Here is a 139,455-nt window from a genome sequence, read left to right as displayed (position 1 = left end):
CGTGGGAAACTCGTGCTCGTCCTCTGAGTCTCCGACATGCAGAGACCTCGATGGCAACTGCAGAAATGAAGGGCTGCGTTGAGTCGTCGAGTAGCAAGAACATAGCCAGCGCCTTGTGTTTGGGAGTCAGCAGCTGCTGGACTTTTGCGATTGCTTTCACTGTGCACTGAATTCCAGGACGGCATGTGCACGTTAAAACAACGAGCTGGGCAAGAGTAGGAAGGGAGCACGGGCATCAGAGAGCATCTGGCATATTGCCCTGGGAAGAGTACTGTTTTTGGAGTGTGCAGTAAAATCGTGTTTCTGGACAAGGGAGGCATAAGTGCGCTGCGCTCCTAAGCTATCTCCTTGCGAGACACACTGCCAAAGCTTTTCGCTATGATGCAGTGTAGTTGTAGACGCACACTACGGCTCTCCGGAGCTGTCCGAAGCGAAGCGCCGGTGGCCGGCGTCTTTCGGCTGAAGCAGCGCTTCGGAGCGTAGGGCTGCCGCTCCGCTGCTGTGTGCGCGAAGCAGCCACTTCTCCTGCTCCGGGAGCCGGACAGAGCGGTAGCTTGCACGAGGGCGAAGAACGTTGCCGCAGGGAGACGACATTGTGTGCACAGCTTCGCGACTGCTAGAGGACGGTGGCTAAAGCTACCTGCCTTTTCAATGCACTGCTGGCATGCTTTATTGAAGGTGTTCCGAGACAACTTTCCTGGGTTTTGACTTCGTCCTGATGCAGCCCCTCCTGGGAAATTGGTGCTCGTCCCAGAAGGCTCAAGATACAGAAAACTCGATGGCAGCTGCAGAAATGAAGGGCTGCGTTGAGTTGTCGAGAAGCAAGAACGTAGACAAGCGCCTTGTGTTTGGGAGTCAGCAGCTGCTGGACTTTTGCGATTGCTTTCACTGTGCTCTTAATGCCAGGAAGGCACGTGCACGCTGCAACAACCAGCTGGGCAAGAGTGGGCAGAAGAGAACGGGCGTCAGACAGCAGCTTACATAGTACCATGGAAAGAGCAGTGTTTTTGGAGTGTGCAGCAAATCCGTGTTTCTGGACAAGGGAGGCATAAGTGCGCTGCGCTCCTAAGCTATCTCCCTGCGAGACACACTGTCAAAGCTTTTCGCTATGATGCAGTCTAGTGCAGACGCACACTACGGCTCTCCGGAGCTGTCCGAAGCCAAGCGCCGGTGGCCGGCGTCTTTCGGCTGAAGCAGCGCTTCGGAGCGTAGGGCTGCCGCTCCGCTGTTGTGTGCGCGAAGCAGCCGCTTCTCCTGCTCCGGGAGCCGGACAGAGCGGTAGCTTGTACGGGGGCGAAGAACGAAGCCGAAGAGCATCGGGCTTTTGCGCACACCCTAAGGACTGCTAGAGGACGGTGGTGGCCGCTCGCCTGCCTCTTCAATTCCCTTCTAGCATCCTTATGGAAGGTGTTCCAGGGCAAATTCCCTGAGTTTTGAATTCCTCCTGATGCAGCCCCTCGTGGGAAACTCGTGCTCGTCCTCTGAGTCTCCGACATGCAGAGACCTCGATGGCAACTGCAGAAATGAAGGGCTGCGTTGAGTCGTCGAGTAGCAAGAACATAGCCAGCGCCTTGTGTTTGGGAGTCAGCAGCTGCTGGACTTTTGCGATTGCTTTCACTGTGCACTGAATTCCAGGACGGCATGTGCACGTTAAAACAACGAGCTGGGCAAGAGTAGGAAGGGAGCACGGGCATCAGAGAGCATCTGGCATATTGCCCTGGGAAGAGTACTGTTTTTGGAGTGTGCAGTAAAATCGTGTTTCTGGACAAGGGAGGCATAAGTGCGCTGCGCTCCTAAGCTATCTCCTTGCGAGACACACTGCCAAAGCTTTTCGCTATGATGCAGTGTAGTTGTAGACGCACACTACGGCTCTCCGGAGCTGTCCGAAGCCAAGCGCCGGTGGCCGGCGTCTTTCGGCTGAAGCAGCGCTTCGGAGCGTAGGGCTGCCGCTCCGCTGTTGTGTGCGCGAAGCAGCCGCTTCTCCTGCTCCGGGAGCCGGACAGAGCGGTAGCTTGCACGAGGGCGAAGAACGTTGCCGCAGGGAGACGACATTGTGTGCACAGCCTTGCGACTGCTAGAGGACGGTGGCTAAAGCTACCTGCCTTTTCAATGCACTGCTGGCATGCTTTATTGAAGGTGTTCCGAGACAACCTTCCTGGGTTTTGACTTCGTCCTGATGCAGCCCCTCTTGGGAAATTGGTGCTCGTCCCAGAAGGCTCGAGATGCAGAAAACTCGATGGCAGCTGCAGAAATGAAGGACTCTGTTGAAGTGTGGAGAAGCAAGAACATAGCCAGCGCCTTGTGTTTGGGAGTCAGCAGCTGCTGGACGTTTGCGATTGCTTTCACTGTGCACTGAATGCCAGGACGGCATGTGCACGTTAAAACAACGAGCTGGGCAAGAGTAATCGAAAGATCACGGCCGTCAGAAAGCAGCTTATATATTGCCCTGGGAAGAGTACTGTTTTTGGAGTGTGCAGTAAAATCGTGTTTCTGGACAAGGGAGGCATAAGTGCGCTGCGCTCCTAAGCTATCTCTCTGCGAGACACACTGCCAAAGCTTTTCGCTATGATGCAGTCTAGTGCAGACCCACACTACGGCTCTCCGGAGCTGTCCGAAGCGAAGCGCCGGTGGCCGGCGTCTTTCGGCTGAAGCAGCGCTTCGGAGCGTAGGGCTGCCGCTCCGCTGTTGTGTGCGCGAAGCAGCCGCTTCTCCTGCTCCGGGAGCCGGACAGAGCGGTAGCTTGCACGAGGGCGAAGAACGTTGCCGCAGGGAGACGACATTGTGTGCACAGCCTTGCGACTGCTAGAGGACGGTGGCTAAAGCTACCTGCCTTTTCAATGCACTGCTGGCATGCTTTATTGAAGGTGTTCCGAGACAACTTTCCTGGGTTTTGACTTCGTCCTGATGCAGCCCCTCTTGGGAAATTGGTGCTCGTCCCAGAAGGCTCGAGATGCAGAAAACTCGATGGCAGCTGCAGAAATGAAGGACTCTGTTGAAGTGTGGAGAAGCAAGAACATAGCCAGCGCCTTGTGTTTGGGAGTCAGCAGCTGCTGGACTTTTGCGATTGCTTTCACTGTGCACTGAATGCCAGGACGGCATGTGCACGCTGCAACAACCAGCTGGGCAAGAGCAGGAAGGGAGCACGGGCATCAGAGAGCATCTGGCATATTGCCATGGGAAGAGTACTGTTTTTGGAGTGTGCAGCAAATCCGTGTTTCTGGACAAGGGAGGCATAAGTGCGCTGCGCTCCTAAGCTATCTCCTTGCGAGACACACTGCCAAAGCTTTTCGCTATGATGCAGTGTAGTTGTAGACGCACACTACGGCTCTCCGGAGCTGTCCGAAGCGAAGCGCCGGTGGCCGGCGTCTTTCGGCTGAAGCAGCGCTTCGGAGCGTAGGGCTGCCGCTCCGCTGTTGTGTGCGCGAAGCAGCCGCTTCTCCTGCTCCGGGAGCCGGACAGAGCGGTAGCTTGCACGAGGGCGAAGAACGTTGCCGCAGGGAGACGACATTGTGTGCACAGCCTTGCGACTGCTAGAGGACGGTGGCTAAAGCTACCTGCCTTTTCAATGCACTGCTGGCATGCTTTATTGAAGGTGTTCCGAGACAACTTTCCTGGGTTTTGACTTCGTCCTGATGCAGCCCCTCCTGGGAAATTGGTGCTCGTCCCAGAAGGCTCAAGATACAGAAAACTCGATGGCAGCTGCAGAAATGAAGGGCTGCGTTGAGTTGTCGAGAAGCAAGAACGTAGACAAGCGCCTTGTGTTTGGGAGTCAGCAGCTGCTGGACTTTTGCGATTGCTTTCACTGTGCTCTTAATGCCAGGAAGGCACGTGCACGCTGCAACAACCAGCTGGGCAAGAGTGGGCAGAAGAGAACGGGCGTCAGACAGCAGCTTACATAGTACCATGGAAAGAGCAGTGTTTTTGGAGTGTGCAGCAAATCCGTGTTTCTGGACAAGGGAGGCATAAGTGCGCTGCGCTCCTAAGCTATCTCCCTGCGAGACACACTGTCAAAGCTTTTCGCTATGATGCAGTCTAGTGCAGACGCACACTACGGCTCTCCGGAGCTGTCCGAAGCCAAGCGCCGGTGGCCGGCGTCTTTCGGCTGAAGCAGCGCTTCGGAGCGTAGGGCTGCCGCTCCGCTGTTGTGTGCGCGAAGCAGCCGCTTCTCCTGCTCCGGGAGCCGGACAGAGCGGTAGCTTGTACGGGGGCGAAGAACGAAGCCGAAGAGCATCGGGCTTTTGCGCACACCCTAAGGACTGCTAGAGGACGGTGGTGGCCGCTCGCCTGCCTCTTCAATTCCCTTCTAGCATCCTTATGGAAGGTGTTCCAGGGCAAATTCCCTGAGTTTTGAATTCCTCCTGATGCAGCCCCTCCTGGGAAACTCGTGCTCGTCCTCTGAGTCTCCGACATGCAGAGACCTCGATGGCAACTGCAGAAATGAAGGGCTGCGTTGAGTTGTCGAGAAGCAAGAACATAGCCAGCGCCTTGTGTTTGGGAGTCAGCAGCTGCTGGACTTTTGCGATTGCTTTCACTGTGCACTGAATGCCAGGACGGCATGTGCACGTTAAAACAACGAGCTGGGCAAGAGTAATCGAAAGATCACGGCCGTCAGAAAGCAGCTTATATATTGCCCTGGGAAGAGTACTGTTTTTGGAGTGTGCAGTAAAATCGTGTTTCTGGACAAGGGAGGCATAAGTGCGCTGCGCTCCTAAGCTATCTCTCTGCGAGACACACTGCCAAAGCTTTTCGCTATCATGCAGTCTAGTGCAGACCCACACTACGGCTCTCCGGAGCTGTCCGAAGCGAAGCGCCGGTGGCCGGCGTCTTTCGGCTGAAGCAGCGCTTCGGAGCGTAGGGCTGCCGCTCCGCTGTTGTGTGCGCGAAGCAGCCGCTTCTCCTGCTCCGGGAGCCGGACAGAGCGGTAGCTTGCACGAGGGCGAAGAACGTTGCCGCAGGGAGACGACATTGTGTGCACAGCCTTGCGACTGCTAGAGGACGGTGGCTAAAGCTACCTGCCTTTTCAATGCACTGCTGGCATGCTTTATTGAAGGTGTTCCGAGACAACCTTCCTGGGTTTTGACTTCGTCCTGATGCAGCCCCTCTTGGGAAATTGGTGCTCGTCCCAGAAGGCTCGAGATGCAGAAAACTCGATGGCAGCTGCAGAAATGAAGGACTCTGTTGAAGTGTGGAGAAGCAAGAACATAGCCAGCGCCTTGTGTTTGGGAGTCAGCAGCTGCTGGACTTTTGCGATTGCTTTCACTGTGCACTGAATGCCAGGACGGCATGTGCACGCTGCAACAACCAGCTGGGCAAGAGCAGGGAGGGATCACGGCCATCAGAAAGCAGCTTATATATTGCCCTGGGAAGAGCAGTGTTTTTGGAGTGTGCAGCAAATCCGTGTTTCTGGACAAGGGAGGCATAAGTGCGCTGCGCTCCTAAGGTATCTCCCTGCGAGACACACTGTCAAAGCTTTTCGCTATGATGCAGTCTAGTGCAGACGCACACTACGGCTCTCGGCTGCTATCCGAAGCGAAGCGCCGGTGGCCGGCGTCTTTCGGCTGAAGCAGCGCTTCGGAGCGTAGGGCTGCCGCTCCGCTGTTGTGTGCGCGAAGCAGCCGCTTCTCCTGCTCCGGGAGCCGGACAGAGCGGTAGCTTGCACGAGGGCGAAGAACGAAGCCGCAGAGCACCGGGCTTCTGCGCGCACCCTAAGGACTGCTAGAGGACGGTGGTGGCCGCTCGCCTGCCTCTTCAATTCCCTTCTAGCATCCTTATGGAAGGTGTTCCAGGACAAATTCCCTGAGTTTTGAATTCCTCCTGATGCACCCCCTCGTGGGAAACTCGTGCTCGTCCTCTGAGTCTCCGACATGCAGAGACCTCGATGGCAACTGCAGAAATGAAGGGCTGCGTTGAGTCGTCGAGTAGCAAGAACATAGCCAGCGCCTTGTGTTTGGGAGTCAGCAGCTGCTGGACTTTTGCGATTGCTTTCACTGTGCACTGAATTCCAGGACGGCATGTGCACGTTAAAACAACGAGCTGGGCAAGAGTAATCGAAAGATCACGGCCGTCAGAAAGCAGCTTATATATTGCCCTGGGAAGAGTACTGTTTTTGGAGTGTGCAGTAAAATCGTGTTTCTGGACAAGGGAGGCATAAGTGCGCTGCGCTCCTAAGCTATCTCTCTGCGAGACACACTGCCAAAGCTTTTCGCTATGATGCAGTCTAGTGCAGACCCACACTACGGCTCTCCGGAGCTGTCCGAAGCCAAGCGCCGGTGGCCGGCGTCTTTCGGCTGAAGCAGCGCTTCGGAGCGTAGGGCTGCCGCTCCGCTGTTGTGTGCGCGAAGCAGCCGCTTCTCCTGCTCCGGGAGCCGGACAGAGCGGTAGCTTGCACGAGGGCGAAGAACGTTGCCGCAGGGAGACGACATTGTGTGCACAGCCTTGCGACTGCTAGAGGACGGTGGCTAAAGCTACCTGCCTTTTCAATGCACTGCTGGCATGCTTTATTGAAGGTGTTCCGAGACAACTTTCCTGGGTTTTGACTTCGTCCTGATGCAGCCCCTCTTGGGAAATTGATGCTCGTCCCAGAAGGCTCGAGATGCAGAAAACTCGATGGCAGCTGCAGAAATGAAGGACTCTGTTGAAGTGTGGAGAAGCAAGAACATAGCCAGCGCCTTGTGTTTGGGAGTCAGCAGCTGCTGGACTTTTGCGATTGCTTTCACTGTGCACTGAATGCCAGGACGGCATGTGCACGCTGCAACAACCAGCTGGGCAAGAGCAGGAAGGGAGCACGGGCATCAGAGAGCATCTGGCATATTGCCCTGGGAAGAGTACTGTTTTTGGAGTGTGCAGTAAAATCGTGTTTCTGGACAAGGGAGGCATAAGTGCGCTGCGCTCCTAAGCTATCTCCCTGCGAGACACACTGTCAAAGCTTTTCGCTATGATGCAGTCTAGTGCATACCCACACTACGGCTCTCCGGAGCTGTCCGAAGCGAAGCGCCGGTGGCCGGCGTCTTTCGGCTGAAGCAGCGCTTCGGAGCGGACGGCTGCCGCTCCGCTGCTGTGTGCGCGAAGCAGCCGCTTCTCCTGCTCCGGGAGCCGGACAGAGCGGTAGCTTGCACGAGGGCGAAGAACGAAGCCGAAGAGCACCGGGCTTCCTCGCGCACCCTAAGGACTGCTAGAGGACGGTGGTGGCCGCTCGCCTGCCTCTTCAATTCCCTTCTAGCATCCTTATGGAAGGTGTTCCAGGACAATTTCCCTGAGTTTTGAATTCCTCCTGATGCAGCCCCTCGTGGGAAACTCGTGCTCGTCCTCTGAGTCTCCGACATGCAGAGACCTCGATGGCAACTGCAGAAATGAAGGGCTGCGTTGAGTCGTCGAGTAGCAAGAACATAGCCAGCGCCTTGTGTTTGGGAGTCAGCAGCTGCTGGACTTTTGCGATTGCTTTCACTGTGCACTGAATTCCAGGACGGCATGTGCACGTTAAAACAACGAGCTGGGCAAGAGTAGGAAGGGAGCACGGGCATCAGAGAGCATCTGGCATATTGCCCTGGGAAGAGTACTGTTTTTGGAGTGTGCAGTAAAATCGTGTTTCTGGACAAGGGAGGCATAAGTGCGCTGCGCTCCTAAGCTATCTCCTTGCGAGACACACTGCCAAAGCTTTTCGCTATGATGCAGTGTAGTTGTAGACGCACACTACGGCTCTCCGGAGCTGTCCGAAGCGAAGCGCCGGTGGCCGGCGTCTTTCGGCTGAAGCAGCGCTTCGGAGCGTAGGGCTGCCGCTCCGCTGCTGTGTGCGCGAAGCAGCCGCTTCTCCTGCTCCGGGAGCCGGACAGAGCGGTAGCTTGCACGAGGGCGAAGAACGTTGCCGCAGGGAGACGACATTGTGTGCACAGCTTCGCGACTGCTAGAGGACGGTGGCTAAAGCTACCTGCCTTTTCAATGCACTGCTGGCATGCTTTATTGAAGGTGTTCCGAGACAACTTTCCTGGGTTTTGACTTCGTCCTGATGCAGCGCCTCCTGGGAAATTGGTGCTCGTCCCAGAAGGCTCAAGATACAGAAAACTCGATGGCAGCTGCAGAAATGAAGGGCTGCGTTGAGTTGTCGAGAAGCAAGAACGTAGACAAGCGCCTTGTGTTTGGGAGTCAGCAGCTGCTGGACTTTTGCGATTGCTTTCACTGTGCTCTTAATGCCAGGAAGGCACGTGCACGCTGCAACAACCAGCTGGGCAAGAGTGGGCAGAAGAGAACGGGCGTCAGACAGCAGCTTACATAGTACCATGGAAAGAGCAGTGTTTTTGGAGTGTGCAGCAAATCCGTGTTTCTGGACAAGGGAGGCATAAGTGCGCTGCGCTCCTAAGCTATCTCCCTGCGAGACACACTGTCAAAGCTTTTCGCTATGATGCAGTCTAGTGCAGACGCACACTACGGCTCTCCGGAGCTGTCCGAAGCCAAGCGCCGGTGGCCGGCGTCTTTCGGCTGAAGCAGCGCTTCGGAGCGTAGGGCTGCCGCTCCGCTGTTGTGTGCGCGAAGCAGCCGCTTCTCCTGCTCCGGGAGCCGGACAGAGCGGTAGCTTGTACGGGGGCGAAGAACGAAGCCGAAGAGCATCGGGCTTTTGCGCACACCCTAAGGACTGCTAGAGGACGGTGGTGGCCGCTCGCCTGCCTCTTCAATTCCCTTCTAGCATCCTTATGGAAGGTGTTCCAGGGCAAATTCCCTGAGTTTTGAATTCCTCCTGATGCAGCCCCTCGTGGGAAACTCGTGCTCGTCCTCTGAGTCTCCGACATGCAGAGACCTCGATGGCAACTGCAGAAATGAAGGGCTGCGTTGAGTCGTCGAGTAGCAAGAACATAGCCAGCGCCTTGTGTTTGGGAGTCAGCAGCTGCTGGACTTTTGCGATTGCTTTCACTGTGCACTGAATTCCAGGACGGCATGTGCACGTTAAAACAACGAGCTGGGCAAGAGTAGGAAGGGAGCACGGGCATCAGAGAGCATCTGGCATATTGCCCTGGGAAGAGTACTGTTTTTGGAGTGTGCAGTAAAATCGTGTTTCTGGACAAGGGAGGCATAAGTGCGCTGCGCTCCTAAGCTATCTCCTTGCGAGACACACTGCCAAAGCTTTTCGCTATGATGCAGTGTAGTTGTAGACGCACACTACGGCTCTCCGGAGCTGTCCGAAGCCAAGCGCCGGTGGCCGGCGTCTTTCGGCTGAAGCAGCGCTTCGGAGCGTAGGGCTGCCGCTCCGCTGTTGTGTGCGCGAAGCAGCCGCTTCTCCTGCTCCGGGAGCCGGACAGAGCGGTAGCTTGCACGAGGGCGAAGAACGTTGCCGCAGGGAGACGACATTGTGTGCACAGCCTTGCGACTGCTAGAGGACGGTGGCTAAAGCTACCTGCCTTTTCAATGCACTGCTGGCATGCTTTATTGAAGGTGTTCCGAGACAACCTTCCTGGGTTTTGACTTCGTCCTGATGCAGCCCCTCTTGGGAAATTGGTGCTCGTCCCAGAAGGCTCGAGATGCAGAAAACTCGATGGCAGCTGCAGAAATGAAGGACTCTGTTGAAGTGTGGAGAAGCAAGAACATAGCCAGCGCCTTGTGTTTGGGAGTCAGCAGCTGCTGGACGTTTGCGATTGCTTTCACTGTGCACTGAATGCCAGGACGGCATGTGCACGTTAAAACAACGAGCTGGGCAAGAGTAATCGAAAGATCACGGCCGTCAGAAAGCAGCTTATATATTGCCCTGGGAAGAGTACTGTTTTTGGAGTGTGCAGTAAAATCGTGTTTCTGGACAAGGGAGGCATAAGTGCGCTGCGCTCCTAAGCTATCTCTCTGCGAGACACACTGCCAAAGCTTTTCGCTATGATGCAGTCTAGTGCAGACGCACACTACGGCTCTCCGGAGCTGTCCGAAGCGAAGCGCCGGTGGCCGGCGTCTTTCGGCTGAAGCAGCGCTTCGGAGCGTAGGGCTGCCGCTCCGCTGTTGTGTGCGCGAAGCAGCCGCTTCTCCTGCTCCGGGAGCCGGACAGAGCGGTAGCTTGCACGAGGGCGAAGAACGTTGCCGCAGGGAGACGACATTGTGTGCACAGCCTTGCGACTGCTAGAGGACGGTGGCTAAAGCTACCTGCCTTTTCAATGCACTGCTGGCATGCTTTATTGAAGGTGTTCCGAGACAACTTTCCTGGGTTTTGACTTCGTCCTGATGCAGCCCCTCTTGGGAAATTGGTGCTCGTCCCAGAAGGCTCGAGATGCAGAAAACTCGATGGCAGCTGCAGAAATGAAGGACTCTGTTGAAGTGTGGAGAAGCAAGAACATAGCCAGCGCCTTGTGTTTGGGAGTCAGCAGCTGCTGGACTTTTGCGATTGCTTTCACTGTGCACTGAATGCCAGGACGGCATGTGCACGCTGCAACAACCAGCTGGGCAAGAGCAGGAAGGGAGCACGGGCATCAGAGAGCATCTGGCATATTGCCATGGGAAGAGTACTGTTTTTGGAGTGTGCAGTAAAATCGTGTTTCTGGACAAGGGAGGCATAAGTGCGCTGCGCTCCTAAGCTATCTCCTTGCGAGACACACTGCCAAAGCTTTTCGCTATGATGCAGTGTAGTTGTAGACGCACACTACGGCTCTCCGGAGCTGTCCGAAGCGAAGCGCCGGTGGCCGGCGTCTTTCGGCTGAAGCAGCGCTTCGGAGCGTAGGGCTGCCGCTCCGCTGTTGTGTGCGCGAAGCAGCCGCTTCTCCTGCTCCGGGAGCCGGACAGAGCGGTAGCTTGCACGAGGGCGAAGAACGTTGCCGCAGGGAGACGACATTGTGTGCACAGCCTTGCGACTGCTAGAGGACGGTGGCTAAAGCTACCTGCCTTTTCAATGCACTGCTGGCATGCTTTATTGAAGGTGTTCCGAGACAACTTTCCTGGGTTTTGACTTCGTCCTGATGCAGCCCCTCCTGGGAAATTGGTGCTCGTCCCAGAAGGCTCAAGATACAGAAAACTCGATGGCAGCTGCAGAAATGAAGGGCTGCGTTGAGTTGTCGAGAAGCAAGAACGTAGACAAGCGCCTTGTGTTTGGGAGTCAGCAGCTGCTGGACTTTTGCGATTGCTTTCACTGTGCTCTTAATGCCAGGAAGGCACGTGCACGCTGCAACAACCAGCTGGGCAAGAGTGGGCAGAAGAGAACGGGCGTCAGACAGCAGCTTACATAGTACCATGGAAAGAGCAGTGTTTTTGGAGTGTGCAGCAAATCCGTGTTTCTGGACAAGGGAGGCATAAGTGCGCTGCGCTCCTAAGGTATCTCCCTGCGAGACACACTGTCAAAGCTTTTCGCTATGATGCAGTCTAGTGCAGACGCACACTACGGCTCTCCGGAGCTGTCCGAAGCCAAGCGCCGGTGGCCGGCGTCTTTCGGCTGAAGCAGCGCTTCGGAGCGTAGGGCTGCCGCTCCGCTGTTGTGTGCGCGAAGCAGCCGCTTCTCCTGCTCCGGGAGCCGGACAGAGCGGTAGCTTGTACGGGGGCGAAGAACGAAGCCGAAGAGCATCGGGCTTTTGCGCACACCCTAAGGACTGCTAGAGGACGGTGGTGGCCGCTCGCCTGCCTCTTCAATTCCCTTCTAGCATCCTTATGGAAGGTGTTCCAGGGCAAATTCCCTGAGTTTTGAATTCCTCCTGATGCAGCCCCTCCTGGGAAACTCGTGCTCGTCCTCTGAGTCTCCGACATGCAGAGACCTCGATGGCAACTGCAGAAATGAAGGGCTGCGTTGAGTTGTCGAGAAGCAAGAACATAGCCAGCGCCTTGTGTTTGGGAGTCAGCAGCTGCTGGACTTTTGCGATTGCTTTCACTGTGCACTGAATGCCAGGACGGCATGTGCACGTTAAAACAACGAGCTGGGCAAGAGTAATCGAAAGATCACGGCCGTCAGAAAGCAGCTTATATATTGCCCTGGGAAGAGTACTGTTTTTGGAGTGTGCAGTAAAATCGTGTTTCTGGACAAGGGAGGCATAAGTGCGCTGCGCTCCTAAGCTATCTCTCTGCGAGACACACTGCCAAAGCTTTTCGCTATGATGCAGTCTAGTGCAGACGCACACTACGGCTCTCCGGAGCTGTCCGAAGCGAAGCGCCGGTGGCCGGCGTCTTTCGGCTGAAGCAGCGCTTCGGAGCGTAGGGCTGCCGCTCCGCTGTTGTGTGCGCGAAGCAGCCGCTTCTCCTGCTCCGGGAGCCGGACAGAGCGGTAGCTTGCACGAGGGCGAAGAACGTTGCCGCAGGGAGACGACATTGTGTGCACAGCCTTGCGACTGCTAGAGGACGGTGGCTAAAGCTACCTGCCTTTTCAATGCACTGCTGGCATGCTTTATTGAAGGTGTTCCGAGACAACCTTCCTGGGTTTTGACTTCGTCCTGATGCAGCCCCTCTTGGGAAATTGGTGCTCGTCCCAGAAGGCTCGAGATGCAGAAAACTCGATGGCAGCTGCAGAAATGAAGGACTCTGTTGAAGTGTGGAGAAGCAAGAACATAGCCAGCGCCTTGTGTTTGGGAGTCAGCAGCTGCTGGACTTTTGCGATTGCTTTCACTGTGCACTGAATGCCAGGACGGCATGTGCACGCTGCAACAACCAGCTGGGCAAGAGCAGGGAGGGATCACGGCCATCAGAAAGCAGCTTATATATTGCCCTGGGAAGAGCAGTGTTTTTGGAGTGTGCAGCAAATCCGTGTTTCTGGACAAGGGAGGCATAAGTGCGCTGCGCTCCTAAGGTATCTCCCTGCGAGACACACTGTCAAAGCTTTTCGCTATGATGCAGTCTAGTGCAGACGCACACTACGGCTCTCGGCTGCTATCCGAAGCGAAGCGCCGGTGGCCGGCGTCTTTCGGCTGAAGCAGCGCTTCGGAGCGTAGGGCTGCCGCTCCGCTGTTGTGTGCGCGAAGCAGCCGCTTCTCCTGCTCCGGGAGCCGGACAGAGCGGTAGCTTGCACGAGGGCGAAGAACGAAGCCGCAGAGCACCGGGCTTCTGCGCGCACCCTAAGGACTGCTAGAGGACGGTGGTGGCCGCTCGCCTGCCTCTTCAATTCCCTTCTAGCATCCTTATGGAAGGTGTTCCAGGACAAATTCCCTGAGTTTTGAATTCCTCCTGATGCACCCCCTCGTGGGAAACTCGTGCTCGTCCTCTGAGTCTCCGACATGCAGAGACCTCGATGGCAACTGCAGAAATGAAGGGCTGCGTTGAGTCGTCGAGTAGCAAGAACATAGCCAGCGCCTTGTGTTTGGGAGTCAGCAGCTGCTGGACTTTTGCGATTGCTTTCACTGTGCACTGAATTCCAGGACGGCATGTGCACGTTAAAACAACGAGCTGGGCAAGAGTAGGAAGGGAGCACGGGCATCAGAGAGCATCTGGCATATTGCCCTGGGAAGAGTACTGTTTTTGGAGTGTGCAGTAAAATCGTGTTTCTGGACAAGGGAGGCATAAGTGCGCTGCGCTCCTAAGCTATCTCCTTGCGAGACACACTGCCAAAGCTTTTCGTTATGATGCAGTCTAGTTGTAGACGCACACTACGGCTCTCCGGAGCTGTCCGAAGCGAAGCGCCGGTGGCCGGCGTCTTTCGGCTGAAGCAGCGCTTCGGAGAGTACGGCTGCCGCTCCGCTGTTGTGTGCGCGAAGCAGCCGCTTCTCCTGCTCCGGGAGCCGGACAGAGCGGTAGCTTGTACGGGGGCGAAGAACGAAGCCGAAGAGCATCGGGCTTTTGCGCACACCCTAAGGACTGCTAGAGGACGGTGGTGGCCGCTCGCCTGCCTCTTCAATTCCCTTCTCGCTTCCTATGGAAGGTGTTCCAGGACAATTTTCCTGAGTTTTGAATTCCTCTTGATGCAGCCCCTCGTGGGAAACTCGTGCTCGTCCTCTGAGTCTCCGAGATGCAGAGACCTCGATGGCAGCTGCAGAAATGAAGGGCTGCGTTGAGTTGTCGAGAAGCAAGAACATAGCCAGCGCCTTGTGTTTGGGAGTCAGCAGCTGCTGGACTTTTGCGATTGCTTTCACTGTGCACTGAATTCCAGGACGGCATGTGCACGTTAAAACAACGAGCTGGGCAAGAGTAATCGAAAGATCACGGCCGTCAGAAAGCAGCTTATATATTGCCCTGGGAAGAGTACTGTTTTTGGAGTGTGCAGTAAAATCGTGTTTCTGGACAAGGGAGGCATAAGTGCGCTGCGCTCCTAAGCTATCTCTCTGCGAGACACACTGCCAAAGCTTTTCGCTATGATGCAGTCTAGTGCAGACCCACACTACGGCTCTCCGGAGCTGTCCGAAGCCAAGCGCCGGTGGCCGGCGTCTTTCGGCTGAAGCAGCGCTTCGGAGCGTAGGGCTGCCGCTCCGCTGTTGTGTGCGCGAAGCAGCCGCTTCTCCTGCTCCGGGAGCCGGACAGAGCGGTAGCTTGCACGAGGGCGAAGAACGTTGCCGCAGGGAGACGACATTGTGTGCACAGCCTTGCGACTGCTAGAGGACGGTGGCTAAAGCTACCTGCCTTTTCAATGCACTGCTGGCATGCTTTATTGAAGGTGTTCCGAGACAACTTTCCTGGGTTTTGACTTCGTCCTGATGCAGCCCCTCTTGGGAAATTGGTGCTCGTCCCAGAAGGCTCGAGATGCAGAAAACTCGATGGCAGCTGCAGAAATGAAGGACTCTGTTGAAGTGTGGAGAAGCAAGAACATAGCCAGCGCCTTGTGTTTGGGAGTCAGCAGCTGCTGGACTTTTGCGATTGCTTTCACTGTGCACTGAATGCCAGGACGGCATGTGCACGCTGCAACAACCAGCTGGGCAAGAGCAGGGAGGGATCACGGCCATCAGAAAGCAGCTTATATATTGCCCTGGGAAGAGCAGTGTTTTTGGAGTGTGCAGCAAATCCGTGTTTCTGGACAAGGGAGGCATAAGTGCGCTGCGCTCCTAAGCTATCTCCCTGCGAGACACACTGTCAAAGCTTTTCGCTATGATGCAGTCTAGTGCATACCCACACTACGGCTCTCCGGAGCTGTCCGAAGCGAAGCGCCGGTGGCCGGCGTCTTTCGGCTGAAGCAGCGCTTCGGAGCGTAGGGCTGCCGCTCCGCTGCTGTGTGCGCGAAGCAGCCGCTTCTCCTGCTCCGGGAGCCGGACAGAGCGGTAGCTTGCACGAGGGCGAAGAACGAAGCCGAAGAGCACCGGGCTTCCTCGCGCACCCTAAGGACTGCTAGAGGACGGTGGTGGCCGCTCGCCTGCCTCTTCAATTCCCTTCTAGCATCCTTATGGAAGGTGTTCCAGGACAATTTCCCTGAGTTTTGAATTCCTCCTGATGCAGCCCCTCGTGGGAAACTCGTGCTCGTCCTCTGAGTCTCCGACATGCAGAGACCTCGATGGCAACTGCAGAAATGAAGGGCTGCGTTGAGTCGTCGAGTAGCAAGAACATAGCCAGCGCCTTGTGTTTGGGAGTCAGCAGCTGCTGGACTTTTGCGATTGCTTTCACTGTGCACTGAATTCCAGGACGGCATGTGCACGTTAAAACAACGAGCTGGGCAAGAGTAGGAAGGGAGCACGGGCATCAGAGAGCATCTGGCATATTGCCCTGGGAAGAGTACTGTTTTTGGAGTGTGCAGTAAAATCGTGTTTCTGGACAAGGGAGGCATAAGTGCGCTGCGCTCCTAAGCTATCTCTCTGCGAGACACACTGCCAAAGCTTTTCGCTATGATGCAGTCTAGTGCAGACGCACACTACGGCTCTCCGGAGCTGTCCGAAGCGAAGCGCCGGTGGCCGGCGTCTTTCGGCTGAAGCAGCGCTTCGGAGCGTAGGGCTGCCGCTCCGCTGCTGTGTGCGCGAAGCAGCCGCTTCTCCTGCTCCGGGAGCCGGACAGAGCGGTAGCTTGCACGAGGGCGAAGAACGAAGCCGCAGAGCACCGGGCTTCTGCGCGCACCCTAAGGACTGCTAGAGGACGGTGGTGGCCGCTCGCCTGCCTCTTCAATTCCCTTCTAGCATCCTTATGGAAGGTGTTCCAGGACAATTTTCCTGAGTTTTGAATTCCTCCTGATGCAGCCCCTCGTGGGAAACTCGTGCTCGTCCTCTGAGTCTCCGACATGCAGAGACCTCGATGGCAACTGCAGAAATGAAGGGCTGCGTTGAGTTGTCGAGAAGCAAGAACATAGCCAGCGCCTTGTGTTTGGGAGTCAGCAGCTGCTGGACTTTTGCGATTGCTTTCACTGTGCACTGAATTCCAGGACGGCATGTGCACGTTAAAACAACGAGCTGGGCAAGAGTAATCGAAAGATCACGGCCGTCAGAAAGCAGCTTATATATTGCCCTGGGAAGAGTACTGTTTTTGGAGTGTGCAGTAAAATCGTGTTTCTGGACAAGGGAGGCATAAGTGCGCTGCGCTCCTAAGCTATCTCTCTGCGAGACACACTGCCAAAGCTTTTCGCTATGATGCAGTCTAGTGCAGACCCACACTACGGCTCTCCGGAGCTGTCCGAAGCCAAGCGCCGGTGGCCGGCGTCTTTCGGCTGAAGCAGCGCTTCGGAGCGTAGGGCTGCCGCTCCGCTGTTGTGTGCGCGAAGCAGCCGCTTCTCCTGCTCCGGGAGCCGGACAGAGCGGTAGCTTGCACGAGGGCGAAGAACGTTGCCGCAGGGAGACGACATTGTGTGCACAGCCTTGCGACTGCTAGAGGACGGTGGCTAAAGCTACCTGCCTTTTCAATGCACTGCTGGCATGCTTTATTGAAGGTGTTCCGAGACAACTTTCCTGGGTTTTGACTTCGTCCTGATGCAGCCCCTCTTGGGAAATTGGTGCTCGTCCCAGAAGGCTCGAGATGCAGAAAACTCGATGGCAGCTGCAGAAATGAAGGACTCTGTTGAAGTGTGGAGAAGCAAGAACATAGCCAGCGCCTTGTGTTTGGGAGTCAGCAGCTGCTGGACTTTTGCGATTGCTTTCACTGTGCACTGAATGCCAGGACGGCATGTGCACGCTGCAACAACCAGCTGGGCAAGAGCAGGAAGGGAGCACGGGCATCAGAGAGCATCTGGCATATTGCCATGGGAAGAGTACTGTTTTTGGAGTGTGCAGTAAAATCGTGTTTCTGGACAAGGGAGGCATAAGTGCGCTGCGCTCCTAAGCTATCTCTTTGCGAGACACACTGCCAAAGCTTTTCGCTATGATGCAGTGTAGTTGTAGACGCACACTACGGCTCTCCGGAGCTGTCCGAAGCGAAGCGCCGGTGGCCGGCGTCTTTCGGCTGAAGCAGCGCTTCGGAGCGTAGGGCTGCCGCTCCGCTGTTGTGTGCGCGAAGCAGCCGCTTCTCCTGCTCCGGGAGCCGGACAGAGCGGTAGCTTGCACGAGGGCGAAGAACGTTGCCGCAGGGAGACGACATTGTGTGCACAGCCTTGCGACTGCTAGAGGACGGTGGCTAAAGCTACCTGCCTTTTCAATGCACTGCTGGCATGCTTTATTGAAGGTGTTCCGAGACAACTTTCCTGGGTTTTGACTTCGTCCTGATGCAGCCCCTCTTGGGAAATTGATGCTCGTCCCAGAAGGCTCGAGATGCAGAAAACTCGATGGCAGCTGCAGAAATGAAGGACTCTGTTGAAGTGTGGAGAAGCAAGAACATAGCCAGCGCCTTGTGTTTGGGAGTCAGCAGCTGCTGGACTTTTGCGATTGCTTTCACTGTGCACTGAATGCCAGGACGGCATGTGCACGCTGCAACAACCAGCTGGGCAAGAGCAGGAAGGGAGCACGGGCATCAGAGAGCATCTGGCATATTGCCCTGGGAAGAGTACTGTTTTTGGAGTGTGCAGTAAAATCGTGTTTCTGGACAAGGGAGGCATAAGTGCGCTGCGCTCCTAAGCTATCTCCCTGCGAGACACACTGTCAAAGCTTTTCGCTATGATGCAGTCTAGTGCATACCCACACTACGGCTCTCCGGAGCTGTCCGAAGCGAAGCGCCGGTGGCCGGCGTCTTTCGGCTGAAGCAGCGCTTCGGAGCGGACGGCTGCCGCTCCGCTGCTGTGTGCGCGAAGCAGCCGCTTCTCCTGCTCCGGGAGCCGGACAGAGCGGTAGCTTGCACGAGGGCGAAGAACGAAGCCGAAGAGCACCGGGCTTCCTCGCGCACCCTAAGGACTGCTAGAGGACGGTGGTGGCCGCTCGCCTGCCTCTTCAATTCCCTTCTAGCATCCTTATGGAAGGTGTTCCAGGACAATTTCCCTGAGTTTTGAATTCCTCCTGATGCAGCCCCTCGTGGGAAACTCGTGCTCGTCCTCTGAGTCTCCGACATGCAGAGACCTCGATGGCAACTGCAGAAATGAAGGGCTGCGTTGAGTCGTCGAGTAGCAAGAACATAGCCAGCGCCTTGTGTTTGGGAGTCAGCAGCTGCTGGACTTTTGCGATTGCTTTCACTGTGCACTGAATTCCAGGACGGCATGTGCACGTTAAAACAACGAGCTGGGCAAGAGTAGGAAGGGAGCACGGGCATCAGAGAGCATCTGGCATATTGCCCTGGGAAGAGTACTGTTTTTGGAGTGTGCAGTAAAATCGTGTTTCTGGACAAGGGAGGCATAAGTGCGCTGCGCTCCTAAGCTATCTCCTTGCGAGACACACTGCCAAAGCTTTTCGCTATGATGCAGTGTAGTTGTAGACGCACACTACGGCTCTCCGGAGCTGTCCGAAGCGAAGCGCCGGTGGCCGGCGTCTTTCGGCTGAAGCAGCGCTTCGGAGCGTAGGGCTGCCGCTCCGCTGCTGTGTGCGCGAAGCAGCCGCTTCTCCTGCTCCGGGAGCCGGACAGAGCGGTAGCTTGCACGAGGGCGAAGAACGTTGCCGCAGGGAGACGACATTGTGTGCACAGCTTCGCGACTGCTAGAGGACGGTGGCTAAAGCTACCTGCCTTTTCAATGCACTGCTGGCATGCTTTATTGAAGGTGTTCCGAGACAACTTTCCTGGGTTTTGACTTCGTCCTGATGCAGCGCCTCCTGGGAAATTGGTGCTCGTCCCAGAAGGCTCAAGATACAGAAAACTCGATGGCAGCTGCAGAAATGAAGGGCTGCGTTGAGTTGTCGAGAAGCAAGAACGTAGACAAGCGCCTTGTGTTTGGGAGTCAGCAGCTGCTGGACTTTTGCGATTGCTTTCACTGTGCTCTTAATGCCAGGAAGGCACGTGCACGCTGCAACAACCAGCTGGGCAAGAGTGGGCAGAAGAGAACGGGCGTCAGACAGCAGCTTACATAGTACCATGGAAAGAGCAGTGTTTTTGGAGTGTGCAGCAAATCCGTGTTTCTGGACAAGGGAGGCATAAGTGCGCTGCGCTCCTAAGCTATCTCCCTGCGAGACACACTGTCAAAGCTTTTCGCTATGATGCAGTCTAGTGCAGACGCACACTACGGCTCTCCGGAGCTGTCCGAAGCCAAGCGCCGGTGGCCGGCGTCTTTCGGCTGAAGCAGCGCTTCGGAGCGTAGGGCTGCCGCTCCGCTGTTGTGTGCGCGAAGCAGCCGCTTCTCCTGCTCCGGGAGCCGGACAGAGCGGTAGCTTGTACGGGGGCGAAGAACGAAGCCGAAGAGCATCGGGCTTTTGCGCACACCCTAAGGACTGCTAGAGGACGGTGGTGGCCGCTCGCCTGCCTCTTCAATTCCCTTCTAGCATCCTTATGGAAGATGTTCCAGGGCAAATTCCCTGAGTTTTGAATTCCTCCTGATGCAGCCCCTCGTGGGAAACTCGTGCTCGTCCTCTGAGTCTCCGACATGCAGAGACCTCGATGGCAACTGCAGAAATGAAGGGCTGCGTTGAGTCGTCGAGTAGCAAGAACATAGCCAGCGCCTTGTGTTTGGGAGTCAGCAGCTGCTGGACTTTTGCGATTGCTTTCACTGTGCACTGAATTCCAGGACGGCATGTGCACGTTAAAACAACGAGCTGGGCAAGAGTAGGAAGGGAGCACGGGCATCAGAGAGCATCTGGCATATTGCCCTGGGAAGAGTACTGTTTTTGGAGTGTGCAGTAAAATCGTGTTTCTGGACAAGGGAGGCATAAGTGCGCTGCGCTCCTAAGCTATCTCCTTGCGAGACACACTGCCAAAGCTTTTCGCTATGATGCAGTGTAGTTGTAGACGCACACTACGGCTCTCCGGAGCTGTCCGAAGCCAAGCGCCGGTGGCCGGCGTCTTTCGGCTGAAGCAGCGCTTCGGAGCGTAGGGCTGCCGCTCCGCTGTTGTGTGCGCGAAGCAGCCGCTTCTCCTGCTCCGGGAGCCGGACAGAGCGGTAGCTTGCACGAGGGCGAAGAACGTTGCCGCAGGGAGACGACATTGTGTGCACAGCCTTGCGACTGCTAGAGGACGGTGGCTAAAGCTACCTGCCTTTTCAATGCACTGCTGGCATGCTTTATTGAAGGTGTTCCGAGACAACCTTCCTGGGTTTTGACTTCGTCCTGATGCAGCCCCTCTTGGGAAATTGGTGCTCGTCCCAGAAGGCTCGAGATGCAGAAAACTCGATGGCAGCTGCAGAAATGAAGGACTCTATTGAAGTGTGGAGAAGCAAGAACATAGCCAGCGCCTTGTGTTTGGGAGTCAGCAGCTGCTGGACGTTTGCGATTGCTTTCACTGTGCACTGAATGCCAGGACGGCATGTGCACGTTAAAACAACGAGCTGGGCAAGAGTAATCGAAAGATCACGGCCGTCAGAAAGCAGCTTATATATTGCCCTGGGAAGAGTACTGTTTTTGGAGTGTGCAGTAAAATCGTGTTTCTGGACAAGGGAGGCATAAGTGCGCTGCGCTCCTAAGCTATCTCTCTGCGAGACACACTGCCAAAGCTTTTCGCTATGATGCAGTCTAGTGCAGACGCACACTACGGCTCTCCGGAGCTGTCCGAAGCGAAGCGCCGGTGGCCGGCGTCTTTCGGCTGAAGCAGCGCTTCGGAGCGTAGGGCTGCCGCTCCGCTGTTGTGTGCGCGAAGCAGCCGCTTCTCCTGCTCCGGGAGCCGGACAGAGCGGTAGCTTGCACGAGGGCGAAGAACGTTGCCGCAGGGAGACGACATTGTGTGCACAGCCTTGCGACTGCTAGAGGACGGTGGCTAAAGCTACCTGCCTTTTCAATGCACTGCTGGCATGCTTTATTGAAGGTGTTCCGAGACAACTTTCCTGGGTTTTGACTTCGTCCTGATGCAGCCCCTCTTGGGAAATTGGTGCTCGTCCCAGAAGGCTCGAGATGCAGAAAACTCGATGGCAGCTGCAGAAATGAAGGACTCTGTTGAAGTGTGGAGAAGCAAGAACATAGCCAGCGCCTTGTGTTTGGGAGTCAGCAGCTGCTGGACTTTTGCGATTGCTTTCACTGTGCACTGAATGCCAGGACGGCATGTGCACGCTGCAACAACCAGCTGGGCAAGAGCAGGAAGGGAGCACGGGCATCAGAGAGCATCTGGCATATTGCCATGGGAAGAGTACTGTTTTTGGAGTGTGCAGTAAAATCGTGTTTCTGGACAAGGGAGGCATAAGTGCGCTGCGCTCCTAAGCTATCTCCTTGCGAGACACACTGCCAAAGCTTTTCGCTATGATGCAGTGTAGTTGTAGACGCACACTACGGCTCTCCGGAGCTGTCCGAAGCGAAGCGCCGGTGGCCGGCGTCTTTCGGCTGAAGCAGCGCTTCGGAGCGTAGGGCTGCCGCTCCGCTGTTGTGTGCGCGAAGCAGCCGCTTCTCCTGCTCCGGGAGCCGGACAGAGCGGTAGCTTGCACGAGGGCGAAGAACGTTGCCGCAGGGAGACGACATTGTGTGCACAGCCTTGCGACTGCTAGAGGACGGTGGCTAAAGCTACCTGCCTTTTCAATGCACTGCTGGCATGCTTTATTGAAGGTGTTCCGAGACAACTTTCCTGGGTTTTGACTTCGTCCTGATGCAGCCCCTCCTGGGAAATTGGTGCTCGTCCCAGAAGGCTCAAGATACAGAAAACTCGATGGCAGCTGCAGAAATGAAGGGCTGCGTTGAGTTGTCGAGAAGCAAGAACGTAGACAAGCGCCTTGTGTTTGGGAGTCAGCAGCTGCTGGACTTTTGCGATTGCTTTCACTGTGCTCTTAATGCCAGGAAGGCACGTGCACGCTGCAACAACCAGCTGGGCAAGAGTGGGCAGAAGAGAACGGGCGTCAGACAGCAGCTTACATAGTACCATGGAAAGAGCAGTGTTTTTGGAGTGTGCAGCAAATCCGTGTTTCTGGACAAGGGAGGCATAAGTGCGCTGCGCTCCTAAGCTATCTCCCTGCGAGACACACTGTCAAAGCTTTTCGCTATGATGCAGTCTAGTGCAGACGCACACTACGGCTCTCCGGAGCTGTCCGAAGCCAAGCGCCGGTGGCCGGCGTCTTTCGGCTGAAGCAGCGCTTCGGAGCGTAGGGCTGCCGCTCCGCTGTTGTGTGCGCGAAGCAGCCGCTTCTCCTGCTCCGGGAGCCGGACAGAGCGGTAGCTTGTACGGGGGCGAAGAACGAAGCCGAAGAGCATCGGGCTTTTGCGCACACCCTAAGGACTGCTAGAGGACGGTGGTGGCCGCTCGCCTGCCTCTTCAATTCCCTTCTAGCATCCTTATGGAAGGTGTTCCAGGGCAAATTCCCTGAGTTTTGAATTCCTCCTGATGCAGCCCCTCCTGGGAAACTCGTGCTCGTCCTCTGAGTCTCCGACATGCAGAGACCTCGATGGCAACTGCAGAAATGAAGGGCTGCGTTGAGTTGTCGAGAAGCAAGAACATAGCCAGCGCCTTGTGTTTGGGAGTCAGCAGCTGCTGGACTTTTGCGATTGCTTTCACTGTGCACTGAATGCCAGGACGGCATGTGCACGTTAAAACAACGAGCTGGGCAAGAGTAATCGAAAGATCACGGCCGTCAGAAAGCAGCTTATATATTGCCCTGGGAAGAGTACTGTTTTTGGAGTGTGCAGTAAAATCGTGTTTCTGGACAAGGGAGGCATAAGTGCGCTGCGCTCCTAAGCTATCTCTCTGCGAGACACACTGCCAAAGCTTTTCGCTATGATGCAGTCTAGTGCAGACGCACACTACGGCTCTCCGGAGCTGTCCGAAGCGAAGCGCCGGTGGCCGGCGTCTTTCGGCTGAAGCAGCGCTTCGGAGCGTAGGGCTGCCGCTCCGCTGTTGTGTGCGCGAAGCAGCCGCTTCTCCTGCTCCGGGAGCCGGACAGAGCGGTAGCTTGCACGAGGGCGAAGAACGTTGCCGCAGGGAGACGACATTGTGTGCACAGCCTTGCGACTGCTAGAGGACGGTGGCTAAAGCTACCTGCCTTTTCAATGCACTGCTGGCATGCTTTATTGAAGGTGTTCCGAGACAACCTTCCTGGGTTTTGACTTCGTCCTGATGCAGCCCCTCTTGGGAAATTGGTGCTCGTCCCAGAAGGCTCGAGATGCAGAAAACTCGATGGCAGCTGCAGAAATGAAGGACTCTGTTGAAGTGTGGAGAAGCAAGAACATAGCCAGCGCCTTGTGTTTGGGAGTCAGCAGCTGCTGGACTTTTGCGATTGCTTTCACTGTGCACTGAATGCCAGGACGGCATGTGCACGCTGCAACAACCAGCTGGGCAAGAGCAGGGAGGGATCACGGCCATCAGAAAGCAGCTTATATATTGCCCTGGGAAGAGCAGTGTTTTTGGAGTGTGCAGCAAATCCGTGTTTCTGGACAAGGGAGGCATAAGTGCGCTGCGCTCCTAAGGTATCTCCCTGCGAGACACACTGTCAAAGCTTTTCGCTATGATGCAGTCTAGTGCAGACGCACACTACGGCTCTCGGCTGCTATCCGAAGCGAAGCGCCGGTGGCCGGCGTCTTTCGGCTGAAGCAGCGCTTCGGAGCGTAGGGCTGCCGCTCCGCTGTTGTGTGCGCGAAGCAGCCGCTTCTCCTGCTCCGGGAGCCGGACAGAGCGGTAGCTTGCACGAGGGCGAAGAACGAAGCCGCAGAGCACCGGGCTTCTGCGCGCACCCTAAGGACTGCTAGAGGACGGTGGTGGCCGCTCGCCTGCCTCTTCAATTCCCTTCTAGCATCCTTATGGAAGGTGTTCCAGGACAAATTCCCTGAGTTTTGAATTCCTCCTGATGCACCCCCTCGTGGGAAACTCGTGCTCGTCCTCTGAGTCTCCGACATGCAGAGACCTCGATGGCAACTGCAGAAATGAAGGGCTGCGTTGAGTCGTCGAGTAGCAAGAACATAGCCAGCGCCTTGTGTTTGGGAGTCAGCAGCTGCTGGACTTTTGCGATTGCTTTCACTGTGCACTGAATTCCAGGACGGCATGTGCACGTTAAAACAACGAGCTGGGCAAGAGTAGGAAGGGAGCACGGGCATCAGAGAGCATCTGGCATATTGCCCTGGGAAGAGTACTGTTTTTGGAGTGTGCAGTAAAATCGTGTTTCTGGACAAGGGAGGCATAAGTGCGCTGCGCTCCTAAGCTATCTCCTTGCGAGACACACTGCCAAAGCTTTTCGTTATGATGCAGTCTAGTTGTAGACGCACACTACGGCTCTCCGGAGCTGTCCGAAGCGAAGCGCCGGTGGCCGGCGTCTTTCGGCTGAAGCAGCGCTTCGGAGAGTACGGCTGCCGCTCCGCTGTTGTGTGCGCGAAGCAGCCGCTTCTCCTGCTCCGGGAGCCGGACAGAGCGGTAGCTTGTACGGGGGCGAAGAACGAAGCCGAAGAGCATCGGGCTTTTGCGCACACCCTAAGGACTGCTAGAGGACGGTGGTGGCCGCTCGCCTGCCTCTTCAATTCCCTTCTCGCTTCCTATGGAAGGTGTTCCAGGACAATTTTCCTGAGTTTTGAATTCCTCTTGATGCAGCCCCTCGTGGGAAACTCGTGCTCGTCCTCTGAGTCTCCGAGATGCAGAGACCTCGATGGCAGCTGCAGAAATGAAGGGCTGCGTTGAGTTGTCGAGAAGCAAGAACATAGCCAGCGCCTTGTGTTTGGGAGTCAGCAGCTGCTGGACTTTTGCGATTGCTTTCACTGTGCACTGAATTCCAGGACGGCATGTGCACGTTAAAACAACGAGCTGGGCAAGAGTAATCGAAAGATCACGGCCGTCAGAAAGCAGCTTATATATTGCCCTGGGAAGAGTACTGTTTTTGGAGTGTGCAGTAAAATCGTGTTTCTGGACAAGGGAGGCATAAGTGCGCTGCGCTCCTAAGCTATCTCTCTGCGAGACACACTGCCAAAGCTTTTCGCTATGATGCAGTCTAGTGCAGACCCACACTACGGCTCTCCGGAGCTGTCCGAAGCCAAGCGCCGGTCGCCGGCGTCTTTCGGCTGAAGCAGCGCTTCGGAGCGTAGGGCTGCCGCTCCGCTGTTGTGTGCGCGAAGCAGCCGCTTCTCCTGCTCCGGGAGCCGGACAGAGCGGTAGCTTGCACGAGGGCGAAGAACGTTGCCGCAGGGAGACGACATTGTGTGCACAGCCTTGCGACTGCTAGAGGACGGTGGCTAAAGCTACCTGCCTTTTCAATGCACTGCTGGCATGCTTTATTGAAGGTGTTCCGAGACAACTTTCCTGGGTTTTGACTTCGTCCTGATGCAGCCCCTCTTGGGAAATTGGTGCTCGTCCCAGAAGGCTCGAGATGCAGAAAACTCGATGGCAGCTGCAGAAATGAAGGACTCTGTTGAAGTGTGGAGAAGCAAGAACATAGCCAGCGCCTTGTGTTTGGGAGTCAGCAGCTGCTGGACTTTTGCGATTGCTTTCACTGTGCACTGAATGCCAGGACGGCATGTGCACGCTGCAACAACCAGCTGGGCAAGAGCAGGGAGGGATCACGGCCATCAGAAAGCAGCTTATATATTGCCCTGGGAAGAGCAGTGTTTTTGGAGTGTGCAGCAAATCCGTGTTTCTGGACAAGGGAGGCATAAGTGCGCTGCGCTCCTAAGCTATCTCCCTGCGAGACACACTGTCAAAGCTTTTCGCTATGATGCAGTCTAGTGCATACCCACACTACGGCTCTCCGGAGCTGTCCGAAGCGAAGCGCCGGTGGCCGGCGTCTTTCGGCTGAAGCAGCGCTTCGGAGCGTAGGGCTGCCGCTCCGCTGCTGTGTGCGCGAAGCAGCCGCTTCTCCTGCTCCGGGAGCCGGACAGAGCGGTAGCTTGCACGAGGGCGAAGAACGAAGCCGAAGAGCACCGGGCTTCCTCGCGCACCCTAAGGACTGCTAGAGGACGGTGGTGGCCGCTCGCCTGCCTCTTCAATTCCCTTCTAGCATCCTTATGGAAGGTGTTCCAGGACAATTTCCCTGAGTTTTGAATTCCTCCTGATGCAGCCCCTCGTGGGAAACTCGTGCTCGTCCTCTGAGTCTCCGACATGCAGAGACCTCGATGGCAACTGCAGAAATGAAGGGCTGCGTTGAGTCGTCGAGTAGCAAGAACATAGCCAGCGCCTTGTGTTTGGGAGTCAGCAGCTGCTGGACTTTTGCGATTGCTTTCACTGTGCACTGAATTCCAGGACGGCATGTGCACGTTAAAACAACGAGCTGGGCAAGAGTAGGAAGGGAGCACGGGCATCAGAGAGCATCTGGCATATTGCCCTGGGAAGAGTACTGTTTTTGGAGTGTGCAGTAAAATCGTGTTTCTGGACAAGGGAGGCATAAGTGCGCTGCGCTCCTAAGCTATCTCTCTGCGAGACACACTGCCAAAGCTTTTCGCTATGATGCAGTCTAGTGCAGACGCACACTACGGCTCTCCGGAGCTGTCCGAAGCGAAGCGCCGGTGGCCGGCGTCTTTCGGCTGAAGCAGCGCTTCGGAGCGTAGGGCTGCCGCTCCGCTGCTGTGTGCGCGAAGCAGCCGCTTCTCCTGCTCCGGGAGCCGGACAGAGCGGTAGCTTGCACGAGGGCGAAGAACGAAGCCGCAGAGCACCGGGCTTCTGCGCGCACCCTAAGGACTGCTAGAGGACGGTGGTGGCCGCTCGCCTGCCTCTTCAATTCCCTTCTAGCATCCTTATGGAAGGTGTTCCAGGACAATTTTCCTGAGTTTTGAATTCCTCCTGATGCAGCCCCTCGTGGGAAACTCGTGCTCGTCCTCTGAGTCTCCGACATGCAGAGACCTCGATGGCAACTGCAGAAATGAAGGGCTGCGTTGAGTTGTCGAGAAGCAAGAACATAGCCAGCGCCTTGTGTTTGGGAGTCAGCAGCTGCTGGACTTTTGCGATTGCTTTCACTGTGCACTGAATTCCAGGACGGCATGTGCACGTTAAAACAACGAGCTGGGCAAGAGTAATCGAAAGATCACGGCCGTCAGAAAGCAGCTTATATATTGCCCTGGGAAGAGTACTGTTTTTGGAGTGTGCAGTAAAATCGTGTTTCTGGACAAGGGAGGCATAAGTGCGCTGCGCTCCTAAGCTATCTCTCTGCGAGACACACTGCCAAAGCTTTTCGCTATGATGCAGTCTAGTGCAGACCCACACTACGGCTCTCCGGAGCTGTCCGAAGCCAAGCGCCGGTGGCCGGCGTCTTTCGGCTGAAGCAGCGCTTCGGAGCGTAGGGCTGCCGCTCCGCTGTTGTGTGCGCGAAGCAGCCGCTTCTCCTGCTCCGGGAGCCGGACAGAGCGGTAGCTTGCACGAGGGCGAAGAACGTTGCCGCAGGGAGACGACATTGTGTGCACAGCCTTGCGACTGCTAGAGGACGGTGGCTAAAGCTACCTGCCTTTTCAATGCACTGCTGGCATGCTTTATTGAAGGTGTTCCGAGACAACTTTCCTGGGTTTTGACTTCGTCCTGATGCAGCCCCTCTTGGGAAATTGGTGCTCGTCCCAGAAGGCTCGAGATGCAGAAAACTCGATGGCAGCTGCAGAAATGAAGGACTCTGTTGAAGTGTGGAGAAGCAAGAACATAGCCAGCGCCTTGTGTTTGGGAGTCAGCAGCTGCTGGACTTTTGCGATTGCTTTCACTGTGCACTGAATGCCAGGACGGCATGTGCACGCTGCAACAACCAGCTGGGCAAGAGCAGGAAGGGAGCACGGGCATCAGAGAGCATCTGGCATATTGCCATGGGAAGAGTACTGTTTTTGGAGTGTGCAGTAAAATCGTGTTTCTGGACAAGGGAGGCATAAGTGCGCTGCGCTCCTAAGCTATCTCTTTGCGAGACACACTGCCAAAGCTTTTCGCTATGATGCAGTGTAGTTGTAGACGCACACTACGGCTCTCCGGAGCTGTCCGAAGCGAAGCGCCGGTGGCCGGCGTCTTTCGGCTGAAGCAGCGCTTCGGAGCGTAGGGCTGCCGCTCCGCTGTTGTGTGCGCGAAGCAGCCGCTTCTCCTGCTCCGGGAGCCGGACAGAGCGGTAGCTTGCACGAGGGCGAAGAACGTTGCCGCAGGGAGACGACATTGTGTGCACAGCCTTGCGACTGCTAGAGGACGGTGGCTAAAGCTACCTGCCTTTTCAATGCACTGCTGGCATGCTTTATTGAAGGTGTTCCGAGACAACTTTCCTGGGTTTTGACTTCGTCCTGATGCAGCCCCTCCTGGGAAATTGGTGCTCGTCCCAGAAGGCTCAAGATACAGAAAACTCGATGGCAGCTGCAGAAATGAAGGGCTGTGTTGAGTTGTCGAGAAGCAAGAACGTAGACAAGCGCCTTGTGTTTGGGAGTCAGCAGCTGCTGGACTTTTGCGATTGCTTTCACTGTGCTCTTAATGCCAGGAAGGCACGTGCACGCTGCAACAACCAGCTGGGCAAGAGTGGGCAGAAGAGAACGGGCGTCAGACAGCAGCTTACATAGTACCATGGAAAGAGCAGTGTTTTTGGAGTGTGCAGCAAATCCGTGTTTCTGGACAAGGGAGGCATAAGTGCGCTGCGCTCCTAAGCTATCTCCCTGCGAGACACACTGTCAAAGCTTTTCGCTATGATGCAGTCTAGTGCAGACGCACACTACGGCTCTCCGGAGCTGTCCGAAGCCAAGCGCCGGTGGCCGGCGTCTTTCGGCTGAAGCAGCGCTTCGGAGCGTAGGGCTGCCGCTCCGCTGTTGTGTGCGCGAAGCAGCCGCTTCTCCTGCTCCGGGAGCCGGACAGAGCGGTAGCTTGTACGGGGGCGAAGAACGAAGCCGAAGAGCATCGGGCTTTTGCGCACACCCTAAGGACTGCTAGAGGACGGTGGTGGCCGCTCGCCTGCCTCTTCAATTCCCTTCTAGCATCCTTATGGAAGGTGTTCCAGGGCAAATTCCCTGAGTTTTGAATTCCTCCTGATGCAGCCCCTCGTGGGAAACTCGTGCTCGTCCTCTGAGTCTCCGACATGCAGAGACCTCGATGGCAACTGCAGAAATGAAGGGCTGCGTTGAGTTGTCGAGAAGCAAGAACATAGCCAGCGCCTTGTGTTTGGGAGTCAGCAGCTGCTGGACTTTTGCGATTGCTTTCACTGTGCACTGAATGCCAGGACGGCATGTGCACGTTAAAACAACGAGCTGGGCAAGAGTAATCGAAAGATCACGGCCGTCAGAAAGCAGCTTATATATTGCCCTGGGAAGAGTACTGTTTTTGGAGTGTGCAGTAAAATCGTGTTTCTGGACAAGGGAGGCATAAGTGCGCTGCGCTCCTAAGCTATCTCTCTGCGAGACACACTGCCAAAGCTTTTCGCTATGATGCAGTCTAGTGCAGACCCACACTACGGCTCTCCGGAGCTGTCCGAAGCGAAGCGCCGGTGGCCGGCGTCTTTCGGCTGAAGCAGCGCTTCGGAGCGTAGGGCTGCCGCTCCGCTGTTGTGTGCGCGAAGCAGCCGCTTCTCCTGCTCCGGGAGCCGGACAGAGCGGTAGCTTGCACGAGGGCGAAGAACGTTGCCGCAGGGAGACGACATTGTGTGCACAGCCTTGCGACTGCTAGAGGACGGTGGCTAAAGCTACCTGCCTTTTCAATGCACTGCTGGCATGCTTTATTGAAGGTGTTCCGAGACAACCTTCCTGGGTTTTGACTTCGTCCTGATGCAGCCCCTCTTGGGAAATTGGTGCTCGTCCCAGAAGGCTCGAGATGCAGAAAACTCGATGGCAGCTGCAGAAATGAAGGACTCTGTTGAAGTGTGGAGAAGCAAGAACATAGCCAGCGCCTTGTGTTTGGGAGTCAGCAGCTGCTGGACTTTTGCGATTGCTTTCACTGTGCACTGAATGCCAGGACGGCATGTGCACGCTGCAACAACCAGCTGGGCAAGAGCAGGGAGGGATCACGGCCATCAGAAAGCAGCTTATATATTGCCCTGGGAAGAGCAGTGTTTTTGGAGTGTGCAGCAAATCCGTGTTTCTGGACAAGGGAGGCATAAGTGCGCTGCGCTCCTAAGGTATCTCCCTGCGAGACACACTGTCAAAGCTTTTCGCTATGATGCAGTCTAGTGCAGACCCACACTACGGCTCTCCGGAGCTGTCCGAAGCGAAGCGCCGGTGGCCGGCGTCTTTCGGCTGAAGCAGCGCTTCGGAGCGTAGGGCTGCCGCTCCGCTGTTGTGTGCGCGAAGCAGCCGCTTCTCCTGCTCCGGGAGCCGGACAGAGCGGTAGCTTGCACGAGGGCGAAGAACGAAGCCGCAGAGCACCGGGCTTCTGCGCGCACCCTAAGGACTGCTAGAGGACGGTGGTGGCCGCTCGCCTGCCTCTTCAATTCCCTTCTAGCATCCTTATGGAAGGTGTTCCAGGACAAATTCCCTGAGTTTTGAATTCCTCCTGATGCACCCCCTCGTGGGAAACTCGTGCTCGTCCTCTGAGTCTCCGACATGCAGAGACCTCGATGGCAACTGCAGAAATGAAGGGCTGCGTTGAGTCGTCGAGTAGCAAGAACATAGCCAGCGCCTTGTGTTTGGGAGTCAGCAGCTGCTGGACTTTTGCGATTGCTTTCACTGTGCACTGAATTCCAGGACGGCATGTGCACGTTAAAACAACGAGCTGGGCAAGAGTAGGAAGGGAGCACGGGCATCAGAGAGCATCTGGCATATTGCCCTGGGAAGAGTACTGTTTTTGGAGTGTGCAGTAAAATCGTGTTTCTGGACAAGGGAGGCATAAGTGCGCTGCGCTCCTAAGCTATCTCCTTGCGAGACACACTGCCAAAGCTTTTCGTTATGATGCAGTCTAGTTGTAGACGCACACTACGGCTCTCCGGAGCTGTCCGAAGCGAAGCGCCGGTGGCCGGCGTCTTTCGGCTGAAGCAGCGCTTCGGAGAGTACGGCTGCCGCTCCGCTGTTGTGTGCGCGAAGCAGCCGCTTCTCCTGCTCCGGGAGCCGGACAGAGCGGTAGCTTGTACGGGGGCGAAGAACGAAGCCGAAGAGCATCGGGCTTTTGCGCACACCCTAAGGACTGCTAGAGGACGGTGGTGGCCGCTCGCCTGCCTCTTCAATTCCCTTCTCGCTTCCTATGGAAGGTGTTCAAAGACAATTTTCCTGAGTTTTGAATTCCTCTTGATGCAGCCCCTCGTGGGAAACTCGTGCTCGTCCTCTGAGTCTCCGACATGCAGAGACCTCGATGGCAACTGCAGAAATGAAGGGCTGCGTTGAGTTGTCGAGAAGCAAGAACATAGCCAGCGCCTTGTGTTTGGGAGTCAGCAGCTGCTGGACTTTTGCGATTGCTTTCACTGTGCACTGAATTCCAGGACGGCATGTGCACGTTAAAACAACGAGCTGGGCAAGAGTAATCGAAAGATCACGGCCGTCAGAAAGCAGCTTATATATTGCCCTGGGAAGAGTACTGTTTTTGGAGTGTGCAGTAAAATCGTGTTTCTGGACAAGGGAGGCATAAGTGCGCTGCGCTCCTAAGCTATCTCTCTGCGAGACACACTGCCAAAGCTTTTCGCTATGATGCAGTCTAGTGCAGACCCACACTACGGCTCTCCGGAGCTGTCCGAAGCCAAGCGCCGGTGGCCGGCGTCTTTCGGCTGAAGCAGCGCTTCGGAGCGTAGGGCTGCCGCTCCGCTGTTGTGTGCGCGAAGCAGCCGCTTCTCCTGCTCCGGGAGCCGGACAGAGCGGTAGCTTGCACGAGGGCGAAGAACGTTGCCGCAGGGAGACGACATTGTGTGCACAGCCTTGCGACTGCTAGAGGACGGTGGCTAAAGCTACCTGCCTTTTCAATGCACTGCTGGCATGCTTTATTGAAGGTGTTCCGAGACAACTTTCCTGGGTTTTGACTTCGTCCTGATGCAGCCCCTCTTGGGAAATTGGTGCTCGTCCCAGAAGGCTCGAGATGCAGAAAACTCGATGGCAGCTGCAGAAATGAAGGACTCTGTTGAAGTGTGGAGAAGCAAGAACATAGCCAGCGCCTTGTGTTTGGGAGTCAGCAGCTGCTGGACTTTTGCGATTGCTTTCACTGTGCACTGAATGCCAGGACGGCATGTGCACGCTGCAACAACCAGCTGGGCAAGAGCAGGGAGGGATCACGGCCATCAGAAAGCAGCTTATATATTGCCCTGGGAAGAGCAGTGTTTTTGGAGTGTGCAGCAAATCCGTGTTTCTGGACAAGGGAGGCATAAGTGCGCTGCGCTCCTAAGCTATCTCCCTGCGAGACACACTGTCAAAGCTTTTCGCTATGATGCAGTCTAGTGCATACCCACACTACGGCTCTCCGGAGCTGTCCGAAGCGAAGCGCCGGTGGCCGGCGTCTTTCGGCTGAAGCAGCGCTTCGGAGCGTAGGGCTGCCGCTCCGCTGCTGTGTGCGCGAAGCAGCCGCTTCTCCTGCTCCGGGAGCCGGACAGAGCGGTAGCTTGCACGAGGGCGAAGAACGAAGCCGAAGAGCACCGGGCTTCCTCGCGCACCCTAAGGACTGCTAGAGGACGGTGGTGGCCGCTCGCCTGCCTCTTCAATTCCCTTCTAGCATCCTTATGGAAGGTGTTCCAGGACAATTTCCCTGAGTTTTGAATTCCTCCTGATGCAGCCCCTCGTGGGAAACTCGTGCTCGTCCTCTGAGTCTCCGACATGCAGAGACCTCGATGGCAACTGCAGAAATGAAGGGCTGCGTTGAGTCGTCGAGTAGCAAGAACATAGCCAGCGCCTTGTGTTTGGGAGTCAGCAGCTGCTGGACTTTTGCGATTGCTTTCACTGTGCACTGAATTCCAGGACGGCATGTGCACGTTAAAACAACGAGCTGGGCAAGAGTAGGAAGGGAGCACGGGCATCAGAGAGCATCTGGCATATTGCCCTGGGAAGAGTACTGTTTTTGGAGTGTGCAGTAAAATCGTGTTTCTGGACAAGGGAGGCATAAGTGCGCTGCGCTCCTAAGCTATCTCCTTGCGAGACACACTGCCAAAGCTTTTCGCTATGATGCAGTGTAGTTGTAGACGCACACTACGGCTCTCCGGAGCTGTCCGAAGCGAAGCGCCGGTGGCCGGCGTCTTTCGGCTGAAGCAGCGCTTCGGAGCGTAGGGCTGCCGCTCCGCTGCTGTGTGCGCGAAGCAGCCGCTTCTCCTGCTCCGGGAGCCGGACAGAGCGGTAGCTTGCACGAGGGCGAAGAACGTTGCCGCAGGGAGACGACATTGTGTGCACAGCTTCGCGACTGCTAGAGGACGGTGGCTAAAGCTACCTGCCTTTTCAATGCACTGCTGGCATGCTTTATTGAAGGTGTTCCGAGACAACTTTCCTGGGTTTTGACTTCGTCCTGATGCAGCGCCTCCTGGGAAATTGGTGCTCGTCCCAGAAGGCTCAAGATACAGAAAACTCGATGGCAGCTGCAGAAATGAAGGGCTGCGTTGAGTTGTCGAGAAGCAAGAACGTAGACAAGCGCCTTGTGTTTGGGAGTCAGCAGCTGCTGGACTTTTGCGATTGCTTTCACTGTGCTCTTAATGCCAGGAAGGCACGTGCACGCTGCAACAACCAGCTGGGCAAGAGTGGGCAGAAGAGAACGGGCGTCAGACAGCAGCTTACATAGTACCATGGAAAGAGCAGTGTTTTTGGAGTGTGCAGCAAATCCGTGTTTCTGGACAAGGGAGGCATAAGTGCGCTGCGCTCCTAAGCTATCTCCCTGCGAGACACACTGTCAAAGCTTTTCGCTATGATGCAGTCTAGTGCAGACGCACACTACGGCTCTCCGGAGCTGTCCGAAGCCAAGCGCCGGTGGCCGGCGTCTTTCGGCTGAAGCAGCGCTTCGGAGCGTACGGCTGCCGCTCCGCTGTTGTGTGCGCGAAGCAGCCGCTTCTCCTGCTCCGGGAGCCGGACAGAGCGGTAGCTTGTACGGGGGCGAAGAACGAAGCCGAAGAGCATCGGGCTTTTGCGCACACCCTAAGGACTGCTAGAGGACGGTGGTGGCCGCTCGCCTGCCTCTTCAATTCCCTTCTAGCATCCTTATGGAAGGTGTTCCAGGGCAAATTCCCTGAGTTTTGAATTCCTCCTGATGCAGCCCCTCGTGGGAAACTCGTGCTCGTCCTCTGAGTCTCCGACATGCAGAGACCTCGATGGCAACTGCAGAAATGAAGGGCTGCGTTGAGTCGTCGAGTAGCAAGAACATAGCCAGCGCCTTGTGTTTGGGAGTCAGCAGCTGCTGGACTTTTGCGATTGCTTTCACTGTGCACTGAATTCCAGGACGGCATGTGCACGTTAAAACAACGAGCTGGGCAAGAGTAGGAAGGGAGCACGGGCATCAGAGAGCATCTGGCATATTGCCCTGGGAAGAGTACTGTTTTTGGAGTGTGCAGTAAAATCGTGTTTCTGGACAAGGGAGGCATAAGTGCGCTGCGCTCCTAAGCTATCTCCTTGCGAGACACACTGCCAAAGCTTTTCGCTATGATGCAGTGTAGTTGTAGACGCACACTACGGCTCTCCGGAGCTGTCCGAAGCCAAGCGCCGGTGGCCGGCGTCTTTCGGCTGAAGCAGCGCTTCGGAGCGTAGGGCTGCCGCTCCGCTGTTGTGTGCGCGAAGCAGCCGCTTCTCCTGCTCCGGGAGCCGGACAGAGCGGTAGCTTGCACGAGGGCGAAGAACGTTGCCGCAGGGAGACGACATTGTGTGCACAGCCTTGCGACTGCTAGAGGACGGTGGCTAAAGCTACCTGCCTTTTCAATGCACTGCTGGCATGCTTTATTGAAGGTGTTCCGAGACAACCTTCCTGGGTTTTGACTTCGTCCTGATGCAGCCCCTCTTGGGAAATTGGTGCTCGTCCCAGAAGGCTCGAGATGCAGAAAACTCGATGGCAGCTGCAGAAATGAAGGACTCTGTTGAAGTGTGGAGAAGCAAGAACATAGCCAGCGCCTTGTGTTTGGGAGTCAGCAGCTGCTGGACGTTTGCGATTGCTTTCACTGTGCACTGAATGCCAGGACGGCATGTGCACGTTAAAACAACGAGCTGGGCAAGAGTAATCGAAAGATCACGGCCGTCAGAAAGCAGCTTATATATTGCCCTGGGAAGAGTACTGTTTTTGGAGTGTGCAGTAAAATCGTGTTTCTGGACAAGGGAGGCATAAGTGCGCTGCGCTCCTAAGCTATCTCTCTGCGAGACACACTGCCAAAGCTTTTCGCTATGATGCAGTCTAGTGCAGACCCACACTACGGCTCTCCGGAGCTGTCCGAAGCGAAGCGCCGGTGGCCGGCGTCTTTCGGCTGAAGCAGCGCTTCGGAGCGTAGGGCTGCCGCTCCGCTGTTGTGTGCGCGAAGCAGCCGCTTCTCCTGCTCCGGGAGCCGGACAGAGCGGTAGCTTGCACGAGGGCGAAGAACGTTGCCGCAGGGAGACGACATTGTGTGCACAGCCTTGCGACTGCTAGAGGACGGTGGCTAAAGCTACCTGCCTTTTCAATGCACTGCTGGCATGCTTTATTGAAGGTGTTCCGAGACAACTTTCCTGGGTTTTGACTTCGTCCTGATGCAGCCCCTCTTGGGAAATTGGTGCTCGTCCCAGAAGGCTCGAGATGCAGAAAACTCGATGGCAGCTGCAGAAATGAAGGACTCTGTTGAAGTGTGGAGAAGCAAGAACATAGCCAGCGCCTTGTGTTTGGGAGTCAGCAGCTGCTGGACTTTTGCGATTGCTTTCACTGTGCACTGAATGCCAGGACGGCATGTGCACGCTGCAACAACCAGCTGGGCAAGAGCAGGAAGGGAGCACGGGCATCAGAGAGCATCTGGCATATTGCCATGGGAAGAGTACTGTTTTTGGAGTGTGCAGTAAAATCGTGTTTCTGGACAAGGGAGGCATAAGTGCGCTGCGCTCCTAAGCTATCTCCTTGCGAGACACACTGCCAAAGCTTTTCGCTATGATGCAGTGTAGTTGTAGACGCACACTACGGCTCTCCGGAGCTGTCCGAAGCGAAGCGCCGGTGGCCGGCGTCTTTCGGCTGAAGCAGCGCTTCGGAGCGTAGGGCTGCCGCTCCGCTGTTGTGTGCGCGAAGCAGCCGCTTCTCCTGCTCCGGGAGCCGGACAGAGCGGTAGCTTGCACGAGGGCGAAGAACGTTGCCGCAGGGAGACGACATTGTGTGCACAGCCTTGCGACTGCTAGAGGACGGTGGCTAAAGCTACCTGCCTTTTCAATGCACTGCTGGCATGCTTTATTGAAGGTGTTCCGAGACAACTTTCCTGGGTTTTGACTTCGTCCTGATGCAGCCCCTCCTGGGAAATTGGTGCTCGTCCCAGAAGGCTCAAGATACAGAAAACTCGATGGCAGCTGCAGAAATGAAGGGCTGCGTTGAGTTGTCGAGAAGCAAGAACGTAGACAAGCGCCTTGTGTTTGGGAGTCAGCAGCTGCTGGACTTTTGCGATTGCTTTCACTGTGCTCTTAATGCCAGGAAGGCACGTGCACGCTGCAACAACCAGCTGGGCAAGAGTGGGCAGAAGAGAACGGGCGTCAGACAGCAGCTTACATAGTACCATGGAAAGAGCAGTGTTTTTGGAGTGTGCAGCAAATCCGTGTTTCTGGACAAGGGAGGCATAAGTGCGCTGCGCTCCTAAGCTATCTCCCTGCGAGACACACTGTCAAAGCTTTTCGCTATGATGCAGTCTAGTGCAGACGCACACTACGGCTCTCCGGAGCTGTCCGAAGCCAAGCGCCGGTGGCCGGCGTCTTTCGGCTGAAGCAGCGCTTCGGAGCGTAGGGCTGCCGCTCCGCTGTTGTGTGCGCGAAGCAGCCGCTTCTCCTGCTCCGGGAGCCGGACAGAGCGGTAGCTTGTACGGGGGCGAAGAACGAAGCCGAAGAGCATCGGGCTTTTGCGCACACCCTAAGGACTGCTAGAGGACGGTGGTGGCCGCTCGCCTGCCTCTTCAATTCCCTTCTAGCATCCTTATGGAAGGTGTTCCAGGGCAAATTCCCTGAGTTTTGAATTCCTCCTGATGCAGCCCCTCCTGGGAAACTCGTGCTCGTCCTCTGAGTCTCCGACATGCAGAGACCTCGATGGCAACTGCAGAAATGAAGGGCTGCGTTGAGTTGTCGAGAAGCAAGAACATAGCCAGCGCCTTGTGTTTGGGAGTCAGCAGCTGCTGGACTTTTGCGATTGCTTTCACTGTGCACTGAATGCCAGGACGGCATGTGCACGTTAAAACAACGAGCTGGGCAAGAGTAATCGAAAGATCACGGCCGTCAGAAAGCAGCTTATATATTGCCCTGGGAAGAGTACTGTTTTTGGAGTGTGCAGTAAAATCGTGTTTCTGGACAAGGGAGGCATAAGTGCGCTGCGCTCCTAAGCTATCTCTCTGCGAGACACACTGCCAAAGCTTTTCGCTATCATGCAGTCTAGTGCAGACCCACACTACGGCTCTCCGGAGCTGTCCGAAGCGAAGCGCCGGTGGCCGGCGTCTTTCGGCTGAAGCAGTGCTTCGGAGCGTAGGGCTGCCGCTCCGCTGTTGTGTGCGCGAAGCAGCCGCTTCTCCTGCTCCGGGAGCCGGACAGAGCGGTAGCTTGCACGAGGGCGAAGAACGTTGCCGCAGGGAGACGACATTGTGTGCACAGCCTTGCGACTGCTAGAGGACGGTGGCTAAAGCTACCTGCCTTTTCAATGCACTGCTGGCATGCTTTATTGAAGGTGTTCCGAGACAACCTTCCTGGGTTTTGACTTCGTCCTGATGCAGCCCCTCTTGGGAAATTGGTGCTCGTCCCAGAAGGCTCGAGATGCAGAAAACTCGATGGCAGCTGCAGAAATGAAGGACTCTGTTGAAGTGTGGAGAAGCAAGAACATAGCCAGCGCCTTGTGTTTGGGAGTCAGCAGCTGCTGGACTTTTGCGATTGCTTTCACTGTGCACTGAATGCCAGGACGGCATGTGCACGCTGCAACAACCAGCTGGGCAAGAGCAGGGAGGGATCACGGCCATCAGAAAGCAGCTTATATATTGCCCTGGGAAGAGCAGTGTTTTTGGAGTGTGCAGCAAATCCGTGTTTCTGGACAAGGGAGGCATAAGTGCGCTGCGCTCCTAAGGTATCTCCCTGCGAGACACACTGTCAAAGCTTTTCGCTATGATGCAGTCTAGTGCAGACGCACACTACGGCTCTCGGCTGCTATCCGAAGCGAAGCGCCGGTGGCCGGCGTCTTTCGGCTGAAGCAGCGCTTCGGAGCGTAGGGCTGCCGCTCCGCTGTTGTGTGCGCGAAGCAGCCGCTTCTCCTGCTCCGGGAGCCGGACAGAGCGGTAGCTTGCACGAGGGCGAAGAACGAAGCCGCAGAGCACCGGGCTTCTGCGCGCACCCTAAGGACTGCTAGAGGACGGTGGTGGCCGCTCGCCTGCCTCTTCAATTCCCTTCTAGCATCCTTATGGAAGGTGTTCCAGGACAAATTCCCTGAGTTTTGAATTCCTCCTGATGCACCCCCTCGTGGGAAACTCGTGCTCGTCCTCTGAGTCTCCGACATGCAGAGACCTCGATGGCAACTGCAGAAATGAAGGGCTGCGTTGAGTCGTCGAGTAGCAAGAACATAGCCAGCGCCTTGTGTTTGGGAGTCAGCAGCTGCTGGACTTTTGCGATTGCTTTCACTGTGCACTGAATTCCAGGACGGCATGTGCACGTTAAAACAACGAGCTGGGCAAGAGTAGGAAGGGAGCACGGGCATCAGAGAGCATCTGGCATATTGCCCTGGGAAGAGTACTGTTTTTGGAGTGTGCAGTAAAATCGTGTTTCTGGACAAGGGAGGCATAAGTGCGCTGCGCTCCTAAGCTATCTCCTTGCGAGACACACTGCCAAAGCTTTTCGCTATGATGCAGTGTAGTTGTAGACGCACACTACGGCTCTCCGGAGCTGTCCGAAGCCAAGCGCCGGTGGCCGGCGTCTTTCGGCTGAAGCAGCGCTTCGGAGCGTAGGGCTGCCGCTCCGCTGTTGTGTGCGCGAAGCAGCCGCTTCTCCTGCTCCGGGAGCCGGACAGAGCGGTAGCTTGCACGAGGGCGAAGAACGTTGCCGCAGGGAGACGACATTGTGTGCACAGCCTTGCGACTGCTAGAGGACGGTGGCTAAAGCTACCTGCCTTTTCAATGCACTGCTGGCATGCTTTATTGAAGGTGTTCCGAGACAACCTTCCTGGGTTTTGACTTCGTCCTGATGCAGCCCCTCTTGGGAAATTGGTGCTCGTCCCAGAAGGCTCGAGATGCAGAAAACTCGATGGCAGCTGCAGAAATGAAGGACTCTGTTGAAGTGTGGAGAAGCAAGAACATAGCCAGCGCCTTGTGTTTGGGAGTCAGCAGCTGCTGGACTTTTGCGATTGCTTTCACTGTGCACTGAATGCCAGGACGGCATGTGCACGCTGCAACAACCAGCTGGGCAAGAGCAGGAAGGGAGCACGGGCATCAGAGAGCATCTGGCATATTGCCCTGGGAAGAGTACTGTTTTTGGAGTGTGCAGTAAAATCGTGTTTCTGGACAAGGGAGGCATAAGTGCGCTGCGCTCCTAAGCTATCTCCCTGCGAGACACACTGTCAAAGCTTTTCGCTATGATGCAGTCTAGTGCATACCCACACTACGGCTCCCCGGAGCTGTCCGAAGCGAAGCGCCGGTGGCCGGCGTCTTTCGGCTGAAGCAGCGCTTCGGAGCGTAGGGCTGCCGCTCCGCTGCTGTGTGCGCGAAGCAGCCGCTTCTCCTGCTCCGGGAGCCGGACAGAGCGGTAGCTTGCACGAGGGCGAAGAACGAAGCCGAAGAGCACCGGGCTTCCTCGCGCACCCTAAGGACTGCTAGAGGACGGTGGTGGCCGCTCGCCTGCCTCTTCAATTCCCTTCTAGCATCCTTATGGAAGGTGTTCCAGGACAATTTCCCTGAGTTTTGAATTCCTCCTGATGCAGCCCCTCGTGGGAAACTCGTGCTCGTCCTCTGAGTCTCCGACATGCAGAGACCTCGATGGCAACTGCAGAAATGAAGGGCTGCGTTGAGTCGTCGAGTAGCAAGAACATAGCCAGCGCCTTGTGTTTGGGAGTCAGCAGCTGCTGGACTTTTGCGATTGCTTTCACTGTGCACTGAATTCCAGGACGGCATGTGCACGTTAAAACAACGAGCTGGGCAAGAGTAGGAAGGGAGCACGGGCATCAGAGAGCATCTGGCATATTGCCCTGGGAAGAGTACTGTTTTTGGAGTGTGCAGTAAAATCGTGTTTCTGGACAAGGGAGGCATAAGTGCGCTGCGCTCCTAAGCTATCTCCTTGCGAGACACACTGCCAAAGCTTTTCGCTATGATGCAGTGTAGTTGTAGACGCACACTACGGCTCTCCGGAGCTGTCCGAAGCGAAGCGCCGGTGGCCGGCGTCTTTCGGCTGAAGCAGCGCTTCGGAGCGTAGGGCTGCCGCTCCGCTGTTGTGTGCGCGAAGCAGCCGCTTCTCCTGCTCCGGGAGCCGGACAGAGCGGTAGCTTGCACGAGGGCGAAGAACGTTGCCGCAGGGAGACGACATTGTGTGCACAGCCTTGCGACTGCTAGAGGACGGTGGCTAAAGCTACCTGCCTTTTCAATGCACTGCTGGCATGCTTTATTGAAGGTGTTCCGAGACAACTTTCCTGGGTTTTGACTTCGTCCTGATGCAGCCCCTCCTGGGAAATTGGTGCTCGTCCCAGAAGGCTCAAGATACAGAAAACTCGATGGCAGCTGCAGAAATGAAGGGCTGCGTTGAGTTGTCGAGAAGCAAGAACGTAGACAAGCGCCTTGTGTTTGGGAGTCAGCAGCTGCTGGACTTTTGCGATTGCTTTCACTGTGCTCTTAATGCCAGGAAGGCACGTGCACGCTGCAACAACCAGCTGGGCAAGAGTGGGCAGAAGAGAACGGGCGTCAGACAGCAGCTTACATAGTACCATGGAAAGAGCAGTGTTTTTGGAGTGTGCAGCAAATCCGTGTTTCTGGACAAGGGAGGCATAAGTGCGCTGCGCTCCTAAGCTATCTCCCTGCGAGACACACTGTCAAAGCTTTTCGCTATGATGCAGTCTAGTGCAGACGCACACTACGGCTCTCCGGAGCTGTCCGAAGCCAAGCGCCGGTGGCCGGCGTCTTTCGGCTGAAGCAGCGCTTCGGAGCGTAGGGCTGCCGCTCCGCTGTTGTGTGCGCGAAGCAGCCGCTTCTCCTGCTCCGGGAGCCGGACAGAGCGGTAGCTTGTACGGGGGCGAAGAACGAAGCCGAAGAGCATCGGGCTTTTGCGCACACCCTAAGGACTGCTAGAGGACGGTGGTGGCCGCTCGCCTGCCTCTTCAATTCCCTTCTAGCATCCTTATGGAAGGTGTTCCAGGGCAAATTCCCTGAGTTTTGAATTCCTCCTGATGCAGCCCCTCCTGGGAAACTCGTGCTCGTCCTCTGAGTCTCCGACATGCAGAGACCTCGATGGCAACTGCAGAAATGAAGGGCTGCGTTGAGTTGTCGAGAAGCAAGAACATAGCCAGCGCCTTGTGTTTGGGAGTCAGCAGCTGCTGGACTTTTGCGATTGCTTTCACTGTGCACTGAATGCCAGGACGGCATGTGCACGTTAAAACAACGAGCTGGGCAAGAGTAATCGAAAGATCACGGCCGTCAGAAAGCAGCTTATATATTGCCCTGGGAAGAGTACTGTTTTTGGAGTGTGCAGTAAAATCGTGTTTCTGGACAAGGGAGGCATAAGTGCGCTGCGCTCCTAAGCTATCTCTCTGCGAGACACACTGCCAAAGCTTTTCGCTATGATGCAGTCTAGTGCAGACCCACACTACGGCTCTCCGGAGCTGTCCGAAGCCAAGCGCCGGTGGCCGGCGTCTTTCGGCTGAAGCAGCGCTTCGGAGCGTAGGGCTGCCGCTCCGCTGTTGTGTGCGCGAAGCAGCCGCTTCTCCTGCTCCGGGAGCCGGACAGAGCGGTAGCTTGCACGAGGGCGAAGAACGTTGCCGCAGGGAGACGACATTGTGTGCACAGCCTTGCGACTGCTAGAGGACGGTGGCTAAAGCTACCTGCCTTTTCAATGCACTGCTGGCATGCTTTATTGAAGGTGTTCCGAGACAACCTTCCTGGGTTTTGACTTCGTCCTGATGCAGCCCCTCTTGGGAAATTGGTGCTCGTCCCAGAAGGCTCGAGATGCAGAAAACTCGATGGCAGCTGCAGAAATGAAGGACTCTGTTGAAGTGTGGAGAAGCAAGAACATAGCCAGCGCCTTGTGTTTGGGAGTCAGCAGCTGCTGGACTTTTGCGATTGCTTTCACTGTGCACTGAATGCCAGGACGGCATGTGCACGCTGCAACAACCAGCTGGGCAAGAGCAGGGAGGGATCACGGCCATCAGAAAGCAGCTTATATATTGCCCTGGGAAGAGCAGTGTTTTTGGAGTGTGCAGCAAATCCGTGTTTCTGGACAAGGGAGGCATAAGTGCGCTGCGCTCCTAAGGTATCTCCCTGCGAGACACACTGTCAAAGCTTTTCGCTATGATGCAGTCTAGTGCAGACGCACACTACGGCTCTCGGCTGCTATCCGAAGCGAAGCGCCGGTGGCCGGCGTCTTTCGGCTGAAGCAGCGCTTCGGAGCGTAGGGCTGCCGCTCCGCTGTTGTGTGCGCGAAGCAGCCGCTTCTCCTGCTCCGGGAGCCGGACAGAGCGGTAGCTTGCACGAGGGCGAAGAACGAAGCCGCAGAGCACCGGGCTTCTGCGCGCACCCTAAGGACTGCTAGAGGACGGTGGTGGCCGCTCGCCTGCCTCTTCAATTCCCTTCTAGCATCCTTATGGAAGGTGTTCCAGGACAAATTCCCTGAGTTTTGAATTCCTCCTGATGCACCCCCTCGTGGGAAACTCGTGCTCGTCCTCTGAGTCTCCGACATGCAGAGACCTCGATGGCAACTGCAGAAATGAAGGGCTGCGTTGAGTCGTCGAGTAGCAAGAACATAGCCAGCGCCTTGTGTTTGGGAGTCAGCAGCTGCTGGACTTTTGCGATTGCTTTCACTGTGCACTGAATTCCAGGACGGCATGTGCACGTTAAAACAACGAGCTGGGCAAGAGTAGGAAGGGAGCACGGGCATCAGAGAGCATCTGGCATATTGCCCTGGGAAGAGTACTGTTTTTGGAGTGTGCAGTAAAATCGTGTTTCTGGACAAGGGAGGCATAAGTGCGCTGCGCTCCTAAGCTATCTCCTTGCGAGACACACTGCCAAAGCTTTTCGTTATGATGCAGTCTAGTTGTAGACGCACACTACGGCTCTCCGGAGCTGTCCGAAGCGAAGCGCCGGTGGCCGGCGTCTTTCGGCTGAAGCAGCGCTTCGGAGAGTACGGCTGCCGCTCCGCTGTTGTGTGCGCGAAGCAGCCGCTTCTCCTGCTCCGGGAGCCGGACAGAGCGGTAGCTTGTACGGGGGCGAAGAACGAAGCCGAAGAGCATCGGGCTTTTGCGCACACCCTAAGGACTGCTAGAGGACGGTGGTGGCCGCTCGCCTGCCTCTTCAATTCCCTTCTCGCTTCCTATGGAAGGTGTTCAAAGACAATTTTCCTGAGTTTTGAATTCCTCTTGATGCAGCCCCTCGTGGGAAACTCGTGCTCGTCCTCTGAGTCTCCGAGATGCAGAGACCTCGATGGCAGCTGCAGAAATGAAGGGCTGCGTTGAGTTGTCGAGAAGCAAGAACATAGCCAGCGCCTTGTGTTTGGGAGTCAGCAGCTGCTGGACTTTTGCGATTGCTTTCACTGTGCACTGAATTCCAGGACGGCATGTGCACGTTAAAACAACGAGCTGGGCAAGAGTAATCGAAAGATCACGGCCGTCAGAAAGCAGCTTATATATTGCCCTGGGAAGAGTACTGTTTTTGGAGTGTGCAGTAAAATCGTGTTTCTGGACAAGGGAGGCATAAGTGCGCTGCGCTCCTAAGCTATCTCTCTGCGAGACACACTGCCAAAGCTTTTCGCTATGATGCAGTCTAGTGCAGACCCACACTACGGCTCTCCGGAGCTGTCCGAAGCCAAGCGCCGGTCGCCGGCGTCTTTCGGCTGAAGCAGCGCTTCGGAGCGTAGGGCTGCCGCTCCGCTGTTGTGTGCGCGAAGCAGCCGCTTCTCCTGCTCCGGGAGCCGGACAGAGCGGTAGCTTGCACGAGGGCGAAGAACGTTGCCGCAGGGAGACGACATTGTGTGCACAGCCTTGCGACTGCTAGAGGACGGTGGCTAAAGCTACCTGCCTTTTCAATGCACTGCTGGCATGCTTTATTGAAGGTGTTCCGAGACAACTTTCCTGGGTTTTGACTTCGTCCTGATGCAGCCCCTCTTGGGAAATTGGTGCTCGTCCCAGAAGGCTCGAGATGCAGAAAACTCGATGGCAGCTGCAGAAATGAAGGACTCTGTTGAAGTGTGGAGAAGCAAGAACATAGCCAGCGCCTTGTGTTTGGGAGTCAGCAGCTGCTGGACTTTTGCGATTGCTTTCACTGTGCACTGAATGCCAGGACGGCATGTGCACGCTGCAACAACCAGCTGGGCAAGAGTGGGCAGAAGAGAACGGGCGTCAGACAGCAGCTTACATAGTACCATGGAAAGAGCAGTGTTTTTGGAGTGTGCAGCAAATCCGTGTTTCTGGACAAGGGAGGCATAAGTGCGCTGCGCTCCTAAGCTATCTCCCTGCGAGACACACTGTCAAAGCTTTTCGCTATGATGCAGTCTAGTGCAGACGCACACTACGGCTCTCCGGAGCTGTCCGAAGCCAAGCGCCGGTGGCCGGCGTCTTTCGGCTGAAGCAGCGCTTCGGAGCGTAGGGCTGCCGCTCCGCTGTTGTGTGCGCGAAGCAGCCGCTTCTCCTGCTCCGGGAGCCGGACAGAGCGGTAGCTTGTACGGGGGCGAAGAACGAAGCCGAAGAGCATCGGGCTTTTGCGCACACCCTAAGGACTGCTAGAGGACGGTGGTGGCCGCTCGCCTGCCTCTTCAATTCCCTTCTAGCATCCTTATGGAAGGTGTTCCAGGGCAAATTCCCTGAGTTTTGAATTCCTCCTGATGCAGCCCCTCCTGGGAAACTCGTGCTCGTCCTCTGAGTCTCCGACATGCAGAGACCTCGATGGCAACTGCAGAAATGAAGGGCTGCGTTGAGTTGTCGAGAAGCAAGAACATAGCCAGCGCCTTGTGTTTGGGAGTCAGCAGCTGCTGGACTTTTGCGATTGCTTTCACTGTGCACTGAATGCCAGGACGGCATGTGCACGCTGCAACAACCAGCTGGGCAAGAGCAGGAAGGGAGCACGGGCATCAGAGAGCATCTGGCATATTGCCCTGGGAAGAGTACTGTTTTTGGAGTGTGCAGTAAAATCGTGTTTCTGGACAAGGGTGGCATAAGTGCGCTGCGCTCCTAAGCTATCTCCTTGCGAGACACACTGCCAAAGCTTTTCGCTATGATGCAGTGTAGTTGTAGACGCACACTACGGCTCTCCGGAGCTGTCCGAAGCGAAGCGCCGGTGGCCGGCGTCTTTCGGCTGAAGCAGCGCTTCGGAGCGTAGGGCTGCCGCTCCGCTGTTGTGTGCGCGAAGCAGCCGCTTCTCCTGCTCCGGGAGCCGGACAGAGCGGTAGCTTGCACGAGGGCGAAGAACGTTGCCGCAGGGAGACGACATTGTGTGCACAGCCTTGCGACTGCTAGAGGACGGTGGCTAAAGCTACCTGCCTTTTCAATGCACTGCTGGCATGCTTTATTGAAGGTGTTCCGAGACAACTTTCCTGGGTTTTGACTTCGTCCTGATGCAGCCCCTCCTGGGAAATTGGTGCTCGTCCCAGAAGGCTCAAGATACAGAAAACTCGATGGCAGCTGCAGAAATGAAGGGCTGCGTTGAGTTGTCGAGAAGCAAGAACGTAGACAAGCGCCTTGTGTTTGGGAGTCAGCAGCTGCTGGACTTTTGCGATTGCTTTCACTGTGCTCTTAATGCCAGGAAGGCACGTGCACGCTGCAACAACCAGCTGGGCAAGAGTGGGCAGAAGAGAACGGGCGTCAGACAGCAGCTTACATAGTACCATGGAAAGAGCAGTGTTTTTGGAGTGTGCAGCAAATCCGTGTTTCTGGACAAGGGAGGCATAAGTGCGCTGCGCTCCTAAGCTATCTCCCTGCGAGACACACTGTCAAAGCTTTTCGCTATGATGCAGTCTAGTGCAGACGCACACTACGGCTCTCCGGAGCTGTCCGAAGCCAAGCGCCGGTGGCCGGCGTCTTTCGGCTGAAGCAGCGCTTCGGAGCGTAGGGCTGCCGCTCCGCTGTTGTGTGCGCGAAGCAGCCGCTTCTCCTGCTCCGGGAGCCGGACAGAGCGGTAGCTTGTACGGGGGCGAAGAACGAAGCCGAAGAGCATCGGGCTTTTGCGCACACCCTAAGGACTGCTAGAGGACGGTGGTGGCCGCTCGCCTGCCTCTTCAATTCCCTTCTAGCATCCTTATGGAAGGTGTTCCAGGGCAAATTCCCTGAGTTTTGAATTCCTCCTGATGCAGCCCCTCGTGGGAAACTCGTGCTCGTCCTCTGAGTCTCCGACATGCAGAGACCTCGATGGCAACTGCAGAAATGAAGGGCTGCGTTGAGTTGTCGAGAAGCAAGAACATAGCCAGCGCCTTGTGTTTGGGAGTCAGCAGCTGCTGGACTTTTGCGATTGCTTTCACTGTGCACTGAATGCCAGGACGGCATGTGCACGTTAAAACAACGAGCTGGGCAAGAGTAATCGAAAGATCACGGCCGTCAGAAAGCAGCTTATATATTGCCCTGGGAAGAGTACTGTTTTTGGAGTGTGCAGTAAAATCGTGTTTCTGGACAAGGGAGGCATAAGTGCGCTGCGCTCCTAAGCTATCTCTCTGCGAGACACACTGCCAAAGCTTTTCGCTATGATGCAGTCTAGTGCAGACCCACACTACGGCTCTCCGGAGCTGTCCGAAGCCAAGCGCCGGTGGCCGGCGTCTTTCGGCTGAAGCAGCGCTTCGGAGCGTAGGGCTGCCGCTCCGCTGTTGTGTGCGCGAAGCAGCCGCTTCTCCTGCTCCGGGAGCCGGACAGAGCGGTAGCTTGCACGAGGGCGAAGAACGTTGCCGCAGGGAGACGACATTGTGTGCACAGCCTTGCGACTGCTAGAGGACGGTGGCTAAAGCTACCTGCCTTTTCAATGCACTGCTGGCATGCTTTATTGAAGGTGTTCCGAGACAACCTTCCTGGGTTTTGACTTCGTCCTGATGCAGCCCCTCTTGGGAAATTGGTGCTCGTCCCAGAAGGCTCGAGATGCAGAAAACTCGATGGCAGCTGCAGAAATGAAGGACTCTGTTGAAGTGTGGAGAAGCAAGAACATAGCCAGCGCCTTGTGTTTGGGAGTCAGCAGCTGCTGGACTTTTGCGATTGCTTTCACTGTGCACTGAATGCCAGGACGGCATGTGCACGCTGCAACAACCAGCTGGGCAAGAGCAGGGAGGGATCACGGCCATCAGAAAGCAGCTTATATATTGCCCTGGGAAGAGCAGTGTTTTTGGAGTGTGCAGCAAATCCGTGTTTCTGGACAAGGGAGGCATAAGTGCGCTGCGCTCCTAAGGTATCTCCCTGCGAGACACACTGTCAAAGCTTTTCGCTATGATGCAGTCTAGTGCAGACGCACACTACGGCTCTCGGCTGCTATCCGAAGCGAAGCGCCGGTGGCCGGCGTCTTTCGGCTGAAGCAGCGCTTCGGAGCGTAGGGCTGCCGCTCCGCTGTTGTGTGCGCGAAGCAGCCGCTTCTCCTGCTCCGGGAGCCGGACAGAGCGGTAGCTTGCACGAGGGCGAAGAACGAAGCCGCAGAGCACCGGGCTTCTGCGCGCACCCTAAGGACTGCTAGAGGACGGTGGTGGCCGCTCGCCTGCCTCTTCAATTCCCTTCTAGCATCCTTATGGAAGGTGTTCCAGGACAAATTCCCTGAGTTTTGAATTCCTCCTGATGCACCCCCTCGTGGGAAACTCGTGCTCGTCCTCTGAGTCTCCGACATGCAGAGACCTCGATGGCAACTGCAGAAATGAAGGGCTGCGTTGAGTCGTCGAGTAGCAAGAACATAGCCAGCGCCTTGTGTTTGGGAGTCAGCAGCTGCTGGACTTTTGCGATTGCTTTCACTGTGCACTGAATTCCAGGACGGCATGTGCACGTTAAAACAACGAGCTGGGCAAGAGTAGGAAGGGAGCACGGGCATCAGAGAGCATCTGGCATATTGCCCTGGGAAGAGTACTGTTTTTGGAGTGTGCAGTAAAATCGTGTTTCTGGACAAGGGAGGCATAAGTGCGCTGCGCTCCTAAGCTATCTCCTTGCGAGACACACTGCCAAAGCTTTTCGTTATGATGCAGTCTAGTTGTAGACGCACACTACGGCTCTCCGGAGCTGTCCGAAGCGAAGCGCCGGTGGCCGGCGTCTTTCGGCTGAAGCAGCGCTTCGGAGAGTACGGCTGCCGCTCCGCTGTTGTGTGCGCGAAGCAGCCGCTTCTCCTGCTCCGGGAGCCGGACAGAGCGGTAGCTTGTACGGGGGCGAAGAACGAAGCCGAAGAGCATCGGGCTTTTGCGCACACCCTAAGGACTGCTAGAGGACGGTGGTGGCCGCTCGCCTGCCTCTTCAATTCCCTTCTCGCTTCCTATGGAAGGTGTTCAAAGACAATTTTCCTGAGTTTTGAATTCCTCTTGATGCAGCCCCTCGTGGGAAACTCGTGCTCGTCCTCTGAGTCTCCGAGATGCAGAGACCTCGATGGCAACTGCAGAAATGAAGGGCTGCGTTGAGTTGTCGAGAAGCAAGAACATAGCCAGCGCCTTGTGTTTGGGAGTCAGCAGCTGCTGGACTTTTGCGATTGCTTTCACTGTGCACTGAATTCCAGGACGGCATGTGCACGTTAAAACAACGAGCTGGGCAAGAGTAATCGAAAGATCACGGCCGTCAGAAAGCAGCTTATATATTGCCCTGGGAAGAGTACTGTTTTTGGAGTGTGCAGTAAAATCGTGTTTCTGGACAAGGGAGGCATAAGTGCGCTGCGCTCCTAAGCGATCTCTCTGCGAGACACACTGCCAAAGCTTTTCGCTATGATGCAGTCTAGTGCAGACCCACACTACGGCTCTCCGGAGCTGTCCGAAGCCAAGCGCCGGTCGCCGGCGTCTTTCGGCTGAAGCAGCGCTTCGGAGCGTAGGGCTGCCGCTCCGCTGTTGTGTGCGCGAAGCAGCCGCTTCTCCTGCTCCGGGAGCCGGACAGAGCGGTAGCTTGCACGAGGGCGAAGAACGTTGCCGCAGGGAGACGACATTGTGTGCACAGCCTTGCGACTGCTAGAGGACGGTGGCTAAAGCTACCTGCCTTTTCAATGCACTGCTGGCATGCTTTATTGAAGGTGTTCCGAGACAACTTTCCTGGGTTTTGACTTCGTCCTGATGCAGCCCCTCTTGGGAAATTGGTGCTCGTCCCAGAAGGCTCGAGATGCAGAAAACTCGATGGCAGCTGCAGAAATGAAGGACTCTGTTGAAGTGTGGAGAAGCAAGAACATAGCCAGCGCCTTGTGTTTGGGAGTCAGCAGCTGCTGGACTTTTGCGATTGCTTTCACTGTGCACTGAATGCCAGGACGGCATGTGCACGCTGCAACAACCAGCTGGGCAAGAGTGGGCAGAAGAGAACGGGCGTCAGACAGCAGCTTACATAGTACCATGGAAAGAGCAGTGTTTTTGGAGTGTGCAGCAAATCCGTGTTTCTGGACAAGGGAGGCATAAGTGCGCTGCGCTCCTAAGCTATCTCCCTGCGAGACACACTGTCAAAGCTTTTCGCTATGATGCAGTCTAGTGCAGACGCACACTACGGCTCTCCGGAGCTGTCCGAAGCCAAGCGCCGGTGGCCGGCGTCTTTCGGCTGAAGCAGCGCTTCGGAGCGTAGGGCTGCCGCTCCGCTGTTGTGTGCGCGAAGCAGCCGCTTCTCCTGCTCCGGGAGCCGGACAGAGCGGTAGCTTGTACGGGGGCGAAGAACGAAGCCGAAGAGCATCGGGCTTTTGCGCACACCCTAAGGACTGCTAGAGGACGGTGGTGGCCGCTCGCCTGCCTCTTCAATTCCCTTCTAGCATCCTTATGGAAGGTGTTCCAGGGCAAATTCCCTGAGTTTTGAATTCCTCCTGATGCAGCCCCTCGTGGGAAACTCGTGCTCGTCCTCTGAGTCTCCGACATGCAGAGACCTCGATGGCAACTGCAGAAATGAAGGGCTGCGTTGAGTTGTCGAGAAGCAAGAACATAGCCAGCGCCTTGTGTTTGGGAGTCAGCAGCTGCTGGACTTTTGCGATTGCTTTCACTGTGCACTGAATGCCAGGACGGCATGTGCACGTTAAAACAACGAGCTGGGCAAGAGTAATCGAAAGATCACGGCCGTCAGAAAGCAGCTTATATATTGCCCTGGGAAGAGTACTGTTTTTGGAGTGTGCAGTAAAATCGTGTTTCTGGACAAGGGAGGCATAAGTGCGCTGCGCTCCTAAGCTATCTCCCTGCGAGACACACTGCCAAAGCTTTTCGCTATGATGCAGTCTAGTGCAGACCCACACTACGGCTCTCCGGAGCTGTCCGAAGCGAAGCGCCGGTGGCCGGCGTCTTTCGGCTGAAGCAGCGCTTCGGAGCGTAGGGCTGCCGCTCCGCTGTTGTGTGCGCGAAGCAGCCGCTTCTCCTGCTCCGGGAGCCGGACAGAGCGGTAGCTTGCACGAGGGCGAAGAACGTTGCCGCAGGGAGACGACATTGTGTGCACAGCCTTGCGACTGCTAGAGGACGGTGGCTAAAGCTACCTGCCTTTTCAATGCACTGCTGGCATGCTTTATTGAAGGTGTTCCGAGACAACCTTCCTGGGTTTTGACTTCGTCCTGATGCAGCCCCTCTTGGGAAATTGGTGCTCGTCCCAGAAGGCTCGAGATGCAGAAAACTCGATGGCAGCTGCAGAAATGAAGGACTCTGTTGAAGTGTGGAGAAGCAAGAACATAGCCAGCGCCTTGTGTTTGGGAGTCAGCAGCTGCTGGACTTTTGCGATTGCTTTCACTGTGCACTGAATGCCAGGACGGCATGTGCACGCTGCAACAACCAGCTGGGCAAGAGCAGGGAGGGATCACGGCCATCAGAAAGCAGCTTATATATTGCCCTGGGAAGAGCAGTGTTTTTGGAGTGTGCAGCAAATCCGTGTTTCTGGACAAGGGAGGCATAAGTGCGCTGCGCTCCTAAGCTATCTCCCTGCGAGACACACTGTCAAAGCTTTTCGCTATGATGCAGTCTAGTGCAGACGCACACTACGGCTCTCCGGAGCTGTCCGAAGCCAAGCGCCGGTGGCCGGCGTCTTTCGGCTGAAGCAGCGCTTCGGAGCGTAGGGCTGCCGCTCCGCTGTTGTGTGCGCGAAGCAGCCGCTTCTCCTGCTCCGGGAGCCGGACAGAGCGGTAGCTTGCACGAGGGCGAAGAACGAAGCCGCAGAGCACCGGGCTTCTGCGCGCACCCTAAGGACTGCTAGAGGACGGTGGTGGCCGCTCGCCTGCCTCTTCAATTCCCTTCTAGCATCCTTATGGAAGGTGTTCCAGGACAAATTCCCTGAGTTTTGAATTCCTCCTGATGCAGCCCCTCGTGGGAAACTCGTGCTCGTCCTCTGAGTCTCCGACATGCAGAGACCTCGATGGCAACTGCAGAAATGAAGGGCTGCGTTGAGTCGTCGAGTAGCAAGAACATAGCCAGCGCCTTGTGTTTGGGAGTCAGCAGCTGCTGGACTTTTGCGATTGCTTTCACTGTGCACTGAATTCCAGGACGGCATGTGCACGTTAAAACAACGAGCTGGGCAAGAGTAGGAAGGGAGCACGGGCATCAGAGAGCATCTGGCATATTGCCCTGGGAAGAGTACTGTTTTTGGAGTGTGCAGTAAAATCGTGTTTCTGGACAAGGGAGGCATAAGTGCGCTGCGCTCCTAAGCTATCTCCTTGCGAGACACACTGCCAAAGCTTTTCGTTATGATGCAGTCTAGTTGTAGACGCACACTACGGCTCTCCGGAGCTGTCCGAAGCGAAGCGCCGGTGGCCGGCGTCTTTCGGCTGAAGCAGCGCTTCGGAGAGTACGGCTGCCGCTCCGCTGTTGTGTGCGCGAAGCAGCCGCTTCTCCTGCTCCGGGAGCCGGACAGAGCGGTAGCTTGTACGGGGGCGAAGAACGAAGCCGAAGAGCATCGGGCTTTTGCGCACACCCTAAGGACTGCTAGAGGACGGTGGTGGCCGCTCGCCTGCCTCTTCAATTCCCTTCTCGCTTCCTATGGAAGGTGTTCAAAGACAATTTTCCTGAGTTTTGAATTCCTCTTGATGCAGCCCCTCGTGGGAAACTCGTGCTCGTCCTCTGAGTCTCCGACATGCAGAGACCTCGATGGCAACTGCAGAAATGAAGGGCTGCGTTGAGTTGTCGAGAAGCAAGAACATAGCCAGCGCCTTGTGTTTGGGAGTCAGCAGCTGCTGGACTTTTGCGATTGCTTTCACTGTGCACTGAATTCCAGGACGGCATGTGCACGTTAAAACAACGAGCTGGGCAAGAGTAATCGAAAGATCACGGCCGTCAGAAAGCAGCTTATATATTGCCCTGGGAAGAGTACTGTTTTTGGAGTGTGCAGTAAAATCGTGTTTCTGGACAAGGGAGGCATAAGTGCGCTGCGCTCCTAAGCTATCTCTCTGCGAGACACACTGCCAAAGCTTTTCGCTATGATGCAGTCTAGTGCAGACCCACACTACGGCTCTCCGGAGCTGTCCGAAGCCAAGCGCCGGTCGCCGGCGTCTTTCGGCTGAAGCAGCGCTTCGGAGCGTAGGGCTGCCGCTCCGCTGTTGTGTGCGCGAAGCAGCCGCTTCTCCTGCTCCGGGAGCCGGACAGAGCGGTAGCTTGCACGAGGGCGAAGAACGTTGCCGCAGGGAGACGACATTGTGTGCACAGCCTTGCGACTGCTAGAGGACGGTGGCTAAAGCTACCTGCCTTTTCAATGCACTGCTGGCATGCTTTATTGAAGGTGTTCCGAGACAACTTTCCTGGGTTTTGACTTCGTCCTGATGCAGCCCCTCTTGGGAAATTGGTGCTCGTCCCAGAAGGCTCGAGATGCAGAAAACTCGATGGCAGCTGCAGAAATGAAGGACTCTGTTGAAGTGTGGAGAAGCAAGAACATAGCCAGCGCCTTGTGTTTGGGAGTCAGCAGCTGCTGGACTTTTGCGATTGCTTTCACTGTGCACTGAATGCCAGGACGGCATGTGCACGCTGCAACAACCAGCTGGGCAAGAGCAGGGAGGGATCACGGCCATCAGAAAGCAGCTTATATATTGCCCTGGGAAGAGCAGTGTTTTTGGAGTGTGCAGCAAATCCGTGTTTCTGGACAAGGGAGGCATAAGTGCGCTGCGCTCCTAAGCTATCTCCCTGCGAGACACACTGTCAAAGCTTTTCGCTATGATGCAGTCTAGTGCATACCCACACTACGGCTCTCCGGAGCTGTCCGAAGCGAAGCGCCGGTGGCCGGCGTCTTTCGGCTGAAGCAGCGCTTCGGAGCGTAGGGCTGCCGCTCCGCTGCTGTGTGCGCGAAGCAGCCGCTTCTCCTGCTCCGGGAGCCGGACAGAGCGGTAGCTTGCACGAGGGCGAAGAACGAAGCCGAAGAGCACCGGGCTTCCTCGCGCACCCTAAGGACTGCTAGAGGACGGTGGTGGCCGCTCGCCTGCCTCTTCAATTCGCTTCTAGCATCCTTATGGAAGGTGTTCCAGGACAATTTCCCTGAGTTTTGAATTCCTCCTGATGCAGCCCCTCGTGGGAAACTCGTGCTCGTCCTCTGAGTCTCCGACATGCAGAGACCTCGATGGCAACTGCAGAAATGAAGGGCTGCGTTGAGTCGTCGAGTAGCAAGAACATAGCCAGCGCCTTGTGTTTGGGAGTCAGCAGCTGCTGGACTTTTGCGATTGCTTTCACTGTGCACTGAATTCCAGGACGGCATGTGCACGTTAAAACAACGAGCTGGGCAAGAGTAGGAAGGGAGCACGGGCATCAGAGAGCATCTGGCATATTGCCCTGGGAAGAGTACTGTTTTTGGAGTGTGCAGTAAAATCGTGTTTCTGGACAAGGGAGGCATAAGTGCGCTGCGCTCCTAAGCTATCTCCTTGCGAGACACACTGCCAAAGCTTTTCGCTATGATGCAGTCTAGTTGTAGACGCACACTACGGCTCTCCGGAGCTGTCCGAAGCGAAGCGCCGGTGGCCGGCGTCTTTCGGCTGAAGCAGCGCTTCGGAGCGTAGGGCTGCCGCTCCGCTGCTGTGTGCGCGAAGCAGCCGCTTCTCCTGCTCCGGGAGCCGGACAGAGCGGTAGCTTGCACGAGGGCGAAGAACGTTGCCGCAGGGAGACGACATTGTGTGCACAGCTTCGCGACTGCTAGAGGACGGTGGCTAAAGCTACCTGCCTTTTCAATGCACTGCTGGCATGCTTTATTGAAGGTGTTCCGAGACAACTTTCCTGGGTTTTGACTTCGTCCTGATGCAGCCCCTCCTGGGAAATTGGTGCTCGTCCCAGAAGGCTCAAGATACAGAAAACTCGATGGCAGCTGCAGAAATGAAGGGCTGCGTTGAGTTGTCGAGAAGCAAGAACGTAGACAAGCGCCTTGTGTTTGGGAGTCAGCAGCTGCTGGACTTTTGCGATTGCTTTCACTGTGCTCTTAATGCCAGGAAGGCACGTGCACGCTGCAACAACCAGCTGGGCAAGAGTGGGCAGAAGAGAACGGGCGTCAGACAGCAGCTTACATAGTACCATGGAAAGAGCAGTGTTTTTGGAGTGTGCAGCAAATCCGTGTTTCTGGACAAGGGAGGCATAAGTGCGCTGCGCTCCTAAGCTATCTCCCTGCGAGACACACTGTCAAAGCTTTTCGCTATGATGCAGTCTAGTGCAGACGCACACTACGGCTCTCCGGAGCTGTCCGAAGCCAAGCGCCGGTGGCCGGCGTCTTTCGGCTGAAGCAGCGCTTCGGAGCGTAGGGCTGCCGCTCCGCTGTTGTGTGCGCGAAGCAGCCGCTTCTCCTGCTCCGGGAGCCGGACAGAGCGGTAGCTTGTACGGGGGCGAAGAACGAAGCCGAAGAGCATCGGGCTTTTGCGCACACCCTAAGGACTGCTAGAGGACGGTGGTGGCCGCTCGCCTGCCTCTTCAATTCCCTTCTAGCATCCTTATGGAAGGTGTTCCAGGGCAAATTCCCTGAGTTTTGAATTCCTCCTGATGCAGCCCCTCGTGGGAAACTCGTGCTCGTCCTCTGAGTCTCCGACATGCAGAGACCTCGATGGCAACTGCAGAAATGAAGGGCTGCGTTGAGTCGTCGAGTAGCAAGAACATAGCCAGCGCCTTGTGTTTGGGAGTCAGCAGCTGCTGGACTTTTGCGATTGCTTTCACTGTGCACTGAATTCCAGGACGGCATGTGCACGTTAAAACAACGAGCTGGGCAAGAGTAGGAAGGGAGCACGGGCATCAGAGAGCATCTGGCATATTGCCCTGGGAAGAGTACTGTTTTTGGAGTGTGCAGTAAAATCGTGTTTCTGGACAAGGGAGGCATAAGTGCGCTGCGCTCCTAAGCTATCTCCTTGCGAGACACACTGCCAAAGCTTTTCGCTATGATGCAGTCTAGTTGTAGACGCACACTACGGCTCTCCGGAGCTGTCCGAAGCGAAGCGCCGGTGGCCGGCGTCTTTCGGCTGAAGCAGCGCTTCGGAGCGTAGGGCTGCCGCTCCGCTGTTGTGTGCGCGAAGCAGCCGCTTCTCCTGCTCCGGGAGCCGGACAGAGCGGTAGCTTGCACGAGGGCGAAGAACGTTGCCGCAGGGAGACGACATTGTGTGCACAGCCTTGCGACTGCTAGAGGACGGTGGCTAAAGCTACCTGCCTTTTCAATGCACTGCTGGCATGCTTTATTGAAGGTGTTCCGAGACAACCTTCCTGGGTTTTGACTTCGTCCTGATGCAGCCCCTCTTGGGAAATTGGTGCTCGTCCCAGAAGGCTCGAGATGCAGAAAACTCGATGGCAGCTGCAGAAATGAAGGACTCTGTTGAAGTGTGGAGAAGCAAGAACATAGCCAGCGCCTTGTGTTTGGGAGTCAGCAGCTGCTGGACGTTTGCGATTGCTTTCACTGTGCACTGAATGCCAGGACGGCATGTGCACGTTAAAACAACGAGCTGGGCAAGAGTAATCGAAAGATCACGGCCGTCAGAAAGCAGCTTATATATTGCCCTGGGAAGAGTACTGTTTTTGGAGTGTGCAGTAAAATCGTGTTTCTGGACAAGGGAGGCATAAGTGCGCTGCGCTCCTAAGCTATCTCTCTGCGAGACACACTGCCAAAGCTTTTCGCTATGATGCAGTCTAGTGCAGACGCACACTACGGCTCTCCGGAGCTGTCCGAAGCCAAGCGCCGGTGGCCGGCGTCTTTCGGCTGAAGCAGCGCTTCGGAGCGTACGGCTGCCGCTCCGCTGTTGTGTGCGCGAAGCAGCCGCTTCTCCTGCTCCGGGAGCCGGACAGAGCGGTAGCTTGCACGAGGGCGAAGAACGTTGCCGCAGGGAGACGACATTGTGTGCACAGCCTTGCGACTGCTAGAGGACGGTGGCTAAAGCTACCTGCCTTTTCAATGCACTGCTGGCATGCTTTATTGAAGGTGTTCCGAGACAACTTTCCTGGGTTTTGACTTCGTCCTGATGCAGCCCCTCTTGGGAAATTGGTGCTCGTCCCAGAAGGCTCGAGATGCAGAAAACTCGATGGCAGCTGCAGAAATGAAGGACTCTGTTGAAGTGTGGAGAAGCAAGAACATAGCCAGCGCCTTGTGTTTGGGAGTCAGCAGCTGCTGGACTTTTGCGATTGCTTTCACTGTGCACTGAATGCCAGGACGGCATGTGCACGCTGCAACAACCAGCTGGGCAAGAGCAGGAAGGGAGCACGGGCATCAGAGAGCATCTGGCATATTGCCCTGGGAAGAGTACTGTTTTTGGAGTGTGCAGTAAAATCGTGTTTCTGGACAAGGGAGGCATAAGTGCGCTGCGCTCCTAAGCTATCTCCTTGCGAGACACACTGCCAAAGCTTTTCGCTATGATGCAGTGTAGTTGTAGACGCACACTACGGCTCTCCGGAGCTGTCCGAAGCGAAGCGCCGGTGGCCGGCGTCTTTCGGCTGAAGCAGCGCTTCGGAGCGTAGGGCTGCCGCTCCGCTGTTGTGTGCGCGAAGCAGCCGCTTCTCCTGCTCCGGGAGCCGGACAGAGCGCTAGCTTGCACGAGGGCGAAGAACGTTGCCGCAGGGAGACGACATTGTGTGCACAGCCTTGCGACTGCTAGAGGACGGTGGCTAAAGCTACCTGCCTTTTCAATGCACTGCTGGCATGCTTTATTGAAGGTGTTCCGAGACAACTTTCCTGGGTTTTGACTTCGTCCTGATGCAGCCCCTCTTGGGAAATTGGTGCTCGTCCCAGAAGGCTCAAGATACAGAAAACTCGATGGCAGCTGCAGAAATGAAGGGCTGCGTTGAGTTGTCGAGAAGCAAGAACGTAGACAAGCGCCTTGTGTTTGGGAGTCAGCAGCTGCTGGACTTTTGCGATTGCTTTCACTGTGCTCTTAATGCCAGGAAGGCACGTGCACGCTGCAACAACCAGCTGGGCAAGAGTGGGCAGAAGAGAACGGGCGTCAGACAGCAGCTTACATAGTACCATGGAAAGAGCAGTGTTTTTGGAGTGTGCAGCAAATCCGTGTTTCTGGACAAGGGAGGCATAAGTGCGCTGCGCTCCTAAGCTATCTCCCTGCGAGACACACTGTCAAAGCTTTTCGCTATGATGCAGTCTAGTGCAGACGCACACTACGGCTCTCCGGAGCTGTCCGAAGCCAAGCGCCGGTGGCCGGCGTCTTTCGGCTGAAGCAGCGCTTCGGAGCGTAGGGCTGCCGCTCCGCTGTTGTGTGCGCGAAGCAGCCGCTTCTCCTGCTCCGGGAGCCGGACAGAGCGGTAGCTTGTACGGGGGCGAAGAACGAAGCCGAAGAGCATCGGGCTTTTGCGCACACCCTAAGGACTGCTAGAGGACGGTGGTGGCCGCTCGCCTGCCTCTTCAATTCCCTTCTAGCATCCTTATGGAAGGTGTTCCAGGGCAAATTCCCTGAGTTTTGAATTCCTCCTGATGCAGCCCCTCCTGGGAAACTCGTGCTCGTCCTCTGAGTCTCCGACATGCAGAGACCTCGATGGCAACTGCAGAAATGAAGGGCTGCGTTGAGTTGTCGAGAAGCAAGAACATAGCCAGCGCCTTGTGTTTGGGAGTCAGCAGCTGCTGGACTTTTGCGATTGCTTTCACTGTGCACTGAATGCCAGGACGGCATGTGCACGTTAAAACAACGAGCTGGGCAAGAGTAATCGAAAGATCACGGCCGTCAGAAAGCAGCTTATATATTGCCCTGGGAAGAGTACTGTTTTTGGAGTGTGCAGTAAAATCGTGTTTCTGGACAAGGGAGGCATAAGTGCGCTGCGCTCCTAAGCTATCTCTCTGCGAGACACACTGCCAAAGCTTTTCGCTATGATGCAGTCTAGTGCAGACCCACACTACGGCTCTCCGGAGCTGTCCGAAGCCAAGCGCCGGTGGCCGGCGTCTTTCGGCTGAAGCAGCGCTTCGGAGCGTAGGGCTGCCGCTCCGCTGTTGTGTGCGCGAAGCAGCCGCTTCTCCTGCTCCGGGAGCCGGACAGAGCGGTAGCTTGCACGAGGGCGAAGAACGTTGCCGCAGGGAGACGACATTGTGTGCACAGCCTTGCGACTGCTAGAGGACGGTGGCTAAAGCTACCTGCCTTTTCAATGCACTGCTGGCATGCTTTATTGAAGGTGTTCCGAGACAACCTTCCTGGGTTTTGACTTCGTCCTGATGCAGCCCCTCTTGGGAAATTGGTGCTCGTCCCAGAAGGCTCGAGATGCAGAAAACTCGATGGCAGCTGCAGAAATGAAGGACTCTGTTGAAGTGTGGAGAAGCAAGAACATAGCCAGCGCCTTGTGTTTGGGAGTCAGCAGCTGCTGGACTTTTGCGATTGCTTTCACTGTGCACTGAATGCCAGGACGGCATGTGCACGCTGCAACAACCAGCTGGGCAAGAGCAGGGAGGGATCACGGCCATCAGAAAGCAGCTTATATATTGCCCTGGGAAGAGCAGTGTTTTTGGAGTGTGCAGCAAATCCGTGTTTCTGGACAAGGGAGGCATAAGTGCGCTGCGCTCCTAAGGTATCTCCCTGCGAGACACACTGTCAAAGCTTTTCGCTATGATGCAGTCTAGTGCAGACCCACACTACGGCTCTCGGCTGCTATCCGAAGCGAAGCGCCGGTGGCCGGCGTCTTTCGGCTGAAGCAGCGCTTCGGAGCGTAGGGCTGCCGCTCCGCTGTTGTGTGCGCGAAGCAGCCGCTTCTCCTGCTCCGGGAGCCGGACAGAGCGGTAGCTTGCACGAGGGCGAAGAACGAAGCCGCAGAGCACCGGGCTTCTGCGCGCACCCTAAGGACTGCTAGAGGACGGTGGTGGCCGCTCGCCTGCCTCTTCAATTCCCTTCTAGCATCCTTATGGAAGGTGTTCCAGGACAAATTCCCTGAGTTTTGAATTCCTCCTGATGCACCCCCTCGTGGGAAACTCGTGCTCGTCCTCTGAGTCTCCGACATGCAGAGACCTCGATGGCAACTGCAGAAATGAAGGGCTGCGTTGAGTCGTCGAGTAGCAAGAACATAGCCAGCGCCTTGTGTTTGGGAGTCAGCAGCTGCTGGACTTTTGCGATTGCTTTCACTGTGCACTGAATTCCAGGACGGCATGTGCACGTTAAAACAACGAGCTGGGCAAGAGTAGGAAGGGAGCACGGGCATCAGAGAGCATCTGGCATATTGCCCTGGGAAGAGTACTGTTTTTGGAGTGTGCAGTAAAATCGTGTTTCTGGACAAGGGAGGCATAAGTGCGCTGCGCTCCTAAGCTATCTCCTTGCGAGACACACTGCCAAAGCTTTTCGTTATGATGCAGTCTAGTTGTAGACGCACACTACGGCTCTCCGGAGCTGTCCGAAGCGAAGCGCCGGTGGCCGGCGTCTTTCGGCTGAAGCAGCGCTTCGGAGAGTACGGCTGCCGCTCCGCTGTTGTGTGCGCGAAGCAGCCGCTTCTCCTGCTCCGGGAGCCGGACAGAGCGGTAGCTTGTACGGGGGCGAAGAACGAAGCCGAAGAGCATCGGGCTTTTGCGCACACCCTAAGGACTGCTAGAGGACGGTGGTGGCCGCTCGCCTGCCTCTTCAATTCCCTTCTCGCTTCCTATGGAAGGTGTTCAAAGACAATTTTCCTGAGTTTTGAATTCCTCTTGATGCAGCCCCTCGTGGGAAACTCGTGCTCGTCCTCTGAGTCTCCGAGATGCAGAGACCTCGATGGCAACTGCAGAAATGAAGGGCTGCGTTGAGTTGTCGAGAAGCAAGAACATAGCCAGCGCCTTGTGTTTGGGAGTCAGCAGCTGCTGGACTTTTGCGATTGCTTTCACTGTGCACTGAATGCCAGGACGGCATGTGCACGTTAAAACAACGAGCTGGGCAAGAGTAATCGAAAGATCACGGCCGTCAGAAAGCAGCTTATATATTGCCCTGGGAAGAGTACTGTTTTTGGAGTGTGCAGTAAAATCGTGTTTCTGGACAAGGGAGGCATAAGTGCGCTGCGCTCCTAAGCTATCTCTCTGCGAGACACACTGCCAAAGCTTTTCGCTATGATGCAGTCTAGTGCAGACGCACACTACGGCTCTCCGGAGCTGTCCGAAGCGAAGCGCCGGTGGCCGGCGTCTTTCGGCTGAAGCAGCGCTTCGGAGCGTAGGGCTGCCGCTCCGCTGTTGTGTGCGCGAAGCAGCCGCTTCTCCTGCTCCGGGAGCCGGACAGAGCGGTAGCTTGCACGAGGGCGAAGAACGTTGCCGCAGGGAGACGACATTGTGTGCACAGCCTTGCGACTGCTAGAGGACGGTGGCTAAAGCTACCTGCCTTTTCAATGCACTGCTGGCATGCTTTATTGAAGGTGTTCCGAGACAACTTTCCTGGGTTTTGACTTCGTCCTGATGCAGCCCCTCTTGGGAAATTGGTGCTCGTCCCAGAAGGCTCGAGATGCAGAAAACTCGATGGCAGCTGCAGAAATGAAGGACTCTGTTGAAGTGTGGAGAAGCAAGAACATAGCCAGCGCCTTGTGTTTGGGAGTCAGCAGCTGCTGGACTTTTGCGATTGCTTTCACTGTGCACTGAATGCCAGGACGGCATGTGCACGCTGCAACAACCAGCTGGGCAAGAGCAGGAAGGGAGCACGGGCATCAGAGAGCATCTGGCATATTGCCCTGGGAAGAGTACTGTTTTTGGAGTGTGCAGTAAAATCGTGTTTCTGGACAAGGGAGGCATAAGTGCGCTGCGCTCCTAAGCTATCTCCTTGCGAGACACACTGCCAAAGCTTTTCGCTATGATGCAGTGTAGTTGTAGACGCACACTACGGCTCTCCGGAGCTGTCCGAAGCGAAGCGCCGGTGGCCGGCGTCTTTCGGCTGAAGCAGCGCTTCGGAGCGTAGGGCTGCCGCTCCGCTGTTGTGTGCGCGAAGCAGCCGCTTCTCCTGCTCCGGGAGCCGGACAGAGCGGTAGCTTGCACGAGGGCGAAGAACGTTGCCGCAGGGAGACGACATTGTGTGCACAGCCTTGCGACTGCTAGAGGACGGTGGCTAAAGCTACCTGCCTTTTCAATGCACTGCTGGCATGCTTTATTGAAGGTGTTCCGAGACAACTTTCCTGGGTTTTGACTTCGTCCTGATGCAGCCCCTCCTGGGAAATTGGTGCTCGTCCCAGAAGGCTCAAGATACAGAAAACTCGATGGCAGCTGCAGAAATGAAGGGCTGCGTTGAGTTGTCGAGAAGCAAGAACGTAGACAAGCGCCTTGTGTTTGGGAGTCAGCAGCTGCTGGACTTTTGCGATTGCTTTCACTGTGCTCTTAATGCCAGGAAGGCACGTGCACGCTGCAACAACCAGCTGGGCAAGAGTGGGCAGAAGAGAACGGGCGTCAGACAGCAGCTTACATAGTACCATGGAAAGAGCAGTGTTTTTGGAGTGTGCAGCAAATCCGTGTTTCTGGACAAGGGAGGCATAAGTGCGCTGCGCTCCTAAGCTATCTCCCTGCGAGACACACTGTCAAAGCTTTTCGCTATGATGCAGTCTAGTGCAGACGCACACTACGGCTCTCCGGAGCTGTCCGAAGCCAAGCGCCGGTGGCCGGCGTCTTTCGGCTGAAGCAGCGCTTCGGAGCGTAGGGCTGCCGCTCCGCTGTTGTGTGCGCGAAGCAGCCGCTTCTCCTGCTCCGGGAGCCGGACAGAGCGGTAGCTTGTACGGGGGCGAAGAACGAAGCCGAAGAGCATCGGGCTTTTGCGCACACCCTAAGGACTGCTAGAGGACGGTGGTGGCCGCTCGCCTGCCTCTTCAATTCCCTTCTAGCATCCTTATGGAAGGTGTTCCAGGGCAAATTCCCTGAGTTTTGAATTCCTCCTGATGCAGCCCCTCCTGGGAAACTCGTGCTCGTCCTCTGAGTCTCCGACATGCAGAGACCTCGATGGCAACTGCAGAAATGAAGGGCTGCGTTGAGTTGTCGAGAAGCAAGAACATAGCCAGCGCCTTGTGTTTGGGAGTCAGCAGCTGCTGGACTTTTGCGATTGCTTTCACTGTGCACTGAATGCCAGGACGGCATGTGCACGTTAAAACAACGAGCTGGGCAAGAGTAATCGAAAGATCACGGCCGTCAGAAAGCAGCTTATATATTGCCCTGGGAAGAGTACTGTTTTTGGAGTGTGCAGTAAAATCGTGTTTCTGGACAAGGGAGGCATAAGTGCGCTGCGCTCCTAAGCTATCTCTCTGCGAGACACACTGCCAAAGCTTTTCGCTATGATGCAGTCTAGTGCAGACGCACACTACGGCTCTCCGGAGCTGTCCGAAGCGAAGCGCCGGTGGCCGGCGTCTTTCGGCTGAAGCAGCGCTTCGGAGCGTAGGGCTGCCGCTCCGCTGTTGTGTGCGCGAAGCAGCCGCTTCTCCTGCTCCGGGAGCCGGACAGAGCGGTAGCTTGCACGAGGGCGAAGAACGTTGCCGCAGGGAGACGACATTGTGTGCACAGCCTTGCGACTGCTAGAGGACGGTGGCTAAAGCTACCTGCCTTTTCAATGCACTGCTGGCATGCTTTATTGAAGGTGTTCCGAGACAACCTTCCTGGGTTTTGACTTCGTCCTGATGCAGCCCCTCTTGGGAAATTGGTGCTCGTCCCAGAAGGCTCGAGATGCAGAAAACTCGATGGCAGCTGCAGAAATGAAGGACTCTGTTGAAGTGTGGAGAAGCAAGAACATAGCCAGCGCCTTGTGTTTGGGAGTCAGCAGCTGCTGGACTTTTGCGATTGCTTTCACTGTGCACTGAATGCCAGGACGGCATGTGCACGCTGCAACAACCAGCTGGGCAAGAGCAGGGAGGGATCACGGCCATCAGAAAGCAGCTTATATATTGCCCTGGGAAGAGCAGTGTTTTTGGAGTGTGCAGCAAATCCGTGTTTCTGGACAAGGGAGGCATAAGTGCGCTGCGCTCCTAAGGTATCTCCCTGCGAGACACACTGTCAAAGCTTTTCGCTATGATGCAGTCTAGTGCAGACGCACACTACGGCTCTCGGCTGCTATCCGAAGCGAAGCGCCGGTGGCCGGCGTCTTTCGGCTGAAGCAGCGCTTCGGAGCGTAGGGCTGCCGCTCCGCTGTTGTGTGCGCGAAGCAGCCGCTTCTCCTGCTCCGGGAGCCGGACAGAGCGGTAGCTTGCACGAGGGCGAAGAACGAAGCCGCAGAGCACCGGGCTTCTGCGCGCACCCTAAGGACTGCTAGAGGACGGTGGTGGCCGCTCGCCTGCCTCTTCAATTCCCTTCTAGCATCCTTATGGAAGGTGTTCCAGGACAAATTCCCTGAGTTTTGAATTCCTCCTGATGCACCCCCTCGTGGGAAACTCGTGCTCGTCCTCTGAGTCTCCGACATGCAGAGACCTCGATGGCAACTGCAGAAATGAAGGGCTGCGTTGAGTCGTCGAGTAGCAAGAACATAGCCAGCGCCTTGTGTTTGGGAGTCAGCAGCTGCTGGACTTTTGCGATTGCTTTCACTGTGCACTGAATTCCAGGACGGCATGTGCACGTTAAAACAACGAGCTGGGCAAGAGTAGGAAGGGAGCACGGGCATCAGAGAGCATCTGGCATATTGCCCTGGGAAGAGTACTGTTTTTGGAGTGTGCAGTAAAATCGTGTTTCTGGACAAGGGAGGCATAAGTGCGCTGCGCTCCTAAGCTATCTCCTTGCGAGACACACTGCCAAAGCTTTTCGTTATGATGCAGTCTAGTTGTAGACGCACACTACGGCTCTCCGGAGCTGTCCGAAGCGAAGCGCCGGTGGCCGGCGTCTTTCGGCTGAAGCAGCGCTTCGGAGAGTACGGCTGCCGCTCCGCTGTTGTGTGCGCGAAGCAGCCGCTTCTCCTGCTCCGGGAGCCGGACAGAGCGGTAGCTTGTACGGGGGCGAAGAACGAAGCCGAAGAGCATCGGGCTTTTGCGCACACCCTAAGGACTGCTAGAGGACGGTGGTGGCCGCTCGCCTGCCTCTTCAATTCCCTTCTCGCTTCCTATGGAAGGTGTTCAAAGACAATTTTCCTGAGTTTTGAATTCCTCTTGATGCAGCCCCTCGTGGGAAACTCGTGCTCGTCCTCTGAGTCTCCGACATGCAGAGACCTCGATGGCAACTGCAGAAATGAAGGGCTGCGTTGAGTTGTCGAGAAGCAAGAACATAGCCAGCGCCTTGTGTTTGGGAGTCAGCAGCTGCTGGACTTTTGCGATTGCTTTCACTGTGCACTGAATTCCAGGACGGCATGTGCACGTTAAAACAACGAGCTGGGCAAGAGTAATCGAAAGATCACGGCCGTCAGAAAGCAGCTTATATATTGCCCTGGGAAGAGTACTGTTTTTGGAGTGTGCAGTAAAATCGTGTTTCTGGACAAGGGAGGCATAAGTGCGCTGCGCTCCTAAGCTATCTCTCTGCGAGACACACTGCCAAAGCTTTTCGCTATGATGCAGTCTAGTGCAGACCCACACTACGGCTCTCCGGAGCTGTCCGAAGCCAAGCGCCGGTGGCCGGCGTCTTTCGGCTGAAGCAGCGCTTCGGAGCGTAGGGCTGCCGCTCCGCTGTTGTGTGCGCGAAGCAGCCGCTTCTCCTGCTCCGGGAGCCGGACAGAGCGGTAGCTTGCACGAGGGCGAAGAACGTTGCCGCAGGGAGACGACATTGTGTGCACAGCCTTGCGACTGCTAGAGGACGGTGGCTAAAGCTACCTGCCTTTTCAATGCACTGCTGGCATGCTTTATTGAAGGTGTTCCGAGACAACTTTCCTGGGTTTTGACTTCGTCCTGATGCAGCCCCTCTTGGGAAATTGGTGCTCGTCCCAGAAGGCTCGAGATGCAGAAAACTCGATGGCAGCTGCAGAAATGAAGGACTCTGTTGAAGTGTGGAGAAGCAAGAACATAGCCAGCGCCTTGTGTTTGGGAGTCAGCAGCTGCTGGACTTTTGCGATTGCTTTCACTGTGCACTGAATGCCAGGACGGCATGTGCACGCTGCAACAACCAGCTGGGCAAGAGCAGGGAGGGATCACGGCCATCAGAAAGCAGCTTATATATTGCCCTGGGAAGAGCAGTGTTTTTGGAGTGTGCAGCAAATCCGTGTTTCTGGACAAGGGAGGCATAAGTGCGCTGCGCTCCTAAGCTATCTCCCTGCGAGACACACTGTCAAAGCTTTTCGCTATGATGCAGTCTAGTGCATACCCACACTACGGCTCTCCGGAGCTGTCCGAAGCCAAGCGCCGGTGGCCGGCGTCTTTCGGCTGAAGCAGCGCTTCGGAGCGTAGGGCTGCTGCTCCGCTGCTGTGTGCGCGAAGCAGCCGCTTCTCCTGCTCCGGGAGCCGGACAGAGCGGTAGCTTGCACGAGGGCGAAGAACGAAGCCGAAGAGCACCGGGCTTCCTCGCGCACCCTAAGGACTGCTAGAGGACGGTGGTGGCCGCTCGCCTGCCTCTTCAATTCCCTTCTAGCATCCTTATGGAAGGTGTTCCAGGACAATTTCCCTGAGTTTTGAATTCCTCCTGATGCAGCCCCTCGTGGGAAACTCGTGCTCGTCCTCTGAGTCTCCGACATGCAGAGACCTCGATGGCAACTGCAGAAATGAAGGGCTGCGTTGAGTCGTCGAGTAGCAAGAACATAGCCAGCGCCTTGTGTTTGGGAGTCAGCAGCTGCTGGACTTTTGCGATTGCTTTCACTGTGCACTGAATTCCAGGACGGCATGTGCACGTTAAAACAACGAGCTGGGCAAGAGTAGGAAGGGAGCACGGGCATCAGAGAGCATCTGGCATATTGCCCTGGGAAGAGTACTGTTTTTGGAGTGTGCAGTAAAATCGTGTTTCTGGACAAGGGAGGCATAAGTGCGCTGCGCTCCTAAGCTATCTCCTTGCGAGACACACTGCCAAAGCTTTTCGCTATGATGCAGTGTAGTTGTAGACGCACACTACGGCTCTCCGGAGCTGTCCGAAGCGAAGCGCCGGTGGCCGGCGTCTTTCGGCTGAAGCAGCGCTTCGGAGCGTAGGGCTGCCGCTCCGCTGCTGTGTGCGCGAAGCAGCCGCTTCTCCTGCTCCGGGAGCCGGACAGAGCGCTAGCTTGCACGAGGGCGAAGAACGTTGCCGCAGGGAGACGACATTGTGTGCACAGCTTCGCGACTGCTAGAGGACGGTGGCTAAAGCTACCTGCCTTTTCAATGCACTGCTGGCATGCTTTATTGAAGGTGTTCCGAGACAACTTTCCTGGGTTTTGACTTCGTCCTGATGCAGCGCCTCCTGGGAAATTGGTGCTCGTCCCAGAAGGCTCAAGATACAGAAAACTCGATGGCAGCTGCAGAAATGAAGGGCTGCGTTGAGTTGTCGAGAAGCAAGAACGTAGACAAGCGCCTTGTGTTTGGGAGTCAGCAGCTGCTGGACTTTTGCGATTGCTTTCACTGTGCTCTTAATGCCAGGAAGGCACGTGCACGCTGCAACAACCAGCTGGGCAAGAGTGGGCAGAAGAGAACGGGCGTCAGACAGCAGCTTACATAGTACCATGGAAAGAGCAGTGTTTTTGGAGTGTGCAGCAAATCCGTGTTTCTGGACAAGGGAGGCATAAGTGCGCTGCACTCCTAAGCTATCTCCCTGCGAGACACACTGTCAAAGCTTTTCGCTATGATGCAGTCTAGTGCAGACGCACACTACGGCTCTCCGGAGCTGTCCGAAGCCAAGCGCCGGTGGCCGGCGTCTTTCGGCTGAAGCAGCGCTTCGGAGCGTAGGGCTGCCGCTCCGCTGTTGTGTGCGCGAAGCAGCCGCTTCTCCTGCTCCGGGAGCCGGACAGAGCGGTAGCTTGTACGGGGGCGAAGAACGAAGCCGAAGAGCATCGGGCTTTTGCGCACACCCTAAGGACTGCTAGAGGACGGTGGTGGCCGCTCGCCTGCCTCTTCAATTCCCTTCTAGCATCCTTATGGAAGGTGTTCCAGGGCAAATTCCCTGAGTTTTGAATTCCTCCTGATGCAGCCCCTCGTGGGAAACTCGTGCTCGTCCTCTGAGTCTCCGACATGCAGAGACCTCGATGGCAACTGCAGAAATGAAGGGCTGCGTTGAGTCGTCGAGTAGCAAGAACATAGCCAGCGCCTTGTGTTTGGGAGTCAGCAGCTGCTGGACTTTTGCGATTGCTTTCACTGTGCACTGAATTCCAGGACGGCATGTGCACGTTAAAACAACGAGCTGGGCAAGAGTAGGAAGGGAGCACGGGCATCAGAGAGCATCTGGCATATTGCCCTGGGAAGAGTACTGTTTTTGGAGTGTGCAGTAAAATCGTGTTTCTGGACAAGGGAGGCATAAGTGCGCTGCGCTCCTAAGCTATCTCCTTGCGAGACACACTGCCAAAGCTTTTCGCTATGATGCAGTGTAGTTGTAGACGCACACTACGGCTCTCCGGAGCTGTCCGAAGCCAAGCGCCGGTGGCCGGCGTCTTTCGGCTGAAGCAGCGCTTCGGAGCGTAGGGCTGCCGCTCCGCTGTTGTGTGCGCGAAGCAGCCGCTTCTCCTGCTCCGGGAGCCGGACAGAGCGGTAGCTTGCACGAGGGCGAAGAACGTTGCCGCAGGGAGACGACATTGTGTGCACAGCCTTGCGACTGCTAGAGGACGGTGGCTAAAGCTACCTGCCTTTTCAATGCACTGCTGGCATGCTTTATTGAAGGTGTTCCGAGACAACCTTCCTGGGTTTTGACTTCGTCCTGATGCAGCCCCTCTTGGGAAATTGGTGCTCGTCCCAGAAGGCTCGAGATGCAGAAAACTCGATGGCAGCTGCAGAAATGAAGGACTCTGTTGAAGTGTGGAGAAGCAAGAACATAGCCAGCGCCTTGTGTTTGGGAGTCAGCAGCTGCTGGACTTTTGCGATTGCTTTCACTGTGCACTGAATGCCAGGACGGCATGTGCACGTTAAAACAACGAGCTGGGCAAGAGTAATCGAAAGATCACGGCCGTCAGAAAGCAGCTTATATATTGCCCTGGGAAGAGTACTGTTTTTGGAGTGTGCAGTAAAATCGTGTTTCTGGACAAGGGAGGCATAAGTGCGCTGCGCTCCTAAGCTATCTCTCTGCGAGACACACTGCCAAAGCTTTTCGCTATGATGCAGTCTAGTGCAGACCCACACTACGGCTCTCCGGAGCTGTCCGAAGCGAAGCGCCGGTGGCCGGCGTCTTTCGGCTGAAGCAGCGCTTCGGAGCGTAGGGCTGCCGCTCCGCTGTTGTGTGCGCGAAGCAGCCGCTTCTCCTGCTCCGGGAGCCGGACAGAGCGGTAGCTTGCACGAGGGCGAAGAACGTTGCCGCAGGGAGACGACATTGTGTGCACAGCCTTGCGACTGCTAGAGGACGGTGGCTAAAGCTACCTGCCTTTTCAATGCACTGCTGGCATGCTTTATTGAAGGTGTTCCGAGACAACTTTCCTGGGTTTTGACTTCGTCCTGATGCAGCCCCTCTTGGGAAATTGGTGCTCGTCCCAGAAGGCTCGAGATGCAGAAAACTCGATGGCAGCTGCAGAAATGAAGGACTCTGTTGAAGTGTGGAGAAGCAAGAACATAGCCAGCGCCTTGTGTTTGGGAGTCAGCAGCTGCTGGACTTTTGCGATTGCTTTCACTGTGCACTGAATGCCAGGACGGCATGTGCACGCTGCAACAACCAGCTGGGCAAGAGCAGGAAGGGAGCACGGGCATCAGAGAGCATCTGGCATATTGCCATGGGAAGAGTACTGTTTTTGGAGTGTGCAGTAAAATCGTGTTTCTGGACAAGGGAGGCATAAGTGCGCTGCGCTCCTAAGCTATCTCCTTGCGAGACACACTGCCAAAGCTTTTCGCTATGATGCAGTGTAGTTGTAGACGCACACTACGGCTCTCCGGAGCTGTCCGAAGCGAAGCGCCGGTGGCCGGCGTCTTTCGGCTGAAGCAGCGCTTCGGAGCGTAGGGCTGCCGCTCCGCTGTTGTGTGCGCGAAGCAGCCGCTTCTCCTGCTCCGGGAGCCGGACAGAGCGGTAGCTTGCACGAGGGCGAAGAACGTTGCCGCAGGGAGACGACATTGTGTGCACAGCCTTGCGACTGCTAGAGGACGGTGGCTAAAGCTACCTGCCTTTTCAATGCACTGCTGGCATGCTTTATTGAAGGTGTTCCGAGACAACTTTCCTGGGTTTTGACTTCGTCCTGATGCAGCCCCTCCTGGGAAATTGGTGCTCGTCCCAGAAGGCTCAAGATACAGAAAACTCGATGGCAGCTGCAGAAATGAAGGGCTGTGTTGAGTTGTCGAGAAGCAAGAACGTAGACAAGCGCCTTGTGTTTGGGAGTCAGCAGCTGCTGGACTTTTGCGATTGCTTTCACTGTGCTCTTAATGCCAGGAAGGCACGTGCACGCTGCAACAACCAGCTGGGCAAGAGTGGGCAGAAGAGAACGGGCGTCAGACAGCAGCTTACATAGTACCATGGAAAGAGCAGTGTTTTTGGAGTGTGCAGCAAATCCGTGTTTCTGGACAAGGGAGGCATAAGTGCGCTGCGCTCCTAAGCTATCTCCCTGCGAGACACACTGTCAAAGCTTTTCGCTATGATGCAGTCTAGTGCAGACGCACACTACGGCTCTCCGGAGCTGTCCGAAGCCAAGCGCCGGTGGCCGGCGTCTTTCGGCTGAAGCAGCGCTTCGGAGCGTAGGGCTGCCGCTCCGCTGTTGTGTGCGCGAAGCAGCCGCTTCTCCTGCTCCGGGAGCCGGACAGAGCGGTAGCTTGTACGGGGGCGAAGAACGAAGCCGAAGAGCATCGGGCTTTTGCGCACACCCTAAGGACTGCTAGAGGACGGTGGTGGCCGCTCGCCTGCCTCTTCAATTCCCTTCTAGCATCCTTATGGAAGGTGTTCCAGGGCAAATTCCCTGAGTTTTGAATTCCTCCTGATGCAGCCCCTCCTGGGAAACTCGTGCTCGTCCTCTGAGTCTCCGACATGCAGAGACCTCGATGGCAACTGCAGAAATGAAGGGCTGCGTTGAGTTGTCGAGAAGCAAGAACATAGCCAGCGCCTTGTGTTTGGGAGTCAGCAGCTGCTGGACTTTTGCGATTGCTTTCACTGTGCACTGAATGCCAGGACGGCATGTGCACGTTAAAACAACGAGCTGGGCAAGAGTAATCGAAAGATCACGGCCGTCAGAAAGCAGCTTATATATTGCCCTGGGAAGAGTACTGTTTTTGGAGTGTGCAGTAAAATCGTGTTTCTGGACAAGGGAGGCATAAGTGCGCTGCGCTCCTAAGCTATCTCCTTGCGAGACACACTGCCAAAGCTTTTCGCTATGATGCAGTCTAGTTGTAGACGCACACTACGGCTCTCCGGAGCTGTCCGAAGCCAAGCGCCGGTGGCCGGCGTCTTTCGGCTGAAGCAGCGCTTCGGAGCGTAGGGCTGCCGCTCCGCTGTTGTGTGCGCGAAGCAGCCGCTTCTCCTGCTCCGGGAGCCGGACAGAGCGGTAGCTTGCACGAGGGCGAAGAACGTTGCCGCAGGGAGACGACATTGTGTGCACAGCCTTGCGACTGCTAGAGGACGGTGGCTAAAGCTACCTGCCTTTTCAATGCACTGCTGGCATGCTTTATTGAAGGTGTTCCGAGACAACCTTCCTGGGTTTTGACTTCGTCCTGATGCAGCCCCTCTTGGGAAATTGGTGCTCGTCCCAGAAGGCTCGAGATGCAGAAAACTCGATGGCAGCTGCAGAAATGAAGGACTCTGTTGAAGTGTGGAGAAGCAAGAACATAGCCAGCGCCTTGTGTTTGGGAGTCAGCAGCTGCTGGACGTTTGCGATTGCTTTCACTGTGCACTGAATGCCAGGACGGCATGTGCACGTTAAAACAACGAGCTGGGCAAGAGTAATCGAAAGATCACGGCCGTCAGAAAGCAGCTTATATATTGCCCTGGGAAGAGTACTGTTTTTGGAGTGTGCAGTAAAATCGTGTTTCTGGACAAGGGAGGCATAAGTGCGCTGCGCTCCTAAGCTATCTCTCTGCGAGACACACTGCCAAAGCTTTTCGCTATGATGCAGTCTAGTGCAGACGCACACTACGGCTCTCCGGAGCTGTCCGAAGCGAAGCGCCGGTGGCCGGCGTCTTTCGGCTGAAGCAGCGCTTCGGAGCGTAGGGCTGCCGCTCCGCTGTTGTGTGCGCGAAGCAGCCGCTTCTCCTGCTCCGGGAGCCGGACAGAGCGGTAGCTTGCACGAGGGCGAAGAACGTTGCCGCAGGGAGACGACATTGTGTGCACAGCCTTGCGACTGCTAGAGGACGGTGGCTAAAGCTACCTGCCTTTTCAATGCACTGCTGGCATGCTTTATTGAAGGTGTTCCGAGACAACTTTCCTGGGTTTTGACTTCGTCCTGATGCAGCCCCTCTTGGGAAATTGGTGCTCGTCCCAGAAGGCTCGAGATGCAGAAAACTCGATGGCAGCTGCAGAAATGAAGGACTCTGTTGAAGTGTGGAGAAGCAAGAACATAGCCAGCGCCTTGTGTTTGGGAGTCAGCAGCTGCTGGACTTTTGCGATTGCTTTCACTGTGCACTGAATGCCAGGACGGCATGTGCACGCTGCAACAACCAGCTGGGCAAGAGCAGGAAGGGAGCACGGGCATCAGAGAGCATCTGGCATATTGCCATGGGAAGAGTACTGTTTTTGGAGTGTGCAGTAAAATCGTGTTTCTGGACAAGGGAGGCATAAGTGCGCTGCGCTCCTAAGCTATCTCCTTGCGAGACACACTGCCAAAGCTTTTCGCTATGATGCAGTGTAGTTGTAGACGCACACTACGGCTCTCCGGAGCTGTCCGAAGCCAAGCGCCGGTGGCCGGCGTCTTTCGGCTGAAGCAGCGCTTCGGAGCGTAGGGCTGCCGCTCCGCTGTTGTGTGCGCGAAGCAGCCGCTTCTCCTGCTCCGGGAGCCGGACAGAGCGGTAGCTTGCACGAGGGCGAAGAACGTTGCCGCAGGGAGACGACATTGTGTGCACAGCCTTGCGACTGCTAGAGGACGGTGGCTAAAGCTACCTGCCTTTTCAATGCACTGCTGGCATGCTTTATTGAAGGTGTTCCGAGACAACTTTCCTGGGTTTTGACTTCGTCCTGATGCAGCCCCTCCTGGGAAATTGGTGCTCGTCCCAGAAGGCTCAAGATACAGAAAACTCGATGGCAGCTGCAGAAATGAAGGGCTGCGTTGAGTTGTCGAGAAGCAAGAACGTAGACAAGCGCCTTGTGTTTGGGAGTCAGCAGCTGCTGGACTTTTGCGATTGCTTTCACTGTGCTCTTAATGCCAGGAAGGCACGTGCACGCTGCAACAACCAGCTGGGCAAGAGTGGGCAGAAGAGAACGGGCGTCAGACAGCAGCTTACATAGTACCATGGAAAGAGCAGTGTTTTTGGAGTGTGCAGCAAATCCGTGTTTCTGGACAAGGGAGGCATAAGTGCGCTGCGCTCCTAAGCTATCTCCCTGCGAGACACACTGTCAAAGCTTTTCGCTATGATGCAGTCTAGTGCAGACGCACACTACGGCTCTCCGGAGCTGTCCGAAGCCAAGCGCCGGTGGCCGGCGTCTTTCGGCTGAAGCAGCGCTTCGGAGCGTAGGGCTGCCGCTCCGCTGTTGTGTGCGCGAAGCAGCCGCTTCTCCTGCTCCGGGAGCCGGACAGAGCGGTAGCTTGTACGGGGGCGAAGAACGAAGCCGAAGAGCATCGGGCTTTTGCGCACACCCTAAGGACTGCTAGAGGACGGTGGTGGCCGCTCGCCTGCCTCTTCAATTCCCTTCTAGCATCCTTATGGAAGGTGTTCCAGGGCAAATTCCCTGAGTTTTGAATTCCTCCTGATGCAGCCCCTCCTGGGAAACTCGTGCTCGTCCTCTGAGTCTCCGACATGCAGAGACCTCGATGGCAACTGCAGAAATGAAGGGCTGCGTTGAGTTGTCGAGAAGCAAGAACATAGCCAGCGCCTTGTGTTTGGGAGTCAGCAGCTGCTGGACTTTTGCGATTGCTTTCACTGTGCACTGAATGCCAGGACGGCATGTGCACGTTAAAACAACGAGCTGGGCAAGAGTAATCGAAAGATCACGGCCGTCAGAAAGCAGCTTATATATTGCCCTGGGAAGAGTACTGTTTTTGGAGTGTGCAGTAAAATCGTGTTTCTGGACAAGGGAGGCATAAGTGCGCTGCGCTCCTAAGCTATCTCTCTGCGAGACACACTGCCAAAGCTTTTCGCTATGATGCAGTCTAGTGCAGACCCACACTACGGCTCTCCGGAGCTGTCCGAAGCCAAGCGCCGGTGGCCGGCGTCTTTCGGCTGAAGCAGCGCTTCGGAGCGTAGGGCTGCCGCTCCGCTGTTGTGTGCGCGAAGCAGCCGCTTCTCCTGCTCCGGGAGCCGGACAGAGCGGTAGCTTGCACGAGGGCGAAGAACGTTGCCGCAGGGAGACGACATTGTGTGCACAGCTTCGCGACTGCTAGAGGACGGTGGCTAAAGCTACCTGCCTTTTCAATGCACTGCTGGCATGCTTTATTGAAGGTGTTCCGAGACAACTTTCCTGGGTTTTGACTTCGTCCTGATGCAGCCCCTCTTGGGAAATTGGTGCTCGTCCCAGAAGGCTCGAGATGCAGAAAACTCGATGGCAGCTGCAGAAATGAAGGACTCTGTTGAAGTGTGGAGAAGCAAGAACATAGCCAGCGCCTTGTGTTTGGGAGTCAGCAGCTGCTGGACTTTTGCGATTGCTTTCACTGTGCACTGAATGCCAGGACGGCATGTGCACGCTGCAACAACCAGCTGGGCAAGAGCAGGGAGGGATCACGGCCATCAGAAAGCAGCTTATATATTGCCCTGGGAAGAGCAGTGTTTTTGGAGTGTGCAGCAAATCCGTGTTTCTGGACAAGGGAGGCATAAGTGCGCTGCGCTCCTAAGGTATCTCCCTGCGAGACACACTGTCAAAGCTTTTCGCTATGATGCAGTCTAGTGCAGACGCACACTACGGCTCTCGGCTGCTATCCGAAGCGAAGCGCCGGTGGCCGGCGTCTTTCGGCTGAAGCAGCGCTTCGGAGCGTAGGGCTGCCGCTCCGCTGTTGTGTGCGCGAAGCAGCCGCTTCTCCTGCTCCGGGAGCCGGACAGAGCGGTAGCTTGCACGAGGGCGAAGAACGAAGCCGCAGAGCACCGGGCTTCTGCGCGCACCCTAAGGACTGCTAGAGGACGGTGGTGGCCGCTCGCCTGCCTCTTCAATTCCCTTCTAGCATCCTTATGGAAGGTGTTCCAGGACAAATTCCCTGAGTTTTGAATTCCTCCTGATGCACCCCCTCGTGGGAAACTCGTGCTCGTCCTCTGAGTCTCCGACATGCAGAGACCTCGATGGCAACTGCAGAAATGAAGGGCTGCGTTGAGTCGTCGAGTAGCAAGAACATAGCCAGCGCCTTGTGTTTGGGAGTCAGCAGCTGCTGGACTTTTGCGATTGCTTTCACTGTGCACTGAATTCCAGGACGGCATGTGCACGTTAAAACAACGAGCTGGGCAAGAGTAGGAAGGGAGCACGGGCATCAGAGAGCATCTGGCATATTGCCCTGGGAAGAGTACTGTTTTTGGAGTGTGCAGTAAAATCGTGTTTCTGGACAAGGGAGGCATAAGTGCGCTGCGCTCCTAAGCTATCTCCTTGCGAGACACACTGCCAAAGCTTTTCGTTATGATGCAGTCTAGTTGTAGACGCACACTACGGCTCTCCGGAGCTGTCCGAAGCGAAGCGCCGGTGGCCGGCGTCTTTCGGCTGAAGCAGCGCTTCGGAGAGTACGGCTGCCGCTCCGCTGTTGTGTGCGCGAAGCAGCCGCTTCTCCTGCTCCGGGAGCCGGACAGAGCGGTAGCTTGTACGGGGGCGAAGAACGAAGCCGAAGAGCATCGGGCTTTTGCGCACACCCTAAGGACTGCTAGAGGACGGTGGTGGCCGCTCGCCTGCCTCTTCAATTCCCTTCTCGCTTCCTATGGAAGGTGTTCAAAGACAATTTTCCTGAGTTTTGAATTCCTCTTGATGCAGCCCCTCGTGGGAAACTCGTGCTCGTCCTCTGAGTCTCCGAGATGCAGAGACCTCGATGGCAGCTGCAGAAATGAAGGGCTGCGTTGAGTTGTCGAGAAGCAAGAACATAGCCAGCGCCTTGTGTTTGGGAGTCAGCAGCTGCTGGACTTTTGCGATTGCTTTCACTGTGCACTGAATTCCAGGACGGCATGTGCACGTTAAAACAACGAGCTGGGCAAGAGTAATCGAAAGATCACGGCCGTCAGAAAGCAGCTTATATATTGCCCTGGGAAGAGTACTGTTTTTGGAGTGTGCAGTAAAATCGTGTTTCTGGACAAGGGAGGCATAAGTGCGCTGCGCTCCTAAGCTATCTCTCTGCGAGACACACTGCCAAAGCTTTTCGCTATGATGCAGTCTAGTGCAGACCCACACTACGGCTCTCCGGAGCTGTCCGAAGCCAAGCGCCGGTCGCCGGCGTCTTTCGGCTGAAGCAGCGCTTCGGAGCGTAGGGCTGCCGCTCCGCTGTTGTGTGCGCGAAGCAGCCGCTTCTCCTGCTCCGGGAGCCGGACAGAGCGGTAGCTTGCACGAGGGCGAAGAACGTTGCCGCAGGGAGACGACATTGTGTGCACAGCCTTGCGACTGCTAGAGGACGGTGGCTAAAGCTACCTGCCTTTTCAATGCACTGCTGGCATGCTTTATTGAAGGTGTTCCGAGACAACTTTCCTGGGTTTTGACTTCGTCCTGATGCAGCCCCTCTTGGGAAATTGGTGCTCGTCCCAGAAGGCTCGAGATGCAGAAAACTCGATGGCAGCTGCAGAAATGAAGGACTCTGTTGAAGTGTGGAGAAGCAAGAACATAGCCAGCGCCTTGTGTTTGGGAGTCAGCAGCTGCTGGACTTTTGCGATTGCTTTCACTGTGCTCTTAATGCCAGGAAGGCACGTGCACGCTGCAACAACCAGCTGGGCAAGAGTGGGCAGAAGAGAACGGGCGTCAGACAGCAGCTTACATAGTACCATGGAAAGAGCAGTGTTTTTGGAGTGTGCAGCAAATCCGTGTTTCTGGACAAGGGAGGCATAAGTGCGCTGCGCTCCTAAGCTATCTCCCTGCGAGACACACTGTCAAAGCTTTTCGCTATGATGCAGTCTAGTGCAGACGCACACTACGGCTCTCCGGAGCTGTCCGAAGCCAAGCGCCGGTGGCCGGCGTCTTTCGGCTGAAGCAGCGCTTCGGAGCGTAGGGCTGCCGCTCCGCTGTTGTGTGCGCGAAGCAGCCGCTTCTCCTGCTCCGGGAGCCGGACAGAGCGGTAGCTTGTACGGGGGCGAAGAACGAAGCCGAAGAGCATCGGGCTTTTGCGCACACCCTAAGGACTGCTAGAGGACGGTGGTGGCCGCTCGCCTGCCTCTTCAATTCCCTTCTAGCATCCTTATGGAAGGTGTTCCAGGGCAAATTCCCTGAGTTTTGAATTCCTCCTGATGCAGCCCCTCCTGGGAAACTCGTGCTCGTCCTCTGAGTCTCCGACATGCAGAGACCTCGATGGCAACTGCAGAAATGAAGGGCTGCGTTGAGTTGTCGAGAAGCAAGAACATAGCCAGCGCCTTGTGTTTGGGAGTCAGCAGCTGCTGGACTTTTGCGATTGCTTTCACTGTGCACTGAATGCCAGGACGGCATGTGCACGCTGCAACAACCAGCTGGGCAAGAGCAGGAAGGGAGCACGGGCATCAGAGAGCATCTGGCATATTGCCCTGGGAAGAGTACTGTTTTTGGAGTGTGCAGTAAAATCGTGTTTCTGGACAAGGGTGGCATAAGTGCGCTGCGCTCCTAAGCTATCTCCTTGCGAGACACACTGCCAAAGCTTTTCGCTATGATGCAGTGTAGTTGTAGACGCACACTACGGCTCTCCGGAGCTGTCCGAAGCGAAGCGCCGGTGGCCGGCGTCTTTCGGCTGAAGCAGCGCTTCGGAGCGTAGGGCTGCCGCTCCGCTGTTGTGTGCGCGAAGCAGCCGCTTCTCCTGCTCCGGGAGCCGGACAGAGCGGTAGCTTGCACGAGGGCGAAGAACGTTGCCGCAGGGAGACGACATTGTGTGCACAGCCTTGCGACTGCTAGAGGACGGTGGCTAAAGCTACCTGCCTTTTCAATGCACTGCTGGCATGCTTTATTGAAGGTGTTCCGAGACAACTTTCCTGGGTTATGACTTCGTCCTGATGCAGCCCCTCCTGGGAAATTGGTGCTCGTCCCAGAAGGCTCAAGATACAGAAAACTCGATGGCAGCTGCAGAAATGAAGGGCTGCGTTGAGTTGTCGAGAAGCAAGAACGTAGACAAGCGCCTTGTGTTTGGGAGTCAGCAGCTGCTGGACTTTTGCGATTGCTTTCACTGTGCTCTTAATGCCAGGAAGGCACGTGCACGCTGCAACAACCAGCTGGGCAAGAGTGGGCAGAAGAGAACGGGCGTCAGACAGCAGCTTACATAGTACCATGGAAAGAGCAGTGTTTTTGGAGTGTGCAGCAAATCCGTGTTTCTGGACAAGGGAGGCATAAGTGCGCTGCGCTCCTAAGCTATCTCCCTGCGAGACACACTGTCAAAGCTTTTCGCTATGATGCAGTCTAGTGCAGACGCACACTACGGCTCTCCGGAGCTGTCCGAAGCCAAGCGCCGGTGGCCGGCGTCTTTCGGCTGAAGCAGCGCTTCGGAGCGTAGGGCTGCCGCTCCGCTGTTGTGTGCGCGAAGCAGCCGCTTCTCCTGCTCCGGGAGCCGGACAGAGCGGTAGCTTGTACGGGGGCGAAGAACGAAGCCGAAGAGCATCGGGCTTTTGCGCACACCCTAAGGACTGCTAGAGGACGGTGGTGGCCGCTCGCCTGCCTCTTCAATTCCCTTCTAGCATCCTTATGGAAGGTGTTCCAGGGCAAATTCCCTGAGTTTTGAATTCCTCCTGATGCAGCCCCTCCTGGGAAACTCGTGCTCGTCCTCTGAGTCTCCGACATGCAGAGACCTCGATGGCAACTGCAGAAATGAAGGGCTGCGTTGAGTTGTCGAGAAGCAAGAACATAGCCAGCGCCTTGTGTTTGGGAGTCAGCAGCTGCTGGACTTTTGCGATTGCTTTCACTGTGCACTGAATGCCAGGACGGCATGTGCACGTTAAAACAACGAGCTGGGCAAGAGTAATCGAAAGATCACGGCCGTCAGAAAGCAGCTTATATATTGCCCTGGGAAGAGTACTGTTTTTGGAGTGTGCAGTAAAATCGTGTTTCTGGACAAGGGAGGCATAAGTGCGCTGCGCTCCTAAGCTATCTCTCTGCGAGACACACTGCCAAAGCTTTTCGCTATGATGCAGTCTAGTGCAGACGCACACTACGGCTCTCCGGAGCTGTCCGAAGCGAAGCGCCGGTGGCCGGCGTCTTTCGGCTGAAGCAGCGCTTCGGAGCGTAGGGCTGCCGCTCCGCTGTTGTGTGCGCGAAGCAGCCGCTTCTCCTGCTCCGGGAGCCGGACAGAGCGGTAGCTTGCACGAGGGCGAAGAACGTTGCCGCAGGGAGACGACATTGTGTGCACAGCCTTGCGACTGCTAGAGGACGGTGGCTAAAGCTACCTGCCTTTTCAATGCACTGCTGGCATGCTTTATTGAAGGTGTTCCGAGACAACCTTCCTGGGTTTTGACTTCGTCCTGATGCAGCCCCTCTTGGGAAATTGGTGCTCGTCCCAGAAGGCTCGAGATGCAGAAAACTCGATGGCAGCTGCAGAAATGAAGGACTCTGTTGAAGTGTGGAGAAGCAAGAACATAGCCAGCGCCTTGTGTTTGGGAGTCAGCAGCTGCTGGACTTTTGCGATTGCTTTCACTGTGCACTGAATGCCAGGACGGCATGTGCACGCTGCAACAACCAGCTGGGCAAGAGCAGGGAGGGATCACGGCCATCAGAAAGCAGCTTATATATTGCCCTGGGAAGAGCAGTGTTTTTGGAGTGTGCAGCAAATCCGTGTTTCTGGACAAGGGAGGCATAAGTGCGCTGCGCTCCTAAGGTATCTCCCTGCGAGACACACTGTCAAAGCTTTTCGCTATGATGCAGTCTAGTGCAGACGCACACTACGGCTCTCGGCTGCTATCCGAAGCGAAGCGCCGGTGGCCGGCGTCTTTCGGCTGAAGCAGCGCTTCGGAGCGTAGGGCTGCCGCTCCGCTGTTGTGTGCGCGAAGCAGCCGCTTCTCCTGCTCCGGGAGCCGGACAGAGCGGTAGCTTGCACGAGGGCGAAGAACGAAGCCGCAGAGCACCGGGCTTCTGCGCGCACCCTAAGGACTGCTAGAGGACGGTGGTGGCCGCTCGCCTGCCTCTTCAATTCCCTTCTAGCATCCTTATGGAAGGTGTTCCAGGACAAATTCCCTGAGTTTTGAATTCCTCCTGATGCACCCCCTCGTGGGAAACTCGTGCTCGTCCTCTGAGTCTCCGACATGCAGAGACCTCGATGGCAACTGCAGAAATGAAGGGCTGCGTTGAGTCGTCGAGTAGCAAGAACATAGCCAGCGCCTTGTGTTTGGGAGTCAGCAGCTGCTGGACTTTTGCGATTGCTTTCACTGTGCACTGAATTCCAGGACGGCATGTGCACGTTAAAACAACGAGCTGGGCAAGAGTAGGAAGGGAGCACGGGCATCAGAGAGCATCTGGCATATTGCCCTGGGAAGAGTACTGTTTTTGGAGTGTGCAGTAAAATCGTGTTTCTGGACAAGGGAGGCATAAGTGCGCTGCGCTCCTAAGCTATCTCCTTGCGAGACACACTGCCAAAGCTTTTCGTTATGATGCAGTCTAGTTGTAGACGCACACTACGGCTCTCCGGAGCTGTCCGAAGCGAAGCGCCGGTGGCCGGCGTCTTTCGGCTGAAGCAGCGCTTCGGAGAGTACGGCTGCCGCTCCGCTGTTGTGTGCGCGAAGCAGCCGCTTCTCCTGCTCCGGGAGCCGGACAGAGCGGTAGCTTGTACGGGGGCGAAGAACGAAGCCGAAGAGCATCGGGCTTTTGCGCACACCCTAAGGACTGCTAGAGGACGGTGGTGGCCGCTCGCCTGCCTCTTCAATTCCCTTCTCGCTTCCTATGGAAGGTGTTCAAAGACAATTTTCCTGAGTTTTGAATTCCTCTTGATGCAGCCCCTCGTGGGAAACTCGTGCTCGTCCTCTGAGTCTCCGACATGCAGAGACCTCGATGGCAACTGCAGAAATGAAGGGCTGCGTTGAGTTGTCGAGAAGCAAGAACATAGCCAGCGCCTTGTGTTTGGGAGTCAGCAGCTGCTGGACTTTTGCGATTGCTTTCACTGTGCACTGAATTCCAGGACGGCATGTGCACGTTAAAACAACGAGCTGGGCAAGAGTAATCGAAAGATCACGGCCGTCAGAAAGCAGCTTATATATTGCCCTGGGAAGAGTACTGTTTTTGGAGTGTGCAGTAAAATCGTGTTTCTGGACAAGGGAGGCATAAGTGCGCTGCGCTCCTAAGCTATCTCTCTGCGAGACACACTGCCAAAGCTTTTCGCTATGATGCAGTCTAGTGCAGACCCACACTACGGCTCTCCGGAGCTGTCCGAAGCCAAGCGCCGGTCGCCGGCGTCTTTCGGCTGAAGCAGCGCTTCGGAGCGTAGGGCTGCCGCTCCGCTGTTGTGTGCGCGAAGCAGCCGCTTCTCCTGCTCCGGGAGCCGGACAGAGCGGTAGCTTGCACGAGGGCGAAGAACGTTGCCGCAGGGAGACGACATTGTGTGCACAGCCTTGCGACTGCTAGAGGACGGTGGCTAAAGCTACCTGCCTTTTCAATGCACTGCTGGCATGCTTTATTGAAGGTGTTCCGAGACAACTTTCCTGGGTTTTGACTTCGTCCTGATGCAGCCCCTCTTGGGAAATTGGTGCTCGTCCCAGAAGGCTCGAGATGCAGAAAACTCGATGGCAGCTGCAGAAATGAAGGACTCTGTTGAAGTGTGGAGAAGCAAGAACATAGCCAGCGCCTTGTGTTTGGGAGTCAGCAGCTGCTGGACTTTTGCGATTGCTTTCACTGTGCACTGAATGCCAGGACGGCATGTGCACGCTGCAACAACCAGCTGGGCAAGAGTGGGCAGAAGAGAACGGGCGTCAGACAGCAGCTTACATAGTACCATGGAAAGAGCAGTGTTTTTGGAGTGTGCAGCAAATCCGTGTTTCTGGACAAGGGAGGCATAAGTGCGCTGCGCTCCTAAGCTATCTCCCTGCGAGACACACTGTCAAAGCTTTTCGCTATGATGCAGTCTAGTGCAGACGCACACTACGGCTCTCCGGAGCTGTCCGAAGCCAAGCGCCGGTGGCCGGCGTCTTTCGGCTGAAGCAGCGCTTCGGAGCGTAGGGCTGCCGCTCCGCTGTTGTGTGCGCGAAGCAGCCGCTTCTCCTGCTCCGGGAGCCGGACAGAGCGGTAGCTTGTACGGGGGCGAAGAACGAAGCCGAAGAGCATCGGGCTTTTGCGCACACCCTAAGGACTGCTAGAGGACGGTGGTGGCCGCTCGCCTGCCTCTTCAATTCCCTTCTAGCATCCTTATGGAAGGTGTTCCAGGGCAAATTCCCTGAGTTTTGAATTCCTCCTGATGCAGCCCCTCGTGGGAAACTCGTGCTCGTCCTCTGAGTCTCCGACATGCAGAGACCTCGATGGCAACTGCAGAAATGAAGGGCTGCGTTGAGTTGTCGAGAAGCAAGAACATAGCCAGCGCCTTGTGTTTGGGAGTCAGCAGCTGCTGGACTTTTGCGATTGCTTTCACTGTGCACTGAATGCCAGGACGGCATGTGCACGCTGCAACAACCAGCTGGGCAAGAGCAGGAAGGGAGCACGGGCATCAGAGAGCATCTGGCATATTGCCCTGGGAAGAGTACTGTTTTTGGAGTGTGCAGTAAAATCGTGTTTCTGGACAAGGGTGGCATAAGTGCGCTGCGCTCCTAAGCTATCTCCTTGCGAGACACACTGCCAAAGCTTTTCGCTATGATGCAGTGTAGTTGTAGACGCACACTACGGCTCTCCGGAGCTGTCCGAAGCGAAGCGCCGGTGGCCGGCGTCTTTCGGCTGAAGCAGCGCTTCGGAGCGTAGGGCTGCCGCTCCGCTGTTGTGTGCGCGAAGCAGCCGCTTCTCCTGCTCCGGGAGCCGGACAGAGCGGTAGCTTGCACGAGGGCGAAGAACGTTGCCGCAGGGAGACGACATTGTGTGCACAGCCTTGCGACTGCTAGAGGACGGTGGCTAAAGCTACCTGCCTTTTCAATGCACTGCTGGCATGCTTTATTGAAGGTGTTCCGAGACAACTTTCCTGGGTTATGACTTCGTCCTGATGCAGCCCCTCCTGGGAAATTGGTGCTCGTCCCAGAAGGCTCAAGATACAGAAAACTCGATGGCAGCTGCAGAAATGAAGGGCTGCGTTGAGTTGTCGAGAAGCAAGAACGTAGACAAGCGCCTTGTGTTTGGGAGTCAGCAGCTGCTGGACTTTTGCGATTGCTTTCACTGTGCTCTTAATGCCAGGAAGGCACGTGCACGCTGCAACAACCAGCTGGGCAAGAGTGGGCAGAAGAGAACGGGCGTCAGACAGCAGCTTACATAGTACCATGGAAAGAGCAGTGTTTTTGGAGTGTGCAGCAAATCCGTGTTTCTGGACAAGGGAGGCATAAGTGCGCTGCGCTCCTAAGCTATCTCCCTGCGAGACACACTGTCAAAGCTTTTCGCTATGATGCAGTCTAGTGCAGACGCACACTACGGCTCTCCGGAGCTGTCCGAAGCCAAGCGCCGGTGGCCGGCGTCTTTCGGCTGAAGCAGCGCTTCGGAGCGTAGGGCTGCCGCTCCGCTGTTGTGTGCGCGAAGCAGCCGCTTCTCCTGCTCCGGGAGCCGGACAGAGCGGTAGCTTGTACGGGGGCGAAGAACGAAGCCGAAGAGCATCGGGCTTTTGCGCACACCCTAAGGACTGCTAGAGGACGGTGGTGGCCGCTCGCCTGCCTCTTCAATTCCCTTCTAGCATCCTTATGGAAGGTGTTCCAGGGCAAATTCCCTGAGTTTTGAATTCCTCCTGATGCAGCCCCTCCTGGGAAACTCGTGCTCGTCCTCTGAGTCTCCGACATGCAGAGACCTCGATGGCAACTGCAGAAATGAAGGGCTGCGTTGAGTTGTCGAGAAGCAAGAACATAGCCAGCGCCTTGTGTTTGGGAGTCAGCAGCTGCTGGACTTTTGCGATTGCTTTCACTGTGCACTGAATGCCAGGACGGCATGTGCACGTTAAAACAACGAGCTGGGCAAGAGTAATCGAAAGATCACGGCCGTCAGAAAGCAGCTTATATATTGCCCTGGGAAGAGTACTGTTTTTGGAGTGTGCAGTAAAATCGTGTTTCTGGACAAGGGAGGCATAAGTGCGCTGCGCTCCTAAGCTATCTCTCTGCGAGACACACTGCCAAAGCTTTTCGCTATGATGCAGTCTAGTGCAGACGCACACTACGGCTCTCCGGAGCTGTCCGAAGCGAAGCGCCGGTGGCCGGCGTCTTTCGGCTGAAGCAGCGCTTCGGAGCGTAGGGCTGCCGCTCCGCTGTTGTGTGCGCGAAGCAGCCGCTTCTCCTGCTCCGGGAGCCGGACAGAGCGGTAGCTTGCACGAGGGCGAAGAACGTTGCCGCAGGGAGACGACATTGTGTGCACAGCCTTGCGACTGCTAGAGGACGGTGGCTAAAGCTACCTGCCTTTTCAATGCACTGCTGGCATGCTTTATTGAAGGTGTTCCGAGACAACCTTCCTGGGTTTTGACTTCGTCCTGATGCAGCCCCTCTTGGGAAATTGGTGCTCGTCCCAGAAGGCTCGAGATGCAGAAAACTCGATGGCAGCTGCAGAAATGAAGGACTCTGTTGAAGTGTGGAGAAGCAAGAACATAGCCAGCGCCTTGTGTTTGGGAGTCAGCAGCTGCTGGACTTTTGCGATTGCTTTCACTGTGCACTGAATGCCAGGACGGCATGTGCACGCTGCAACAACCAGCTGGGCAAGAGCAGGGAGGGATCACGGCCATCAGAAAGCAGCTTATATATTGCCCTGGGAAGAGCAGTGTTTTTGGAGTGTGCAGCAAATCCGTGTTTCTGGACAAGGGAGGCATAAGTGCGCTGCGCTCCTAAGGTATCTCCCTGCGAGACACACTGTCAAAGCTTTTCGCTATGATGCAGTCTAGTGCAGACGCACACTACGGCTCTCGGCTGCTATCCGAAGCGAAGCGCCGGTGGCCGGCGTCTTTCGGCTGAAGCAGCGCTTCGGAGCGTAGGGCTGCCGCTCCGCTGTTGTGTGCGCGAAGCAGCCGCTTCTCCTGCTCCGGGAGCCGGACAGAGCGGTAGCTTGCACGAGGGCGAAGAACGAAGCCGCAGAGCACCGGGCTTCTGCGCGCACCCTAAGGACTGCTAGAGGACGGTGGTGGCCGCTCGCCTGCCTCTTCAATTCCCTTCTAGCATCCTTATGGAAGGTGTTCCAGGACAAATTCCCTGAGTTTTGAATTCCTCCTGATGCACCCCCTCGTGGGAAACTCGTGCTCGTCCTCTGAGTCTCCGACATGCAGAGACCTCGATGGCAACTGCAGAAATGAAGGGCTGCGTTGAGTCGTCGAGTAGCAAGAACATAGCCAGCGCCTTGTGTTTGGGAGTCAGCAGCTGCTGGACTTTTGCGATTGCTTTCACTGTGCACTGAATTCCAGGACGGCATGTGCACGTTAAAACAACGAGCTGGGCAAGAGTAGGAAGGGAGCACGGGCATCAGAGAGCATCTGGCATATTGCCCTGGGAAGAGTACTGTTTTTGGAGTGTGCAGTAAAATCGTGTTTCTGGACAAGGGAGGCATAAGTGCGCTGCGCTCCTAAGCTATCTCCTTGCGAGACACACTGCCAAAGCTTTTCGTTATGATGCAGTCTAGTTGTAGACGCACACTACGGCTCTCCGGAGCTGTCCGAAGCGAAGCGCCGGTGGCCGGCGTCTTTCGGCTGAAGCAGCGCTTCGGAGAGTACGGCTGCCGCTCCGCTGTTGTGTGCGCGAAGCAGCCGCTTCTCCTGCTCCGGGAGCCGGACAGAGCGGTAGCTTGTACGGGGGCGAAGAACGAAGCCGAAGAGCATCGGGCTTTTGCGCACACCCTAAGGACTGCTAGAGGACGGTGGTGGCCGCTCGCCTGCCTCTTCAATTCCCTTCTCGCTTCCTATGGAAGGTGTTCAAAGACAATTCTCCTGAGTTTTGAATTCCTCTTGATGCAGCCCCTCGTGGGAAACTCGTGCTCGTCCTCTGAGTCTCCGACATGCAGAGACCTCGATGGCAACTGCAGAAATGAAGGGCTGCGTTGAGTTGTCGAGAAGCAAGAACATAGCCAGCGCCTTGTGTTTGGGAGTCAGCAGCTGCTGGACTTTTGCGATTGCTTTCACTGTGCACTGAATTCCAGGACGGCATGTGCACGTTAAAACAACGAGCTGGGCAAGAGTAATCGAAAGATCACGGCCGTCAGAAAGCAGCTTATATATTGCCCTGGGAAGAGTACTGTTTTTGGAGTGTGCAGTAAAATCGTGTTTCTGGACAAGGGAGGCATAAGTGCGCTGCGCTCCTAAGCTATCTCTCTGCGAGACACACTGCCAAAGCTTTTCGCTATGATGCAGTCTAGTGCAGACCCACACTACGGCTCTCCGGAGCTGTCCGAAGCCAAGCGCCGGTGGCCGGCGTCTTTCGGCTGAAGCAGCGCTTCGGAGCGTAGGGCTGCCGCTCCGCTGTTGTGTGCGCGAAGCAGCCGCTTCTCCTGCTCCGGGAGCCGGACAGAGCGGTAGCTTGCACGAGGGCGAAGAACGTTGCCGCAGGGAGACGACATTGTGTGCACAGCCTTGCGACTGCTAGAGGACGGTGGCTAAAGCTACCTGCCTTTTCAATGCACTGCTGGCATGCTTTATTGAAGGTGTTCCGAGACAACTTTCCTGGGTTTTGACTTCGTCCTGATGCAGCCCCTCTTGGGAAATTGGTGCTCGTCCCAGAAGGCTCGAGATGCAGAAAACTCGATGGCAGCTGCAGAAATGAAGGACTCTGTTGAAGTGTGGAGAAGCAAGAACATAGCCAGCGCCTTGTGTTTGGGAGTCAGCAGCTGCTGGACTTTTGCGATTGCTTTCACTGTGCACTGAATGCCAGGACGGCATGTGCACGCTGCAACAACCAGCTGGGCAAGAGCAGGGAGGGATCACGGCCATCAGAAAGCAGCTTATATATTGCCCTGGGAAGAGCAGTGTTTTTGGAGTGTGCAGCAAATCCGTGTTTCTGGACAAGGGAGGCATAAGTGCGCTGCGCTCCTAAGCTATCTCCCTGCGAGACACACTGTCAAAGCTTTTCGCTATGATGCAGTCTAGTGCATACCCACACTACGGCTCTCCGGAGCTGTCCGAAGCGAAGCGCCGGTGGCCGGCGTCTTTCGGCTGAAGCAGCGCTTCGGAGCGTAGGGCTGCTGCTCCGCTGCTGTGTGCGCGAAGCAGCCGCTTCTCCTGCTCCGGGAGCCGGACAGAGCGGTAGCTTGCACGAGGGCGAAGAACGAAGCCGAAGAGCACCGGGCTTCCTCGCGCACCCTAAGGACTGCTAGAGGACGGTGGTGGCCGCTCGCCTGCCTCTTCAATTCCCTTCTAGCATCCTTATGGAAGGTGTTCCAGGACAATTTCCCTGAGTTTTGAATTCCTCCTGATGCAGCCCCTCGTGGGAAACTCGTGCTCGTCCTCTGAGTCTCCGACATGCAGAGACCTCGATGGCAACTGCAGAAATGAAGGGCTGCGTTGAGTCGTCGAGTAGCAAGAACATAGCCAGCGCCTTGTGTTTGGGAGTCAGCAGCTGCTGGACTTTTGCGATTGCTTTCACTGTGCACTGAATTCCAGGACGGCATGTGCACGTTAAAACAACGAGCTGGGCAAGAGTAGGAAGGGAGCACGGGCATCAGAGAGCATCTGGCATATTGCCCTGGGAAGAGTACTGTTTTTGGAGTGTGCAGTAAAATCGTGTTTCTGGACAAGGGAGGCATAAGTGCGCTGCGCTCCTAAGCTATCTCCTTGCGAGACACACTGCCAAAGCTTTTCGCTATGATGCAGTGTAGTTGTAGACGCACACTACGGCTCTCCGGAGCTGTCCGAAGCGAAGCGCCGGTGGCCGGCGTCTTTCGGCTGAAGCAGCGCTTCGGAGCGTAGGGCTGCCGCTCCGCTGCTGTGTGCGCGAAGCAGCCGCTTCTCCTGCTCCGGGAGCCGGACAGAGCGGTAGCTTGCACGAGGGCGAAGAACGTTGCCGCAGGGAGACGACATTGTGTGCACAGCTTCGCGACTGCTAGAGGACGGTGGCTAAAGCTACCTGCCTTTTCAATGCACTGCTGGCATGCTTTATTGAAGGTGTTCCGAGACAACTTTCCTGGGTTTTGACTTCGTCCTGATGCAGCGCCTCCTGGGAAATTGGTGCTCGTCCCAGAAGGCTCAAGATACAGAAAACTCGATGGCAGCTGCAGAAATGAAGGGCTGCGTTGAGTTGTCGAGAAGCAAGAACGTAGACAAGCGCCTTGTGTTTGGGAGTCAGCAGCTGCTGGACTTTTGCGATTGCTTTCACTGTGCTCTTAATGCCAGGAAGGCACGTGCACGCTGCAACAACCAGCTGGGCAAGAGTGGGCAGAAGAGAACGGGCGTCAGACAGCAGCTTACATAGTACCATGGAAAGAGCAGTGTTTTTGGAGTGTGCAGCAAATCCGTGTTTCTGGACAAGGGAGGCATAAGTGCGCTGCACTCCTAAGCTATCTCCCTGCGAGACACACTGTCAAAGCTTTTCGCTATGATGCAGTCTAGTGCAGACGCACACTACGGCTCTCCGGAGCTGTCCGAAGCCAAGCGCCGGTGGCCGGCGTCTTTCGGCTGAAGCAGCGCTTCGGAGCGTAGGGCTGCCGCTCCGCTGTTGTGTGCGCGAAGCAGCCGCTTCTCCTGCTCCGGGAGCCGGACAGAGCGGTAGCTTGTACGGGGGCGAAGAACGAAGCCGAAGAGCATCGGGCTTTTGCGCACACCCTAAGGACTGCTAGAGGACGGTGGTGGCCGCTCGCCTGCCTCTTCAATTCCCTTCTAGCATCCTTATGGAAGGTGTTCCAGGGCAAATTCCCTGAGTTTTGAATTCCTCCTGATGCAGCCCCTCGTGGGAAACTCGTGCTCGTCCTCTGAGTCTCCGACATGCAGAGACCTCGATGGCAACTGCAGAAATGAAGGGCTGCGTTGAGTCGTCGAGTAGCAAGAACATAGCCAGCGCCTTGTGTTTGGGAGTCAGCAGCTGCTGGACTTTTGCGATTGCTTTCACTGTGCACTGAATTCCAGGACGGCATGTGCACGTTAAAACAACGAGCTGGGCAAGAGTAGGAAGGGAGCACGGGCATCAGAGAGCATCTGGCATATTGCCCTGGGAAGAGTACTGTTTTTGGAGTGTGCAGTAAAATCGTGTTTCTGGACAAGGGAGGCATAAGTGCGCTGCGCTCCTAAGCTATCTCCTTGCGAGACACACTGCCAAAGCTTTTCGCTATGATGCAGTGTAGTTGTAGACGCACACTACGGCTCTCCGGAGCTGTCCGAAGCCAAGCGCCGGTGGCCGGCGTCTTTCGGCTGAAGCAGCGCTTCGGAGCGTAGGGCTGCCGCTCCGCTGTTGTGTGCGCGAAGCAGCCGCTTCTCCTGCTCCGGGAGCCGGACAGAGCGGTAGCTTGCACGAGGGCGAAGAACGTTGCCGCAGGGAGACGACATTGTGTGCACAGCCTTGCGACTGCTAGAGGACGGTGGCTAAAGCTACCTGCCTTTTCAATGCACTGCTGGCATGCTTTATTGAAGGTGTTCCGAGACAACCTTCCTGGGTTTTGACTTCGTCCTGATGCAGCCCCTCTTGGGAAATTGGTGCTCGTCCCAGAAGGCTCGAGATGCAGAAAACTCGATGGCAGCTGCAGAAATGAAGGACTCTGTTGAAGTGTGGAGAAGCAAGAACATAGCCAGCGCCTTGTGTTTGGGAGTCAGCAGCTGCTGGACGTTTGCGATTGCTTTCACTGTGCACTGAATGCCAGGACGGCATGTGCACGTTAAAACAACGAGCTGGGCAAGAGTAATCGAAAGATCACGGCCGTCAGAAAGCAGCTTATATATTGCCCTGGGAAGAGTACTGTTTTTGGAGTGTGCAGTAAAATCGTGTTTCTGGACAAGGGAGGCATAAGTGCGCTGCGCTCCTAAGCTATCTCTCTGCGAGACACACTGCCAAAGCTTTTCGCTATGATGCAGTCTAGTGCAGACCCACACTACGGCTCTCCGGAGCTGTCCGAAGCGAAGCGCCGGTGGCCGGCGTCTTTCGGCTGAAGCAGCGCTTCGGAGCGTAGGGCTGCCGCTCCGCTGTTGTGTGCGCGAAGCAGCCGCTTCTCCTGCTCCGGGAGCCGGACAGAGCGGTAGCTTGCACGAGGGCGAAGAACGTTGCCGCAGGGAGACGACATTGTGTGCACAGCCTTGCGACTGCTAGAGGACGGTGGCTAAAGCTACCTGCCTTTTCAATGCACTGCTGGCATGCTTTATTGAAGGTGTTCCGAGACAACTTTCCTGGGTTTTGACTTCGTCCTGATGCAGCCCCTCTTGGGAAATTGGTGCTCGTCCCAGAAGGCTCGAGATGCAGAAAACTCGATGGCAGCTGCAGAAATGAAGGACTCTGTTGAAGTGTGGAGAAGCAAGAACATAGCCAGCGCCTTGTGTTTGGGAGTCAGCAGCTGCTGGACTTTTGCGATTGCTTTCACTGTGCACTGAATGCCAGGACGGCATGTGCACGCTGCAACAACCAGCTGGGCAAGAGCAGGAAGGGAGCACGGGCATCAGAGAGCATCTGGCATATTGCCATGGGAAGAGTACTGTTTTTGGAGTGTGCAGTAAAATCGTGTTTCTGGACAAGGGAGGCATAAGTGCGCTGCGCTCCTAAGCTATCTCCTTGCGAGACACACTGCCAAAGCTTTTCGCTATGATGCAGTGTAGTTGTAGACGCACACTACGGCTCTCCGGAGCTGTCCGAAGCGAAGCGCCGGTGGCCGGCGTCTTTCGGCTGAAGCAGCGCTTCGGAGCGTAGGGCTGCCGCTCCGCTGTTGTGTGCGCGAAGCAGCCGCTTCTCCTGCTCCGGGAGCCGGACAGAGCGGTAGCTTGCACGAGGGCGAAGAACGTTGCCGCAGGGAGACGACATTGTGTGCACAGCCTTGCGACTGCTAGAGGACGGTGGCTAAAGCTACCTGCCTTTTCAATGCACTGCTGGCATGCTTTATTGAAGGTGTTCCGAGACAACTTTCCTGGGTTTTGACTTCGTCCTGATGCAGCCCCTCCTGGGAAATTGGTGCTCGTCCCAGAAGGCTCAAGATACAGAAAACTCGATGGCAGCTGCAGAAATGAAGGGCTGCGTTGAGTTGTCGAGAAGCAAGAACGTAGACAAGCGCCTTGTGTTTGGGAGTCAGCAGCTGCTGGACTTTTGCGATTGCTTTCACTGTGCTCTTAATGCCAGGAAGGCACGTGCACGCTGCAACAACCAGCTGGGCAAGAGTGGGCAGAAGAGAACGGGCGTCAGACAGCAGCTTACATAGTACCATGGAAAGAGCAGTGTTTTTGGAGTGTGCAGCAAATCCGTGTTTCTGGACAAGGGAGGCATAAGTGCGCTGCGCTCCTAAGCTATCTCCCTGCGAGACACACTGTCAAAGCTTTTCGCTATGATGCAGTCTAGTGCAGACGCACACTACGGCTCTCCGGAGCTGTCCGAAGCCAAGCGCCGGTGGCCGGCGTCTTTCGGCTGAAGCAGCGCTTCGGAGCGTAGGGCTGCCGCTCCGCTGTTGTGTGCGCGAAGCAGCCGCTTCTCCTGCTCCGGGAGCCGGACAGAGCGGTAGCTTGTACGGGGGCGAAGAACGAAGCCGAAGAGCATCGGGCTTTTGCGCACACCCTAAGGACTGCTAGAGGACGGTGGTGGCCGCTCGCCTGCCTCTTCAATTCCCTTCTAGCATCCTTATGGAAGGTGTTCCAGGGCAAATTCCCTGAGTTTTGAATTCCTCCTGATGCAGCCCCTCCTGGGAAACTCGTGCTCGTCCTCTGAGTCTCCGACATGCAGAGACCTCGATGGCAACTGCAGAAATGAAGGGCTGCGTTGAGTTGTCGAGAAGCAAGAACATAGCCAGCGCCTTGTGTTTGGGAGTCAGCAGCTGCTGGACTTTTGCGATTGCTTTCACTGTGCACTGAATGCCAGGACGGCATGTGCACGTTAAAACAACGAGCTGGGCAAGAGTAATCGAAAGATCACGGCCGTCAGAAAGCAGCTTATATATTGCCCTGGGAAGAGTACTGTTTTTGGAGTGTGCAGTAAAATCGTGTTTCTGGACAAGGGAGGCATAAGTGCGCTGCGCTCCTAAGCTATCTCTCTGCGAGACACACTGCCAAAGCTTTTCGCTATCATGCAGTCTAGTGCAGACCCACACTACGGCTCTCCGGAGCTGTCCGAAGCGAAGCGCCGGTGGCCGGCGTCTTTCGGCTGAAGCAGCGCTTCGGAGCGTAGGGCTGCCGCTCCGCTGTTGTGTGCGCGAAGCAGCCGCTTCTCCTGCTCCGGGAGCCGGACAGAGCGGTAGCTTGCACGAGGGCGAAGAACGTTGCCGCAGGGAGACGACATTGTGTGCACAGCCTTGCGACTGCTAGAGGACGGTGGCTAAAGCTACCTGCCTTTTCAATGCACTGCTGGCATGCTTTATTGAAGGTGTTCCGAGACAACTTTCCTGGGTTTTGACTTCGTCCTGATGCAGCCCCTCTTGGGAAATTGGTGCTCGTCCCAGAAGGCTCGAGATGCAGAAAACTCGATGGCAGCTGCAGAAATGAAGGACTCTGTTGAAGTGTGGAGAAGCAAGAACATAGCCAGCGCCTTGTGTTTGGGAGTCAGCAGCTGCTGGACTTTTGCGATTGCTTTCACTGTGCACTGAATGCCAGGACGGCATGTGCACGCTGCAACAACCAGCTGGGCAAGAGCAGGGAGGGATCACGGCCATCAGAAAGCAGCTTATATATTGCCCTGGGAAGAGCAGTGTTTTTGGAGTGTGCAGCAAATCCGTGTTTCTGGACAAGGGAGGCATAAGTGCGCTGCGCTCCTAAGGTATCTCCCTGCGAGACACACTGTCAAAGCTTTTCGCTATGATGCAGTCTAGTGCAGACGCACACTACGGCTCTCGGCTGCTATCCGAAGCGAAGCGCCGGTGGCCGGCGTCTTTCGGCTGAAGCAGCGCTTCGGAGCGTAGGGCTGCCGCTCCGCTGTTGTGTGCGCGAAGCAGCCGCTTCTCCTGCTCCGGGAGCCGGACAGAGCGGTAGCTTGCACGAGGGCGAAGAACGAAGCCGCAGAGCACCGGGCTTCTGCGCGCACCCTAAGGACTGCTAGAGGACGGTGGTGGCCGCTCGCCTGCCTCTTCAATTCCCTTCTAGCATCCTTATGGAAGGTGTTCCAGGACAAATTCCCTGAGTTTTGAATTCCTCCTGATGCACCCCCTCGTGGGAAACTCGTGCTCGTCCTCTGAGTCTCCGACATGCAGAGACCTCGATGGCAACTGCAGAAATGAAGGGCTGCGTTGAGTCGTCGAGTAGCAAGAACATAGCCAGCGCCTTGTGTTTGGGAGTCAGCAGCTGCTGGACTTTTGCGATTGCTTTCACTGTGCACTGAATTCCAGGACGGCATGTGCACGTTAAAACAACGAGCTGGGCAAGAGTAATCGAAAGATCACGGCCGTCAGAAAGCAGCTTATATATTGCCCTGGGAAGAGTACTGTTTTTGGAGTGTGCAGTAAAATCGTGTTTCTGGACAAGGGAGGCATAAGTGCGCTGCGCTCCTAAGCTATCTCTCTGCGAGACACACTGCCAAAGCTTTTCGCTATGATGCAGTCTAGTGCAGACCCACACTACGGCTCTCCGGAGCTGTCCGAAGCCAAGCGCCGGTGGCCGGCGTCTTTCGGCTGAAGCAGCGCTTCGGAGCGTAGGGCTGCCGCTCCGCTGTTGTGTGCGCGAAGCAGCCGCTTCTCCTGCTCCGGGAGCCGGACAGAGCGGTAGCTTGCACGAGGGCGAAGAACGTTGCCGCAGGGAGACGACATTGTGTGCACAGCCTTGCGACTGCTAGAGGACGGTGGCTAAAGCTACCTGCCTTTTCAATGCACTGCTGGCATGCTTTATTGAAGGTGTTCCGAGACAACTTTCCTGGGTTTTGACTTCGTCCTGATGCAGCCCCTCTTGGGAAATTGGTGCTCGTCCCAGAAGGCTCGAGATGCAGAAAACTCGATGGCAGCTGCAGAAATGAAGGACTCTGTTGAAGTGTGGAGAAGCAAGAACATAGCCAGCGCCTTGTGTTTGGGAGTCAGCAGCTGCTGGACTTTTGCGATTGCTTTCACTGTGCACTGAATGCCAGGACGGCATGTGCACGCTGCAACAACCAGCTGGGCAAGAGCAGGAAGGGAGCACGGGCATCAGAGAGCATCTGGCATATTGCCCTGGGAAGAGTACTGTTTTTGGAGTGTGCAGTAAAATCGTGTTTCTGGACAAGGGAGGCATAAGTGCGCTGCGCTCCTAAGCTATCTCCCTGCGAGACACACTGTCAAAGCTTTTCGCTATGATGCAGTCTAGTGCATACCCACACTACGGCTCTCCGGAGCTGTCCGAAGCGAAGCGCCGGTGGCCGGCGTCTTTCGGCTGAAGCAGCGCTTCGGAGCGTAGGGCTGCCGCTCCGCTGCTGTGTGCGCGAAGCAGCCGCTTCTCCTGCTCCGGGAGCCGGACAGAGCGGTAGCTTGCACGAGGGCGAAGAACGAAGCCGAAGAGCACCGGGCTTCCTCGCGCACCCTAAGGACTGCTAGAGGACGGTGGTGGCCGCTCGCCTGCCTCTTCAATTCCCTTCTAGCATCCTTATGGAAGGTGTTCCAGGACAATTTCCCTGAGTTTTGAATTCCTCCTGATGCAGCCCCTCGTGGGAAACTCGTGCTCGTCCTCTGAGTCTCCGACATGCAGAGACCTCGATGGCAACTGCAGAAATGAAGGGCTGCGTTGAGTCGTCGAGTAGCAAGAACATAGCCAGCGCCTTGTGTTTGGGAGTCAGCAGCTGCTGGACTTTTGCGATTGCTTTCACTGTGCACTGAATTCCAGGACGGCATGTGCACGTTAAAACAACGAGCTGGGCAAGAGTAGGAAGGGAGCACGGGCATCAGAGAGCATCTGGCATATTGCCCTGGGAAGAGTACTGTTTTTGGAGTGTGCAGTAAAATCGTGTTTCTGGACAAGGGAGGCATAAGTGCGCTGCGCTCCTAAGCTATCTCCTTGCGAGACACACTGCCAAAGCTTTTCGCTATGATGCAGTGTAGTTGTAGACGCACACTACGGCTCTCCGGAGCTGTCCGAAGCGAAGCGCCGGTGGCCGGCGTCTTTCGGCTGAAGCAGCGCTTCGGAGCGTAGGGCTGCCGCTCCGCTGCTGTGTGCGCGAAGCAGCCGCTTCTCCTGCTCCGGGAGCCGGACAGAGCGGTAGCTTGCACGAGGGCGAAGAACGTTGCCGCAGGGAGACGACATTGTGTGCACAGCTTCGCGACTGCTAGAGGACGGTGGCTAAAGCTACCTGCCTTTTCAATGCACTGCTGGCATGCTTTATTGAAGGTGTTCCGAGACAACTTTCCTGGGTTTTGACTTCGTCCTGATGCAGCGCCTCCTGGGAAATTGGTGCTCGTCCCAGAAGGCTCAAGATACAGAAAACTCGATGGCAGCTGCAGAAATGAAGGGCTGCGTTGAGTTGTCGAGAAGCAAGAACGTAGACAAGCGCCTTGTGTTTGGGAGTCAGCAGCTGCTGGACTTTTGCGATTGCTTTCACTGTGCTCTTAATGCCAGGAAGGCACGTGCACGCTGCAACAACCAGCTGGGCAAGAGTGGGCAGAAGAGAACGGGCGTCAGACAGCAGCTTACATAGTACCATGGAAAGAGCAGTGTTTTTGGAGTGTGCAGCAAATCCGTGTTTCTGGACAAGGGAGGCATAAGTGCGCTGCGCTCCTAAGCTATCTCCCTGCGAGACACACTGTCAAAGCTTTTCGCTATGATGCAGTCTAGTGCAGACGCACACTACGGCTCTCCGGAGCTGTCCGAAGCCAAGCGCCGGTGGCCGGCGTCTTTCGGCTGAAGCAGCGCTTCGGAGCGTAGGGCTGCCGCTCCGCTGTTGTGTGCGCGAAGCAGCCGCTTCTCCTGCTCCGGGAGCCGGACAGAGCGGTAGCTTGTACGGGGGCGAAGAACGAAGCCGAAGAGCATCGGGCTTTTGCGCACACCCTAAGGACTGCTAGAGGACGGTGGTGGCCGCTCGCCTGCCTCTTCAATTCCCTTCTAGCATCCTTATGGAAGGTGTTCCAGGGCAAATTCCCTGAGTTTTGAATTCCTCCTGATGCAGCCCCTCCTGGGAAACTCGTGCTCGTCCTCTGAGTCTCCGACATGCAGAGACCTCGATGGCAACTGCAGAAATGAAGGGCTGCGTTGAGTCGTCGAGTAGCAAGAACATAGCCAGCGCCTTGTGTTTGGGAGTCAGCAGCTGCTGGACTTTTGCGATTGCTTTCACTGTGCACTGAATTCCAGGACGGCATGTGCACGTTAAAACAACGAGCTGGGCAAGAGTAGGAAGGGAGCACGGGCATCAGAGAGCATCTGGCATATTGCCCTGGGAAGAGTACTGTTTTTGGAGTGTGCAGTAAAATCGTGTTTCTGGACAAGGGAGGCATAAGTGCGCTGCGCTCCTAAGCTATCTCCTTGCGAGACACACTGCCAAAGCTTTTCGCTATGATGCAGTCTAGTTGTAGACGCACACTACGGCTCTCCGGAGCTGTCCGAAGCCAAGCGCCGGTGGCCGGCGTCTTTCGGCTGAAGCAGCGCTTCGGAGCGTAGGGCTGCCGCTCCGCTGTTGTGTGCGCGAAGCAGCCGCTTCTCCTGCTCCGGGAGCCGGACAGAGCGGTAGCTTGCACGAGGGCGAAGAACGTTGCCGCAGGGAGACGACATTGTGTGCACAGCCTTGCGACTGCTAGAGGACGGTGGCTAAAGCTACCTGCCTTTTCAATGCACTGCTGGCATGCTTTATTGAAGGTGTTCCGAGACAACCTTCCTGGGTTTTGACTTCGTCCTGATGCAGCCCCTCTTGGGAAATTGGTGCTCGTCCCAGAAGGCTCGAGATGCAGAAAACTCGATGGCAGCTGCAGAAATGAAGGACTCTGTTGAAGTGTGGAGAAGCAAGAACATAGCCAGCGCCTTGTGTTTGGGAGTCAGCAGCTGCTGGACGTTTGCGATTGCTTTCACTGTGCACTGAATGCCAGGACGGCATGTGCACGTTAAAACAACGAGCTGGGCAAGAGTAATCGAAAGATCACGGCCGTCAGAAAGCAGCTTATATATTGCCCTGGGAAGAGTACTGTTTTTGGAGTGTGCAGTAAAATCGTGTTTCTGGACAAGGGAGGCATAAGTGCGCTGCGCTCCTAAGCTATCTCTCTGCGAGACACACTGCCAAAGCTTTTCGCTATGATGCAGTCTAGTGCAGACGCACACTACGGCTCTCCGGAGCTGTCCGAAGCGAAGCGCCGGTGGCCGGCGTCTTTCGGCTGAAGCAGCGCTTCGGAGCGTAGGGCTGCCGCTCCGCTGTTGTGTGCGCGAAGCAGCCGCTTCTCCTGCTCCGGGAGCCGGACAGAGCGGTAGCTTGCACGAGGGCGAAGAACGTTGCCGCAGGGAGACGACATTGTGTGCACAGCCTTGCGACTGCTAGAGGACGGTGGCTAAAGCTACCTGCCTTTTCAATGCACTGCTGGCATGCTTTATTGAAGGTGTTCCGAGACAACTTTCCTGGGTTTTGACTTCGTCCTGATGCAGCCCCTCTTGGGAAATTGGTGCTCGTCCCAGAAGGCTCGAGATGCAGAAAACTCGATGGCAGCTGCAGAAATGAAGGACTCTGTTGAAGTGTGGAGAAGCAAGAACATAGCCAGCGCCTTGTGTTTGGGAGTCAGCAGCTGCTGGACTTTTGCGATTGCTTTCACTGTGCACTGAATGCCAGGACGGCATGTGCACGCTGCAACAACCAGCTGGGCAAGAGCAGGAAGGGAGCACGGGCATCAGAGAGCATCTGGCATATTGCCATGGGAAGAGTACTGTTTTTGGAGTGTGCAGTAAAATCGTGTTTCTGGACAAGGGAGGCATAAGTGCGCTGCGCTCCTAAGCTATCTCCTTGCGAGACACACTGCCAAAGCTTTTCGCTATGATGCAGTGTAGTTGTAGACGCACACTACGGCTCTCCGGAGCTGTCCGAAGCGAAGCGCCGGTGGCCGGCGTCTTTCGGCTGAAGCAGCGCTTCGGAGCGTAGGGCTGCCGCTCCGCTGTTGTGTGCGCGAAGCAGCCGCTTCTCCTGCTCCGGGAGCCGGACAGAGCGGTAGCTTGCACGAGGGCGAAGAACGTTGCCGCAGGGAGACGACATTGTGTGCACAGCCTTGCGACTGCTAGAGGACGGTGGCTAAAGCTACCTGCCTTTTCAATGCACTGCTGGCATGCTTTATTGAAGGTGTTCCGAGACAACTTTCCTGGGTTTTGACTTCGTCCTGATGCAGCCCCTCCTGGGAAATTGGTGCTCGTCCCAGAAGGCTCAAGATACAGAAAACTCGATGGCAGCTGCAGAAATGAAGGGCTGCGTTGAGTTGTCGAGAAGCAAGAACGTAGACAAGCGCCTTGTGTTTGGGAGTCAGCAGCTGCTGGACTTTTGCGATTGCTTTCACTGTGCTCTTAATGCCAGGAAGGCACGTGCACGCTGCAACAACCAGCTGGGCAAGAGTGGGCAGAAGAGAACGGGCGTCAGACAGCAGCTTACATAGTACCATGGAAAGAGCAGTGTTTTTGGAGTGTGCAGCAAATCCGTGTTTCTGGACAAGGGAGGCATAAGTGCGCTGCGCTCCTAAGCTATCTCCCTGCGAGACACACTGTCAAAGCTTTTCGCTATGATGCAGTCTAGTGCAGACGCACACTACGGCTCTCCGGAGCTGTCCGAAGCCAAGCGCCGGTGGCCGGCGTCTTTCGGCTGAAGCAGCGCTTCGGAGAGTACGGCTGCCGCTCCGCTGTTGTGTGCGCGAAGCAGCCGCTTCTCCTGCTCCGGGAGCCGGACAGAGCGGTAGCTTGTACGGGGGCGAAGAACGAAGCCGAAGAGCATCGGGCTTTTGCGCACACCCTAAGGACTGCTAGAGGACGGTGGTGGCCGCTCGCCTGCCTCTTCAATTCCCTTCTAGCATCCTTATGGAAGGTGTTCCAGGGCAAATTCCCTGAGTTTTGAATTCCTCCTGATGCAGCCCCTCGTGGGAAACTCGTGCTCGTCCTCTGAGTCTCCGACATGCAGAGACCTCGATGGCAACTGCAGAAATGAAGGGCTGCGTTGAGTTGTCGAGAAGCAAGAACATAGCCAGCGCCTTGTGTTTGGGAGTCAGCAGCTGCTGGACTTTTGCGATTGCTTTCACTGTGCACTGAATGCCAGGACGGCATGTGCACGTTAAAACAACGAGCTGGGCAAGAGTAATCGAAAGATCACGGCCGTCAGAAAGCAGCTTATATATTGCCCTGGGAAGAGTACTGTTTTTGGAGTGTGCAGTAAAATCGTGTTTCTGGACAAGGGAGGCATAAGTGCGCTGCGCTCCTAAGCTATCTCTCTGCGAGACACACTGCCAAAGCTTTTCGCTATGATGCAGTCTAGTGCAGACCCACACTACGGCTCTCCGGAGCTGTCCGAAGCCAAGCGCCGGTGGCCGGCGTCTTTCGGCTGAAGCAGCGCTTCGGAGCGTAGGGCTGCCGCTCCGCTGTTGTGTGCGCGAAGCAGCCGCTTCTCCTGCTCCGGGAGCCGGACAGAGCGGTAGCTTGCACGAGGGCGAAGAACGTTGCCGCAGGGAGACGACATTGTGTGCACAGCTTCGCGACTGCTAGAGGACGGTGGCTAAAGCTACCTGCCTTTTCAATGCACTGCTGGCATGCTTTATTGAAGGTGTTCCGAGACAACCTTCCTGGGTTTTGACTTCGTCCTGATGCAGCCCCTCTTGGGAAATTGGTGCTCGTCCCAGAAGGCTCGAGATGCAGAAAACTCGATGGCAGCTGCAGAAATGAAGGACTCTGTTGAAGTGTGGAGAAGCAAGAACATAGCCAGCGCCTTGTGTTTGGGAGTCAGCAGCTGCTGGACTTTTGCGATTGCTTTCACTGTGCACTGAATGCCAGGACGGCATGTGCACGCTGCAACAACCAGCTGGGCAAGAGCAGGGAGGGATCACGGCCATCAGAAAGCAGCTTATATATTGCCCTGGGAAGAGCAGTGTTTTTGGAGTGTGCAGCAAATCCGTGTTTCTGGACAAGGGAGGCATAAGTGCGCTGCGCTCCTAAGGTATCTCCCTGCGAGACACACTGTCAAAGCTTTTCGCTATGATGCAGTCTAGTGCAGACGCACACTACGGCTCTCGGCTGCTATCCGAAGCGAAGCGCCGGTGGCCGGCGTCTTTCGGCTGAAGCAGCGCTTCGGAGCGTAGGGCTGCCGCTCCGCTGTTGTGTGCGCGAAGCAGCCGCTTCTCCTGCTCCGGGAGCCGGACAGAGCGGTAGCTTGCACGAGGGCGAAGAACGAAGCCGCAGAGCACCGGGCTTCTGCGCGCACCCTAAGGACTGCTAGAGGACGGTGGTGGCCGCTCGCCTGCCTCTTCAATTCCCTTCTAGCATCCTTATGGAAGGTGTTCCAGGACAAATTCCCTGAGTTTTGAATTCCTCCTGATGCACCCCCTCGTGGGAAACTCGTGCTCGTCCTCTGAGTCTCCGACATGCAGAGACCTCGATGGCAACTGCAGAAATGAAGGGCTGCGTTGAGTCGTCGAGTAGCAAGAACATAGCCAGCGCCTTGTGTTTGGGAGTCAGCAGCTGCTGGACTTTTGCGATTGCTTTCACTGTGCACTGAATTCCAGGACGGCATGTGCACGTTAAAACAACGAGCTGGGCAAGAGTAGGAAGGGAGCACGGGCATCAGAGAGCATCTGGCATATTGCCCTGGGAAGAGTACTGTTTTTGGAGTGTGCAGTAAAATCGTGTTTCTGGACAAGGGAGGCATAAGTGCGCTGCGCTCCTAAGCTATCTCCTTGCGAGACACACTGCCAAAGCTTTTCGTTATGATGCAGTCTAGTTGTAGACGCACACTACGGCTCTCCGGAGCTGTCCGAAGCGAAGCGCCGGTGGCCGGCGTCTTTCGGCTGAAGCAGCGCTTCGGAGAGTACGGCTGCCGCTCCGCTGTTGTGTGCGCGAAGCAGCCGCTTCTCCTGCTCCGGGAGCCGGACAGAGCGGTAGCTTGTACGGGGGCGAAGAACGAAGCCGAAGAGCATCGGGCTTTTGCGCACACCCTAAGGACTGCTAGAGGACGGTGGTGGCCGCTCGCCTGCCTCTTCAATTCCCTTCTCGCTTCCTATGGAAGGTGTTCAAAGACAATTTTCCTGAGTTTTGAATTCCTCTTGATGCAGCCCCTCGTGGGAAACTCGTGCTCGTCCTCTGAGTCTCCGAGATGCAGAGACCTCGATGGCAGCTGCAGAAATGAAGGGCTGCGTTGAGTTGTCGAGAAGCAAGAACATAGCCAGCGCCTTGTGTTTGGGAGTCAGCAGCTGCTGGACTTTTGCGATTGCTTTCACTGTGCACTGAATTCCAGGACGGCATGTGCACGTTAAAACAACGAGCTGGGCAAGAGTAATCGAAAGATCACGGCCGTCAGAAAGCAGCTTATATATTGCCCTGGGAAGAGTACTGTTTTTGGAGTGTGCAGTAAAATCGTGTTTCTGGACAAGGGAGGCATAAGTGCGCTGCGCTCCTAAGCTATCTCCTTGCGAGACACACTGCCAAAGCTTTTCGCTATGATGCAGTGTAGTTGTAGACGCACACTACGGCTCTCCGGAGCTGTCCGAAGCCAAGCGCCGGTGGCCGGCGTCTTTCGGCTGAAGCAGCGCTTCGGAGCGTAGGGCTGCCGCTCCGCTGTTGTGTGCGCGAAGCAGCCGCTTCTCCTGCTCCGGGAGCCGGACAGAGCGGTAGCTTGCACGAGGGCGAAGAACGTTGCCGCAGGGAGACGACATTGTGTGCACAGCCTTGCGACTGCTAGAGGACGGTGGCTAAAGCTACCTGCCTTTTCAATGCACTGCTGGCATGCTTTATTGAAGGTGTTCCGAGACAACCTTCCTGGGTTTTGACTTCGTCCTGATGCAGCCCCTCTTGGGAAATTGGTGCTCGTCCCAGAAGGCTCGAGATGCAGAAAACTCGATGGCAGCTGCAGAAATGAAGGACTCTGTTGAAGTGTGGAGAAGCAAGAACATAGCCAGCGCCTTGTGTTTGGGAGTCAGCAGCTGCTGGACGTTTGCGATTGCTTTCACTGTGCACTGAATGCCAGGACGGCATGTGCACGTTAAAACAACGAGCTGGGCAAGAGTAATCGAAAGATCACGGCCGTCAGAAAGCAGCTTATATATTGCCCTGGGAAGAGTACTGTTTTTGGAGTGTGCAGTAAAATCGTGTTTCTGGACAAGGGAGGCATAAGTGCGCTGCGCTCCTAAGCTATCTCTCTGCGAGACACACTGCCAAAGCTTTTCGCTATGATGCAGTCTAGTGCAGACCCACACTACGGCTCTCCGGAGCTGTCCGAAGCGAAGCGCCGGTGGCCGGCGTCTTTCGGCTGAAGCAGCGCTTCGGAGCGTAGGGCTGCCGCTCCGCTGTTGTGTGCGCGAAGCAGCCGCTTCTCCTGCTCCGGGAGCCGGACAGAGCGGTAGCTTGCACGAGGGCGAAGAACGTTGCCGCAGGGAGACGACATTGTGTGCACAGCCTTGCGACTGCTAGAGGACGGTGGCTAAAGCTACCTGCCTTTTCAATGCACTGCTGGCATGCTTTATTGAAGGTGTTCCGAGACAACTTTCCTGGGTTTTGACTTCGTCCTGATGCAGCCCCTCTTGGGAAATTGGTGCTCGTCCCAGAAGGCTCGAGATGCAGAAAACTCGATGGCAGCTGCAGAAATGAAGGACTCTGTTGAAGTGTGGAGAAGCAAGAACATAGCCAGCGCCTTGTGTTTGGGAGTCAGCAGCTGCTGGACTTTTGCGATTGCTTTCACTGTGCACTGAATGCCAGGACGGCATGTGCACGCTGCAACAACCAGCTGGGCAAGAGCAGGAAGGGAGCACGGGCATCAGAGAGCATCTGGCATATTGCCATGGGAAGAGTACTGTTTTTGGAGTGTGCAGTAAAATCGTGTTTCTGGACAAGGGAGGCATAAGTGCGCTGCGCTCCTAAGCTATCTCCTTGCGAGACACACTGCCAAAGCTTTTCGCTATGATGCAGTGTAGTTGTAGACGCACACTACGGCTCTCCGGAGCTGTCCGAAGCGAAGCGCCGGTGGCCGGCGTCTTTCGGCTGAAGCAGCGCTTCGGAGCGTAGGGCTGCCGCTCCGCTGTTGTGTGCGCGAAGCAGCCGCTTCTCCTGCTCCGGGAGCCGGACAGAGCGGTAGCTTGCACGAGGGCGAAGAACGTTGCCGCAGGGAGACGACATTGTGTGCACAGCCTTGCGACTGCTAGAGGACGGTGGCTAAAGCTACCTGCCTTTTCAATGCACTGCTGGCATGCTTTATTGAAGGTGTTCCGAGACAACTTTCCTGGGTTTTGACTTCGTCCTGATGCAGCCCCTCCTGGGAAATTGGTGCTCGTCCCAGAAGGCTCAAGATACAGAAAACTCGATGGCAGCTGCAGAAATGAAGGGCTGCGTTGAGTTGTCGAGAAGCAAGAACGTAGACAAGCGCCTTGTGTTTGGGAGTCAGCAGCTGCTGGACTTTTGCGATTGCTTTCACTGTGCTCTTAATGCCAGGAAGGCACGTGCACGCTGCAACAACCAGCTGGGCAAGAGTGGGCAGAAGAGAACGGGCGTCAGACAGCAGCTTACATAGTACCATGGAAAGAGCAGTGTTTTTGGAGTGTGCAGCAAATCCGTGTTTCTGGACAAGGGAGGCATAAGTGCGCTGCGCTCCTAAGCTATCTCCCTGCGAGACACACTGTCAAAGCTTTTCGCTATGATGCAGTCTAGTGCAGACGCACACTACGGCTCTCCGGAGCTGTCCGAAGCCAAGCGCCGGTGGCCGGCGTCTTTCGGCTGAAGCAGCGCTTCGGAGCGTAGGGCTGCCGCTCCGCTGTTGTGTGCGCGAAGCAGCCGCTTCTCCTGCTCCGGGAGCCGGACAGAGCGGTAGCTTGTACGGGGGCGAAGAACGAAGCCGAAGAGCATCGGGCTTTTGCGCACACCCTAAGGACTGCTAGAGGACGGTGGTGGCCGCTCGCCTGCCTCTTCAATTCCCTTCTAGCATCCTTATGGAAGGTGTTCCAGGGCAAATTCCCTGAGTTTTGAATTCCTCCTGATGCAGCCCCTCCTGGGAAACTCGTGCTCGTCCTCTGAGTCTCCGACATGCAGAGACCTCGATGGCAACTGCAGAAATGAAGGGCTGCGTTGAGTTGTCGAGAAGCAAGAACATAGCCAGCGCCTTGTGTTTGGGAGTCAGCAGCTGCTGGACTTTTGCGATTGCTTTCACTGTGCACTGAATGCCAGGACGGCATGTGCACGTTAAAACAACGAGCTGGGCAAGAGTAATCGAAAGATCACGGCCGTCAGAAAGCAGCTTATATATTGCCCTGGGAAGAGTACTGTTTTTGGAGTGTGCAGTAAAATCGTGTTTCTGGACAAGGGAGGCATAAGTGCGCTGCGCTCCTAAGCTATCTCCCTGCGAGACACACTGCCAAAGCTTTTCGCTATGATGCAGTCTAGTGCAGACCCACACTACGGCTCTCCGGAGCTGTCCGAAGCGAAGCGCCGGTGGCCGGCGTCTTTCGGCTGAAGCAGCGCTTCGGAGCGTAGGGCTGCCGCTCCGCTGTTGTGTGCGCGAAGCAGCCGCTTCTCCTGCTCCGGGAGCCGGACAGAGCGGTAGCTTGCACGAGGGCGAAGAACGTTGCCGCAGGGAGACGACATTGTGTGCACAGCCTTGCGACTGCTAGAGGACGGTGGCTAAAGCTACCTGCCTTTTCAATGCACTGCTGGCATGCTTTATTGAAGGTGTTCCGAGACAACCTTCCTGGGTTTTGACTTCGTCCTGATGCAGCCCCTCTTGGGAAATTGGTGCTCGTCCCAGAAGGCTCGAGATGCAGAAAACTCGATGGCAGCTGCAGAAATGAAGGACTCTGTTGAAGTGTGGAGAAGCAAGAACATAGCCAGCGCCTTGTGTTTGGGAGTCAGCAGCTGCTGGACTTTTGCGATTGCTTTCACTGTGCACTGAATGCCAGGACGGCATGTGCACGCTGCAACAACCAGCTGGGCAAGAGCAGGGAGGGATCACGGCCATCAGAAAGCAGCTTATATATTGCCCTGGGAAGAGCAGTGTTTTTGGAGTGTGCAGCAAATCCGTGTTTCTGGACAAGGGAGGCATAAGTGCGCTGCGCTCCTAAGGTATCTCCCTGCGAGACACACTGTCAAAGCTTTTCGCTATGATGCAGTCTAGTGCAGACGCACACTACGGCTCTCGGCTGCTATCCGAAGCGAAGCGCCGGTGGCCGGCGTCTTTCGGCTGAAGCAGCGCTTCGGAGCGTAGGGCTGCCGCTCCGCTGTTGTGTGCGCGAAGCAGCCGCTTCTCCTGCTCCGGGAGCCGGACAGAGCGGTAGCTTGCACGAGGGCGAAGAACGAAGCCGCAGAGCACCGGGCTTCTGCGCGCACCCTAAGGACTGCTAGAGGACGGTGGTGGCCGCTCGCCTGCCTCTTCAATTCCCTTCTAGCATCCTTATGGAAGGTGTTCCAGGACAAATTCCCTGAGTTTTGAATTCCTCCTGATGCACCCCCTCGTGGGAAACTCGTGCTCGTCCTCTGAGTCTCCGACATGCAGAGACCTCGATGGCAACTGCAGAAATGAAGGGCTGCGTTGAGTCGTCGAGTAGCAAGAACATAGCCAGCGCCTTGTGTTTGGGAGTCAGCAGCTGCTGGACTTTTGCGATTGCTTTCACTGTGCACTGAATTCCAGGACGGCATGTGCACGTTAAAACAACGAGCTGGGCAAGAGTAATCGAAAGATCACGGCCGTCAGAAAGCAGCTTATATATTGCCCTGGGAAGAGTACTGTTTTTGGAGTGTGCAGTAAAATCGTGTTTCTGGACAAGGGAGGCATAAGTGCGCTGCGCTCCTAAGCTATCTCTCTGCGAGACACACTGCCAAAGCTTTTCGCTATGATGCAGTCTAGTGCAGACCCACACTACGGCTCTCCGGAGCTGTCCGAAGCCAAGCGCCGGTGGCCGGCGTCTTTCGGCTGAAGCAGCGCTTCGGAGCGTAGGGCTGCCGCTCCGCTGTTGTGTGCGCGAAGCAGCCGCTTCTCCTGCTCCGGGAGCCGGACAGAGCGGTAGCTTGCACGAGGGCGAAGAACGTTGCCGCAGGGAGACGACATTGTGTGCACAGCCTTGCGACTGCTAGAGGACGGTGGCTAAAGCTACCTGCCTTTTCAATGCACTGCTGGCATGCTTTATTGAAGGTGTTCCGAGACAACTTTCCTGGGTTTTGACTTCGTCCTGATGCAGCCCCTCTTGGGAAATTGGTGCTCGTCCCAGAAGGCTCGAGATGCAGAAAACTCGATGGCAGCTGCAGAAATGAAGGACTCTGTTGAAGTGTGGAGAAGCAAGAACATAGCCAGCGCCTTGTGTTTGGGAGTCAGCAGCTGCTGGACTTTTGCGATTGCTTTCACTGTGCACTGAATGCCAGGACGGCATGTGCACGCTGCAACAACCAGCTGGGCAAGAGCAGGAAGGGAGCACGGGCATCAGAGAGCATCTGGCATATTGCCCTGGGAAGAGTACTGTTTTTGGAGTGTGCAGTAAAATCGTGTTTCTGGACAAGGGAGGCATAAGTGCGCTGCGCTCCTAAGCTATCTCCCTGCGAGACACACTGTCAAAGCTTTTCGCTATGATGCAGTCTAGTGCATACCCACACTACGGCTCTCCGGAGCTGTCCGAAGCGAAGCGCCGGTGGCCGGCGTCTTTCGGCTGAAGCAGCGCTTCGGAGCGTAGGGCTGCCGCTCCGCTGCTGTGTGCGCGAAGCAGCCGCTTCTCCTGCTCCGGGAGCCGGACAGAGCGGTAGCTTGCACGAGGGCGAAGAACGAAGCCGAAGAGCACCGGGCTTCCTCGCGCACCCTAAGGACTGCTAGAGGACGGTGGTGGCCGCTCGCCTGCCTCTTCAATTCCCTTCTAGCATCCTTATGGAAGGTGTTCCAGGACAATTTCCCTGAGTTTTGAATTCCTCCTGATGCAGCCCCTCGTGGGAAACTCGTGCTCGTCCTCTGAGTCTCCGACATGCAGAGACCTCGATGGCAACTGCAGAAATGAAGGGCTGCGTTGAGTCGTCGAGTAGCAAGAACATAGCCAGCGCCTTGTGTTTGGGAGTCAGCAGCTGCTGGACTTTTGCGATTGCTTTCACTGTGCACTGAATTCCAGGACGGCATGTGCACGTTAAAACAACGAGCTGGGCAAGAGTAGGAAGGGAGCACGGGCATCAGAGAGCATCTGGCATATTGCCCTGGGAAGAGTACTGTTTTTGGAGTGTGCAGTAAAATCGTGTTTCTGGACAAGGGAGGCATAAGTGCGCTGCGCTCCTAAGCTATCTCCTTGCGAGACACACTGCCAAAGCTTTTCGCTATGATGCAGTGTAGTTGTAGACGCACACTACGGCTCTCCGGAGCTGTCCGAAGCGAAGCGCCGGTGGCCGGCGTCTTTCGGCTGAAGCAGCGCTTCGGAGCGTAGGGCTGCCGCTCCGCTGCTGTGTGCGCGAAGCAGCCGCTTCTCCTGCTCCGGGAGCCGGACAGAGCGGTAGCTTGCACGAGGGCGAAGAACGTTGCCGCAGGGAGACGACATTGTGTGCACAGCTTCGCGACTGCTAGAGGACGGTGGCTAAAGCTACCTGCCTTTTCAATGCACTGCTGGCATGCTTTATTGAAGGTGTTCCGAGACAACTTTCCTGGGTTTTGACTTCGTCCTGATGCAGCGCCTCCTGGGAAATTGGTGCTCGTCCCAGAAGGCTCAAGATACAGAAAACTCGATGGCAGCTGCAGAAATGAAGGGCTGCGTTGAGTTGTCGAGAAGCAAGAACGTAGACAAGCGCCTTGTGTTTGGGAGTCAGCAGCTGCTGGACTTTTGCGATTGCTTTCACTGTGCTCTTAATGCCAGGAAGGCACGTGCACGCTGCAACAACCAGCTGGGCAAGAGTGGGCAGAAGAGAACGGGCGTCAGACAGCAGCTTACATAGTACCATGGAAAGAGCAGTGTTTTTGGAGTGTGCAGCAAATCCGTGTTTCTGGACAAGGGAGGCATAAGTGCGCTGCGCTCCTAAGCTATCTCCCTGCGAGACACACTGTCAAAGCTTTTCGCTATGATGCAGTCTAGTGCAGACGCACACTACGGCTCTCCGGAGCTGTCCGAAGCCAAGCGCCGGTGGCCGGCGTCTTTCGGCTGAAGCAGCGCTTCGGAGCGTAGGGCTGCCGCTCCGCTGTTGTGTGCGCGAAGCAGCCGCTTCTCCTGCTCCGGGAGCCGGACAGAGCGGTAGCTTGTACGGGGGCGAAGAACGAAGCCGAAGAGCATCGGGCTTTTGCGCACACCCTAAGGACTGCTAGAGGACGGTGGTGGCCGCTCGCCTGCCTCTTCAATTCCCTTCTAGCATCCTTATGGAAGGTGTTCCAGGGCAAATTCCCTGAGTTTTGAATTCCTCCTGATGCAGCCCCTCGTGGGAAACTCGTGCTCGTCCTCTGAGTCTCCGACATGCAGAGACCTCGATGGCAACTGCAGAAATGAAGGGCTGCGTTGAGTCGTCGAGTAGCAAGAACATAGCCAGCGCCTTGTGTTTGGGAGTCAGCAGCTGCTGGACTTTTGCGATTGCTTTCACTGTGCACTGAATTCCAGGACGGCATGTGCACGTTAAAACAACGAGCTGGGCAAGAGTAGGAAGGGAGCACGGGCATCAGAGAGCATCTGGCATATTGCCCTGGGAAGAGTACTGTTTTTGGAGTGTGCAGTAAAATCGTGTTTCTGGACAAGGGAGGCATAAGTGCGCTGCGCTCCTAAGCTATCTCCTTGCGAGACACACTGCCAAAGCTTTTCGCTATGATGCAGTCTAGTTGTAGACGCACACTACGGCTCTCCGGAGCTGTCCGAAGCCAAGCGCCGGTGGCCGGCGTCTTTCGGCTGAAGCAGCGCTTCGGAGCGTAGGGCTGCCGCTCCGCTGTTGTGTGCGCGAAGCAGCCGCTTCTCCTGCTCCGGGAGCCGGACAGAGCGGTAGCTTGCACGAGGGCGAAGAACGTTGCCGCAGGGAGACGACATTGTGTGCACAGCCTTGCGACTGCTAGAGGACGGTGGCTAAAGCTACCTGCCTTTTCAATGCACTGCTGGCATGCTTTATTGAAGGTGTTCCGAGACAACCTTCCTGGGTTTTGACTTCGTCCTGATGCAGCCCCTCTTGGGAAATTGGTGCTCGTCCCAGAAGGCTCGAGATGCAGAAAACTCGATGGCAGCTGCAGAAATGAAGGACTCTGTTGAAGTGTGGAGAAGCAAGAACATAGCCAGCGCCTTGTGTTTGGGAGTCAGCAGCTGCTGGACGTTTGCGATTGCTTTCACTGTGCACTGAATGCCAGGACGGCATGTGCACGTTAAAACAACGAGCTGGGCAAGAGTAATCGAAAGATCACGGCCGTCAGAAAGCAGCTTATATATTGCCCTGGGAAGAGTACTGTTTTTGGAGTGTGCAGTAAAATCGTGTTTCTGGACAAGGGAGGCATAAGTGCGCTGCGCTCCTAAGCTATCTCTCTGCGAGACACACTGCCAAAGCTTTTCGCTATGATGCAGTCTAGTGCAGACGCACACTACGGCTCTCCGGAGCTGTCCGAAGCGAAGCGCCGGTGGCCGGCGTCTTTCGGCTGAAGCAGCGCTTCGGAGCGTAGGGCTGCCGCTCCGCTGTTGTGTGCGCGAAGCAGCCGCTTCTCCTGCTCCGGGAGCCGGACAGAGCGGTAGCTTGCACGAGGGCGAAGAACGTTGCCGCAGGGAGACGACATTGTGTGCACAGCCTTGCGACTGCTAGAGGACGGTGGCTAAAGCTACCTGCCTTTTCAATGCACTGCTGGCATGCTTTATTGAAGGTGTTCCGAGACAACTTTCCTGGGTTTTGACTTCGTCCTGATGCAGCCCCTCTTGGGAAATTGGTGCTCGTCCCAGAAGGCTCGAGATGCAGAAAACTCGATGGCAGCTGCAGAAATGAAGGACTCTGTTGAAGTGTGGAGAAGCAAGAACATAGCCAGCGCCTTGTGTTTGGGAGTCAGCAGCTGCTGGACTTTTGCGATTGCTTTCACTGTGCACTGAATGCCAGGACGGCATGTGCACGCTGCAACAACCAGCTGGGCAAGAGCAGGAAGGGAGCACGGGCATCAGAGAGCATCTGGCATATTGCCATGGGAAGAGTACTGTTTTTGGAGTGTGCAGTAAAATCGTGTTTCTGGACAAGGGAGGCATAAGTGCGCTGCGCTCCTAAGCTATCTCCTTGCGAGACACACTGCCAAAGCTTTTCGCTATGATGCAGTGTAGTTGTAGACGCACACTACGGCTCTCCGGAGCTGTCCGAAGCGAAGCGCCGGTGGCCGGCGTCTTTCGGCTGAAGCAGCGCTTCGGAGCGTAGGGCTGCCGCTCCGCTGTTGTGTGCGCGAAGCAGCCGCTTCTCCTGCTCCGGGAGCCGGACAGAGCGGTAGCTTGCACGAGGGCGAAGAACGTTGCCGCAGGGAGACGACATTGTGTGCACAGCCTTGCGACTGCTAGAGGACGGTGGCTAAAGCTACCTGCCTTTTCAATGCACTGCTGGCATGCTTTATTGAAGGTGTTCCGAGACAACTTTCCTGGGTTTTGACTTCGTCCTGATGCAGCCCCTCCTGGGAAATTGGTGCTCGTCCCAGAAGGCTCAAGATACAGAAAACTCGATGGCAGCTGCAGAAATGAAGGGCTGCGTTGAGTTGTCGAGAAGCAAGAACGTAGACAAGCGCCTTGTGTTTGGGAGTCAGCAGCTGCTGGACTTTTGCGATTGCTTTCACTGTGCTCTTAATGCCAGGAAGGCACGTGCACGCTGCAACAACCAGCTGGGCAAGAGTGGGCAGAAGAGAACGGGCGTCAGACAGCAGCTTACATAGTACCATGGAAAGAGCAGTGTTTTTGGAGTGTGCAGCAAATCCGTGTTTCTGGACAAGGGAGGCATAAGTGCGCTGCGCTCCTAAGCTATCTCCCTGCGAGACACACTGTCAAAGCTTTTCGCTATGATGCAGTCTAGTGCAGACGCACACTACGGCTCTCCGGAGCTGTCCGAAGCCAAGCGCCGGTGGCCGGCGTCTTTCGGCTGAAGCAGCGCTTCGGAGAGTACGGCTGCCGCTCCGCTGTTGTGTGCGCGAAGCAGCCGCTTCTCCTGCTCCGGGAGCCGGACAGAGCGGTAGCTTGTACGGGGGCGAAGAACGAAGCCGAAGAGCATCGGGCTTTTGCGCACACCCTAAGGACTGCTAGAGGACGGTGGTGGCCGCTCGCCTGCCTCTTCAATTCCCTTCTAGCATCCTTATGGAAGGTGTTCCAGGGCAAATTCCCTGAGTTTTGAATTCCTCCTGATGCAGCCCCTCCTGGGAAACTCGTGCTCGTCCTCTGAGTCTCCGACATGCAGAGACCTCGATGGCAACTGCAGAAATGAAGGGCTGCGTTGAGTTGTCGAGAAGCAAGAACATAGCCAGCGCCTTGTGTTTGGGAGTCAGCAGCTGCTGGACTTTTGCGATTGCTTTCACTGTGCACTGAATGCCAGGACGGCATGTGCACGTTAAAACAACGAGCTGGGCAAGAGTAATCGAAAGATCACGGCCGTCAGAAAGCAGCTTATATATTGCCCTGGGAAGAGTACTGTTTTTGGAGTGTGCAGTAAAATCGTGTTTCTGGACAAGGGAGGCATAAGTGCGCTGCGCTCCTAAGCTATCTCTCTGCGAGACACACTGCCAAAGCTTTTCGCTATGATGCAGTCTAGTGCAGACCCACACTACGGCTCTCCGGAGCTGTCCGAAGCCAAGCGCCGGTGGCCGGCGTCTTTCGGCTGAAGCAGCGCTTCGGAGCGTAGGGCTGCCGCTCCGCTGTTGTGTGCGCGAAGCAGCCGCTTCTCCTGCTCCGGGAGCCGGACAGAGCGGTAGCTTGCACGAGGGCGAAGAACGTTGCCGCAGGGAGACGACATTGTGTGCACAGCTTCGCGACTGCTAGAGGACGGTGGCTAAAGCTACCTGCCTTTTCAATGCACTGCTGGCATGCTTTATTGAAGGTGTTCCGAGACAACCTTCCTGGGTTTTGACTTCGTCCTGATGCAGCCCCTCTTGGGAAATTGGTGCTCGTCCCAGAAGGCTCGAGATGCAGAAAACTCGATGGCAGCTGCAGAAATGAAGGACTCTGTTGAAGTGTGGAGAAGCAAGAACATAGCCAGCGCCTTGTGTTTGGGAGTCAGCAGCTGCTGGACTTTTGCGATTGCTTTCACTGTGCACTGAATGCCAGGACGGCATGTGCACGCTGCAACAACCAGCTGGGCAAGAGCAGGGAGGGATCACGGCCATCAGAAAGCAGCTTATATATTGCCCTGGGAAGAGCAGTGTTTTTGGAGTGTGCAGCAAATCCGTGTTTCTGGACAAGGGAGGCATAAGTGCGCTGCGCTCCTAAGGTATCTCCCTGCGAGACACACTGTCAAAGCTTTTCGCTATGATGCAGTCTAGTGCAGACGCACACTACGGCTCTCGGCTGCTATCCGAAGCGAAGCGCCGGTGGCCGGCGTCTTTCGGCTGAAGCAGCGCTTCGGATCGTAGGGCTGCCGCTCCGCTGTTGTGTGCGCGAAGCAGCCGCTTCTCCTGCTCCGGGAGCCGGACAGAGCGGTAGCTTGCACGAGGGCGAAGAACGAAGCCGCAGAGCACCGGGCTTCTGCGCGCACCCTAAGGACTGCTAGAGGACGGTGGTGGCCGCTCGCCTGCCTCTTCAATTCCCTTCTAGCATCCTTATGGAAGGTGTTCCAGGACAAATTCCCTGAGTTTTGAATTCCTCCTGATGCACCCCCTCGTGGGAAACTCGTGCTCGTCCTCTGAGTCTCCGACATGCAGAGACCTCGATGGCAACTGCAGAAATGAAGGGCTGCGTTGAGTCGTCGAGTAGCAAGAACATAGCCAGCGCCTTGTGTTTGGGAGTCAGCAGCTGCTGGACTTTTGCGATTGCTTTCACTGTGCACTGAATTCCAGGACGGCATGTGCACGTTAAAACAACGAGCTGGGCAAGAGTAGGAAGGGAGCACGGGCATCAGAGAGCATCTGGCATATTGCCCTGGGAAGAGTACTGTTTTTGGAGTGTGCAGTAAAATCGTGTTTCTGGACAAGGGAGGCATAAGTGCGCTGCGCTCCTAAGCTATCTCCTTGCGAGACACACTGCCAAAGCTTTTCGTTATGATGCAGTCTAGTTGTAGACGCACACTACGGCTCTCCGGAGCTGTCCGAAGCGAAGCGCCGGTGGCCGGCGTCTTTCGGCTGAAGCAGCGCTTCGGAGAGTACGGCTGCCGCTCCGCTGTTGTGTGCGCGAAGCAGCCGCTTCTCCTGCTCCGGGAGCCGGACAGAGCGGTAGCTTGTACGGGGGCGAAGAACGAAGCCGAAGAGCATCGGGCTTTTGCGCACACCCTAAGGACTGCTAGAGGACGGTGGTGGCCGCTCGCCTGCCTCTTCAATTCCCTTCTCGCTTCCTATGGAAGGTGTTCAAAGACAATTTTCCTGAGTTTTGAATTCCTCTTGATGCAGCCCCTCGTGGGAAACTCGTGCTCGTCCTCTGAGTCTCCGACATGCAGAGACCTCGATGGCAACTGCAGAAATGAAGGGCTGCGTTGAGTTGTCGAGAAGCAAGAACATAGCCAGCGCCTTGTGTTTGGGAGTCAGCAGCTGCTGGACTTTTGCGATTGCTTTCACTGTGCACTGAATGCCAGGACGGCATGTGCACGTTAAAACAACGAGCTGGGCAAGAGTAATCGAAAGATCACGGCCGTCAGAAAGCAGCTTATATATTGCCCAGGCAAGAGCACTGTTTTTGGAGTGTGCAGTAAAATTGTGTTTCTGGACAAGGGAGGCATAAGTGCGCTGCGCTCCTAAGCTATCTCCCTGCGAGACACACTGTCAAAGCTTTTCGCTATGATGCAGTCTAGTGCAGACGCACACTACGGCTCTCCGGAGCTGTCCGAAGCCAAGCGCCGGTGGCCGGCGTCTTTTGGCTGAAGCAGCGCTTCGGAGCGTAGGGCTGCCGCTCCGCTGTTGTGTGCGCGAAGCAGCCGCTTCTCCTGCTCCGGGAGCCGGACAGAGCGGTAGCTTGTACGGGGGCGAAGAACGAAGCCGAAGAGCATCGGGCTTTTGCGCACACCCTAAGGACTGCTAGAGGACGGTGGTGGCCGCTCGCCTGCCTCTTCAATTCCCTTCTAGCATCCTTATGGAAGGTGTTCCAGGGCAAATTCCCTGAGTTTTGAATTCCTCCTGATGCAGCCCCTCCTGGGAAACTCGTGCTCGTCCTCTGAGTCTCCGACATGCAGAGACCTCGATGGCAACTGCAGAAATGAAGGGCTGCGTTGAGTTGTCGAGAAGCAAGAACATAGCCAGCGCCTTGTGTTTGGGAGTCAGCAGCTGCTGGACTTTTGCGATTGCTTTCACTGTGCACTGAATGCCAGGACGGCATGTGCACGTTAAAACAACGAGCTGGGCAAGAGTAATCGAAAGATCACGGCCGTCAGAAAGCAGCTTATATATTGCCCTGGGAAGAGTACTGTTTTTGGAGTGTGCAGTAAAATCGTGTTTCTGGACAAGGGAGGCATAAGTGCGCTGCGCTCCTAAGCTATCTCCCTGCGAGACACACTGCCAAAGCTTTTCGCTATGATGCAGTCTAGTGCAGACCCACACTACGGCTCTCCGGAGCTGTCCGAAGCGAAGCGCCGGTGGCCGGCGTCTTTCGGCTGAAGCAGCGCTTCGGAGCGTAGGGCTGCCGCTCCGCTGTTGTGTGCGCGAAGCAGCCGCTTCTCCTGCTCCGGGAGCCGGACAGAGCGGTAGCTTGCACGAGGGCGAAGAACGTTGCCGCAGGGAGACGACATTGTGTGCACAGCTTCGCGACTGCTAGAGGACGGTGGCTAAAGCTACCTGCCTTTTCAATGCACTGCTGGCATGCTTTATTGAAGGTGTTCCGAGACAACCTTCCTGGGTTTTGACTTCGTCCTGATGCAGCCCCTCTTGGGAAATTGGTGCTCGTCCCAGAAGGCTCGAGATGCAGAAAACTCGATGGCAGCTGCAGAAATGAAGGACTCTGTTGAAGTGTGGAGAAGCAAGAACATAGCCAGCGCCTTGTGTTTGGGAGTCAGCAGCTGCTGGACTTTTGCGATTGCTTTCACTGTGCACTGAATGCCAGGACGGCATGTGCACGCTGCAACAACCAGCTGGGCAAGAGCAGGGAGGGATCACGGCCATCAGAAAGCAGCTTATATATTGCCCTGGGAAGAGCAGTGTTTTTGGAGTGTGCAGCAAATCCGTGTTTCTGGACAAGGGAGGCATAAGTGCGCTGCGCTCCTAAGCTATCTCCCTGCGAGACACACTGTCAAAGCTTTTCGCTATGATGCAGTCTAGTGCAGACGCACACTACGGCTCTCCGGAGCTGTCCGAAGCCAAGCGCCGGTGGCCGGCGTCTTTCGGCTGAAGCAGCGCTTCGGAGCGTAGGGCTGCCGCTCCGCTGTTGTGTGCGCGAAGCAGCCGCTTCTCCTGCTCCGGGAGCCGGACAGAGCGGTAGCTTGCACGAGGGCGAAGAACGAAGCCGCAGAGCACCGGGCTTCTGCGCGCACCCTAAGGACTGCTAGAGGACGGTGGTGGCCGCTCGCCTGCCTCTTCAATTCCCTTCTAGCATCCTTATGGAAGGTGTTCCAGGACAAATTCCCTGAGTTTTGAATTCCTCCTGATGCAGCCCCTCGTGGGAAACTCGTGCTCGTCCTCTGAGTCTCCGACATGCAGAGACCTCGATGGCAACTGCAGAAATGAAGGGCTGCGTTGAGTCGTCGAGTAGCAAGAACATAGCCAGCGCCTTGTGTTTGGGAGTCAGCAGCTGCTGGACTTTTGCGATTGCTTTCACTGTGCACTGAATTCCAGGACGGCATGTGCACGTTAAAACAACGAGCTGGGCAAGAGTAGGAAGGGAGCACGGGCATCAGAGAGCATCTGGCATATTGCCCTGGGAAGAGTACTGTTTTTGGAGTGTGCAGTAAAATCGTGTTTCTGGACAAGGGAGGCATAAGTGCGCTGCGCTCCTAAGCTATCTCCTTGCGAGACACACTGCCAAAGCTTTTCGTTATGATGCAGTCTAGTTGTAGACGCACACTACGGCTCTCCGGAGCTGTCCGAAGCGAAGCGCCGGTGGCCGGCGTCTTTCGGCTGAAGCAGCGCTTCGGAGAGTACGGCTGCCGCTCCGCTGTTGTGTGCGCGAAGCAGCCGCTTCTCCTGCTCCGGGAGCCGGACAGAGCGGTAGCTTGTACGGGGGCGAAGAACGAAGCCGAAGAGCATCGGGCTTTTGCGCACACCCTAAGGACTGCTAGAGGACGGTGGTGGCCGCTCGCCTGCCTCTTCAATTCCCTTCTCGCTTCCTATGGAAGGTGTTCAAAGACAATTTTCCTGAGTTTTGAATTCCTCTTGATGCAGCCCCTCGTGGGAAACTCGTGCTCGTCCTCTGAGTCTCCGACATGCAGAGACCTCGATGGCAACTGCAGAAATGAAGGGCTGCGTTGAGTTGTCGAGAAGCAAGAACATAGCCAGCGCCTTGTGTTTGGGAGTCAGCAGCTGCTGGACTTTTGCGATTGCTTTCACTGTGCACTGAATTCCAGGACGGCATGTGCACGTTAAAACAACGAGCTGGGCAAGAGTAATCGAAAGATCACGGCCGTCAGAAAGCAGCTTATATATTGCCCTGGGAAGAGTACTGTTTTTGGAGTGTGCAGTAAAATCGTGTTTCTGGACAAGGGAGGCATAAGTGCGCTGCGCTCCTAAGCTATCTCTCTGCGAGACACACTGCCAAAGCTTTTCGCTATGATGCAGTCTAGTGCAGACCCACACTACGGCTCTCCGGAGCTGTCCGAAGCCAAGCGCCGGTGGCCGGCGTCTTTCGGCTGAAGCAGCGCTTCGGAGCGTAGGGCTGCCGCTCCGCTGTTGTGTGCGCGAAGCAGCCGCTTCTCCTGCTCCGGGAGCCGGACAGAGCGGTAGCTTGCACGAGGGCGAAGAACGTTGCCGCAGGGAGACGACATTGTGTGCACAGCCTTGCGACTGCTAGAGGACGGTGGCTAAAGCTACCTGCCTTTTCAATGCACTGCTGGCATGCTTTATTGAAGGTGTTCCGAGACAACTTTCCTGGGTTTTGACTTCGTCCTGATGCAGCCCCTCTTGGGAAATTGGTGCTCGTCCCAGAAGGCTCGAGATGCAGAAAACTCGATGGCAGCTGCAGAAATGAAGGACTCTGTTGAAGTGTGGAGAAGCAAGAACATAGCCAGCGCCTTGTGTTTGGGAGTCAGCAGCTGCTGGACTTTTGCGATTGCTTTCACTGTGCACTGAATGCCAGGACGGCATGTGCACGCTGCAACAACCAGCTGGGCAAGAGCAGGGAGGGATCACGGCCATCAGAAAGCAGCTTATATATTGCCCTGGGAAGAGCAGTGTTTTTGGAGTGTGCAGCAAATCCGTGTTTCTGGACAAGGGAGGCATAAGTGCGCTGCGCTCCTAAGCTATCTCCCTGCGAGACACACTGTCAAAGCTTTTCGCTATGATGCAGTCTAGTGCATACCCACACTACGGCTCTCCGGAGCTGTCCGAAGCGAAGCGCCGGTGGCCGGCGTCTTTCGGCTGAAGCAGCGCTTCGGAGCGTAGGGCTGCCGCTCCGCTGCTGTGTGCGCGAAGCAGCCGCTTCTCCTGCTCCGGGAGCCGGACAGAGCGGTAGCTTGCACGAGGGCGAAGAACGAAGCCGAAGAGCACCGGGCTTCCTCGCGCACCCTAAGGACTGCTAGAGGACGGTGGTGGCCGCTCGCCTGCCTCTTCAATTCGCTTCTAGCATCCTTATGGAAGGTGTTCCAGGACAATTTCCCTGAGTTTTGAATTCCTCCTGATGCAGCCCCTCGTGGGAAACTCGTGCTCGTCCTCTGAGTCTCCGACATGCAGAGACCTCGATGGCAACTGCAGAAATGAAGGGCTGCGTTGAGTCGTCGAGTAGCAAGAACATAGCCAGCGCCTTGTGTTTGGGAGTCAGCAGCTGCTGGACTTTTGCGATTGCTTTCACTGTGCACTGAATTCCAGGACGGCATGTGCACGTTAAAACAACGAGCTGGGCAAGAGTAGGAAGGGAGCACGGGCATCAGAGAGCATCTGGCATATTGCCCTGGGAAGAGTACTGTTTTTGGAGTGTGCAGTAAAATCGTGTTTCTGGACAAGGGAGGCATAAGTGCGCTGCGCTCCTAAGCTATCTCCTTGCGAGACACACTGCCAAAGCTTTTCGCTATGATGCAGTGTAGTTGTAGACGCACACTACGGCTCTCCGGAGCTGTCCGAAGCGAAGCGCCGGTGGCCGGCGTCTTTCGGCTGAAGCAGCGCTTCGGAGCGTAGGGCTGCCGCTCCGCTGCTGTGTGCGCGAAGCAGCCGCTTCTCCTGCTCCGGGAGCCGGACAGAGCGGTAGCTTGCACGAGGGCGAAGAACGTTGCCGCAGGGAGACGACATTGTGTGCACAGCTTCGCGACTGCTAGAGGACGGTGGCTAAAGCTACCTGCCTTTTCAATGCACTGCTGGCATGCTTTATTGAAGGTGTTCCGAGACAACTTTCCTGGGTTTTGACTTCGTCCTGATGCAGCGCCTCCTGGGAAATTGGTGCTCGTCCCAGAAGGCTCAAGATACAGAAAACTCGATGGCAGCTGCAGAAATGAAGGGCTGCGTTGAGTTGTCGAGAAGCAAGAACGTAGACAAGCGCCTTGTGTTTGGGAGTCAGCAGCTGCTGGACTTTTGCGATTGCTTTCACTGTGCTCTTAATGCCAGGAAGGCACGTGCACGCTGCAACAACCAGCTGGGCAAGAGTGGGCAGAAGAGAACGGGCGTCAGACAGCAGCTTACATAGTACCATGGAAAGAGCAGTGTTTTTGGAGTGTGCAGCAAATCCGTGTTTCTGGACAAGGGAGGCATAAGTGCGCTGCGCTCCTAAGCTATCTCCCTGCGAGACACACTGTCAAAGCTTTTCGCTATGATGCAGTCTAGTGCAGACGCACACTACGGCTCTCCGGAGCTGTCCGAAGCGAAGCGCCGGTGGCCGGCGTCTTTCGGCTGAAGCAGCGCTTCGGAGCGTAGGGCTGCCGCTCCGCTGTTGTGTGCGCGAAGCAGCCGCTTCTCCTGCTCCGGGAGCCGGACAGAGCGGTAGCTTGTACGGGGGCGAAGAACGAAGCCGAAGAGCATCGGGCTTTTGCGCACACCCTAAGGACTGCTAGAGGACGGTGGTGGCCGCTCGCCTGCCTCTTCAATTCCCTTCTAGCATCCTTATGGAAGGTGTTCCAGGGCAAATTCCCTGAGTTTTGAATTCCTCCTGATGCAGCCCCTCGTGGGAAACTCGTGCTCGTCCTCTGAGTCTCCGACATGCAGAGACCTCGATGGCAACTGCAGAAATGAAGGGCTGCGTTGAGTCGTCGAGTAGCAAGAACATAGCCAGCGCCTTGTGTTTGGGAGTCAGCAGCTGCTGGACTTTTGCGATTGCTTTCACTGTGCACTGAATTCCAGGACGGCATGTGCACGTTAAAACAACGAGCTGGGCAAGAGTAGGAAGGGAGCACGGGCATCAGAGAGCATCTGGCATATTGCCCTGGGAAGAGTACTGTTTTTGGAGTGTGCAGTAAAATCGTGTTTCTGGACAAGGGAGGCATAAGTGCGCTGCGCTCCTAAGCTATCTCCTTGCGAGACACACTGCCAAAGCTTTTCGCTATGATGCAGTGTAGTTGTAGACGCACACTACGGCTCTCCGGAGCTGTCCGAAGCCAAGCGCCGGTGGCCGGCGTCTTTCGGCTGAAGCAGCGCTTCGGAGCGTAGGGCTGCCGCTCCGCTGTTGTGTGCGCGAAGCAGCCGCTTCTCCTGCTCCGGGAGCCGGACAGAGCGGTAGCTTGCACGAGGGCGAAGAACGTTGCCGCAGGGAGACGACATTGTGTGCACAGCCTTGCGACTGCTAGAGGACGGTGGCTAAAGCTACCTGCCTTTTCAATGCACTGCTGGCATGCTTTATTGAAGGTGTTCCGAGACAACCTTCCTGGGTTTTGACTTCGTCCTGATGCAGCCCCTCTTGGGAAATTGGTGCTCGTCCCAGAAGGCTCGAGATGCAGAAAACTCGATGGCAGCTGCAGAAATGAAGGACTCTGTTGAAGTGTGGAGAAGCAAGAACATAGCCAGCGCCTTGTGTTTGGGAGTCAGCAGCTGCTGGACGTTTGCGATTGCTTTCACTGTGCACTGAATGCCAGGACGGCATGTGCACGTTAAAACAACGAGCTGGGCAAGAGTAATCGAAAGATCACGGCCGTCAGAAAGCAGCTTATATATTGCCCTGGGAAGAGTACTGTTTTTGGAGTGTGCAGTAAAATCGTGTTTCTGGACAAGGGAGGCATAAGTGCGCTGCGCTCCTAAGCTATCTCTCTGCGAGACACACTGCCAAAGCTTTTCGCTATGATGCAGTCTAGTGCAGACGCACACTACGGCTCTCCGGAGCTGTCCGAAGCGAAGCGCCGGTGGCCGGCGTCTTTCGGCTGAAGCAGCGCTTCGGAGCGTAGGGCTGCCGCTCCGCTGTTGTGTGCGCGAAGCAGCCGCTTCTCCTGCTCCGGGAGCCGGACAGAGCGGTAGCTTGCACGAGGGCGAAGAACGTTGCCGCAGGGAGACGACATTGTGTGCACAGCCTTGCGACTGCTAGAGGACGGTGGCTAAAGCTACCTGCCTTTTCAATGCACTGCTGGCATGCTTTATTGAAGGTGTTCCGAGACAACTTTCCTGGGTTTTGACTTCGTCCTGATGCAGCCCCTCTTGGGAAATTGGTGCTCGTCCCAGAAGGCTCGAGATGCAGAAAACTCGATGGCAGCTGCAGAAATGAAGGACTCTGTTGAAGTGTGGAGAAGCAAGAACATAGCCAGCGCCTTGTGTTTGGGAGTCAGCAGCTGCTGGACTTTTGCGATTGCTTTCACTGTGCACTGAATGCCAGGACGGCATGTGCACGCTGCAACAACCAGCTGGGCAAGAGCAGGAAGGGAGCACGGGCATCAGAGAGCATCTGGCATATTGCCCTGGGAAGAGTACTGTTTTTGGAGTGTGCAGTAAAATCGTGTTTCTGGACAAGGGAGGCATAAGTGCGCTGCGCTCCTAAGCTATCTCCTTGCGAGACACACTGCCAAAGCTTTTCGCTATGATGCAGTGTAGTTGTAGACGCACACTACGGCTCTCCGGAGCTGTCCGAAGCGAAGCGCCGGTGGCCGGCGTCTTTCGGCTGAAGCAGCGCTTCGGAGCGTAGGGCTGCCGCTCCGCTGTTGTGTGCGCGAAGCAGCCGCTTCTCCTGCTCCGGGAGCCGGACAGAGCGGTAGCTTGCACGAGGGCGAAGAACGTTGCCGCAGGGAGACGACATTGTGTGCACAGCCTTGCGACTGCTAGAGGACGGTGGCTAAAGCTACCTGCCTTTTCAATGCACTGCTGGCATGCTTTATTGAAGGTGTTCCGAGACAACTTTCCTGGGTTTTGACTTCGTCCTGATGCAGCCCCTCTTGGGAAATTGGTGCTCGTCCCAGAAGGCTCAAGATACAGAAAACTCGATGGCAGCTGCAGAAATGAAGGGCTGCGTTGAGTTGTCGAGAAGCAAGAACGTAGACAAGCGCCTTGTGTTTGGGAGTCAGCAGCTGCTGGACTTTTGCGATTGCTTTCACTGTGCTCTTAATGCCAGGAAGGCACGTGCACGCTGCAACAACCAGCTGGGCAAGAGTGGGCAGAAGAGAACGGGCGTCAGACAGCAGCTTACATAGTACCATGGAAAGAGCAGTGTTTTTGGAGTGTGCAGCAAATCCGTGTTTCTGGACAAGGGAGGCATAAGTGCGCTGCGCTCCTAAGCTATCTCCCTGCGAGACACACTGTCAAAGCTTTTCGCTATGATGCAGTCTAGTGCAGACGCACACTACGGCTCTCCGGAGCTGTCCGAAGCCAAGCGCCGGTGGCCGGCGTCTTTCGGCTGAAGCAGCGCTTCGGAGCGTAGGGCTGCCGCTCCGCTGTTGTATGCGCGAAGCAGCCGCTTCTCCTGCTCCGGGAGCCGGACAGAGCGGTAGCTTGTACGGGGGCGAAGAACGAAGCCGAAGAGCATCGGGCTTTTGCGCACACCCTAAGGACTGCTAGAGGACGGTGGTGGCCGCTCGCCTGCCTCTTCAATTCCCTTCTAGCATCCTTATGGAAGGTGTTCCAGGGCAAATTCCCTGAGTTTTGAATTCCTCCTGATGCAGCCCCTCCTGGGAAACTCGTGCTCGTCCTCTGAGTCTCCGACATGCAGAGACCTCGATGGCAACTGCAGAAATGAAGGGCTGCGTTGAGTTGTCGAGAAGCAAGAACATAGCCAGCGCCTTGTGTTTGGGAGTCAGCAGCTGCTGGACTTTTGCGATTGCTTTCACTGTGCACTGAATGCCAGGACGGCATGTGCACGTTAAAACAACGAGCTGGGCAAGAGTAATCGAAAGATCACGGCCGTCAGAAAGCAGCTTATATATTGCCCTGGGAAGAGTACTGTTTTTGGAGTGTGCAGTAAAATCGTGTTTCTGGACAAGGGAGGCATAAGTGCGCTGCGCTCCTAAGCTATCTCTCTGCGAGACACACTGCCAAAGCTTTTCGCTATGATGCAGTCTAGTGCAGACCCACACTACGGCTCTCCGGAGCTGTCCGAAGCGAAGCGCCGGTGGCCGGCGTCTTTCGGCTGAAGCAGCGCTTCGGAGCGTAGGGCTGCCGCTCCGCTGTTGTGTGCGCGAAGCAGCCGCTTCTCCTGCTCCGGGAGCCGGACAGAGCGGTAGCTTGCACGAGGGCGAAGAACGTTGCCGCAGGGAGACGACATTGTGTGCACAGCCTTGCGACTGCTAGAGGACGGTGGCTAAAGCTACCTGCCTTTTCAATGCACTGCTGGCATGCTTTATTGAAGGTGTTCCGAGACAACCTTCCTGGGTTTTGACTTCGTCCTGATGCAGCCCCTCTTGGGAAATTGGTGCTCGTCCCAGAAGGCTCGAGATGCAGAAAACTCGATGGCAGCTGCAGAAATGAAGGACTCTGTTGAAGTGTGGAGAAGCAAGAACATAGCCAGCGCCTTGTGTTTGGGAGTCAGCAGCTGCTGGACTTTTGCGATTGCTTTCACTGTGCACTGAATGCCAGGACGGCATGTGCACGCTGCAACAACCAGCTGGGCAAGAGCAGGGAGGGATCACGGCCATCAGAAAGCAGCTTATATATTGCCCTGGGAAGAGCAGTGTTTTTGGAGTGTGCAGCAAATCCGTGTTTCTGGACAAGGGAGGCATAAGTGCGCTGCGCTCCTAAGGTATCTCCCTGCGAGACACACTGTCAAAGCTTTTCGCTATGATGCAGTCTAGTGCAGACGCACACTACGGCTCTCGGCTGCTATCCGAAGCGAAGCGCCGGTGGCCGGCGTCTTTCGGCTGAAGCAGCGCTTCGGATCGTAGGGCTGCCGCTCCGCTGTTGTGTGCGCGAAGCAGCCGCTTCTCCTGCTCCGGGAGCCGGACAGAGCGGTAGCTTGCACGAGGGCGAAGAACGAAGCCGCAGAGCACCGGGCTTCTGCGCGCACCCTAAGGACTGCTAGAGGACGGTGGTGGCCGCTCGCCTGCCTCTTCAATTCCCTTCTAGCATCCTTATGGAAGGTGTTCCAGGACAAATTCCCTGAGTTTTGAATTCCTCCTGATGCAGCCCCTCGTGGGAAACTCGTGCTCGTCCTCTGAGTCTCCGACATGCAGAGACCTCGATGGCAACTGCAGAAATGAAGGGCTGCGTTGAGTCGTCGAGTAGCAAGAACATAGCCAGCGCCTTGTGTTTGGGAGTCAGCAGCTGCTGGACTTTTGCGATTGCTTTCACTGTGCACTGAATTCCAGGACGGCATGTGCACGTTAAAACAACGAGCTGGGCAAGAGTAGGAAGGGAGCACGGGCATCAGAGAGCATCTGGCATATTGCCCTGGGAAGAGTACTGTTTTTGGAGTGTGCAGTAAAATCGTGTTTCTGGACAAGGGAGGCATAAGTGCGCTGCGCTCCTAAGCTATCTCCTTGCGAGACACACTGCCAAAGCTTTTCGTTATGATGCAGTCTAGTTGTAGACGCACACTACGGCTCTCCGGAGCTGTCCGAAGCGAAGCGCCGGTGGCCGGCGTCTTTCGGCTGAAGCAGCGCTTCGGAGAGTACGGCTGCCGCTCCGCTGTTGTGTGCGCGAAGCAGCCGCTTCTCCTGCTCCGGGAGCCGGACAGAGCGGTAGCTTGTACGGGGGCGAAGAACGAAGCCGAAGAGCATCGGGCTTTTGCGCACACCCTAAGGACTGCTAGAGGACGGTGGTGGCCGCTCGCCTGCCTCTTCAATTCCCTTCTCGCTTCCTATGGAAGGTGTTCAAAGACAATTTTCCTGAGTTTTGAATTCCTCTTGATGCAGCCCCTCGTGGGAAACTCGTGCTCGTCCTCTGAGTCTCCGAGATGCAGAGACCTCGATGGCAACTGCAGAAATGAAGGGCTGCGTTGAGTTGTCGAGAAGCAAGAACATAGCCAGCGCCTTGTGTTTGGGAGTCAGCAGCTGCTGGACTTTTGCGATTGCTTTCACTGTGCACTGAATGCCAGGACGGCATGTGCACGTTAAAACAACGAGCTGGGCAAGAGTAATCGAAAGATCACGGCCGTCAGAAAGCAGCTTATATATTGCCCTGGGAAGAGTACTGTTTTTGGAGTGTGCAGTAAAATCGTGTTTCTGGACAAGGGAGGCATAAGTGCGCTGCGCTCCTAAGCTATCTCTCTGCGAGACACACTGCCAAAGCTTTTCGCTATGATGCAGTCTAGTGCAGACCCACACTACGGCTCTCCGGAGCTGTCCGAAGCCAAGCGCCGGTCGCCGGCGTCTTTCGGCTGAAGCAGCGCTTCGGAGCGTAGGGCTGCCGCTCCGCTGTTGTGTGCGCGAAGCAGCCGCTTCTCCTGCTCCGGGAGCCGGACAGAGCGGTAGCTTGCACGAGGGCGAAGAACGTTGCCGCAGGGAGACGACATTGTGTGCACAGCCTTGCGACTGCTAGAGGACGGTGGCTAAAGCTACCTGCCTTTTCAATGCACTGCTGGCATGCTTTATTGAAGGTGTTCCGAGACAACTTTCCTGGGTTTTGACTTCGTCCTGATGCAGCCCCTCTTGGGAAATTGGTGCTCGTCCCAGAAGGCTCGAGATGCAGAAAACTCGATGGCAGCTGCAGAAATGAAGGACTCTGTTGAAGTGTGGAGAAGCAAGAACATAGCCAGCGCCTTGTGTTTGGGAGTCAGCAGCTGCTGGACTTTTGCGATTGCTTTCACTGTGCACTGAATGCCAGGACGGCATGTGCACGCTGCAACAACCAGCTGGGCAAGAGCAGGAAGGGAGCACGGGCATCAGAGAGCATCTGGCATATTGCCCTGGGAAGAGTACTGTTTTTGGAGTGTGCAGTAAAATCGTGTTTCTGGACAAGGGAGGCATAAGTGCGCTGCGCTCCTAAGCTATCTCCTTGCGAGACACACTGCCAAAGCTTTTCGCTATGATGCAGTGTAGTTGTAGACGCACACTACGGCTCTCCGGAGCTGTCCGAAGCGAAGCGCCGGTGGCCGGCGTCTTTCGGCTGAAGCAGCGCTTCGGAGCGTAGGGCTGCCGCTCCGCTGTTGTGTGCGCGAAGCAGCCGCTTCTCCTGCTCCGGGAGCCGGACAGAGCGGTAGCTTGCACGAGGGCGAAGAACGTTGCCGCAGGGAGACGACATTGTGTGCACAGCCTTGCGACTGCTAGAGGACGGTGGCTAAAGCTACCTGCCTTTTCAATGCACTGCTGGCATGCTTTATTGAAGGTGTTCCGAGACAACTTTCCTGGGTTTTGACTTCGTCCTGATGCAGCCCCTCCTGGGAAATTGGTGCTCGTCCCAGAAGGCTCAAGATACAGAAAACTCGATGGCAGCTGCAGAAATGAAGGGCTGCGTTGAGTTGTCGAGAAGCAAGAACGTAGACAAGCGCCTTGTGTTTGGGAGTCAGCAGCTGCTGGACTTTTGCGATTGCTTTCACTGTGCTCTTAATGCCAGGAAGGCACGTGCACGCTGCAACAACCAGCTGGGCAAGAGTGGGCAGAAGAGAACGGGCGTCAGACAGCAGCTTACATAGTACCATGGAAAGAGCAGTGTTTTTGGAGTGTGCAGCAAATCCGTGTTTCTGGACAAGGGAGGCATAAGTGCGCTGCGCTCCTAAGCTATCTCCCTGCGAGACACACTGTCAAAGCTTTTCGCTATGATGCAGTCTAGTGCAGACGCACACTACGGCTCTCCGGAGCTGTCCGAAGCCAAGCGCCGGTGGCCGGCGTCTTTCGGCTGAAGCAGCGCTTCGGAGCGTAGGGCTGCCGCTCCGCTGTTGTGTGCGCGAAGCAGCCGCTTCTCCTGCTCCGGGAGCCGGACAGAGCGGTAGCTTGTACGGGGGCGAAGAACGAAGCCGAAGAGCATCGGGCTTTTGCGCACACCCTAAGGACTGCTAGAGGACGGTGGTGGCCGCTCGCCTGCCTCTTCAATTCCCTTCTAGCATCCTTATGGAAGGTGTTCCAGGGCAAATTCCCTGAGTTTTGAATTCCTCCTGATGCAGCCCCTCCTGGGAAACTCGTGCTCGTCCTCTGAGTCTCCGACATGCAGAGACCTCGATGGCAACTGCAGAAATGAAGGGCTGCGTTGAGTTGTCGAGAAGCAAGAACATAGCCAGCGCCTTGTGTTTGGGAGTCAGCAGCTGCTGGACTTTTGCGATTGCTTTCACTGTGCACTGAATGCCAGGACGGCATGTGCACGTTAAAACAACGAGCTGGGCAAGAGTAATCGAAAGATCACGGCCGTCAGAAAGCAGCTTATATATTGCCCTGGGAAGAGTACTGTTTTTGGAGTGTGCAGTAAAATCGTGTTTCTGGACAAGGGAGGCATAAGTGCGCTGCGCTCCTAAGCTATCTCTCTGCGAGACACACTGCCAAAGCTTTTCACTATGATGCAGTCTAGTGCAGACGCACACTACGGCTCTCCGGAGCTGTCCGAAGCCAAGCGCCGGTGGCCGGCGTCTTTCGGCTGAAGCAGCGCTTCGGAGCGTAGGGCTGCCGCTCCGCTGTTGTGTGCGCGAAGCAGCCGCTTCTCCTGCTCCGGGAGCCGGACAGAGCGGTAGCTTGCACGAGGGCGAAGAACGTTGCCGCAGGGAGACGACATTGTGTGCACAGCCTTGCGACTGCTAGAGGACGGTGGCTAAAGCTACCTGCCTTTTCAATGCACTGCTGGCATGCTTTATTGAAGGTGTTCCGAGACAACCTTCCTGGGTTTTGACTTCGTCCTGATGCAGCCCCTCTTGGGAAATTGGTGCTCGTCCCAGAAGGCTCGAGATGCAGAAAACTCGATGGCAGCTGCAGAAATGAAGGACTCTGTTGAAGTGTGGAGAAGCAAGAACATAGCCAGCGCCTTGTGTTTGGGAGTCAGCAGCTGCTGGACTTTTGCGATTGCTTTCACTGTGCACTGAATGCCAGGACGGCATGTGCACGCTGCAACAACCAGCTGGGCAAGAGCAGGGAGGGATCACGGCCATCAGAAAGCAGCTTATATATTGCCCTGGGAAGAGCAGTGTTTTTGGAGTGTGCAGCAAATCCGTGTTTCTGGACAAGGGAGGCATAAGTGCGCTGCGCTCCTAAGGTATCTCCCTGCGAGACACACTGTCAAAGCTTTTCGCTATGATGCAGTCTAGTGCAGACGCACACTACGGCTCTCGGCTGCTATCCGAAGCGAAGCGCCGGTGGCCGGCGTCTTTCGGCTGAAGCAGCGCTTCGGAGCGTAGGGCTGCCGCTCCGCTGTTGTGTGCGCGAAGCAGCCGCTTCTCCTGCTCCGGGAGCCGGACAGAGCGGTAGCTTGCACGAGGGCGAAGAACGAAGCCGCAGAGCACCGGGCTTCTGCGCGCACCCTAAGGACTGCTAGAGGACGGTGGTGGCCGCTCGCCTGCCTCTTCAATTCCCTTCTAGCATCCTTATGGAAGGTGTTCCAGGACAAATTCCCTGAGTTTTGAATTCCTCCTGATGCACCCCCTCGTGGGAAACTCGTGCTCGTCCTCTGAGTCTCCGACATGCAGAGACCTCGATGGCAACTGCAGAAATGAAGGGCTGCGTTGAGTCGTCGAGTAGCAAGAACATAGCCAGCGCCTTGTGTTTGGGAGTCAGCAGCTGCTGGACTTTTGCGATTGCTTTCACTGTGCACTGAATTCCAGGACGGCATGTGCACGTTAAAACAACGAGCTGGGCAAGAGTAGGAAGGGAGCACGGGCATCAGAGAGCATCTGGCATATTGCCCTGGGAAGAGTACTGTTTTTGGAGTGTGCAGTAAAATCGTGTTTCTGGACAAGGGAGGCATAAGTGCGCTGCGCTCCTAAGCTATCTCCTTGCGAGACACACTGCCAAAGCTTTTCGTTATGATGCAGTCTAGTTGTAGACGCACACTACGGCTCTCCGGAGCTGTCCGAAGCGAAGCGCCGGTGGCCGGCGTCTTTCGGCTGAAGCAGCGCTTCGGAGAGTACGGCTGCCGCTCCGCTGTTGTGTGCGCGAAGCAGCCGCTTCTCCTGCTCCGGGAGGCGGACAGAGCGGTAGCTTGTACGGGGGCGAAGAACGAAGCCGAAGAGCATCGGGCTTTTGCGCACACCCTAAGGACTGCTAGAGGACGGTGGTGGCCGCTCGCCTGCCTCTTCAGTTCCCTTCTAGCATCGTATGGAAGGTGTTCAAAGACAATTTTCCTGAGTTTTGAATTCCTCCTGATGCAGCCCCTCGTGGGAAACTCGTGCTCGTCCTCTGAGTCTCCGAGATGCAGAGACCTCGATGGCAACTGCAGAAATGAAGGGCTGCGTTGAGTTGTCGAGAAGCAAGAACATAGCCAGCGCCTTGTGTTTGGGAGTCAGCAGCTGCTGGACTTTTGCGATTGCTTTCACTGTGCACTGAATTCCAGGACGGCATGTGCACGTTAAAACAACGAGCTGGGCAAGAGTAATCGAAAGATCACGGCCGTCAGAAAGCAGCTTATATATTGCCCTGGGAAGAGTACTGTTTTTGGAGTGTGCAGTAAAATCGTGTTTCTGGACAAGGGAGGCATAAGTGCGCTGCGCTCCTAAGCTATCTCTCTGCGAGACACACTGCCAAAGCTTTTCGCTATGATGCAGTCTAGTGCAGACCCACACTACGGCTCTCCGGAGCTGTCCGAAGCCAAGCGCCGGTCGCCGGCGTCTTTCGGCTGAAGCAGCGCTTCGGAGCGTAGGGCTGCCGCTCCGCTGTTGTGTGCGCGAAGCAGCCGCTTCTCCTGCTCCGGGAGCCGGACAGAGCGGTAGCTTGCACGAGGGCGAAGAACGTTGCCGCAGGGAGACGACATTGTGTGCACAGCCTTGCGACTGCTAGAGGACGGTGGCTAAAGCTACCTGCCTTTTCAATGCACTGCTGGCATGCTTTATTGAAGGTGTTCCGAGACAACTTTCCTGGGTTTTGACTTCGTCCTGATGCAGCCCCTCTTGGGAAATTGGTGCTCGTCCCAGAAGGCTCGAGATGCAGAAAACTCGATGGCAGCTGCAGAAATGAAGGACTCTGTTGAAGTGTGGAGAAGCAAGAACATAGCCAGCGCCTTGTGTTTGGGAGTCAGCAGCTGCTGGACTTTTGCGATTGCTTTCACTGTGCACTGAATGCCAGGACGGCATGTGCACGCTGCAACAACCAGCTGGGCAAGAGCAGGGAGGGATCACGGCCATCAGAAAGCAGCTTATATATTGCCCTGGGAAGAGCAGTGTTTTTGGAGTGTGCAGCAAATCCGTGTTTCTGGACAAGGGAGGCATAAGTGCGCTGCGCTCCTAAGCTATCTCCCTGCGAGACACACTGTCAAAGCTTTTCGCTATGATGCAGTCTAGTGCATACCCACACTACGGCTCTCCGGAGCTGTCCGAAGCGAAGCGCCGGTGGCCGGCGTCTTTCGGCTGAAGCAGCGCTTCGGAGCGTAGGGCTGCCGCTCCGCTGCTGTGTGCGCGAAGCAGCCGCTTCTCCTGCTCCGGGAGCCGGACAGAGCGGTAGCTTGCACGAGGGCGAAGAACGAAGCCGAAGAGCACCGGGCTTCCTCGCGCACCCTAAGGACTGCTAGAGGACGGTGGTGGCCGCTCGCCTGCCTCTTCAATTCCCTTCTAGCATCCTTATGGAAGGTGTTCCAGGACAATTTCCCTGAGTTTTGAATTCCTCCTGATGCAGCCCCTCGTGGGAAACTCGTGCTCGTCCTCTGAGTCTCCGACATGCAGAGACCTCGATGGCAACTGCAGAAATGAAGGGCTGCGTTGAGTCGTCGAGTAGCAAGAACATAGCCAGCGCCTTGTGTTTGGGAGTCAGCAGCTGCTGGACTTTTGCGATTGCTTTCACTGTGCACTGAATTCCAGGACGGCATGTGCACGTTAAAACAACGAGCTGGGCAAGAGTAGGAAGGGAGCACGGGCATCAGAGAGCATCTGGCATATTGCCCTGGGAAGAGTACTGTTTTTGGAGTGTGCAGTAAAATCGTGTTTCTGGACAAGGGAGGCATAAGTGCGCTGCGCTCCTAAGCTATCTCTCTGCGAGACACACTGCCAAAGCTTTTCGCTATGATGCAGTCTAGTGCAGACGCACACTACGGCTCTCCGGAGCTGTCCGAAGCGAAGCGCCGGTGGCCGGCGTCTTTCGGCTGAAGCAGCGCTTCGGAGCGTAGGGCTGCCGCTCCGCTGCTGTGTGCGCGAAGCAGCCGCTTCTCCTGCTCCGGGAGCCGGACAGAGCGGTAGCTTGCACGAGGGCGAAGAACGAAGCCGCAGAGCACCGGGCTTCTGCGCGCACCCTAAGGACTGCTAGAGGACGGTGGTGGCCGCTCGCCTGCCTCTTCAATTCCCTTCTAGCATCCTTATGGAAGGTGTTCCAGGACAATTTTCCTGAGTTTTGAATTCCTCCTGATGCAGCCCCTCGTGGGAAACTCGTGCTCGTCCTCTGAGTCTCCGACATGCAGAGACCTCGATGGCAACTGCAGAAATGAAGGGCTGCGTTGAGTCGTCGAGTAGCAAGAACATAGCCAGCGCCTTGTGTTTGGGAGTCAGCAGCTGCTGGACTTTTGCGATTGCTTTCACTGTGCACTGAATTCCAGGACGGCATGTGCACGTTAAAACAACGAGCTGGGCAAGAGTAGGAAGGGAGCACGGGCATCAGAGAGCATCTGGCATATTGCCCTGGGAAGAGTACTGTTTTTGGAGTGTGCAGTAAAATCGTGTTTCTGGACAAGGGAGGCATAAGTGCGCTGCGCTCCTAAGCTATCTCCTTGCGAGACACACTGCCAAAGCTTTTCGCTATGATGCAGTGTAGTTGTAGACGCACACTACGGCTCTCCGGAGCTGTCCGAAGCGAAGCGCCGGTGGCCGGCGTCTTTCGGCTGAAGCAGCGCTTCGGAGCGTAGGGCTGCCGCTCCGCTGCTGTGTGCGCGAAGCAGCCGCTTCTCCTGCTCCGGGAGCCGGACAGAGCGCTAGCTTGCACGAGGGCGAAGAACGTTGCCGCAGGGAGACGACATTGTGTGCACAGCTTCGCGACTGCTAGAGGACGGTGGCTAAAGCTACCTGCCTTTTCAATGCACTGCTGGCATGCTTTATTGAAGGTGTTCCGAGACAACCTTCCTGGGTTTTGACTTCGTCCTGATGCAGCCCCTCCTGGGAAATTGGTGCTCGTCCCAGAAGGCTCAAGATACAGAAAACTCGATGGCAGCTGCAGAAATGAAGGGCTGCGTTGAGTTGTCGAGAAGCAAGAACGTAGACAAGCGCCTTGTGTTTGGGAGTCAGCAGCTGCTAGACTTTTGCGATTGCTTTCACTGTGCTCTTAATGCCAGGAAGGCACGTGCACGCTGCAACAACCAGCTGGGCAAGAGTGGGCAGAAGAGAACGGGCGTCAGACAGCAGCTTACATAGTACCATGGAAAGAGCAGTGTTTTTGGAGTGTGCAGCAAATCCGTGTTTCTGGACAAGGGAGGCATAAGTGCGCTGCGCTCCTAAGGTATCTCCCTGCGAGACACACTGTCAAAGCTTTTCGCTATGATGCAGTCTAGTGCAGACGCACACTACGGCTCTCCGGAGCTGTCCGAAGCCAAGCGCCGGTGGCCGGCGTCTTTCGGCTGAAGCAGCGCTTCGGAGCGTAGGGCTGCCGCTCCGCTGTTGTATGCGCGAAGCAGCCGCTTCTCCTGCTCCGGGAGCCGGACAGAGCGGTAGCTTGTACGGGGGCGAAGAACGAAGCCGAAGAGCACCGGGCTTTTGCGCACACCCTAAGGACTGCTAGAGGACGGTGGTGGCCGCTCGCCTGCCTCTTCAGTTCCCTTCTAGCATCGTATGGAAGGTGTTCAAAGACAATTTTCCTGAGTTTTGAATTCCTCCTGATGCAGCCCCTCGTGGGAAACTCGTGCTCGTCCTCTGAGTCTCCGACATGCAGAGACCTCGATGGCAACTGCAGAAATGAAGGGCTGCGTTGAGTTGTCGAGAAGCAAGAACATAGCCAGCGCCTTGTGTTTGGGAGTCAGCAGCTGCTGGACTTTTGCGATTGCTTTCACTGTGCACTGAATTCCAGGACGGCATGTGCACGTTAAAACAACGAGCTGGGCAAGAGTAATCGAAAGATCACGGCCGTCAGAAAGCAGCTTATATATTGCCCTGGGAAGAGTACTGTTTTTGGAGTGTGCAGTAAAATCGTGTTTCTGGACAAGGGAGGCATAAGTGCGCTGCGCTCCTAAGCTATCTCTCTGCGAGACACACTGCCAAAGCTTTTCGCTATGATGCAGTCTAGTGCAGACGCACACTACGGCTCTCCGGAGCTGTCCGAAGCGAAGCGCCGGTGGCCGGCGTCTTTCGGCTGAAGCAGCGCTTCGGAGCGTAGGGCTGCCGCTCCGCTGTTGTGTGCGCGAAGCAGCCGCTTCTCCTGCTCCGGGAGCCGGACAGAGCGGTAGCTTGCACGAGGGCGAAGAACGAAGCCGCAGAGCACCGGGCTTCTGCGCGCACCCTAAGGACTGCTAGAGGACGGTGGTGGCCGCTCGCCTGCCTCTTCAATTCCCTTCTAGCATCCTTATGGAAGGTGTTCCAGGACAATTTTCCTGAGTTTTGAATTCCTCCTGATGCAGCCCCTCGTGGGAAACTCGTGCTCGTCCTCTGAGTCTCCGACATGCAGAGACCTCGATGGCAACTGCAGAAATGAAGGGCTGCGTTGAGTCGTCGAGTAGCAAGAACATAGCCAGCGCCTTGTGTTTGGGAGTCAGCAGCTGCTGGACTTTTGCGATTGCTTTCACTGTGCACTGAATTCCAGGACGGCATGTGCACGTTAAAACAACGAGCTGGGCAAGAGTAGGAAGGGAGCACGGGCATCAGAGAGCATCTGGCATATTGCCCTGGGAAGAGTACTGTTTTTGGAGTGTGCAGTAAAATCGTGTTTCTGGACAAGGGAGGCATAAGTGCGCTGCGCTCCTAAGCTATCTCCTTGCGAGACACACTGCCAAAGCTTTTCGCTATGATGCAGTCTAGTTGTAGACGCACACTACGGCTCTCCGGAGCTGTCCGAAGCGAAGCGCCGGTGGCCGGCGTCTTTCGGCTGAAGCAGCGCTTCGGAGCGTAGGGCTGCCGCTCCGCTGCTGTGTGCGCGAAGCAGCCGCTTCTCCTGCTCCGGGAGCCGGACAGAGCGGTAGCTTGCACGAGGGCGAAGAACGAAGCCGCAGAGCACCGGGCTTCTGCGCGCACCCTAAGGACTGCTAGAGGACGGTGGTGGCCGCTCGCCTGCCTCTTCAATTCCCTTCTAGCATCCTTATGGAAGGTGTTCCAGGACAATTTTCCTGAGTTTTGAATTCCTCCTGATGCAGCCCCTCGTGGGAAACTCGTGCTCGTCCTCTGAGTCTCCGACATGCAGAGACCTCGATGGCAACTGCAGAAATGAAGGGCTGCGTTGAGTCGTCGAGTAGCAAGAACATAGCCAGCGCCTTGTGTTTGGGAGTCAGCAGCTGCTGGACTTTTGCGATTGCTTTCACTGTGCACTGAATTCCAGGACGGCATGTGCACGTTAAAACAACGAGCTGGGCAAGAGTAGGAAGGGAGCACGGGCATCAGAGAGCATCTGGCATATTGCCCTGGGAAGAGTACTGTTTTTGGAGTGTGCAGCAAATCCGTGTTTCTGGACAAGGGAGGCATAAGTGCGCTGCGCTCCTAAGCTATCTCCTTGCGAGACACACTGCCAAAGCTTTTCGCTATGATGCAGTGTAGTTGTAGACGCACACTACGGCTCTCCGGAGCTGTCCGAAGCGAAGCGCCGGTGGCCGGCGTCTTTCGGCTGAAGCAGCGCTTCGGAGCGTAGGGCTGCCGCTCCGCTGCTGTGTGCGCGAAGCAGCCGCTTCTCCTGCTCCGGGAGCCGGACAGAGCGCTAGCTTGCACGAGGGCGAAGAACGTTGCCGCAGGGAGACGACATTGTGTGCACAGCTTCGCGACTGCTAGAGGACGGTGGCTAAAGCTACCTGCCTTTTCAATGCACTGCTGGCATGCTTTATTGAAGGTGTTCCGAGACAACCTTCCTGGGTTTTGACTTCGTCCTGATGCAGCCCCTCCTGGGAAATTGGTGCTCGTCCCAGAAGGCTCAAGATACAGAAAACTCGATGGCAGCTGCAGAAATGAAGGGCTGCGTTGAGTTGTCGAGAAGCAAGAACGTAGACAAGCGCCTTGTGTTTGGGAGTCAGCAGCTGCTAGACTTTTGCGATTGCTTTCACTGTGCTCTTAATGCCAGGAAGGCACGTGCACGCTGCAACAACCAGCTGGGCAAGAGTGGGCAGAAGAGAACGGGCGTCAGACAGCAGCTTACATAGTACCATGGAAAGAGCAGTGTTTTTGGAGTGTGCAGCAAATCCGTGTTTCTGGACAAGGGAGGCATAAGTGCGCTGCGCTCCTAAGGTATCTCCCTGCGAGACACACTGTCAAAGCTTTTCGCTATGATGCAGTCTAGTGCAGACGCACACTACGGCTCTCCGGAGCTGTCCGAAGCCAAGCGCCGGTGGCCGGCGTCTTTCGGCTGAAGCAGCGCTTCGGAGCGTAGGGCTGCCGCTCCGCTGTTGTGTGCGCGAAGCAGCCGCTTCTCCTGCTCCGGGAGCCGGACAGAGCGGTAGCTTGTACGGGGGCGAAGAACGAAGCCGAAGAGCACCGGGCTTTTGCGCACACCCTAAGGACTGCTAGAGGACGGTGGTGGCCGCTCGCCTGCCTCTTCAGTTCCCTTCTAGCATCCTATGGAAGGTGTTCAAAGACAATTTTCCTGAGTTTTGAATCCCTCCTGATGCAGCCCCTCGTGGGAAACTCGTGCTCGTCCTCTGAGTCTCCGACATGCAGAGACCTCGATGGCAACTGCAGAAATGAAGGGCTGCGTTGAGTTGTCGAGAAGCAAGAACATAGCCAGCGCCTTGTGTTTGGGAGTCAGCAGCTGCTGGACTTTTGCGATTGCTTTCACTGTGCACTGAATTCCAGGACGGCATGTGCACGTTAAAACAACGAGCTGGGCAAGAGTAATCGAAAGATCACGGCCGTCAGAAAGCAGCTTATATATTGCCCTGGGAAGAGTACTGTTTTTGGAGTGTGCAGTAAAATCGTGTTTCTGGACAAGGGAGGCATAAGTGCGCTGCGCTCCTAAGCTATCTCTCTGCGAGACACACTGCCAAAGCTTTTCGCTAGGATGCAGTCTAGTGCAGACGCACACTACGGCTCTCCGGAGCTGTCCGAAGCGAAGCGCCGGTGGCCGGCGTCTTTCGGCTGAAGCAGCGCTTCGGATCGTAGGGCTGCCGCTCCGCTGTTGTGTGCGCGAAGCAGCCGCTTCTCCTGCTCCGGGAGCCGGACAGAGCGGTAGCTTGCACGAGGGCGAAGAACGTTGCCGCAGGGAGACGACATTGTGTGCACAGCCTTGCGACTGCTAGAGGACGGTGGCTAAAGCTACCTGCCTTTTCAATGCACTGCTGGCATGCTTTATTGAAGGTGTTCCGAGACAACTTTCCTGGGTTTTGACTTCGTCCTGATGCAGCCCCTCTTGGGAAATTGGTGCTCGTCCCAGAAGGCTCGAGATGCAGAAAACTCGATGGCAACTGCAGAAATGAAGGACTCTGTTGAAGTGTGGAGAAGCAAGAACATAGCCAGCGCCTTGTGTTTGGGAGTCAGCAGCTGCTGGACTTTTGCGATTGCTTTCACTGTGCACTGAATGCCAGGACGGCATGTGCACATTAAAACAACGAGCTGGGCAAGAGTAATCGAAAGATCACGGCCGTCAGAAAGCAGCTTATATATTGCCCTGGGAAGAGTACTGTTTTTGGAGTGTGCAGTAAAATCGTGTTTCTGGACAAGGGAGGCATAAGTGCGCTGCGCTCCTAAGCTATCTCTCTGCGAGACACACTGCCAAAGCTTTTCGCTAGGATGCAGTCTAGTGCAGACCCACACTACGGCTCTCCGGAGCTGTCCGAAGCCAAGCGCCGGTCGCCGGCGTCTTTCGGCTGAAGCAGCGCTTCGGAGCGTAGGGCTGCCGCTCCGCTGTTGTGTGCGCGAAGCAGCCGCTTCTCCTGCTCCGGGAGCCGGACAGAGCGGTAGCTTGCACGAGGGCGAAGAACGTTGCCGCAGGGAGACGACATTGTGTGCACAGCCTTGCGACTGCTAGAGGACGGTGGCTAAAGCTACCTGCCTTTTCAATGCACTGCTGGCATGCTTTATTGAAGGTGTTCCGAGACAACTTTCCTGGGTTTTGACTTCGTCCTGATGCAGCCCCTCTTGGGAAATTGGTGCTCGTCCCAGAAGGCTCGAGATGCAGAAAACTCGATGGCAGCTGCAGAAATGAAGGACTCTGTTGAAGTCTGGAGAAGCAAGAACATAGCCAGCGCCTTGTGTTTGGGAGTCAGCAGCTGCTGGACTTTTGCGATTGCTTTCACTGTGCACTGAATGCCAGGACGGCATGTGCACGCTGCAACAACCAGCTGGGCAAGAGCAGGGAGGGATCACGGCCATCAGAAAGCAGCTTATATATTGCCCTGGGAAGAGCAGTGTTTTTGGAGTGTGCAGCAAATCCGTGTTTCTGGACAAGGGAGGCATAAGTGCGCTGCGCTCCTAAGCTATCTCCCTGCGAGACACACTGTCAAAGCTTTTCGCTATGATGCAGTCTAGTGCATACCCACACTACGGCTCTCCGGAGCTGTCCGAAGCCAAGCGCCGGTGGCCGGCGTCTTTCGGCTGAAGCAGCGCTTCGGAGCGTAGGGCTGCCGCTCCGCTGCTGTGTGCGCGAAGCAGCCGCTTCTCCTGCTCCGGGAGCCGGACAGAGCGGTAGCTTGCACGAGGGCGAAGAACGAAGCCGAAGAGCACCGGGCTTCCTCGCGCACCCTAAGGACTGCTAGAGGACGGTGGTGGCCGCTCGCCTGCCTCTTCAATTCCCTTCTAGCATCCTTATGGAAGGTGTTCCAGGACAATTTCCCTGAGTTTTGAATTCCTCCTGATGCAGCCCCTCGTGGGAAACTCGTGCTCGTCCTCTGAGTCTCCGACATGCAGAGACCTCGATGGCAACTGCAGAAATGAAGGGCTGCGTTGAGTCGTCGAGTAGCAAGAACATAGCCAGCGCCTTGTGTTTGGGAGTCAGCAGCTGCTGGACTTTTGCGATTGCTTTCACTGTGCACTGAATTCCAGGACGGCATGTGCACGTTAAAACAACGAGCTGGGCAAGAGTAGGAAGGGAGCACGGGCATCAGAGAGCATCTGGCATATTGCCCTGGGAAGAGTACTGTTTTTGGAGTGTGCAGTAAAATCGTGTTTCTGGACAAGGGAGGCATAAGTGCGCTGCGCTCCTAAGCTATCTCTCTGCGAGACACACTGCCAAAGCTTTTCGCTATGATGCAGTCTAGTGCAGACGCACACTACGGCTCTCCGGAGCTGTCCGAAGCGAAGCGCCGGTGACCGGCGTCTTTCGGCTGAAGCAGCGCTTCGGAGCGTAGGGCTGCCGCTCCGCTGCTGTGTGCGTGAAGCAGCCGCTTCTCCTGCTCCGGGAGCCGGACAGAGCGGTAGCTTGCACGAGGGCGAAGAACGAAGCCGCAGAGCACCGGGCTTCTGCGCGCACCCTAAGGACTGCTAGAGGACGGTGGTGGCCGCTCGCCTGCCTCTTCAATTCCCTTCTAGCATCCTTATGGAAGGTGTTCCAGGACAATTTTCCTGAGTTTTGAATTCCTCCTGATGCAGCCCCTCGTGGGAAACTCGTGCTCGTCCTCTGAGTCTCCGACATGCAGAGACCTCGATGGCAACTGCAGAAATGAAGGGCTGCGTTGAGTCGTCGAGTAGCAAGAACATAGCCAGCGCCTTGTGTTTGGGAGTCAGCAGCTGCTGGACTTTTGCGATTGCTTTCACTGTGCACTGAATTCCAGGACGGCATGTGCACGTTAAAACAACGAGCTGGGCAAGAGTAGGAAGGGAGCACGGGCATCAGAGAGCATCTGGCATATTGCCCTGGGAAGAGTACTGTTTTTGGAGTGTGCAGCAAATCCGTGTTTCTGGACAAGGGAGGCATAAGTGCGCTGCGCTCCTAAGCTATCTCCTTGCGAGACACACTGCCAAAGCTTTTCGCTATGATGCAGTGTAGTTGTAGACGCACACTACGGCTCTCCGGAGCTGTCCGAAGCGAAGCGCCGGTGGCCGGCGTCTTTCGGCTGAAGCAGCGCTTCGGAGCGTAGGGCTGCCGCTCCGCTGCTGTGTGCGCGAAGCAGCCGCTTCTCCTGCTCCGGGAGCCGGACAGAGCGCTAGCTTGCACGAGGGCGAAGAACGTTGCCGCAGGGAGACGACATTGTGTGCACAGCTTCGCGACTGCTAGAGGACGGTGGCTAAAGCTACCTGCCTTTTCAATGCACTGCTGGCATGCTTTATTGAAGGTGTTCCGAGACAACCTTCCTGGGTTTTGACTTCGTCCTGATGCAGCCCCTCCTGGGAAATTGGTGCTCGTCCCAGAAGGCTCAAGATACAGAAAACTCGATGGCAGCTGCAGAAATGAAGGGCTGCGTTGAGTTGTCGAGAAGCAAGAACGTAGACAAGCGCCTTGTGTTTGGGAGTCAGCAGCTGCTAGACTTTTGCGATTGCTTTCACTGTGCTCTTAATGCCAGGAAGGCACGTGCACGCTGCAACAACCAGCTGGGCAAGAGTGGGCAGAAGAGAACGGGCGTCAGACAGCAGCTTACATAGTACCATGGAAAGAGCAGTGTTTTTGGAGTGTGCAGCAAATCCGTGTTTCTGGACAAGGGAGGCATAAGTGCGCTGCGCTCC

This window comes from Lonchura striata, chromosome 13 (genome assembly GCF_046129695.1).
Source record: "Lonchura striata isolate bLonStr1 chromosome 13, bLonStr1.mat, whole genome shotgun sequence".
Lineage (NCBI taxonomy): Eukaryota > Metazoa > Chordata > Aves > Passeriformes > Estrildidae > Lonchura > Lonchura striata.
This window is presented reverse-complemented; position numbering follows the sequence as displayed.